At 46.0% G+C, this 144179-nt stretch overlaps 1 protein-coding gene across 1 annotated transcript; it reads left to right on the top strand.

Annotated features, from left to right (window-relative positions):
* Positions 1 to 33644: 33644 nt before the first annotated feature.
* On the top strand, positions 33645 to 135274 carry LOC119456108 (uncharacterized). The gene is made up of 6 exons (XM_037717710.2): positions 33645 to 34599; positions 107330 to 107686; positions 126792 to 127211; positions 129561 to 129578; positions 133190 to 133294; positions 134749 to 135274. The coding sequence occupies exons 1-5, from the start codon at positions 34503 to 34505 to the stop codon at positions 133279 to 133281; spliced, it is 984 nt and encodes a 327-aa protein (XP_037573638.1). The 5' UTR covers positions 33645 to 34502; the 3' UTR covers positions 133282 to 133294; positions 134749 to 135274.
* The last annotated feature ends 8905 nt before the right edge of the window (positions 135275 to 144179 follow it).

Genomic DNA, 144179 nt, shown 5'->3' with positions numbered 1-144179 from the left:
CTACACTGTCATACGGTTCGTGAACTGCGCGTTAATCTGGTGAGAGGAGCGGTGGAAGAATAAAACGCGGGGAAGCTTAACCGGCAATGTAATAGAAGACTTCGAAAGGCGTGAGAAGTCGTTCAGGCGTTCTTTTCTGGAGGGAATAGAAAAAAAAGAAGGGTACGTGTGCAGCACGCTGACACCGCTGTGATAGAGCACACGGAAAACTGCTCTGCCTCGGGGCGTGTTCACCAGAAAGCGGCGAACGTGAGCGCATACGGGTCAGAGCGAGGTCTGGAGCGACGGTGACACGTTTCCCTACCTTTGTTTGTGCGAGGGTTTATTTCCACTTTGCATTCTTTTGAGACCTTCAGTGGTTGCTCGATGCTCGGCTATGCGTTGTCAACGATGCTATAGCGCACTGAGTCGATATGCCCGCCAGTGCGTTACGTATCGCGAGAGTTACTATTTGCAAAGAGCTCGTACGTACCCATGTAGCAAGAATGAACGGCTCTGGAATCGCTCCGTTCGTGTCATTGGTTTAGCTTGGTTTAGCTACGGTAATCATTGCACTAGGAAAAAAGTTATTTTTGCTTTGTTTTGTTCTGCTCAGCTGAACGTACACAGAAAGTTCGCCTCAGACTGGTATTGGCATGTAGATACATCGTGTTAGGTAAACGACGGTCGTCTCAAACCATGACTCTATTCGCTATTATTTCAGAAGTGCAATGAGTGTTTACAGTGTTTGCAGTCATTTAAAGATTTAGAAATAAAGTTATGAGAGATAGTTTGTCTCAATTTATTTCTTGTACCATGTCTACTGCAAATTTAAACAATTGTCTCTAGCACTAGGTGCTAGAGACACTATACTGTCGTTCTCCAGCACTAAGATTTGTTTACTCAACTTTCTATAATGCGTAGCTGGGCACGTTTACAGAAAAAGCCGGCAACACAATTGAGGTTCATGAATGTACATGATTCAGCGGCAGTTTGAAGACACAGCCTCTTTTCTTAAGCGCTTTACCTGATAACTATCGGTCTTAACCGTGGGGTAATCGAGCCGCTTCATACGCGCGTTCATTACCGGTAATTGTCACTTTCAAGGATGGACGCGGCAAGAAGAAATTATTGACAAGCCGATGCGCGACACCTGATTGGAATGGGCCCAACTTCAGACATAAGTGACTACATTACCTGGAACTTAGCCTAAGCCTCATGTTAGCACCAGGAATGCCCCGAAGAGACACGACCCTTTTATGCAGAGTGTGATTTTGCGCGGCATTCATCAGCGCTTACGCCTTCTGCACAGAAATGATTGACACCGCAGCCCACGACAACTGCGGGGTAGAGGAAACTATCCTCCATCTTCTGCGCCAGCGTCCGCAGTACCGTGTACAGAGACGTTCACTTACCGCTGCGCTCAACAAGTTCGACCACCGACCTCTGTCTGAAGAGAGATTCCTGCAACATGGACATGGCTCGATATCTCATCATAAAACCGAGAAAGTGGTATTGTATTTTTCTGCAATTCACCGAATTGAGTGAATGCTATAGGTGGTCACTATTTTTCGTTCTCTCTCATTCTCCCGGCTTTCTAACCGCATTTTTCCCCACTCCTGTGCAGGGCTGCAAACGATAGAGAGAGAGAGAGAGAGAGAGTGAAAACACTATAATGAAATACAGTTATTTAGCCAGCGTATATGTAGGTAGCAAACCGGAGACTTATGCTTGGTTAACCATCCCTGCCTTTCCTCACTCTCTCTCCCAAGCGGTTTACGCTGAAAATGCACACGCTTATCAGGGAAAGGTTCGTGCATTAATCTTAGCAGGGACCAGGCATCAGAGGGCGTCGAACCCCCGACCTCACGCCGTCGAGGCGGGTGGTGAACCACAGCCAAACAACCCTCACAGCTGACAGTGCGAAGCTAATGAAAGTCGAACGCGTTCTCGCCAATGAGGCGCAATTTGTAACCCTCCACAGCTCCTGTTTTCCACTGTTACTATAGTAAATAATACCCTGCCATCATTAGTGTTCAAGTGTATCGAAGAAGATGATTTCAAATAAGATGGAAGCAATTCAAATCTCCTTAGGGCCATAACAAGGAGATTGGTTTTGCGAGAGCTGTACGCTTCCTTTGGCAAAGGCAACAGTTACAGAGCGCCTATCTACGTAAATGCACACTCCGAGCCACTACGTCTTAATCTAGATAAGGATAATTGGAGTAATCACGCTGTGCCCGCCGAGTGTCACATGAACGTAGGACTAATTTTTTTTACATTGTTTGTGAACGGTGACATCACATAAGTGACAATCGTCACTTTAATAGAAAGTCGAAATAAAACTAAATAACACAAAGCGTTATTAGTGGGGTACCTCGCAATTAACGTTCAGTTACGACACGGCTTGAGACCGTTTCTGTTTTAACTGAATGATATGCGCATACAAAAGTAAGGGGACGGCCTTGCGGGCAGTTTGGAAAAGTGTCATGGAAAAGCAAACTGCCACCGAGAGGAGAACGAAAGGAAAGGAAGAACACAAGCGCTCGGGTCGACCGTTTTTTATAGTTTTGTATGTTCGCCCATTTGCGCTTTTTTTTTTTCAGTGTACCGCCTGTAAAAATGCTTAAGGCTCAAGGCCACAGCGAAAAACCTCTTAAGCGCCACCAATTAGAGAACGAGATAGCCTGAACGTTCCTGCTTTCTTTTTTTGCTTACTTCTTCGTGGCGTTCACATGAAGCCACACATTCAGGATAGCTAAATATGTTTTTGCTGCAACTTGTCGCTGTTACTTGGTGATATTGCTCTTTGCTGTGGCATAGAGAAAATTCACTAAACGACATTATCTGCCGAACGGCAAGTTCGAAACTGGGCCCACTCTTCGCCTGCACCCAGCTGTGCGTGGCTAACCACTAAAGAGGCTGTAAAAAGAGCTATTAAGGTAAATTAGGTCGTTGCGTTACGAGTTCATAATTTCGAATTCCGCACCCTCTCGTAAATGGCTTCGTAAAAAAATTGCCTTCAGGCATCCTACACCAGTATTTATTCATTTTACCTTTATTACGTCGTTCTCTGATTTTATTACTCTGGTAGTTACCTTTCTAATACTGTCGAAATTAAGATATCAATGAGCGCTGCCTTACCTCACAACCTGCAATACACATTAGAAGGAGCGCAGCAGTACAATAAGTAAACATGCAGAAGGTGAGCATATGAAGGTGTAAAGTAATGGAACCAATTACTAAAACATGTTCTCAAAAAATAAGTGTCTTGAACATCAGCATTTCGAATCGTATCTTTTAAACTTTCCGTGTCCGCATATGCAGTGCTATTAATTTTTAATTACCATAGTGCGACATTAAATATTTCACACCCCCTCGAGGTACCTTCCTCGATTTTTCTGCCATCGCTGAAATGACCAACGAAAAGAAAAAAAACAAAAACAATGAGTATATGTTAGGGGCCTATTGACTTTCATGGCTCTTGATTATCCATACAAATGATAACACGCTTGGTTCAGGCATCCTTACTTGTTTGCTAAAAAATTAATCGGGAAACGTAATCCCCTTGCAGGATTCTGCGCAGTGAAGCGGCAGGAAAGATCTTATGCCAAAGACGGCGTGCTTTTCTTGAAGCGTTGTTAACAAAAGCTTCGTCTAGAAAAGTGAGAGACGTTGTTAACACACGTTGTATTGAACTTCGTGCAAATTAAAAATAATTTAACATTGCTTTCAGGTTGGCATTTCAGTACAATATGTGAACATAGCGTAACAGAAATTTAACTCTGAATTGGGACACCGTTAGGAAATAAAATGCCTTTTTTCTCTCATTTCTTTCTCTGTGAGGCAGCATATACACCGTCGGAGTGGAAATCAGGAAGTCATAATAAAGCGGTGAAAAAATTACGAATTGACTAAAGGTTGCAGTGGCTTCTGAAGTGTCATTAGATAGAAACATTATGTAGAACAAAATGTAGACGAAGCAAGGAATTCAACCTTATGCGCTCTGTGAAAATCCGCAAAGTCGAAGAAACTTCACATTGTTGAGGAAATCATTAAAATTCGGACGCCTTCCGAAGATTTCTTCGTTTTTAATATAGTTTAGAGAAATTGTAGATATAAAAAGCAATTACGAGCACGAAAACACGAAGGAGAATTATTATTTTTTTAGTTTACCTGGACATTTTTGTTTACATTGCTAGTTTAATACCAGGAAATGGTTTTTGTAACCAGTACCTTCTGCAATGCCATTGGACCGTGAGGGTATAAAGACATTCTAACCACTTAGTTTGCTGATAATTCTAGGGTAGCGTCACACAATTGCTATCAAAAACACTCATCGAAAAGCACTGCCTCTGACGCATGTCTGCCGGTTTGCACGACGCCCTGAGAGCGCACTACGACTATACGACGCACAGAAGCCCACGGGGCCGCGACAGCTTCCCCCTGCACCGTTGCAGCTTTTACCACTTGCAATTCATTAAAATTTCATAATTGCAGCTGGTTAGAGTGTCACTATTGGACGAAAACTATAAGCTTCGACGCCGGAAGACGTGCCTTTTCTTGTGCCTTAGATGTTTTATTTAGCCTTGGCATGAAAGATGATCAGTGTCACAGAGCTCCTACAATAGCGGTCGGTGGCGAATATGTTACAACGACTCTGTCAATGCCCGTGAAAAGTCATTCCAAACGTTATCTCAATAAAATAAAGTAGTGCCTGCAGGCGAATTATTTGAGCAACGTTAACCCTCCTACATGGTTCATGTAGGTTCGCAGGTAGGATACTTTCACTTCTCGGAAGATCTCCCTCTCCGTGCGACAGTATAGACGAAGTGGGCTAGAAATAAAAAGTGCAATAAAAACTATACAAGCGTAAAAACACGTCGTTAACACGCTATCTCTCGGAGCGCAGCCTTTTATGTTTTTTTTTTCGGTCTCTCTCTCTCTCTTTCTTGTTCGTAGGCGCATGTAAATCCACGATAGACATGACGGCATCGATCAAAGTCGAGGTCACGGAGAACAACGTGCCGCGGATGCACAGGCGACGAAATGCGCGCGTCACATTGTCGTCGCTCCCGCTCCAACTTTTGGCCTGACAACGTGTTCTGTTGCGCGCTGTGCCTCCTCTTCCATTCCTTCTTTCTCTCTCTCTCTAAATCCGCTTCCATTTTCTCCTCCTTCTCCTCTCCTGCATTCTCGCTCGCCTTTCTTTTCTACAGTCATCGATTTTCGCAGGCCGTTTCTTTCCTATCGCGAGCTGTTCTTTCGAACGCGGCACTTATATCGAAGACGTGTGACGAAATGGCCCATTTTTGCGTCGTCGACGTCGTGAATCGTCGGCGTCGTTCGGTGTCGCCTTGTTGAGGCACGAAGAAAAATTCCAGAAAACCCAGAGCATGGTTTATTCACCGAGATTCCTCGCGCTGAGCTTGTGACGCTTCTGTTACAGCTGCGCGAGCTTTCTGAACGCTGTGCAGAATTCTTCACAGCTATCTTTTATATCGTCGCCGACGCACTCTCTGAAGACTTTGCGCACTTTCTTTGCGTTCTGCCTATGTGCTGTGTATACCATGCTGGGCTTTTGTCACTCATATGACCCCCCCCCCCCCCCCCCTTACACTCTGCTCGTGCTGGCTGCGGCTGTCTTGGCAACTATACAGCTACTTAAGCCACTGTGTATGTGCTATAGGACATATTACACTGGGCAGGTGCATGAATAGAGAAAATTGAAGTCGGCTACAGCAACGTGAACAACTTGGCAACAGAAGCAGCTGCGTGTGAGGAAAGAAGTGAACACAACTATATAATAGTCGTACTGAAAATGCATGGAAAGCGGCCTGCTTTTTGACCCATCCCCCGTAGTGGGTATGAGACAGCGTTTGGGCACGAGAACCAGAACGAAAACCCCAGTGGGCATTGGGCGAGATGCGTAGAGCTACACACAAGTGAAGAAGTATAAGGGAAGACATTTCAGTAGACATCAAAGAAGCCTTCGCTTATAACTGATTTCCACATATGCATGGGATACGCCAATGTTTCCTTCCTATTTGTTTTTAATTTCCTTGTTTTTTTTTATTACAAATAATCAGAGGTGTACCTTTTTCCGCGCATGATGCTTTTATATTCCGCTACGATCCCTACGGCGCTTCGAAGAGAGCGTTATGAAACCGCTCATAAGAGAGGCACTTATTCATCGCACATATCCATAGGTTGGCGCTGGAAGTTTCGACAGTCGCACTGCGTACATAGGGACCACCAACCTATTCCTCCCTTATACTCGCTCACTCATTTCGCAATGCGTAACCTCTCCGTACGTAGACTGCTCGTTTCATCCACCTTCGATAAAGTGGTTCGCGTCTCTCCTTTGAGAGCGCGTCCTTTCGAGTTCACCGCCTCTTGTTCGCGAGCGAGCACTGCCTCGCCCTTGGCATTTGCGAAAGTCACTCATTTGGGTACGAAACTCTGCTTCGGGCCTATATTTGTATAGATGTCTGATGTAGCACTACGCTTTGCAGACACCGGCAACGCTTACCGAATGGCTTTGGCCTAATGCATGACATAGTTTTGACATTTGAGACCACGCGAAAGCAAGCTCTTGGGCGGGTAACACGAACTAAGAGAGTGCTACTAAATATGTAAGCTCTAGCTTCCAAAGGTAGTCAGCCCGATGCCCGTCTCAGGCCCCAGGGATACACGTCTCCCCATTGCATATATATATATATATATATATATATATATATATATATATATATACTACGTGTGTGTGTGTGTGTGTGTGTGTGTGTGTGTGTGTGTGTGTGTGTGTGTGTGTGTGTGTGTGTGTGTGTGTGTGTGTGTGTGTGTGTGTGTGTGTGTGTGTGTGTGTGTGTGTGTGTGTGTGTGTGTGTGTGTGTGTGTGTTTGTGTGTGCGTGTGCGTGCGCGCACACACACACACACACTCAGGCTCTACCTGTTTAAATGCATGTGCAACGAAGCATTGGGATTTGTCAAGAATTACAACGTTCGCTACGTGAAAAAGAAAATATCGAATCCTGGCAAGAGTGAGTCACCTAAGGGTTCAATTTATTGAATAAGCTGGAGAATAATGACGTAATTTTAAAAAAAACTCATGAGCCATTCTATACTTTGCAGGTGGATGACCAACGAAGCTGTTTAGCTCACGACACAGAGGTGACACAGAATTTTGAACAAAGGTACGAACATACTGAAATATTACTGCGATAGCAACTATATGGACACTCCAAGTGCATTTCTGCCGTCGCCGTCACCGTGAGGTTCCGGATAAAGTTCGATGCCATAAAATCATCGCCGCGCGCCGTACGCTGTGTGTGCGAGTGAAAGCGTACGAGGGTGAGCCGGCAATCGCTGCTCAATGTAGCGCACGCGAGGGAGGAAGGCAGGCCGGAAGCGCGCGGTCTTTCGCGTGCGAGGCACGGGGGCGAGGCGACGGAGAGGGAGAGGGAAGGAGGAGGGGGTGCATTATGCACCATCAGCTGCTGCTCACAGCGCGGCCGCGCGGGCACCGTATCTTGAAAGCAAACTGCTATGGGGACAAAGTGCAGGCGCCGAGTGCCGGTAGCTTCGTATGCGCTGTGCTTTCGATGTTTAGTTCGCGTTGAAGCGAGACGAGAGACGGCACGAAGGTGAATTTGCCCACTGCTGCTGGCACGCTTTCTCACTCCGGCGTTTTCACAGCGAATTTCCGCAGTCATCGAGCGAGATGTGTTCATGTTTACCTGTGCGCGCGTGACACCATGCTTGTCTATTTAGTTAGTAAGCGAATGTTAACGACTGTATACGGCTCATTAAGCTACTATCCTTTTTTCGTATAGCTCTCTACTAATTTGCTATCGCAATGAATGCGTCGCCTTTCGGGATTATGAAAAGGCATTTGATTCAGTAGAGATACCAGCAGTCATAGAGGCATTGCGTAATCAAGAAGTACAGGAGGCATACGTGAATATCTTGACAAATATCTACAAAGATTCCACGGCTATACATTGGTTCTTCCACAATAAAAGTAGAAAGTAGGTAGGAGACACAATCTCTCCAATACTATTCACTGTATGCTTAGAAGAAATATTCAAGCTCTTAGACTGGGAAGGCTTAGGAGTGATGATCAACGGCGAATATCTCAGCAACCTTCGGTTTGAAGATGACATCGTCCTATTCAGCAACAATGGGGACGAATTACAACAAATGATTGAGAACCTTAACCGAGAAAGTATAAGAGTGGGGTTGAAGATCAATATGCAGAAGACAAAGATAATGTTGAATAGCCTGGCAAGGGAACAAGAATTCAGGATCGCCTGTCACCTTCTAGAGTCTCTAAAGAAGTACGTTTATCTAGGTCAATTACTCAAAGGGGACCCTCATCAAGGAAATTTACAGAAGAATAAAATTGGATTGGAGCGCATACGGCAGGCATTGCCAAATCCTTACCACTGTCGAGCTTGCCACTTTCGCTGAAAAGAAAAGTGTGCAATCATTGCATTGTACCGGTGCTAACATATGAGGCAGAAACTTGGAGGTTAACAAAGAAGCTCGAGCACAAGTTAAGGACCGCACAAAGAGCGAGGAAACGAAAAATGTTAGGCCTAACGTTAAGAGACAGGAAGAGAGCGGTGTGTATGAGAGAGCAAACAGGGATAACCGATATTCTAGTCGAAATTAAGGGGGGGAAATGGAGCTGGGCAGGCCATTTAATGCGTAGGATGGATAACCGGTGGACCATTAGCGTTACAGAATGGATACCAAGAGAAGGGAAGCGCAGTCGAGGACAGCAGAAAACTAGGTGGGGGGAGGGAGTTAGGAAATTTGCAGGAGCAAGTTTGAATCAGCTAGCGCAAGACAAGGAAAATTAGAGATCGCAGGGAGAGGCCTTCGTCCTGCAGTGTAAATAATTACAGGCTGATGATGATGATGATGATGATGATGATGATGATGATGATGATGATGATGATGATGATGATGATCCTTCTTTCCAAGAAACACGTGGCGTTGTTACGCCGAGTGATTGGGAATGCATAAACTCTCTAGGTGCGATTCTTCGAGGGGGCGGCGGACGTTGTTCCTATCGTAAACGGCACGCACTCCAGCCGGAACAACAAAAGAACAACCCAAATTCCCGTTGAAGTATGGATAAGAACGTGGGTGATAACGTGGGTACGTCGGAGAAAGGAGGTAAGCAGGCGGTTCTGTGCAGAACTGGGATGGTGCGAGGGGTTCTTTAGAAGCAAAACAATAGAGCCTTAACAGGATTAGCGCTCTGGAACGGCCCGCCGTTAAGCTGACTGCTGCGTATAGTTGCTGCAGTCATTCCTATAACTTTTGTTCCTGCTGTGAGCTGGGTTTCTTTTTTTTTCGGTCTCCGTTTGTAGCGTGTCGCCATTGTGAAGAAAGCGACTGAGAATACATCATAGAAGCAGCCCAGAAGAATGGAAGAACCTAATCTAATTACGCTAGATTGCCACAGGGCGCGAGACGAGGTCCGGACTGTTGACATCGCTGTTCAAAGTTTTAAATGCTTTTACTTTCGGCTCGCCATGGCATCGGGGCAGATAAATAGCGTTTAGACAGGGCCGGGGATAATTGGCCACTGGGAAACATTAGGGCCTATTGCTAGAATCTGATCGATGTCGCCCTAAGTGAAGCAATGACGAGATCCAAAACGAACAATGACAAACAAAGGCATATATTATTCGCCAGTTATGCATGGGCTCTTCCACTCGTATAATGAATGGTTTCAGCGCTTATTAGCTAGAAGTCATCGGGTGTGTTTGGGCCCATGGCCAACAGACACGTTACAAAGGCGATAGCAAATGTCCCTTTAAAAATTTCTGCAACGGTGCAATATTGTTGGGGATTATTTATCACAGTTTTCATAAGGAGGTGTAATCTGTGTGTGAGTATCGTTTCAGTTTATTATGTGGTCCTTTCTGCTTTTAAATTCATGTGCCTTTGCCTTTCTCTCACATGACTTCTTTTTTTTTTTTTTGTCTATACTTTGTTGATGTGAGCTCGCTTTGAGTTCAAGTGTGTTTTCTGCGATCGCTCTTTTGATTTGTCTTTAGTGTATTTGTGTGAACTGGCTTTACGATCGAGGGTGTTTTATGTGACTTTGTTGTGAGCTGTCTTCAGTGCATTATGTCACCTGGCTTTATAAGTGAAGATATAAGTTAGTGAACGTCCATCTGCGGGTGCGCGCGCAATGACTCTCCTTCTTATCTTTATTTCCTCCTTTCCCCTTGCCCATGTGTAGGGCAGCCAACCGGGCGAGACCTTGGTTAACCTCCCTGTCAGTCTTTCTTGTGTCTCCCTTTCTGGCTTTAAATTTGACTTTTTCATTCTTGTCACCTTTCTTTTGTTCAGTGGTGCCTAGTTCTATCATTCTTAGTATGTATTATATATAATATATATATATATATATATATATATATATATAAGGAATAGTTGGCGATGCTTAAAGGCACCAGCATCTTCAACATATCATGCATTAAATAAAAAAAAAGGGGGGGGGGGGGGCTCATCATCGCGACATGTCATCTCACTCAGATCTAGTAACTTTGAGCGGCGTAATTGCATCGAACATTCAGCCTGAGAGTTCTGACGTAGGCTAGTGTGTACAATGTAGTGATCCCCGTAACAATGCACTCGACTCATATTGTTACTATACGGCTTGAGCATAAGGTATCCGTCAAACAAATCGCCGATCTTTGTTTTCAAGATATTCAGCTGCATAACCATGGCTTATATGTGACGTCAGGGCTTTTTTACTTGCTCTGAAGTACCAGTAGGCCAAATACAAGTTTTAAGTAGCAGAATTTCGGCTCCAGTAAACGGAAGGGCCATAAATAACCACGCAAGTCAGGATTGAGCGGTGGCACGCCCTATCGGGACAGGTTGCCATCGTAAGCCGTTACTTTCTGAAGTGTATACTGACAGCACATAGAATACAAAATCAATTTACACATTTGTGCTGCTATTATCGTAATTTTACCAAATTTACATTGAGGCCTTAAATAATTCGTTCAACTGGCTACGAAGGTCGCGCAGAGATCTGTAATCGCGTGAGGTACAATAGGCGAAATGATGCGGTATCCACGTAAATCACTCTTCCCACAGTACTGTGGTCTGTTCGCAAGACTGAATCATCCTTCTCGTTTTTTTTTTCTTTCTATTATTTATTTTGATTGTCTGGTGGGCGCTCCCATATTAGCCCGTACATTTGCAGTGCGGTATGCACTGAATGGAGCCTAGCAGGGCGGGTCGGGATAGAGTTCCCTCTTTCACACACGCACACACACACACACTGTCTCTCTCTCTCTCTCTGGCTCAAACACCGGGGTCCTCGAGAGGCGCTTCCACTCGACGGCGCAATAGCTGATGTGTCTGTCAGGGCCCCGCCGAATCTGTCGTCTCCACTGCCCAATACAGCGTAAATATGCCGTAGTGTAGTGGCTGGGGACCTGCATTAGGGGTGGGTGCTTTTCCTGCTCTCCATCTACCAATATTGGGGACAGCAGTGATACCCGGTCGCTCCGAACCATCGCCGTAGTAGTCGTACCATTAGCTGAAGGATGAGAAAAAGCAAGATAATGCGAGCAAAAATATCACTTCGCATGCTTACCTTTCTTTTTTGGTGTGTGTTTGTCTGTGTGTGTGTATTCGGAAGAATTGCGTTGAGCATTTGAAGCTATGTTTTTATGCATAAAAGAGTAGCGGTTGCTGTTTGTGAGTGGGTGAGGGACTGAGAGAAATAAACAAAGGAATTTAAAAAAATGTATTTCCTTAATTGGGCTTGGGACTTTGAAATGGTCAGCCATAAAGAGGCCTATCTTCCAAATTTCGCGTCAGACAGATCTGAGATTAAGTTTATTACTTGCCGCTTTGACACATGTCCTCTTACGGATAAATTTGTGCCAGTATATAAATTTGAAGAAAATAGGAGTGGTGCACAGAAATACATAAGATGACTCTTTAGTCTGGCTTTACCGGGCGACTAGGGTTAAGTGGTCTACGACGCTAGGTTACAGCCTGAAATTTTAGCAACAAGCACCTTCCCCCCAACCATCGTCAACATTTTCACTGAGTGAATACCGCTGTCGACAGCAGGAAGCAGCAAGCTTCCGACGAGTTGCCACGCTGGGAGGTCGTCGGAAAGTGATAACTTTCAGTCGGAAAGTGTCCTGCTGAAGGAAAATAATGCATTTTTCTTTTCATGCAGGTACTTGAACAGAGGCGACAACGCTCCGCGCCTGGAGATAGAGGTTGAAGAACATTTCCAATTTCAAGTTTAACTACATGAACGCTTCTCGTGTAAAGAGATACTTACATTATATTTCTGACTCTTCATTTTTTCGCGTTAAAGAAGGTCCTTGTGAAAGAAAGTAGTCTTCGCAGTAGAAGGTCTGAAAAGGGGGCGTTTTTTGACCGGATAACAGTAGCAACGTGTCCATACTGGCCGTTGGGGAATCAGTCAAGAAGCGCGGGAGCAAGAGCGCGCCGTTGCACTGAACGCGCTAGTCCGCGTCCTCATCCTCTTCCTCTAACATTTACCAGTCCTAGAGTTATAAACTCTAGAAAAAACAGTAACACGCCTCAGAGCACCGTGAAAAATCTATGATAGCTTTCCTACAGCCAGTCACAGGAGGATACTGTGTTGTAAAGTCGCGACACAATATGTGGTCACGTGGGAGCAGGACATTACGATGTTTTCACACTGGCTTCGGCTCTATCGGTCGTATGCTATGGGCCGTATCCTCCTGGGGAACGAAACCGATACTAGCTGTAGGAAAGTGATCGTATTAGATTATTTACGGCACTTTGAGTCACGGCACTATTTTTATAGGGTTTAGAGGTCCGAGAATTTCATTCATTGCAAGAAATGAATAGTCGAAAATATCATGTCCTCACCTCTTCGAGTTCAACCCAATGAATACTAATTTCACTCTAAAACGCTCATTTTCTTTACAGCAGCTTTTTCTGCTGTAAAGATTAGTCAGCTGTTGGTTTGATATTAGAGAAGGGTAATATTTTCTTTACAACCAATTTTTCAATTCAGCAGGCTGCTACACATTCTCAACAATTGCTCATAACTTTACATTGATCTGTACTTAAATATATGACGCAACAAAATGCAGTGTTTACTCTCAGGGCAATTCCGCATGCTTTCGGTTTGTCGTCATTCAAAACGTAATTCATATGCGGTTCTATAGCACAGAAATCCTTCCAATTGCGGATGGCGCCCCTCTTGCATGCAATCAAAAGGTCACGCTATTTTAGGCGGAATCTTCCCATTCAACGCATTTCACGCAAGATGGATGGATTCTGAAAGAACGGTGTCGTCTATTTCTCATTTTCATTCCGGATGGCACGTTCACCGTCGATACTACATTTGATACGGCAACGTCCACTCAAGGGAACTTATCTTCCATTAGTCATCTACTGTTCGAGCTCTCAAAAAGAAAGAAGCGGATATGAAATGAATCGCTAACTGCTATACTTTAGTCCAGATGACATTTCTTAAGCGTGAGACTTATGCGTTAAACACGTTGCAGCCCTGACCTAGTTTTCCCACTTTTTTCATAGTTCCGTTTGGTGTGATATGCGACGCTCCAACGACTCAAGCAGGGCCATAAAACGTGCTTACTTTAACGTGGCCATTATCGTAGCTATCCTTTTCTTTCTAAATGACAGAAACACGTTTCCGGCGTGTTTTCGACATGGCCTCGTTCGGAATCGATTCGTCCATTTGGCGCCGCGAGATCCTCATGCCCCTATTTCCGGCTGATGTTTGTTGTGTCTGGTTACCAAAGAAGACCCGCTGTACACCATGCATCCAGTGGTATCGTGTGCTTCAAGGATGCCCACACAGACGTCGGGATACATGACGCTGAAAAGGATAAAGGAATGCGTTCCATGTGGTAGCCGCTTCAGGTATATCCAGCGAGCTATTTTTCATTAAAAGGCTATTGTCTCCAACATGACCGCACAATGACGCACATATGGAGCGCACTACGTTTATTTAAAAGGCTACAGTCCGAAAATATTGACCGAACATATCGCAGGCTGTCAACCGCGATACCTAGCACCTCTACCAATATGTTATGGACATGAAGAAATAAATAACTATTTATTTACAGGCTATGTACACCTATACTGTAGTCGAGATTCGCACAAGAGGCCGTACCCCAGATAATTGCTTTCTTCCTTCATTCAGTGCTGACATAGCTGCATGACTCTGTAACAATATATTGCTCTACGATCGTAACCCCACCAAACTGTAGAGGCGCACGTTGAATATCAAAGTATTCAAATCAGCCCTACAGTTAATGGCAAACTCTCTACAACATTGCGGTTACATTTTTCATCTCGCTTATGACAGTTGCTGGACTATTATCATGTCATGAGAATGAACGTCTAGGATGAGGCTAACCCTACCAACGGCAAGATCAGCGAGCTTTGTGAAATTGTTCTTCGCTAGGATCTTTTCTCTACTACAACCGTCACACCAGGTGACGTGATTTGTGCTCCTTGGAGAAACAGTGGCAGAGTAAAAACACCTCGTGAGTAGACTTCATGTCGGGCGTCACGCTGGCCACAGACGTTAGAAATAACGCAAGTAGGCGCGGTTCATCACAGGTGGCACCCCACAGCGGTATGGTATGGTATGATAAAACTTTATTACGGTACCTCGGAACGCGCGTCAGCACGTAGCGGGCCGCTCCCACGTCGGTACAGAAAGGCTGAGCCTCTCTGCTGCGTCGCGGGCCCGATGGACAGCCCATAGCTGTGCTTCAACAGCGTTTACAAGCGTTTACAACAATTACGTTGTTTGCCGTCGCTTGGAGATACTGATATTATTTTTCTGCATTGGTTTCTTGCTTGGTTCTGTCCACCTACGTGGCATTTGCATATCTTTAAATATTGGTGCATGATAGTTTGCACAGCCTGTATATTGCGACGGTGCAACCGAGTCATTCAGATGTTAGCAATGGCCTTTGTCTTGGTTATGTCATCTATATGAATCGATGATCCTATTGAAAACCATCAATAGGAGAAAAGTTGATCGCTCTGAGCATTCCGTTTGTCTTTCTGTCGTGTTGTTTTTTTTTTTTTTTGCGCTGCTTGCCTCAAGCCGGGCTCTCGGTCTTCCCGCTTGAAGACACGGCTCAATGTGTGCCAGCCCTTTCATATCTAGGACGTGACGATCTGACATGACGCGAGTGACGCGACATGCAGAGAAGACGTGAGTTGTAGGCTGAAACATTCATGCCTTCGTACAGTGGTCTCTACCAGCCATCTACTGAAAAGCCACAAGCTTACGCAGCCAACGAACCTAACACAGGCTGCCATTGCTGAAAGAAACATTTTTAACTGTTTGATGCTCACATTCAAAGGACCCGCCGTGGTTGCTCAGTGGCTATGGTGTTGGGCTGCTGAGCACGAGGTCGCGGGATCGAATCCCGGCCACGGCGGCCGCGTTTCGATGGGGGCGAAATGCGAAAACACCCGTGTACTTAGATTTAGGTGCACGTTAAAGAACCCCAGGTGGTCCAAATTTCCGGAGTCCCCCACTACGGCGTGCCTCATAATCAGAACTGGTTTTGGCACGTAAAACCCCATAATTTAATTAATTAACATTCAAAGGATCCTAGTGACTGATCTATCATAGAAAACAGACATGCAATAAGCAAGGAGCAGCAAAAGATGACACACAGAAGTTCAATAGAGCTATATAAAAAAAGAAGCAATCCACGCACGTTATAACGAAGCCAAAGTTGTATTACAAAACTAAGACAGATCTCAAAATAATAGCATTTGAAAGGGCGATATACGAAAGTAAGCTTTATTGAATGCTGTTTTTGTTCTAAGTGGAGTAGCTATAGAATGAATGAAAAGAACAAGACGCGCTGAAGCAGGACGTACAAATGAAGTACAACTTTAGTAGCTTGCACGTCAATGTGAGAGGAATGAAGCACTCCGTCCAGCATGTCTCACTGATTTCGAATCACTTGACAACAGCGTAACAAAAGAAAAAAAAAAAACAAGACTACTCTGTTGTACCCCGGACGTCATATAGAGTCATTTTTGTTGTGCGAAGCGAGCCATTCAGTTGGATCTCCCGATGAATGCTTCCTGCAGCGGGACGATGCGTAAGCAGTGGCGGTCGCAAAGGAGGGCTGTGGTAGACGGAATAAATTGCCTTAGTATTCTTTTCTTTTTTCCTTAATCTCTATTCTGCTTGCCCGCATGCTCCCCCAATACGGAGGTCACTTTATTTCAACGTGAATTCTTGTTTTCCCCAGCACTGCCTTGATTCTGTTGTTTTTCCTTCTTTGTTTCTCTTAGTCTATGGCGCAATGCTACTGATGTCCAAAGGAGGATGGTGAGGACATAAGCGGGAGGTGAGAAGGGTAAGTACGTTTGGGTGGAGGGGAACTTATTCATCTGCGAAAGTGAACCACGGGGTGCAGAACCGCTTCCTCGATTACGAGGCCGCTCGGCCACCGACGAATCTACACCCTGCTTCTTCTCGCGGAGCATTTTTTTTTCTGTGTTGCTGTATTTTTGATGTTGTATTGCGCAGTCTATGCCTTGCTGGGGGGACAAAATGGCTTTCTCTATCAGGCTGCCCACTACAGCTAGCACCAGTAACGAAAACGACGAGCAGAAACGTTTCAAAATCACGTCTCGCAAGGTTGTTTGCTCCACCGATTACATGTTGCCGCTACAAAGAAAGAACAAAAAAAGATTTTCGCAACCAAAAGAAAAAAATAATAATAGCAGCAGTGCAAGACGCAACGTACACTATCGCGTCTAGTTTCTATTTCATGCCTGTCACGATTGCTGACTTTAATAGGGAATTTGTCGTCAGTACCGGTACATCGTTAATTCTTTCTTTTGGGGCGTTTTTTTAAAGCCGCCTGGCATTTCTCTAGTCTTTCAGTGGAACAGTTTCATGTTTATACGGAGCATATATTATTCCAGTAAACATGAAACTGTTCCATCAAGAACTAGAGTTTACTGGAAGTGTCATAGTCAGTTGACATAGCCGGTCCTAACAAGATTTACCTTCACACTTTTCTTCACTTAATAAATAATGTCCAGTTCAGCTGAAAAAATGAAGCTAGAAAACACACGCTTATTTTAAAATTTGTATTTCGGACATGTCAAGACGCTAAAACTCATAGAATCTGATCGCTTAGTCCGAAGCATGTGTTATATCGGGACTCCATCAGTTATACTACCAAACGTCTTGCGTTAAAACTAGATGTGTAGCTATGACCTGTATAAACGTTCCTCAATGTGCTTCGAGCTGTGTATTGACCAACTTTGTCCTTGAAATCTTGTTTGAAACACTTAACGAGCACGCACGCCATGAACACTCTAGAAAGAACACTAACCACAAACGTTCATTCTCTTGCTTGGCGAAGATGCGGCTTCAATTTACGCTCATGTTTTGACGGTACCACCCTAGGCCATCGGGCGTTGTAACAAATAAGAGCACAGGTCATAAAATTGCTGCAGTTGATCCAGAACAATTGTAAGTGAACACCGAAGGGCGCCCGATATCAAGAGGTTGGCATATACCAGTATGCTAGCTGAAAGATATTGGTGTAATCAGAATAAGCTCAAGGAAGCATCGAGTGAGTCTATGCTAATTGTTACTCTCTACAACAACCTTTTTATATTTCGCACCGCACATCTATTTCCGTTTAATGTAAGCAAACGCGTCTGTGATTGTTAATACGCCAGCTTGCCTGTACGCTTGCACCAATACGACTCGCATCAGTGTGCCACAGTACTAGTGACTGATGCCTCATAGATATGTAAGCAAATTTGACAGCGAGTGCACGTTCTTGCCAGAATACGGTAAAACCGTTGAAGGTAAACCGCCTGTGAAAAGCTCGGAAATACGTATGTAGATGTATTTGGTTAAGTTCAGTTAGTGGTGACGCGAAAGGAAAGAGGATGGAATGAGGCCAGCATGCCTTTTTTGCGTGTCAGTTACTTCACTGCGAAAACAAGGGATGTAGGTCTGGCTGGTGACCTCTAAACGCAGTGACGTCACATATGCACGCTGAATGGATGAAGCCGTGCCCGCTCTGTGCTCTCGCTTGTCTAAAAGCCCTGACAGAGTGCAAGTGAGCAGTAAAATAAGCCTAGTTATCAAGGTAGAGTGAAAGGTCTGTTTGGCTTGGCTTTGCAAAGACTACGCACACAGTGTTTCATTAATGGACGCTTCCGTGCTTGGTAACCTTCTCTATAACGTGCCAACCTGGCCTCCCTTTGATCCGGTGTCTCAGCAGCCAACTTTGCCTTCGTTTGAGATTTCGCAGCCTGCTGTCTAGCTATATCTATTGTATGATTGGATTCAACCTGTCGCTTGCGCTGAAGCACACGCAAAGACAGCCCATTCGCCATCCATGGCGAGGCTGAGCGACCAAGCACCGGCGAAGCAGCCGTTAAACGCTCGCCTAGTCACGTGGTACCGCAGCGGCGAGGTTCCGAGCGAGCGCAGCTGCGACGCCTCTCCGCAGCGGATCACGTGGTGTGACGTCACACCTGCCACACTTGCGCTACGGCTGCTCAAGGTCATTGCGACGCGATGAATGACCTTGTGAGACATGGCGTAGTAGAGAATTCGTTCAAAAAGCACTTCTAAGTATGTGACAGAATGTTTTCTATTCCTCTGTGGCTTTTGCGTCCTCATTACATTACTTGTACATGCAAGCATACGCGTATTTCCTATATAAATTGCCTAACACACACTCTGTTTTATCATTGTACGGCACTCAGTGGTGTCCTTGAAGTGCTGCCAGCCATTCAGAAGGCCGGTCAAAAATGCATGGGTCCGTCCGTCAAGTGTCCCTCTATATAAAATTGTCTGTTCAGTATTGTACAACGTCTCGAAAACAGTGCCTAACGCTAGTGCACGTCTCGTAGCTAGCTCTCTGGCACAACGAAATTCTGAAATTGTGTAGAAGCATCTGCACCTCTTAGAGCCTGCATATTCGTCGGACACGGCCCATTTTATAATTCACTTTCGGTTCATAAAGGCATAGTCGTAACCGCATTTCCTATCTCCTACATGTCATCAGAATGCAGCATTCATGGCGGGGAAAAAATAACGTTTAGAGCACCTTCAGAAACATAGTCATCATTAAGGTCTGTAGGAATGACGTCAAAAACAAAACAAGAAGTCGCAGTTTCGCCCAAAAGGCGAAGCATCAATTTCGATAGCAAATTAGTAGAGAGCTATACGGAGTAAGGATAGTAGTTTCGTCGGCTGTATAAACTTGCACACATCCGCTTACTAACTGAATTAACCAGCATGGTGCCAGCGCGGACAAGCAAACATGAATAGATCCCACTCGACGACCACACACAACCGCTGTCAAAACGCTGGCGTGAGCAAGCGCAGCATTAGCAGCGAGCGAAGGTTCGTACGGAAACTGAGCGGCGAAAGCACAGCGCATACAAAACTATGAGCCGTCTGCAGATCGCTTTCAAGATACGGTGCGGGCGACCACCTGCAGCTGCGCAAAGTACAAGTACGCAGTTGAGGGCAGAGTAAAAGCCGCACTCCTCCACCCCCCCCCCCCGGGCTGCCTTCCCACTTTCCTCCTTTCGCATGCGTGACTGAGTCGCCAATTCCCCTTGCGCCGTTGGTGCCGCAATACAACGTCGCCCTCCCCCCTCCCTCCCTCCCATCCCCCCATGGCCTCTCGCGCGACGGTCGCGTTTGCTCTCCGCCGTGCGTTCGCTCTCCATGAAAACGCGCGCCCCTCGCGCGCTTTCACTCGCGCATACGGCGCGCGGCGACGATTTTATCACCCTTGGACTTTATACGGAACCTCACGGGGACGACGACGACGGCAGAAATTCGCTTGTAGTGCCCATATAATTGCTATCGCAATAAAACAAAACAACAAAAAAAACTTGAGTTTCAGTATTGCAACAGTGGCGTTTCATGAATAGAGGGGATTTAGATATCAATCAAACTTAAACTGAAGAAACGTGTACATTTCATTTGAAGCAATCTTTTTGAGGGCGGAGAAAGAAATGACAATCAATTGACCAGTGACAGCGGGCCCACATCTAGGAAGATTTATTGTCAAGCTGGTAAAAATGAATTCTGCATTTGCAATCCTCAAAATCTTCCAAAACTTGAAACTGGCTGTTTCTCTTAAGCACGCTGATAACGGTCCAGCGTCGGTTCGATGCAAGCTCTAAAACTGCTTTACGATACGCTTGCGGGCCGTCTTTTTGAGAAGCCACTCTTTCGTTGTTTACGTCGTCTCTCACATCCGCATTATAGTGCGCCCCATCCCTACAATCCATGCACAGTGCAACAAAGTGCCATTTACTAGACAGTTTTACTGCTGAAGTATCCCGAAATGCAGAGCAATCTACGTAATGAAATATTGATGCTGCTTGCCATCGCACCCCTCATTCTTGTGGCGGTTCCCAGTTTCAAAGTTACTGTCTTGTACAGTCAGCATAAATTTCACAGTGTCTAAAAATACGCCCCCCCCCCCTCCCCTTCACAACGCATGAACATTTATTAAACGTGCGTGTGACTATCCATTAACTTTACTTTTTGGGTACGTCCGACGTATTCAGTTGATCTTCTTAAATATACGGTGTATCCGTAAGGAGAAAGCTCTCCGCAAAGCCGCATCTCACGAACCTTCACATTACCTTCAGAGTACAGTGGTTAGAAATCATAAAGAGCTCGCACACACACATCATCATGCACACATAGCTCGCTGTCTTCACTTGTGCTAGGTAGAATTCAGCGCAAACAAGAAGGAGAATCTATAGTACGCGTAATAGATCACTTCGATGGCAACCAGTGTCAGGGAGGTGAACCCCATACTTAGCCTTTCTGTTCTCTCTCTCTCTCTCTCTCTCTCTCTCTCTGTGTGTGTGTGTGTGTGTGTATGTGCGTGTGTGTGCACTTGCGGCTATGCTGACCAGGTCAGTTACCATTAAACTCTCTCTCTCTCTGATTCTCTCTCGTTCTCTCTCGTTAAACTATTTTTCTAAACAGAAGGAGGGAACACGCTGGGCTACCATGGCACGCTATAAAGCCACTTGCGCCGAAGGAACTCTACGACGTCGACATACGCAGAGCCGCCCATCTGCTTTTCGCAACCTATTTGCGAAACGCAGAAGGAAAGGAACGTGGGAATCGTAAACACTGTGACGACCTGTCATTCATTCGGAAACGAAAATCAGAGCCACGAGGAAAACGAAACGCGTCAGGCGAGCGGAGTAAAAGGCAAAAAAAAATCAAGAAACTAGAATGGAGGTGCCCCGCTCCGTCGCTGTAAATTCCTGCGCCATTCCTGTGCCTGAGAGCATGCGTCAGGCCCAGGAGTCACACGCACGCGCCCGAGCAAACGTACACATAAATACAGTGTGTGTTCAAGTCGAGCAAACAGCAAGAGCATTCACATGCGAGCCAAAGCGAGGATGTGTCATGAATGCATGGCGCGCCCCCGCAGCTCGGTTCCGAACTCTCCGCATTACACGCGCTTCCTCCATTTCCCGTTCACATCTTGTCGAGAAAGGGGGCAGGCCTTCCGCATGAACGTGACAGCGAACGGACGAAAACAAAAAAAGCAGGCAAATGCAGGCCCACATTTCTCATCACGCAGTAAGCATAGCCCACGGGATGTGCATGCAATCTTAGGAAAATAAAAATTCGCTCAGCAGCGCGAGACGAAGAACAATCGCAAACACGAAGCGCGCGTTTTCCTGTTGTTGCTTTGCGACGAGGACGCGTCAGTAAACGGTCATTTCCGTTACTTATTTTATTTTTGTACCAGCGGTTCCTAATTACGCCGTTCTCGTGCAGACATTGTTGCCAGCGCTGTAACAAAAAAAGAAAAGAAATAAACATCAGACAAGCGGTCAATAAATAACCTTGTTGGAAGTAAAAAAAAAAAAAGACGAAAAGACTCAAATCTGTGATCGCATCACCAAGCAATATGCAGAGACTGGAACCATCAAGACCCTTTCGTGGTAATTAATATTCTATAGAACTTCGCAAGAGAAAGTTACATTTTTACTATGCTAAACGCTACAGCAGAGGGTTTTGACATAACATTAAACGATGCAGTTTTTCTTGTGTTAATTATGTTTACATCGAGGCAGTACAAACCACCGGTTCGATGTTAAGGGTGGTTTTGTAAGTTTCCTGAAATTGCTGACATCAGAGCAAATTCTCGCCTCTTTGAAGATTGCAAAATGTCGTATCCTCCAGCATGTAAAAATGGCTGTAAGAATTCCCTTTCAAACTACTGCCCAATTTCGTTCATTTTTAAGATGCCGGAACACATAGTGGCACCTCACGTTTACTACTTATAAACTAACTTCATAGTAGCCAAAATAGATTTAACAAGATTTTCTCTCGTGTCATGGGAGACGAAAACACTATAACTCCCTAGGGTACTGACGTGCGCATTAACACACACCACACAAGGCACCACATCCTTAATGCGAAACTGGAGCCGAATTCTCAAAGGTATGTGTTCATAAGAACTTGTTCTTATTGGTCGGCGGCGGTCGCTAATGAAATGCTTGATGTTCCTATTGGACTGTTCTTGTTCTTACGAACTTTACTAGTGTAAGAACCTTTTCTCAAAACGGGCCTTGTTTCTTTCTCAATTTTCCCAAAACCTTAGATCATGCATCTACTCCAGTTTCCCTTCATCTCGAAATTATTCACTCCGAAATTACACTGTCTTACAGTATATATTAGTTCCATAAATTTCGAACTCACAGTCAGTAATTCATGGTAATTAACATATTTTACTTCCTCCCTTAACCATGCTGCCCCCTTACCCACAACGCAGGGCAGTGTTTCCCGATTGTTGCTCTTTCCAATATGCAATAATGACTTACGCAGCAACATAGTGTATGCAAAGTTTTCGTTGCCATTAATAGCCAACCAATTAATAGCTTTGCAAACCATCTCATTCTGCATAAGGCCCTTTAACACATTAGTAATTCAACATTTCGAAATAAAAACGAAAGGGTGAGGGAGTAAAGGATGCAGTAATGCTACTAACACAACGGCCATTCCTAACCTCTTTACACACCCGTTTTGTTTTCATTTCTTTTCACTGATTGCCCCCACTTTCTATTTCTTAGTCTCCCCATATTTCTTTGTCGTCTTCGTAGCACAACACGCATACCACTTCACCGTTGCTGGTTTCCTTCGTTCTCCGCTTTCCACACAATCCACGCTTTCCACGCTTTCCCTCCTCCTGAAAGAGTAGGCAGGCGTTGTGCCCCTCTCGGTGGCCGTTGTCAGCTTGCTCCCTCCCTATTTCATTCGTGCCCTTTTGTTATGTGTGTACAAACCAAATAATAATAATAATAATAATAATAATAATAATAATAATAATAATAATAATAATAATAATAATAATAATAATAATAATAATAATAATAATAATAATAATAATAATAATAATAATTCCACACAATGGCGCAGTCGTGAAATACTGCGCAATTTTCAATATTAACCCGTGAATGGTAGTCATAAAATAGGTTTCATGAAACTTGGCATTTGAGTCTTTGACTCCTTTTCCCACTAGAATGAGTTCTGTAGCCTGAATTACTGGGATGTCAGTTTCGTCCCTGTTGTCGAAGTCTTTCTTCGTTCGCTCCTATGGTAGATGTTCAATGCCGCCTTGTTCGTGATATTTTTAAAGTATGTAATAATTCTAAAAACTCAATTTATAGTATTAGCACTTGAAGACGCAAAATTATCTTGAATTCTTCATATTAAAAAGTTATTAAAATACACGCCTAATGACACTTAATTTACCAAAGCGACAAGTAACGTCCTTTATGCGTAAATGTTTAGACTCTACCTTCCTCTCTTACTAGATAAACAAGGATCTTTTCTTTCGGTGATAATTATACAAGTACCTGGGTGTTACCTTTTTTTCTAAACATGTCCTGCTTATATAGCGTAGCCGCCATACGTGCTACTGCTTGTGAATAATTGGGATATTATTCCTGAAACTTACGTAATTCTCTATGTAATATCCGCAGAATGGCATTACTAACAGTTTTCGTTCGCACCTCGTGTTTGCTTACCCGATGTAGTCCCCTTATTATAACTACTTATTTAACATGTTTGAAGCTATCTAAGTAAGAAGCAGTCAGATTCACTGCCACAAAAACACAACTGGTAGTCAAACGTATCTCAAATCAAGCTCCATCTTTCACTTTAACAGTCACCTTGACAAAGCACTTCAGTCCTTTCCTCATAAATGCGTTCACCACATAAAGCGAACTTCCCTCCCCTCCGATACACAGAATTCTTGCCACGGCGGCTTAATGACCACTTCAGCTTTTCACACCTCAATGCTAACACGGGCAGCTTTAATTACTCCGCAGTTCCATGTGTGATTCGCTCGTGCCCGAGGTGCTTCTCGATAATACTACCGAAAGGTTGAACAAAAGATTCTTCGAGTTCATAGAATATAATCCTTTGCCTTTCCGGTGTTTTGATTTCCTCCGAAGCTTTATTTCTCAGGAATCTGGAAGGGTTCTCTTTGTATCTTCGTGCAAGATATCGTCAGATAGCAATTCTTCCTTTCATTAGACCTCTTGAAACTTCCGGATTTTCGCAAAATTTATTTGCTAATTCAACGTCTACGTTTTCAGCGTACCATTCTCAAATAACACAGACGCGAAACAGTAACAAGAAAACAAAACGCATTAGTGCTACAAGACGCAATATGAAGACGACAGGAGACGAGCTAAACCCACTCTGAACCCTACGAGAGAGAGCGTGCCCGATCGCAAACATCTGCCCAGGGGCGCTACAACGTAAAATGATTCCAAACTGTTTCGATTCCAATTTCTTCAATCAGCCTCCACGATTGGTCAAAACATTTTCGGGCCACTCCCAACTTCGCCTGTCTGTCACGCGACGTCACGAAAACCGCGATAGCTCCCCATCTGATATAACGTGTACACACTGATTATGTATGATTAAACCGCATGAAAGATAAAATAATCGTTCCTGATTCGACGCCTTTCAACCATTAGCCCTCTGCTATTGGCCCAATGTTTTCTGGCTACGCCCACTTCGCCTGTCTGTCACGCGACCTCACAAAACCGCGAAAACTCACCACGTCAAAGTGACGTGTACGCGAAAAAAAATGCATTAATATGCCGAACAAAACTGAAAAACTTTCTGAAACGCCACAGACTGCCCCGTTCCGAAAGGAATAGGAGGTGGCTGCCCGCCGATCGCTCAGGCCCTCGCTACTCGCACCTGCCGGTAAGCATGTATTTATTTGCGCATGATAAACCTTCTTGCGTGGCAGTAAAACATTATCGAGCCCTTTCGGCATGCATACGACATCGCTCTGCCAACTCTTCCTTGCTGAGGTTCCGTTTTAGCAGCATTCTTATCCTTCCGTTGCAGGCCGCCGCGATTTTCGCCCAGGCACCGCAAGCTAAATAAGGCGAAGCGGACCAATCGGAGAAGAGGGCACCACCCTCTTCATGCGGTTATCTATTTTCACTGTGCTGGCTCGGCCCCATCGAAACCCTCTCCACTAGAGCGTGCTCCTCGCCTCTTGCCAGCCAATTAGATAAGAAAAACCGCTGAGTGTAGACAATGTTATTGGTTTTGAAAGCGAAGAAAGATGACCTCCTATAAACGAGGAGAGTGTTTCATTGGGTTGTTCAGACAACGCTGCGGGTCACCGCCCGATGCTTGCGTCGGTGGTTACGTAAATTTGACGTCCGCAGTTTGGAATCAAAACAGTTTGGAATCATTTTACGTTATAGCGCCCCAGCATACGGTAATGTGAAATAGCAGATACTTATTTCACCGCTCGTATCCTTTATGTTATGTCCTCCTTTCTTTAACCTCCCACTTCCTCCCCACTTTTTTTTATGTCATATTTCTCGCTTCTGCGTCTCGCTGCGCTCGCTTGCTCACGTTTAGGTTTTAAACTTGATTCCAACCTTCACGCCAAAGCTGTGAAGAAAAAAATTACCACCCAAGTACTCCGTAGAGGTGGTTAACCAGCGAACCTGAAACGTGCGGCCCCGGTGTTTATCACTGGGTTAATCGCGGCGGTTCGATAAAGTATTTCTCAATTATTGGTTACGTCTTTGTGTTTCTTAATGAGGTTGCACACACCTCCGGTTGCGATGGAGAGAATGACGTCACTGACGGTATGCCCGCCGTCCGCCGTTGTGGCATTGCCACTTGCGATTCTTCAAAATTAAATCTCACGTAAGACAATGAATGGCTCATACCGCCTTAAGCAATGGCTCATACCCCCGTAAGCGCGGCCTCCCCATTACGGCGACCGAAGAGAAGTGAAATTCTATACGCTGGAATGATGAGCGGCAACGGAGCCAGCTGTGGAAGTAGACGACGACGCTCGAGCCATTTCTGATGATGATAGTTCCTGCGCACATCGTACTGACGGAGTTTGGTTTCGCCTAGCCATATACAGCTTCGCTGTAAGAAGATTATTTCGCAGAACTTGTGACCTCATAATTCTGCTCGTGACAGCACATACCCTTCGACGATGCTTCTGACGGCTCATTCATCCGAGGTTTTGGTGTTTTCCAGTTGTCCCGCTCTGGGTCATTTTCTCTCAAAGCCGAACAATATGAAGGAATCAGAACAAAACTAAGAAAGTCAGAAACTAATGGTGCTTTACGATGTGTACGTGAAGTCGGTAAGCTTCCACAGCAGTACCATAAAACTAGACGGTCAGCCAAGCCAGACAAACTTATGCGCTTCGTGCGCACGCATTGGCTCGAGGAGAAAGCTATATGAGACATTTCTCCGGCTACTTCTAACGTCAGCTACTATAGGAACAGTACGAAGCAGGCAGCAACATACGTACAAAAACGCCCCCTCAGGGAACCATGGTCGATTTTTTACACACGGCTGCTGTCGCCCGTGCAACGATGTCGGTGCTATATAAATCAGCATCACAACGGCTTAAAAGCCGGCGTTAGTGAGCCTTACTTTCATCGTTGTCCTGTTTTTTTCTGCGTACAGACAATGCGGCTGTGTTTGTCTTTGTTGAGAAGCGAAATGCGCGCCAAAGTAATGGAGAAGAAAAAAGCGCGACATTTGATCCCTTCCCAAATGAAAGCGACGTCGTCTGGTTCTGAGGCAGTACCCAGGAAGCGTATATCACTTGTCGAAGTCACGCACTTGAAAACTTCAAGAGCAGAGGTCTGGAACAGAATATATATATATATATATATATATATATATATATATATATATGTGTGTGTGTGTGTGTGTGTGTGTGTGTGTGTGTGTGTGTGTGTGTGTGTGTGTGTGTGTGTGTGTGTGTGTGTGTGTGTGTGTGTGTGTGTGTGTGTGTGCGTGCGTGTGTGTGTGCGTGCGTGTGTGTGTGTGTGTGTGTGTCTGTGTGTGCGCGCGCGTGTGCGTGTGCGTGTGTGTGTGTGTGTGTGTGTGTGTGTGTGTGTGCGTGTGTGTGTGTGTGTGTGTGCGTGCGTGTGTGTGCGTGTGTGTGCGTGCGTGCGTGCGTGCGTGTGTGTGTGTGTGTGTGTGTGTGTGTGTGTGTGTGTGTGTGTGTGTGTGTGTGTGTGTGTGTGTGTGTGTGTGTGTGTGTGTGTGTGTGTGTGTGTGTGTGTGTGTGTGTGTGTGTGTGTGTGTGTGTGTGTGTGTGTGCGCGTGTGCGTGTGCGTGTGTGAGTATGTCACTTGCTGTCAAGTAGCTATTTGCACGAAAAAAACAGAGAGGGCGTCATTTCTGCAGCAAATACATTTCGTCTCGAATCGCGGGATCCAATCCCGGCCGCGGCGGCCGCATTTCGGTGGGGGCGAAATGCAAAAACTCCCGTGTGCTTGCGTTGTAGTGCACGTTAAAGAACCCCAGATGGTCAAAATTAATCCGGAACCCTCGATTACGACGTGCCTCATAATCAGAACTGGTTTTTGCACGTAAAACCCCAGAAAGAAGAAAGAAGAAGTCTCACTTACATAGAGTGTTCAATGCCACTTTTATCGGATGGAGATTTTGAGCCTGTAGGGCGTACGTATCAAAGGCTAATGACGCTCTCCTAAATCGCCCTTGCGTACAACCTATTTCGTGAATACCGCGACCGCATTGCAATAGACCTGCAAAAATGTTATACCTTGCTTTGTAAGAGTTCGGCACGCTGCCGTACATTTCCATACGTCTCCTAACCATGTTCTTTCGCGCATAGCAAACAACTGTTGAACTTAGTTGCAGCTCTGTCAATATTACGAGCTTGAAAGCACACGTGTGGACTCAGTAATCAGGCAAGCATAGAAAATTTGCACTATTTGCTTGAGCAAAGAATCCCTATTGATACAGCTGCTGGATGGGCGAGCAAGCTTATTCACCGCACATGCTAATTATCCCAGAGTATAGAACCACACGTGAGGCCTGACTAGCCACGTTTATTGGCACGTAGCGTAATCACAAACTTCGAAACCAAGCTCGTCCCCATGTACCGAGTTTGAGTTGAAATCACGCTGTAAAAAGCGGCAGGCCAAGTCAAATTGGCGTCTATGCGTCGCGCGGTCTCCAACTGGACAGGTACAGAAGGTTTAAACTTGACTATTCTAATGAGAGTCAGGTTCCCTGAACGCGTGTTCTTAAAGCTTTCGAAATCACGTCTTTTGTATATTTCTTTTTACTCGAAAAGAAGTTTTAAAGAAAGCGAAGACTGGGCCTATGTCAATTTTTCGAAGTGCAGCCTGCGACGCAAGCTGTACTTCGACGCGGAGGATTAGCTTACCTCACGTTTTCGAAAATGGTTTCCGAGGTGTGAGGACCACGAAGCAAAGGAACGTACAGAACGTTTCCGTTTTGCCCTTTCCCGTGTCTTCAATGAATGGCGATGTTTGCAGACGAGAGTTGTTTAATTTGCGAAGGTTAAAAAAAAGTAAACACTCAAAAACGTGACCTGGCAGAGAGAACGACTTTGTAAAACGACAAAATGCCTTTAGAAGAATCTACGCCCATTGTAGATAACGATAAAATTTCCTACCTTTACAACCTTCTGCAGCTCGAATTACTTTTCTCTTCTTTCTTCCCTGCTTTCTTTTCTTTTCTCTTCTTTTCTTTCTTTCTTTTTCTGCGTTCCAGCGAATGGCCGCAGAGCAGAACAGAAAGACAAATGTCTCACGTAGCCCTTCCCTATTTTTCGGGTGGGACGCGCGGCCGCTCGCCTCGCGGATTCAACTATCTTCCAATCCGCCCCTCTGCGACGCAAAATCTGCCGAAACGATGCCGAAGGAGGGAGCGGCGAAAACTGCGTGGCGTAGTCGGCCGCGTACGTACCAAGAGCGCCTCATGCACTTGGGCGCTTGCAGCAACTCGCACCATATTTCTATTGCACTCTATCTCCCTCTCCCTTTCTGTGTCTCTCGACTCTGGCGGTGAGAAATCGTCTCTCAAACAACCTTGACGCCACCGCCACCTTCTCGGATCGCTCTAATGAAAATGCTTCTGTTGTTTAAACGGGTCGGAAGAAATGACGCCATACCTTCGTTTCCCGAAAAAGCGAGAGACGCATATTGAAAATAAAGAAAGAAAAAAAAAAAGAAACGGGCGTAAGAAGACAGCTAGTACGCGCACATGGACCAACAAAGACTCTATGGAAGATTGGAGACGAAGAAAGGAAACGCTCGTGCAAGTGGCTTATAGCGTGACTCGCATGATGAGTGGCGGAGCGCTTCTCGGGCGGCTTAAGGAGCTGAGAAACTTCGGCGCGCGCGCCAAATTAATGCGACGCGAAAGCGCGCGCGATGTCTTCCTCTCGCTTCCTCTGCATCCTGTTCCTCCTCGATGTTCTTGAATTCTCACCCGCCGTGTCATATTATACGCCATCTTGCGCCGTCTCGCGACGTAAGACGTGAACGAAAAACAAACAAAAAAAACAGCGCGATATTAGAAACTACCGTTTCACGACAAAGATATAAATGACAGAGTGGTGAATGCGGAAACGCGGTGACGTAAAAGACTTGATGGAAAGTCGCGCGCCCGCCGGCGGTGACTCTCGGGTTGCACAAGCAGGCAGGCAGGCCATTGCTGTTTCGCTTCGCAAACGCTGCTTTGCTTTGTCAGGGCTCGGCGTCTCAGGTTTCCTTCGCTTCCTGCGACTCGGCGCATAGCGGAGCATGCAAATGATAGCGAAAAGGAAATGGAATACATGGGGCGAAAGCAGCGTGAACGCGCGCGCACACACACACGCACTGCACAGTTGTGCGGGCTCCGTAAATTGAGAACGCGAAATCGGAGACGCGGAGAACGCACGAACGCCCTAGAGCGGGAAAGGAAGCGCCAGGGTGTATTGTACGAGATGCGCGGATCGGGTTGTACTGGTGGAAAGGGCAACGATATGGGGAGCTTACAAAACGCACTCATAGGCGCACGCATGTATACAAATCTGTGCGCATAACGCGCAGTAAAGCTTTCTTTAATTTTTTATTTCCTTATTGCGGAAGCAAAAATAATGATTCTGCCAGCATGTGACGGACCCGACAACGTGCGGGGCCACTGCAAAAAAAAAAAAAAGGGCGGAGGCGAGAGAGAGTTCGCAAAATAAAGTGTAGTGAAAGAAAGATGTGAAGCTAGACAGAAATAAAAATGCGACGGGAAGCTTTATTGAAAGAAACAACAGCACAAATGAAATGTTTAAAAAAGAACTCTGTCACTTCGGTCTCCGTGCGCGTCTGCCTCTGTGCCCAGTTACAAAACTACGGCAGCCTTCTCCTGTATCCTCGGCACTGTATTCGTCATTGTCGTCGTAGTCGCATCGCTTCAAGAGAGACTTTCATTTTCCGTTCCAGATGGCGTCCCCCCGCCGCGCGTTGCGCGATGTTCCTTTGCCCTTCCCGTACCGGTGAAGAGCTGAAAAATCTTCGCTGTCGCGCGCACTGCAACCCAGAGGATTTATCGATTCTAAAACGCACGGGGACAAAGTAAAAAAGTGCGTCGGTATAAATTCTAGAAACGAAGAAATTCCAGTTGCCATATAGATGGCGAAGCTTAGTACTTCGGGGAAGAGCTGTGGCGCGCGCCTGTAGCAAAGAGGAAGAGTAGCATAAAAGCACGTAGAGCAACGTATACATGCAAGCGGCGTTCGCAAGATAAATGGTATAACGGGCGCGCCGTAATACGAAGCGACTGACACCCAAGCGCGCGTTACCAGAAATAGACGGAAGGCAACAAATACGTAGACATGCTCCTTAGGGCAACAGACAGAGACAATCTATCATCATCATCATCATCAGTATCATCAGCCTGTATTTATGTGCACTGCAGGACGAAGGCCTCTCCCTGTGATCTCCAAGTATGCTTATCGTATTGCGCTTACCATCGTCGTTACAAAAGAGATGTGTACAATCACTTCATTCTACTGGTGCTAACATGTGGAGCTAAATATGAAATGCGCTTATGAGTTTTCTTACTGGGCTCCTAGCTGTTCGAGCACAATGATCAAGCGAGCAACAGCAGAACATTTTTTTTTTTTACTTCAAAAACGTTTCTTTATTTTTTTTAATGCCCTCAGAAGTTACTCGTCATCATTTGCTAGAAAAGCCAATGCAATCACATTGCTAATCAAACTAATTAAATTATTTTGGTCAAAACGGGCCGTCTCCCCCTTGCTACTCAAGTGGCTATTTCATCCAATCGGGAGTTTCGCACAGCGCCAATTGGAATGTCATCGCAGGAAGAGGGAAGTGCGGCGGCAGCTTCGTTTTACACCCGCTGGGGTGGCTCAGTCAGCTAAGGCGTTGCGCTGCTGAGCACGAGGTCACGGGATCGAATCCCGGCCCCGGCGGCCGCATTTCGATGGAGGCGAAATGCAAAAACGCCCGTGTGCTTGCGTTGTAGTGCACGTTAAAGAACCCCAGGTGGTCAAAATTAATCCGGAGCCCTCCACTACGGCGTGCCTCATAATCAGAACTGGTTTTGGCACGTAAAACCCCAGAAAGAAGAAGCTTCGTTTTACGCCACTCTGCTACGTCACAGGAGGGTTGCTTCGAAATTTGCGCGTCGCAGTGCTGCGTGCGTGATCGGGTAAATTCAACAAATAATTTGAGGCCAATTATTTCGGTTTACATTGTCGTTTTGAAATGTTAAAACACGGAACTAGACGTTTATTGCAATTTCCTACAACCTCCCAATGTTAACATGTGCCGTAAGGTTTGCAACCAAGAGTAATAATGTTAATCCGTTTAAATGATTGATGTGATTGCTTTCGTTTTTCTTGCAAATGGTGTCCGCCTGGGCCCACAATTAATCTGTAGCGACGTGATTCGAGCAACTTTCGTAGGCTTCTTTAAAAAAGAAGTGGTCGGTAAATAAAAACACACTGTGCACAAATGAGATGAAAATAATTGCAGATGTATTCTCCTATATAGGAGCCATTTCAGCTGGAAAACCTTCAGCAATCGAAACAACGTCTCACTACATAGACTGCGAAAAAAAGGATGAGTAGGCAGTTTCGTGTTTTCCAAGAGACAAAAATTTTAAATGTGCCTGTCTTGTCTCAATGTACGGTCTGGTCTGATTAGTATTAAGGCCGGCTGATGCGAACTTCTCAGTGGTCGCCTGGTGGTGATAAGTGGCGAAAAAAAATCGCAGCGATCCGCCGGTTGGCCTCAGCGGACTAGCTGTCCTAAGGAGCAATTGATCAGTGCGGATCGGGTTGCAGTGCTTTATGAAAATTAAGCGATCAGAAGGAGGCATTCATCTCACTTGCGGTGAAGTGCATGGAGCGTGGTTATATTTCATCCGAAAAATAAGAAGACCGCCGGAGATCCCACATTTATTTTGATCTCAGCTCAAATCTTCGATCCGAGAAGTGTAGCTAGGGGCTTTGCTTTCTTGGTGTTTAGCGCAAGTGGAAACCTAAAACACTCACACTGTCCACGTGAAACGTTGCAAAAATGAAATGAAATGAAACGCAATCATTATTCCACAGTCATACACAATGTCTTCGTAAACGTTGCAGAAGCGATACTTTATAGATGTCAGCAGCATAGGAAATCAAGAAGTTAAAAAAAAAAACTTTCTTTTGGAGGGAACATTTTCTTTCATGGTGGCTCCTAGTTCCTTCGAATTGTGCACATCTAATTGTACCCAGATTCTTCTGTTCTTTGTTCCGTTCTTCAGCCAACTCTGAAACTGCGTGTAAAAGGAAAAAAAAGCCTATAGAGCTAGTACTTTTTGTTAAAGACATTTCTTGCATTTTAATGAAACTATGCTGGCGATTGTTGCTGCGTAGACAATTCTTCATTAAATATTCTTCATAATTTAAAAAATCTAAATCATTTTTTATGGGTTTCTGTATAAAAACATTTTGCTACATAACAAACGCGGAGTCGACGGAAGAATACAACCAATGCTGTTCTCTGGGTAACCGCATTCTTACTACAGCAAAGTAACTAAGTTCATCTTTCGGAACAAAACTGGTGGTTTGCACAGCTCATAGCCCGTACCCTCCACTGGATGGCGCCAGGCGCCGGCCTGATCGGCTTTCTCTTCGCGCCCTTTGTCCTCCTCAACCAGCCCCGTGTCAGTGCGCGGCGCCAACGGCCGAGGCTAACGGATTTCGCTGGCGGCGTTCGTCGGCCTCCCATCGCAACGGAGCCAGAGGAGCGAAACGCCCCGTTCGAAGCGCGCTGCTCCCGAAACTTATTTGCCGACGCGATGCCTCCTTTCACATCTCTCGACGACGACGCCGTCACTGAAGTCGGTGCTGGTTCAGCCAAGCTCGCTTGGCGCTCGCTTGCAGCCTGAAATTCGCGCGCAGTCAGGTTTCGCTGCCAGAAAAAAAAACGCTTCTGGTCAGCCAATCAACCTCACTAAACAGGTGCATTGCCTTTTTTACCCCTCGTTACTCGGCTTTTCTCACTGCCGGAGTACTCTCCGCGAACTCTTCAGTGGTCGGGTGTTTCCGGAAGACATTCTGTGACGCTCGGAAGGTCAAGGCGCCGGAGTTTCGACACTTTATGAAAGGGGACATTGTGCCATAATCTTGCTTCCCTTTCCGGTTGTTGTTTTTTGGCAATAGGAACACTTCTTCAGAGCATCACCGGATCTCGAGGCAGGACCAAGGCTTTTTCCCTCTACATTCCCACTACTCAACGCGCACTCCGTAACTACGGTTTCGGAAGCAACGCTGTATCTGCCGCTGACCACCGTGATTTTATTTTTTCCTGGTGAACGACTGTTTGAAGTTGAGACTGCTTCCGCAGTTTGTTCCCTGCGATCATCGATTTGGGACGTGACACTGCGTTGAACGGCATTGTGAAGTGCGCCTTTCCTCCGCGCGGATACCCCTTGCCTGGCTGTGTAGTGCCGTTGCAGCCGGTCGTCGTGCGAGCCGTTCTTCCACGTGGACTGTCGCCGCGGCGCGGAGCTTTAGAAAAGTGCCTGTCACCGTCACGAGGAGGATTGCGCTCCTGGAGTTGTGTACGTTCTTGTGCGTAGATGCAAAAGACCTCCCCCTGTGCACGGCAGGTTATGTCCGAGTCAAGGGCACTCTGGTGGCTTCTTTGCTGGACGATCAGCTGCTTGTCGCTCCAAGGTAAGAGCCTTTACGCGGTTCTGTCAAGGCGTTCGCTTTCGGCCCAAGGCGAAGCGGTACGGGGTTGTCGCCTTACCTTTGTAGTCTGTGGCTTTATGTTGAAACGGAGAGAAAACATGTCACGTTACAAATTATAAATTGGGTAAAAATTGTAAGTACCGCATCATCCTACATTAGGTCGTCGAAAAAGTTGGTAAAAAAATCATCTGCAGCAAAGTATAATTTCATTGTGTACCCGTGGTTTTACCTCGAGAGACGCATAACATCGGGCATTGAAGGGTCGCAACTTCCCCCTGGTTTCATATTCTGGGGCACATGCAATCACGCTGTATGAAGAAGCACTTGCGGTCGTACCCTATGTTGTAATCAATGTAAGAGAGAGCTTCAGTGGTTACAACGTGCCAGATTATCCTTTCGCCCTTGTGGTGACTTTTTAACACGAAAGTGTTTTATGCCGGGGTCCACCAAGACTTCACTTTCGTTTCTTTCTTTGTATTATGTTCTATGACGTATTTCCGTGACGGAAATACGTCATAGAACATAATACAAAGAAAGAAACCAGAAGAAAAAGTTCCACAAACATGCAAAATTTGGAAATCGAACCCACGACCTCTCGGTCCGCGACGATAGATCGCCGAGCGTTTAACCCATTGCGCCACAAACGCATTTGCAGAGAGCTACACAGACGCGCCTTATATATCTAACACTCCTCCGTGTACCCGCGCTCTTGCTCGGGGCGGTGCCGCCGCCTACGAGCAGAAAAGAGAAGTACTGCATTATGACACTAAAGCCCGGGATACATGGAGCGAACTTTCTCGACGAACTTCACGCGTCAAGTAACGACGCGGCGACACGACGCAGGATGTTTGCTGTGTTGCAATACATGCGGCGAACGCCGCCGCGCGTTGGCCGCCGTGTTGGCGGCGGTCCCGGCCGCCCGCTTCGAACTGAATTTGGCGTTGTCCTTGTAGAATTCACTTAGTTGGAAGCAAATGACTGCGTAAACGGCTTTCGCTTAGTCTCAGGCCGCTTCGACGACAGAGTATTATGGATAACCTTGAGTAGTTTTCGAGATCGCTTCTCGTTTCGAACGCGTCTAAGCCTAGCGAAAGAAATATCCGATGCCAGCGCCATCTATCGGGGAAGTCGGGAGATAGGCATGACGACAGCATGTGGCCTCTGAGATCAGAAGATTTCTGTTGAAGGTTGTTGTAGAGAGCTTGCACTGCTTGTCTGTTTCCTCGCAGATCAGCGGATATGGGATGTACAAATACAACGCGATTCCTGAGAGATCATACTAGGAACTACTCAATCGGTGCAGAGACATGCAGACACGGCAACACCAACGCGATTGCAGACGACGCGAAAAGGCGCGCGCGCGCGAAACACCAGCATGCATTGCGACCGGAACTAGTGCCTCCTGATTGGCTGTCGTCCACCGCTGCGCGCTAGACGCTTCCGGCGGCGGCGTTCGCCCGACGAAAATGTTTGGACAGGCAGATCGGCTGCGGACGGCAAATTTCTTGACGCCGGCCGTCGGACGTTCGCCACCCGACGAAGTTCTTCGCTCGGACGCCGGTTATTCACTCCATGTATTTCGGCCTTAACGCGCACCGACAGTGAACGCTTCGGTGGTCTCAGCACTACGACGCCTCGATGCCAGCATTCGAAGGGACGCTGGCATCAAGAAGCACTACCAACGCCACCTAGGTGGTGTTCACCGTACTCAGCACAGCGGAGCGTGGCCTCCGCAATTAGCTCTGAAAATGTTTCTGAAGTTGATCGCGGAGGCTGCAATTACGACGCGCTGTACGCGCTGATTTGACTCGGTGACGATTCAGTTACGTGCTTTGTCTTGCGCGTTGTATTAGTGTGTCAGTTACGTGCTTCGTCTTTCGCGTTGTGCTAGCGTGTGCAGCGTAGTGCAGCTTCCATATGCACGACGGTTGCTCATGGTCATCGACGTTGGTAGTCGTGATGGAGGAGACGTGCCACCAGGCGTCAGCGTGGGTGCATCAACGCCTAAGGGCGCTTTAGCCACAAAACACCAATAGACATTATATATCAATGTGCAATAAACATTACACTACTTCTGTGAAGACACGTTTCACTTTCGTGTTCTATACCGATTCCTATATAAGAGGGATCAACCACATTTTTTCCCTCCTTTTTCAATCTCTTTCATATTTCTGTTTTTGCTGCTCCCTGGTACGCTGTTCGGAAAACGCTTACCGAGGCGTTTCATTGAGAGACGTGCGCTTCGATTGCTTCGCTTTCTCGCTTTCTCGCTTTCTCCTTTCATGCGCTCATTTATTATTTTACCTGCTGCGTTTAAACACGCGCGTTTCTATTTCTTCGGCATATGCAGTTCAGTAGAAAAAGCTGCTTCCTGCTGCGCATTCATAGTTTCATTCTGTCTTCTTTCTGTGTCTGACATTTCCACTTTGATTTCAACCCGTCAGCCTCTGAGTACAATATAGTGCATCCTGCAGCAAGTGAAAATCATTCAGCTGTTTCTTTTTCTTTTTTCCTGCCCTTTCTCGTGAAGATTTACTATACATGGTACTTATGTGGATTAAGAGGAAATAACGACTAAATAATCGCTATTTGATTGCTGTTTAAATCCCAGTGGACAGGTTCAATTGAGCTCGTTTGTAGGCTTCTACACAAGTAAACTGTGCAAACAGTCCGACGTAAAAGAAAACCACGCGAAGCCCGGCAGTGATGTTAAACTGTAATTCAATGCACACTGCACACTGCAAAAACTAAATACAAGGGGGAGGGTATTGGTGCCAAACTATTGCGTGAACAACTAAAAATACTTAAAGAGTTTACCAGGAAAACAGAGGACACGGAAGAAGCGAGTGGACACACTTGCTTCAAAGTCGGGGTGTATATAATGAGGTTCCCACTGCATTCTTAAACAGAGAAACTTGAGATGCGACACTTACTTTGGGCAACATCTTCTATGGCGCCTATGGGGTTGTCGTTTAGTTTACTTGCTACGCTCACCGCCAGTGGAGCACAATGGCCTAAAATGATGCAACGTAAAGCGTGGTAACTTCTCTCAAGAGTGTCTGTGCATGAAACCAGTCTGACAATACCGTGCATTTCATCCTGTTATGAAAACTAAACCAATCGTGTTGCTTTGCTACTGTGCTGAAGACGAAATAATTTATTCTCATTACAATGATCTTGCTCTGCTGTCCCAGGCTCGCCATTAGCCTCTCAGCATACTTCGTGTGGTAGTGATGTATTTGGTATGGCGCACCAAGTACGAGAACGTGCTGTGGTTCTTACGAAAGAGATCACGAGACAGGCGTTTATTGCGCGTGAAGCAGTTTCTGTAAAATCTTTGGGTATGTCAGTAGGTCTGAAGGCAACGGCAACTAATGTCGCCAAATACGAAGCAACGACACCTGTCGCCGTACGGCGCGATGACAGAGCTCTTCTTATTTAGCTTTTTCGGCGCTTGCACAACGACCGGTCGACGTCATTCGGATCCAGTGACCCACGCTTATTCCACTGGCTGCCACGAGTGGTCTCGTGGTGGCTGTGTTGCGGAAACTATGAAAACATTGACAGCCATGGTGCTTCCGCCAACACGTGGTCGGGCTCCCGCACGAGGTCGACGCCATGGGCAGTGAGTACTGAGCGACACTCAGACAGGAAGGCAGAGCCCAGGCAGGACAGCATGCAGCCTCGGTAGTGTACAGTGCGCCGAGAAATCTTTTGCGATCCTCACCTGACTTTTTCTCAATTTTCAATCACGATCATATAAAACCAGCGGACAATGAAGCCTAGGAAAGCATAGGGATAATTAGCTGTAACTAAAATGGAAACGTGGAACATAATGAAGAAAAGGCGAAATGAAAGTGGACTAAAAGATCTCTTGCCGCTACTTTTATGCTCCTGTTATGTTTCTGTAAAATGTTGCCATTGGAATTTTGTCTTCCACTTAGCCGTAAGTGAGAACCAAGTCAGAGGAATCCTGTAGGAAGCAAATCTAGAGAAGGGCAGTTTGCTTGCAAGGGATGAATCGATTATTTGTTTTCAACGCCCAGAATGGTCAAAGTTAAAGAAGGCTCGATGTGCCGCCAAAGAGGGTGCTGGAGTTCAGGCTCAGGTCGAGGAATAACCAGCATTCCTTTTATTTTATTTTTTATTTTTTTGAAGACTAGATCAGCCGGTACAAGTATATCGTCCTCCTCCTCCTATTCAGGCCGGAACGTATGATGAAAATGGTGCAGAATATTCAGAATTTCACCGGAGATCTGTTCATACATGTGGAGTACCTCATGGAACGTGACTGTGTTGAACCGACAGTTCATAACGTGACTGTATGTTTCCTGAATACGAAGACCTTCAACCAAAGGTTCACGTGTTACACCTAATGGCAGTGCTTAAGTGCTTGCGAGGCATAACAAGACTTAAACTGCGCGATATTGTTGTAGTCAAGCATTGACAGCATTGCACGCCATATCGCATGCAGAGCTACGCCTACGCATTTATCCTTTTCGCGCACGTTAAGCGCACTTTAAAAACAAAAAATACAAAAAATACATTAAAGAACTTTAGTTGAGATGAAATTGCGTGTTTATTCAGTAACTACAGCCAACATTTCGTTATGACTACGTGATTTAAGTCTCGTATCTGAGTGCACACCCAGAATCATATTTGCATGTTATTAAAGCACACGGAGCAGGTGTAGAGGGATGAAGAATAAATAACATAAATATGAAAATACGGTGACTGATCTGACGTACTGAAAGTTTGTGAAGCCGTGAACGTTTGTGTTTTCAAAGCCGTCACAATATCTCTTTGGTTACACGGTAATATGGCGTATCCACCGGCGCAGCTCAAATGGCTGGCGTTCACGTAGTGGCATGCACAGTACGGAAACTTCGCATACTGATGGAGACAGGCGTGCCTATGTAGCAGTAACTATCGCTGTCGTTCTCAGTTACAGACACTAATATGATGAAAAAAAAAGTTTACACGGAATTTCATTCCGTAGCAGTGCAATACAGTGTCAATATTCTGGGAAACCTTTAGAAACTGATGTGCGAGACTCTTTGATCAGTACTTTAATTTAGACTGCATGTCATGAGCCAGTCCCACGAATGCATGTATGCTAGGTTGAAAACGTATAGGTGGTTTTATCATACGAGAAGTACTCTCACGTATCTAGGAGGAGGTGTTTGCTGAACTTACGAAAGAGCTACTTGACGTAGTATTCTGAAACACGCTATACGCTTAGACGACTGCCGATGGCGTCAGCCTCTACTATTGCAAGAAATCGGCTCCAATGAGCATGATATCAGGTAATCAGAGCGGTGGAGAACCCTTCACATTGTTCGTTATTGCCATATTTTATGGTCAAATACAGAAAACCTGTCAGGAAAAAATATGCGTGTCAAATGACCCATTGAGCGAAATGCAACTCCACTAACGTGAAACCTGGGGAGGTGCGAAGCATGCAGTGATGCACTGCTAATGGGGTCATACTGCCTTAAGCAATGGCTCGTAACCCCGTAAACGCGGCCTCCCCATTATGATGACAGAATAGAAGCGAAATTCTACGCTGGAATGATGAGCGGCAACGCAGCCAGCTGTGGAAGACCACGACGACGACGAAAGCGGGAGCAGTGGCACGAGCGCGTGCCGAGCGCGAGCACGAGCCGCTTGCTCACTCTGACGACTACGACGACGACGATTACGACAGGAGACACTGACAGAAGAAGAAGAAGAAGAAGGCTGATCAATCGAAGGGCGTTCGATTCGGAAGAAGAAGCAGGGCCCACGGACGCTGACCGCCTTTTCTCTGGTTCCTGGATCAGTGAACGTGACCATGTCCTAAGTCGGTGTGGTCAAGTATCGGGCGGCGGTATTATACTGTTCGTTTGGAGTTTTCGTTTTTATTTTGAGTTTTATATCGTTTCTTTTTTCACCTTCTCGTTTAGTGTGTTGCGAGCCAGTCAGACTAACCTGATGTCTCTCTCTTCTCCCGGTCAAGGGCACTCCCCTTGGCTAGCTTCTCTCCCGGCTCGAGAGTGGCCGATAGACAAATTTTTAAGCAGTGGCAACAGGATTGTCCCTGTGGCTCTAGTACCTACCAATGAGGGATCAATTCAAATGAAAAACCCGAAAGCCATTCAAGTGGAGCTTCGAAAGGCCACCACCCACTTCCAGAAGATCACCGAGGTCCGTCAATTTGGTCGCGGTGGTATTCTGTGCTGCTCATCAGACCAGGAATGTGTTCAAGAACTTCTCAACTGTTCCGAATTTGCATCAAATCCGGTGAGCCCGCTTATTCCATTACACCTTGCTTGCTCGAAAGGCTTAGTTCGCGGTGTCGACGCGAGCCTGGACCCATCAGAGGTATTAGACTTATTATCAGTTGCTGGTGCTGTTTCTGTATACCGATGCAGCCGAATTATCGAGAACAAGAAGTCGCCTACGGAATCGGTCATTGTTACGTTCGCGGGAACAGCCCGTCCATCTGAAATTAAGGCATGGCCCCTAATATACAAAGTAGAGCCACTAACTCCACGACCACTACAGTGCTCGAAATGTTGGCGTTACGGGCACAGCATAAAAGGCTGCAGGTCTGTCACTCGATGCCGACTATGTGGAGAAAATCACGACAGCACAGACTGTAAATCTCAGGAGGAAAAATGTTGTCTGTGTCACGAAGCTCACGCGGCAGACTATTCGAACTGCACGGCGAAGGAGCAAGAATTGAGAATTCTTGAAGTGGTGGAACGCAGGCGATGCTCACGTAGAGAAGCGTTTATTGAGGTTCAAGGAAGAACCCAGGGCTATGCAGGTGTAACAGCTCGTCAACCCGCTGGCTTAGATATTTCTGTATCCAAGGCCATAGCAGAGGCAGTAGAGAAGGCTACAGAAAAGGCCATGGAACGTCTTGCGACAACTATTTTTGAGTCCTTGGCACAAATGCTGTCTAGTCAGCTGGCGCAGCTCATTAACACCGCCTCTACCCAGGTTCAAGCATGCCAAGTTTCAAATATTCTAAATATAGGTCCAAACCAAACATCGTCACCCAACCCAGTAACTAACTCTCCTTGCGCAGGACCGTGTAGAGACGGAACCAGCACCCCTAACAGATGATTATGAAGAATTTCAGAATGTAGACATGGAACTTAAGAGTATGAAACGCACCAGATCTCCTCCCCCCAAAATTTCCCCTAAGTCAAAACCTAAAAAATTTGTAAAAGAGAATCTTTCCAAGAAAGACTTCTTGAAAGAGAGCATTTTAGAGCAGGCGGTCTCCGCCACCGTTCTATCTTCACCATAGGCTCTCTAAAAATCTTACAGTGGAATTGCCGTTCGATTGCTTCTGCTGCTACAGATTTATCATATATTTCTTCTGAATTTTCCCCAGACATAATTGTATTACAAGAAACCTGGCTCTCAAATGATCAAAAGTTTTTCCTAAAAAATTATCGATTATTTCGTTTGGATCGCCCTTCTAGAGGTGGTGGCATTGCTTTCTTGATTTTAACAAAATTAAGTCACAAGGCCACGATATCGTATCAATGTATGTCTGCTGAATGTGAAATTTTAGCATTAGACATAACACTTCCAGACTGCTCCCCTTTTTCCCTAGTTAATTTATATTTCCCGGCAGGAGTGCAGGATACCCGATGCCAAGACATCGCATTAGCTTCGTGCAAAAAAGACATAATACTCGCTGGTGACTTCAATTCTCATCACGTGTCTTGGGGGTTTAAAACTGACTTGGGTGGAAAACGCCTGTGGGAATGGACTCTTGACAAAAACCTTTCTTGTCTAAATTCAAAAGTTGTTACGTTTGTTCGCGGCCATTCTCAATCAGCTCTAGATCTCACTTTTTCCAGCTCATCTTTAACTATATCCTCGTGGAAAACTATAGACTGTGCAACCAACAGCGACCACCTTCCTATTATATTTGAGATTGATTTCCCTGTGATTCCCCTCAGCAGAAAACATATCACATTTGTAAATTATGACAAACTTCAAAAGGAGTTGAAGTCTACGATGCTCTCCCGTATGAATATGCAAAAGGATATTAGGGCTATGAGTCTATGTGCAGTTTTAAAACGTTCCTTAAAGAGTTCAGCTTTTAATTTAAACTCCGCCACAGGTAAATCTTTTAGCCTTTGGTGGAATTCAGAATGCACGCGGGCTCACCGAAAACGGAAAGCTGCTTGGAAGAAACTTCTCTGTAATCAATGTCCGAAAAATTGGAGTGATTACCAATTCGTTGCTGCATCTTTCAAGCGTACGATAGCTAAAGCCAAACATGAGTATGACGAGAATAAATCAACTTATCTCTCTAATTCTAAAAACAAGAAAGCCCTTTTTAGATTTTTACGCTCACGAAAGATGATTCCGGTTCCAGCAAATATTGACTCTTTCGTCCTCTCGCCACGCGAATTGTCCGAATTATTGGAAAATATTGGAAAGGGCCTAGAAGATAGGTTTTCTTCAATAGTTCCACCATACCAATTGAAATCACTACTGCTAGAAGAATTTAAGGAAGTTACGTTTCAAGAATTGGTGGCTGTTGTTCGCTCTCTGCCTTCTTCAGCACCAGGACCAGATGGAGTTACCACAGCTGTGATAAAAATTCTGTATGAATTGTCTCCGCACGAAATTTTGAATATGGTAAATTATTCTTTAAAATATGCCTGGATACCCTCAGAATGGAAAATTGCTAAGGTAATTCTGATACTCAAAAAACATGGAGGTGGATATTATTTAGATAATATTAGACCAATTTCTCTCACATCCAACTTGGTTAAACTAATAGAAAGAATTTTGAATAGCCGAATGACGACATACATAGCTGAAAACTCAATACTTAGCCCCAGTCAAATTGGCTTTATATCAGGGTGCTCGATATGGTGTGCGCACATAGATCTAGAGAGTCGAGTACTACTTGCACGTCGTAGGCGAGAATATTCAGCATTGGTGACTTTAGATCTAGCAAAAGCTTATGATTCAGTGGAACATGGACTTCTGATAAAGCAGCTAGAGATGTACAGGTTTCCGAAATACATCACGGCGTGGATTGCATAATTTTTATAGGAAAGAGAATTTTATTGTTTTCAAAGCGGATGTTCATCGTCAAGGTATAGAAAGAAACGCGGAGTACCACAAGGATCAGTGTTATCTCCTGTTTTATTTAATATATTTTTAAGCTCCATCCCTTCGCTCCATGACATTCATGTATACGTTTATGCCGATGACATCGCTTTTTTCGCGTCGAATGATGATCTAAATGCACTGTATCAATCGTTACAAAATTACTTATGCATGCTTGAAACCTGGATTGCTAATATACATATGTCTCTGAACGTTAGAAAAAGTGCACTTCTTGTCTTTCCTTTAGATGTTCCCATTAATATTTCAATGGTGTATCGTCAAGAGTTCATTCCCCAAGTGAATTGCCTTAAATACCTGGGAATCACGTATGATGGGTCACTAAACTGGAGAAGCCACATTGAAAGAGTTGCGTCTAAGGCAACTCGTGCCGTGGGATGGCTACGTAAGATCAGTCATCAACGATATGGGCTGCGAAGGCATACATTAATTATGATATATAAAATGTATGTCCGACCGATCATGGAATTTGGAAGTGTCTTGTTTTCTGGTAGCCCAGCTTATAAAATTCAACCTCTGATAATATTAGAAAGGGAAGCTCTGCGATTGTGCCTTGGACTCCCTAAGTTTGTTGCCAACACCGTGCTGTATATGGAAGCACGAATGCCAAGCTTAAAAAGCAGATTGAGGATGCTTACAGTCCAAACGTATTTAAGAATTTACGAATCTCCTCAAAGAAGACCTATGTATATTTTTATTAACGAACTAAGTTTATTCTTTAATAGTCATTGGTCGCGATTACACGCCCCCTCAGATCGTATTCGTACAGGCACTGCTATCACCATTGAATGTACAAATTCAACGCATTCAACCAATAAGTCAATCAAAAATAAGCCTCCAGATAGAATTTGACGATATTTTCCCCTCAAATGCTAAACTAATGCCATACCAATATTTAAATGATCAGTTACAAGATTACCTCTCTCACCTGGAAACAAACAATATCATAGCCACTGATGCTTCACAGTCCGAAGAGAAGGCTGGCGTAGGCATTTTCTCTCCTTCTCTTAATTGGTCCTTCTCTATTCGCCTTCCAGATTACGCACCTATTTTCATAGCAGAATTATTGGCCATTGTCCTAGCGCTACGTAAACTTCCTGCAAATCAATCAACAGCTGTCGTAGTTACAGATTCTCTATCCGTATGTGTGTCGCTTTCCACGGAAACGAATGCAGCTCTCCTTAGCTTGTTTCACAATTTAGTCCCTAAAAGTTTACAAAAAATTAACTTGCTGTGGGTTCCTGGACACCGCGGTTTATATCTAAACGAAATGGCAGATTTATTAGCAAGAACGTCTCTAAGTGGGCCTTTGATCCCTGTTTTACCGGATACTTCTTACGTCACTGCATCGAGATACAGAAAATTTTGTTTGCAAAATGATTTAAGCAACTTACCGCTGAAACCATCTACAGACTTTCAGCATCTAGGTTTTTGCTGGAATAAACAGTGGTGCTCTTCTCGGCAGTTGGAAGTTACTTACACCACACTACGCTGTCGCATCCCGCAATTGAATTTTTATTTACATAGAGCAGGTCTCACGATGCCCCCTCTATGTCACAACTGTAAGAAAATTGAATCAATAGAACATTACTTTTTATCATGCAGATGATATTCACGCCACAGAAAGTTAATACTGGAAGCTCCACTTTACAAAATTGGATTAGGTTTAAACATACCAGTATTGTTATCATTGGGGGCTTCAGCACTAGGCTATAGTCACAGAGACGTGTGTTGCGCAGTATTTAATTTCTTAACTGAAACAAAACGATTACCCTGCTAATTATTGTATTTGTATTCTACACATCAGATGCATTCATATCACCTAAATTGATTTCTCCAAATTGTTTTGTTAATATTACCTCCCTCTGATTGTAACAATTCGTCACTTTCACCTTTTTCAGTCAGTCTGACTGCTCGCTCGCGTGCTAATCTGGTTAGTGCGACATCTGTCTTTTTTGTGTTTTACTTGGCATTTCTTGTTTTCTTGTTTTAAAATATGAATTTTCTTTAGCATTCCCACTGCCGCCCGATTCTTGGCCTATCCCCCTTAGTGGGTGCGAGCCATAACGGAGGTGCATCATCATCATCATCATCATCACTGACAGCCAGGCCGCATAAGGTGCTTCGCACCTAAAATGAATACAACAATGCGGCATTTGGGCAGTAAACTGCTATAAGTGTCCTTAAACTTGTGTGGTTGTCACTGTTTTTGTCACTTACCACTCCGCGCTTGAAACTGTGCGCACGAAAGGCATCACGTGATGCACAAACATTTAAGGTTAAATATATAAAAAGAAAATTAAAAGAAATTTGTTCTTCGCAGACATTTCAGCAGTTTGTGAAACACATCATAACCACCAGATACGATATAGGCTGCGCGTATTAAAAAATAAGTATGGAAAAGAAGGACAAAAATGGTTGCATTTTACGTGCGTTAGTAGCTAATAAAAAATTAGAAGTCTTTTTTTTTATTATTCGGAACGTTTGGCCCCTTATATAGCTATCCCAATGTACTGCGCTACAACGTCGTCAAGCCTGACAGAACACTCTTGGTTTGCAGTTAGAAGAGGTATTTTGAATATGGAGAACACAGTGTAACGGCGCGCTGCTTCCTCTGAAAGAGTTCAGGGAGGTTAGCAATAAAGTTCAACAGTGTTTCCCATAACACTGTTGGCTAGCATCGTAAAACTCTTTCAATGTGGTAGGTGCATACACCGAGCGTAACGGTATGAATGTGTGAAAGAAGTTCTGAAGAATGTGTGAAAGAAGGCTGTTTTTTTTTTCTAGTGAACACTGATGCTGCATGATTATATTTCTTTTTCTCTGCTTGAATTTTTCATAATATTTATTGGTGTTCTAATTCTTGTTAGTAGTCGTTGAACCCCTGCAGAATGTTTGCACTTTTGCCATCAACCGCAATGGTTGGTTACCATAGTGATCTTGCATGGCGTAGCGCGGGTAATCCAAAAGGCACGGGTGCAAAGCCCGGCCGCGGCGGCCGCATTTCGATGGTGGCGAAATGCATGAACGCCCGTGTACCGTGCATTGAGTGCACATTAAAAAATCCCAGATGGTCAAAGTTATTCCGGAGTCCCCAAAACTATACGGCGTGCCTCATAATCATATTGTGGTTCTGGCACGTAGAACCCCAGAATATCGTGTGTGGTTTCTCTTTTCATTTTTGCTTTCTAACACCTAAAAGCCAGCTCCATTTCTTGCTAAATTTTTTCGTATATTTATGTCAAGAAAAATTAGGGACAATTATGGAAAATGAAACGGGACACCCGAGTTCGGCGCCAGTGTTTCACCCGAAAACTTGTCTTTGGAGTAAGGAAGCAGATACTACGAATGAAAAGACTCATGCAAAATAAATGTTTGCCCCCGTCGCTCACGACATACAACGCTATCTAGCGCTCATGTTTGCTTTCAATGAAAAGTATTTCTCAAAATAAATTTGGTTGCTATATCAAGTACTCGCCAGGACTTCATGCAATCACTGGGCAGGATAATCCTTGGTACACCACGCGTGTCGCACTGACCATCGCGCACAATAAATTGTGCGCACCGACACAGAACAGCTTTAGCGAGCTCAAAGTGAAAGCTGAGCAATGGCGTGTTGTTCAGCCTTGCGTTGCGGAAAACATAACTAGAGTGTTCTGCAATCGTTCTGGCTAAAGCGATGGAGCACGTCTATCAGTGCGCCCCACATGATGCCCCTCTGGGAAACGGAAGCGACATGAGCGCACCAGGTGCCAGAAAGTATGCAGTTGGTGCAGAGCGTAAAGTTAGCTGCGTATATCAGGCGGGTCTAGCTGACGCTCGCCAGTGATAAATTGTATGCGCTGACATGAAACATTTCCAAGCCCTTCTCCAGTACTGAGAAGACTGGACAGAAAAGCGAGTTATGGAGCCCTTTATCGCGAAAAAAATATACTTAAAGCCGAAGTGCCCTACGGACATGCAAGATGAAACAGTGCCAGGCCGCTTACCGTTAACGCTCTATCCTCAATGCCTTGAGTGATAACCTGGATCAACAGTAATAAAACAATGTAATAATGGTTGTCATTCCTACGCAAATTAGTAGCCAAGCTCTCAACTACGGCTGAGAAGTGTGTACGTTGCTATTGAGCCTCCGCAGCGGCTGAAGCTGAAAATTCTGACCTTATTTAGCGTAAGGTCGAAATTTTCCTGAAATAGAAAGCTGGCACTTCCTTCCAGCTTGTTTCGCGGTACTAGAAAGATGTGACATCCGACTAGACCGAGCCAAAACAGGCGGCAACACAGAGGCGCTGGTCACTACACGCACCTCGGGCGCAGAACAGCTGCAGAGTATAAGCCGATAGCATAGTTTGATGCCATTTCCTACTCCTTTCGACGGCGGTGGCATTAGACAAAAACAAGAATTAGTCTCGACTTCGTCATATGAATTCGGGGCTTCAGAAACAGAGTGTCTGCAGATTTTTCAACAAAATCTAGCTTTTGCGAAGATATTGCGTTCAACATAGTCGCAAATTAATCGCCATTACTTTTCGTAACGCTCCCTTGACGTAGGCAATTATGGTAAATGTCCTTATGCTGCTATGGCCGTTAGTGGTTAGAGCTACGCAGCTAAATTGAGCCATAAGTAGAAACATAAAAGAGGCTACAAACTAGTAGCCGCAAGAACAATAAGACGAAATACAGAACAACATTATGCTAACAGAGTACTTCATGCATTCATACGTAAATGTTTTACAGTAAACGTTTGAACGATGCAGCTAACTTCATCTCGCATTTGTCTACTGAAAGTTTATGGAAGCAGCACTAACGAAGAGTTGAAATACATATGCGCGGACCAACATGGCTATCACGTAAGGGGCTCGCGTCCTCTTTGAGGTGATATATGAGGCAGAGAAAATATAGGTGCACGTCTTCATGTTCTTAACTTCTGTGCGAAGTGGGTGTTAACATTGTGTAGACTGCGGGATGTGTTCTCACGCCGAGCGCTAAATTGGGCATACCTGTCAAAAGGTCACAAATTATAGTCCGTAAAGAGACGTGGTAGCTTAACCCACAATATAAGGTAGCACAATGCTCAAGTGAAAACAGGATAAATATACTAATTGGACGTTCTGGCGTTTCGTCAAAACAAAAGCCTTTAATCACGGATAACTCATTACGATTGTTGTTCTAATGCGCTTCATTTTAAAAGCGAAGCTTTTCTTTACAAACCTCATCGGTTTTTATGACCATGGGTAGCGCGGCCTGGCTGTTCTCTTGCCGAATAGGCGAACCAATCGCAGTGGACGACGCGGCGCTGGGTTCTTTGCACCACCACCAGGTGGCGCTCGCCTCCACACATCCTCCGGGCCTAAGGACAAAAGCACATCAGAGCAAATATTCGCAACTAAATGAGGCATGTGTATGCTGCCGCAAAAATCCGGAGACCACTCAGCACATCCTAATGGAAGGCGAAGGAATTCCTGAAGCGCTTGGATTTGAAGTGGCCGGAAGCATCAGCCGGTCAGCAGTCGAGATAAGCATTAGAGGTTTAGAGTATTGGTGGGAGAAAAAGCAGGGAAGAGATTGATATGACCGGATCCGTTACAGACATAGGTAGCGGGTCAAGGTAGATAGTGAAGTTTTGAGGAAGAGAAAAACGCTTAAAGAGATGTATACAAAAGCGATAGACTGAAAACCATGTATAGCATACCTAGGTAACTAGCAGGTTAGGTGACTATTTGTCACCGCTCACTTTTAAAGGGCGTGTAAATAAATCATCATCATCAGCCGCGCCGTTGACGGCGTTGGCCGCTCGGGGGAAAGAAATAAAAAGGACCGGAAAGCTTGGCTTGGCGCATCTGCGGCAGCGGCGGAGGCATTGCATTAGCCTCTCTATAATGTCTGAATAAAGCCTTCCGTGTCACTATGTGCGAACACTCAACACAAACTTGTATTTCGAATTTTTCTGCACTCACACAAAGCTTCGCTGTATATAGATGCTAACTCGTTGGATCTGCTGTATTTTGTATACTCTGCTCCTAATAATACTGTGAACTAACTGGAAGTAGTCTTTTGGAGTTTTTCTTAGTAATTCTTCTTTCTTTATTGGAACTTCATTTTTCAGCGCTCTGGCCATGATTATCAACCTAATTACAGCGGATTTTTTTTTCCTTTTTGCTCTTTAGAGGTTCATGATCCTTCAGACGTGCTTCATTTTGCAATTCTTCTTTACTTATACATCATAATTTTTAGGAAGCGACTCTAATTAACATCCTCCTTGACGACAGCACCAACTTAAAGAAAATAAACTACCTAAAGTTCTTTGCATCCCCAAGGTTTATATCTTGCCTCTTGGCTGGACGCGGCTCATTTTTCAGGGAGACATTTGTGCGGGTGACGTGGAATGAAAAATTAAATAAAAGCAGCGGGCGTTAGGAGCCTTACTTTTGCTCAGAATGAAGTTTAAGACTTGAAGAGCAAGTGCCCATTTGAGTCTTATGTTCGGCGCCCCCTAAAGTAGGGCAGCCACTCTGGTATAGCCCTGTTATCGATCTTCGCTTTTCACCGAGCCTTGTGTTATTCATGCCGTCCCATCTTTATATTGGTCAATATTAGTTTTGTTTCGGCGGGGCGGCAAGGAAAATGATCTCCGCGATCTTTATGCGTTGCTCCCGTGCTGCTCCCAAAGCAATCTTCTTGACAGGAGCCATTGATGCGAAACTGTCGCTTGCGCCTGCCATTTTTTCGCTCTCCTTTTTTTTTTCTTCGTTTTTCTTTTTTTCTTCTTTTTTGTACTTGCTGAGGGCGCACTCACATTTCATTGCTTGTTTTTTTTTTGCAGTCTTTCGATTTTTATTGTTTTACGCTTGCACCACTTTTACTAGCTGTCTGTGGTGCCTTAATGTGTATACACAAGACCAGCATGTTTCTTTTTTTTTTTTTTTTTCATTGAGACCTCGTACTGTGCTAAAAGTTTCTGCGGAAGGTTTTACAGGCTAAATAAACTTTAAAATTCAAACTTCAAAGTTATCTTTTTTCCACCGACACTGACATGCTCGTCAAGAAATCTAGTGTCATGCTTAATCTTTATCCTGTTGCTGGTTCTCATGTGCTGCAAAAGTAATATCGCCAAAAAAATAAGTTTTGCATAAGTAAATAGGTAATTTGGAATTTGGTAAAGTACGTTGCCTTTTTTTGTTAATTCATGAGTATGTAATTCCAAACTGTCTACTTTCTTTTTTTCTTTACTTGAGCTGTAAGTTTATGTTCTTTCTAAATTACACCATTCTGTTCTGAATTTATTGACTAAGTCTTTCGCGGCTCACTCTTTTGAAGCCGTGGGCTTGGGTTGTATTATTTATTTATTTATTTATTTATTTATTTATTTATTTATTTATTTATTTATTTATTTATTTATTTATTTATTTATTTATTTATTTATTTATTTATTTATTTATTTATTTATTTATTTGTGAGTGTATAAGTTCAACTGTCAAATAAAAAGGTAGATTCAATACTCTCCCACAATTTTTGCAGCCAGAATCCCTTAGCACGTTGCAGTAAGAGGGCACAGTATGAAAAATATGTAAAGATGACATCTCGTGTGTTAATTTAAGGCCACAATTTGTAAATAGACTATATTGATGAATACGTTGCCATTGTGTGCCTTGTTGGCGAAAGGTCGTGAAGCCATCAAAACCATACTGCGACGCAAAGTGCTGATCATGGCTGCCTTGTTTATTATCTTCGTGCATAGAGGGTAAGCAGGTGCAATTAAAACACCAAGCATATTTGTATTTCGCTCTTTTTCTGCAAGGTTTGAATGGCAGGGGTGCCACGATGTCATCTTAACCGTTTGTCTCAGCAATATTTTGCCTTACACAGGTACAATACTTGTGGTCGCCCACTAACCTCGATTCGTACGAAGCAAAAAAAAATGTTTTTTGTAATTTCCATAGGTGCACTTTATTCTTACAAAGGCTAAACCTAGACCTGCAAAAGCGTTCTTGAAGAAAAGGTTTTGAATTCATTGAGAATGCTGGCGAACTCTCCACGCTTAACAGTGAATACCACGCTGAACAGTCCTTTCAGCAAGTTATTAGAGATAATACAGGCGTCTATAAACATTTTATGGAGTCATTACATCGCTCAATAGGGACCATGAATTTATTGTTTATTTTCCAGGGCATCCAGCACTGCGGGCCATGATGTATTTGCATTATCAACAAAAGATTTGTCACAAATCTATTAGGAAAGTCTATATGGTCATGGGTGACTGTTCGAGTTCGTCTACTCTGCGATAGCTGCGACATTGAGCGATATTGTGTTAAGTAGGGTGGTTTGCTAGGCGAGTTGATCCATAGTGAAAGTGTGATGGTATCAGTAAGGTGAGAAGGCGCGAGCACAAGTACAAGGAATAGTCGTCGTGTCTTTTCACCTTACTGAAACTATCTTGCTTTCATGGAGCCAAAGTTTGTTGCTTGCAACATGTTCAACGCCGCCTGTAAGCATTTCATATTCAATAATCCGTTCGCACACTGCAAACTGGCTTTGCCGCAATTGGTATGTGATTGCGACGGAGCCAGCTTGCGGGCTGCGCAAGCTGGGCAGATCAGTGAAGCATGCCTGCACCTATATACTCCGTTTCACAATAACTTCGCTCTAAATTGGAAGCTTTCAGGCGTGCTCTGACTTTCGATGTACTGCGTTCGAAAGTCCACTGTCGAATACAAGGCCTACCGCGGAGAACCGCGCGGCGCAGGGATGGTTTAATTAGCTTGTTTACTTTCCTGATTGACTGATGCCAGTAGTAACTTTCACTACAATGGCACATTCTTGTAAAACCGAGCGTGGGCTTAATTTGTCGAACCTTATTCTTTTCTCTCTCTCTCACTCTCTCTCTCTCTCTTCAACCTAAGTAGGCGCTATGGGATGAGGACAAAAGACCGGCAGATCCCACGCCCTGTGGGAATCGGATGTTATGCGAAGCAGTGTGCGGGGAGCCTACCAAATTAATAAAACGACCATAAGAGCACCAAGACGTAGATGGCTGTTTCATGACCTACATGACACGCATGTCATGAGTCCTCAGGAGTCCCTTAGCTACGCCTAAGAAGCCTTAAGGCGAAAGCCTTAGTCATGCACATCACTATGACTTCGACCATAAACCTTTAGCCATTTCCTTCACTTAGTATGACATCCGAACCCATTCCATTTTTTTTAGTTTTAATCTTTTTTCGCTGAGTCATTGCCATTTTTTCTAAGTCGTGCTCATGACTATGGCTTCTACCACTATCCTTTAGTGTTTCCTTCACTTAGTACCCACGCCCAAACCTATTCCAGGGGTTTTTGAGTGTTAATCTTTTTGCGCTGTGTCCTTGTCATTTTTGCGGTGTCATGGTCATGACTATGACTTCTGCCATCATCCTTTAGTATTTTCTTCACTTAGTACCCACGTCCGAACCCATTTCGGTGGTGTTTGAGTGTTTCTTTTTTTTTTCGCTGGGTCATTGTCAGTTTAGGCGGCTGTTTCATGAACAACATGACACGCATGTCATGAAATTCAGGTCATATCCTATCATTTATGTTCGTCATGCACTCTTGTCATACTATGCCAGTTTTGGTACCTACCAAGTTAATGAAACGACCATGAGAGCACCATAACGTAGGCGGCTAGATAGATTGATGCTGTCGAAGTGGCAAATGTTCGTCAAGAAATGCTTCGCATTTAACAGCACACGCAACAGCACTTGGACTGCAGGTCTAGCAGAAAATCTGTTTGTTACGCCGAAATCAGCAGTGAGGAACAAGATACGGATGAACACTGCTTCAGAGCCGGAAAGCGCTGGCATTCCTTAAATGTGACGTCGACCGTCGTACAGTCCTTACACACCAGTAGATTAAACGCGTCGTCGGCTATTCCTTTCAAAATATGCGATATCTTGTCATCTTCGGCCATTTGTGCGTCAACTTTTCGACAAAGGCTCAGTACGTCCTGTATGTACGAAATGTACGATTCAGTGGTCGTCTGGATACGAGATCCCAACTCCTTTTTAGCGGCCTGCTGTCGCCCAAATGATCTGCCGAACAACTCACGCAGCTTCGCCTTGCAAGCGTCCCAACTTGTAAGATCTTCATGCGTCCGGTACCACACGCGTGCCGTTCCTTTCAGATAGAATATCGCGTTGGCTAACATAACCATGGGGTCCCACCTGTTGCAGTTGCTGACGCGTTCATACATGTCGATCCAGTCTTCGACATCCAATCCATCTGTGCCAGAAAAGGTTCCCGGGTCTCGTGGGTGCAAAAGAATCACAGGAGCCGGTGGCTGCTGCACCGTCGGCACTTCACTGGTCGTCGCGGAGCAACCAAGACGGCGACCGCTTCGAAGTTCCGTGCTTGGTTGGCGGAGCCGGCACGTTGGCAGGTTTACCCAGCACCTCCACCAAAAGATGTTGATGATGAGATGATGAGACGGGGATAACGTTTATTTAGGGAGTATTGCTATATTCAAGGTTTGGACAAGCAGCGGCGACCGATGCAAGGCTGTCGCGCGCCTCCGGCGAACACGCGTTGCAGGCAAAGATCACAAGCGTAATGAAAATAGCACGCCGCTCGACAAAGTCAATCGCAGCGTCTTACAGATTTGCCTCCGGCAAAACGTATTTCTCTATTTATCCTATTCTAAAGCATAGATGTACAATGCGATAGCAGGTTCTTGCTCTCGCACGTGCCTCTGCCATCATTTGCCCGCCAAAGACACGTAAGATGGTTCCTTCTTTCCGCTACACGATTCTCGTCCCTTCGTAGGGCATTCTTGTCTCTTTTTCTGGCCCTAAGATGTCTCTGAATGTTCTTAAGATGAAAATATTTTTCTGAATGTCTTTCAAGGTTATAGAGCGAATGAAAAGAAGCTGCATTGCTTCAAAACTGCAGCAAAAGTGAACAGTGAGAAATGAGTGCTATTTATCTTTTACTTGGTGCATGTGTTTTCTTAATGGCACTCTCCGGAGTGCTCAGCTGCCGTAGAAAATACAGCACCAAAGGGAAGAGCGGGGACCCGAACGAAAAAGATAAACTGCAAGCAGAGGGCCCATATGCTTCCGGCGTATTTCTTCGACCAGGTTTTCGGAGGCGTGCATTGCGGGAAGCGGGGGTCGCGGGCGCCTCGGGGTTTTCCGCTCGTCTTTGAAAGCCGCTGGCACGAAACAGCCTAGCACGCAAGCATGGTCAGCCTGCCTCCCTCTTTTCGCCCTCTCGCAACTCCTCTCGCTCTCTCATACGACTGAATGTCTAGTACTTGCTCCATCTTCTCGTGGGTGCAGCCTCCACCAGGCCATTAGTATCAACCGCAGAACAAGATCAACCAGACGAGCAAGGCCTCAAGTTGCTTCGCTACGTGGCCAACGCTTTCGTGTGCAGCGTTGAGGAAAGCTGTTCAACGTTACTATACTGCGACAAAGGTGGGTGCGGGCGGGTGGAAGGCAGGATGTTTCGGCAAACAATAGTTCTCTTTGATATCACTTTAGTAATGGTGTGAGCGGGGCAGGCACAGTTGTTTAGCCTGCGCTTCAAAGAGCTTTATTCGTGGCATCACCAGCATCAAGGTCGTGTATGCGGCAACGCCCTTTGACCGGGTAGTCGAAGGAAGTGACCTTTTCAAAGGCCTGTCCTTGGAAAAACTGTCCGGTCAAAGGACAGTCCTTTGACGGCAGTGTTCGCTAACCTATACGCATCCAGCGTCTCAACTGCATTCGCTTTGATGTTCAACAGCAAATACTAGGGGTTCTAGGATTTGACAAAAGCCAAACTTAAGGAGCTAACCTAGAGTTATGAAACCTGTGAGCTTCTTACTTTAGTTGACTGCGGGCTCGTGTGTTTCCCTGCAGCGTTTTATCCGACTTGTGTTTTTCAGATTGAACTGTCTAACTTGACCTGCAGGCGCATATTCAGTTATGCATATTCTGCATATGCAGTTCTGCATATTCGGAGTTATTGTGCCCCAGTAGAGTCACTTACTTTTTTACCATCTATTGACGCTGCTTGAACTGTACGTTACCTAAAATTAAATTTAGGCCTCTTTTTTCACGTTGCTTCTTTTCTGTGAGTCAACTTTCATAAACTAATTTTATATTCTGCATGATTTCTGCAAATTATTGCCAGAAAACTTCTTTCCCAGAGTTGTAAGCGCTGCTGGACGTGCTTCCATAGTACAATGCTTGGCGTCATTTCCGATCGTTTCAGCACTGCCGTGTCTTTATTGCCCTCATTTCAACTTGTGGTTCAGCACATTTGAAAAACGACGGAATGCCTTTATTTTCATAGCTCCATGCACTTTAGACACGGCCACATTGACGCCCTCAGGCACGTCGATACGGTGGTAATATCCATCAATCGTAGTTTTCTCTTTTGCGGAACAGCCAGTGATCGTTTAGAAGTGGGCGAACGGCATCAAAAGAGGACGGGCGATACGCAAGGCAAGGGTAGCCGACCGCTACAAGGAGTTTCGAGATTGCATGTAGAGGCAATGAAAGACGAGAAAGGATGAAGGAAGGGGGGAGGGGGGGGGAGGAGGGAGTAGTAGAAAATGTGGAAGATTCGGAGACAAAAGCTCTGAGCACTGGAGAGAGATCTTAAGAAAAACTGTGTGGTGATTTCACATTTTCTTTCTCTTTTCATGGACAAACGCGCAGCAGCGATCAATCTCGAACCCCGCAAACGAACTGTTCGGCCGTCTTTCGCCGTCTGTGCAGTTTTATGTTCTTCGTTTTTCTCCAATAGCATTGCAGTTTGGCGTGTGTGGAGAATTCACCAGCAAGTTTTCTTTTCGCTGTCATGCGCATATATTTTATTAAGAGGACAGCAATGAACGACCAGAGGGGAGATAAGCGGAAACACGCGACTGGAAAGCGAACAACACGCGACGAATGTGGTGTAGGTGTTCGCCGTTCTTTGCAAACGTAAAACACAATGTCGCCGCTGCGGCTTAAATGGAGTAACTTCGGCGATAGCAGCGTCTAATGGCTGGGGCGTAGTGACTGCGCTATTGATGTTTCGTTTCTTTCTTTGTGAGGGGCGGGGGAGAGATCTTTTATCTTTCACCTCTCCTTGCTTCTTCCTGCTGTCTTGCGTAACGGGCACTGTGAAAGAAAGGTTATCGTGTGACATTGTTTGTGTACCTATATATGTATTTGTCCTATAGATTTATTGCGTAGGAAAGAGGTCGATGGTCGCGTCCGCCTACAGATTTCGAGAGACTGTTGGAGGTACGCGAATGCTGCATGAAACAGAAAGCATGAAACAGCAAGGATTTTTAATGTGAGACAAAAGCACTAGAAGTAGAAAGAAGGCACACGGAAAGCACGAGCATAAGTGTTTTGTCCATATTAGCCGCTTTTTTTTTCCTGTGTGGTACGTGGTAGAGTTGTTACACTGTGTGCTAATATTTTTGATCCCATGGTTGCTTTAGGTCACATTTTATCACATAGTCGTCGTGTTTGGACTGTTAAATTGTAGTGTAGTTGTGTCCGCTGTTCATTGCGAGAAAGTCGTCCTTCTCTGTAAAATATGCAGAAGTATATAGGAGTATTATTTACGATGGGATAGCACTTTTCTTACAAAAGTGGCAATCATATTTAAGCAGCAGCTTGATTTATCTTTCGTTGAGTTCAATATATTTCTCTCTGAAATGCAAATGAACGCCATGTATTATTTTTGCAAGGGTTCTTGCTTGTAGGCCAATGAGCAGTTGATAGCACATTCGTAAGTTATAATATTCGCTTGTTGTGTCAATAAACAAAACACAAACAAGAGAGAACGAGAATTGATAAGGGAGAGGCAAACATAAGGGGGGGAGGGAAAGGGGGTTAGCAAGGCTGAGTCCGGTTGGCTACCCTGTACTTGGGAATGGGGAAAGGAGACTAAACGCTGATAAGAAGGAGGGAAGTTTACGCTTTGCACAGACCCACACACAATAAAGGTTTGTCGCTCAGTTCTTCACAAGCGGTCACACAGGCTGGTGAATCTCAAGAAGCGCAGCAGCGCTTTTGTGGCTTTGTAAGTCGCATACACTCGAGGCGACGGTCTCAGCACTTTCCCTTTTATAAAAGGTCTGTCATCTAATCGCTCTAAAGCTGTCGAAGAAAAAGCACGAGCAAAGAACGCCAACGGGAATGTCTCAGTTTTCTCTCGCTTTTGTTGCATTTATTCCCGTGTTGCTAACCATTTCGTTATGACGTAACACCTCGTCACTATATGCCCGTCCTGTAGAGCAAGAAAGCGCAAGTCGCATCGCAGGCAGACGCTTTCTTCGTCTCTTCCTGCAGATCCGACGCCACTCTCTTCTCTCCGACACGTCCGTCTATACATTCGCCTTACTTTCATTTCTTCTTCGTCTTCTTCGGGACAAAAGAAGAACCGGCGTGACAATGAGGATATGGGCGGGGAGGCATGCCTTCCTCCATATAGATACGGCTGGCACGATCGAAGAGATCTGCCTCGATACGCGTCCGACGTCGGCAATTTTGCTTATCGATTAGTTCCTCATTCCCTCCTTTTTCGCTTCTCGCATGCACCCGCTCGCAAGCTCTTCTTGCTTTCCGCATGTGCTTTTCTGAACAATGGAATGCCGCTGTGCGTGCTACAACATGCAGAACGGTGTATCTGAAAAGAAGAAGGGTGCAGGGTGTGTATGTGTGTGAGGAATATGGGCGGGAGTGAGAAAGAGAGAGGTCCGAGACTTAATAGGAAGGCACCGGGAGAGGGTGACGGAGTCTTTTTCAATGTGTTTCGTTGCTGACCTCGCCACCCGTTGTCGACGTTGTTTCAGCGAGGGTGCCTTTATTCCTCCGTGCCTCATTCCCTGATACCGCTCAGTCTGCAGCAGAGACTCGTCACTCTGGAGGGCTTTTCAACAATTTGTTTCGGAGAATGCCGGAAGTGAGTGAGCTGCTTTTGTATTAACGGTTCCGATAAGAATGGTGGCTGCTCCGACCCATGATTGCGTACGCGCGTCGCCGGTTGTTTCTAAGCGTGGTTGAAACAGACAGACAGCAAAAAGCGTAGACACGAAGGGGGCGCTTAATATCTTCCGAGAGATCGGTGCGGTAGTTAAGATTGCTTCACCTTGTCTAACATCTACGAAAGGCGCACATGCATGTTTGCTCTTTAGTTATGGATACTAACAGCAACACTTTCTCAGACTCAGCTAGGCCGCAGCGGTAAATTATTCTCTACCGCTCGCGTTCTTTCTCTCCCCTCCCCCCCCCCCTTTTTTTTTTTTGCTACACCATGCATACTTCTAGAAGTATGTGGTGTCAGACATATATGAGACATTGTGGCGTCATACACACAATCGCAACCACGATGTTGATTGTATAAACTAATGATTCGCGCTTGATATCGTCAAAATAATTTTCATACATAAATAATGCTAAACATCTGCGATGCTAAACCTAAAGCTTCTATTCTTGTATGCGTAATGTTTTTATGCATGGTTCCTGACTCACACATATTGTGTCGACGCCACTACGTTCATTATCAACACTAGTAGCATGTCCAAGTCGCAACTGTGTTCCAAGCACCAACAACAGCGACAATTGCAACAGGCATCATTGCCGTCAAACATCCGTCGAAACATAAGAGGGCGCTAAGAGAATACGCAGGCGAGCAAAGACAACGGCACCCTGCATATATAATAAATGACAAGGAAGAAGGGATATGTGCAGCTGTATTCGTGCGCGTACGTATATCAATTTCTCTAATTTATCTCGAGTCCGCCTTACGTATGTAGCCTGCATGCCGCTATAATGAATATTGTATTATTTTGCACGTGCTGCTGTCCTTGCGCTGGGATTTTGATCCATGCTTATGAAGACGCACGTGCGTGCATGCGTGCGTGCGTTATTCCTGGTTATTCCTAGTTACGCTTGGTTATTCCTGGTAGCGTATTTGTAGCACGAAATGGGACGCTTGAAAGCAATCTGGTTAGACCAACGTTATTGTCTCGATGTCCTGAGTATCTCAGTTTTGGCATTTATTGTTCCCAGAGCACGCTACAAATATCGACAGGAAATCTTTCTTCTACAAAAGCTCCGGGCAATTTAAGTTGAATTATTTAGAGCAAAAAATATGGCGTGCCCTCGCTGCTGAAAACAACCCACTGTCTGCACCTCTCTCGAGGCCACGCTTTGAAGTACTGGTGGTTTCTTGTCGAGTTAAATAAACATCTCTAAGGAAAGGGCAGAGGGAGAGAAATGAGAAATTATTGAGGACACACGGAGAGGTTGGCCTGAAGTAATTTGCGCTAACCTACCACCTTGCTCAAAGGGGAAGGGCAAGAGAAGAAAAAGAAAGATAGGAGGAGCGCTGATGGGGGTAGGTAGTAGGGTGCTATCGCGGCTGCAGAGTCACTCTAGCCTTCTGGCGACAGCCTCGGCGGCGTTCCTATAGCAAAGCGGCGTTCTTGCATCCGGCACGATTCGCTGATTGCGACCCAGCGTCAGGTCTCGGTGCTGACGCCGCACGTTGAGTCCGGGGTGAGAATGCTAATGAAGTCAGTCTGCCAGAGCCAAGACATGCTTACGCTGTTTTCCTCCGTCTCGAGAAAAAACGACTTTGGTGGAAGGAGGGGGCGTCGAGCCACCGTGCTCATTCCGCACTAGCGAACACCAGACGCTGACTAATCGCTTCTGTCGCGAACGCCACCGTTCTCACAGACGCGAGAATTATACAGGCCGACGAACGAGTAAGACACGGGTGAGCAGTTACAATTCAGAGCCCTGTAGCGTATTTCACAGGCACTAGTGGCTCTATGTGTAAGTGAAGTGCTTCGTTGCTTAGACACTGCGAAATGCGTGGTGCACCGCACGTTCATATGAAAACAGAGTTCATGAGGTCGGGTTCCGTGTGAAAACGCGTTGAAGGGCCAATGATTATTCGAAAGACAGTGTTTTGGGTGCAAGCAGAACTTGACTTCTGGAAGGAAATAAATCTGCAAGAAAGCGAAAGAGTGCCATTAGGTGAGAACGACAGCGCAGTTGTTTGATTAATGACTGGCTAGGGAATACCGCGTCGTGTCGCGCTAAGACCTGCGTTTTCCGTGTGAGTTTCGCGCAGCACACGCTCAATTATATTTCCATAAAATTTGGCTTTGTGGGGAGAATATTTTAGTCGTGCTCCCATTGGGTGCAAAGATTGGCTGAAGTAGAGTTACTGTATTTGCTCCTATTTATAGTTACTCTAGGATGGGAGGCCGAATGCAATCAAAAGGCGCAATTAATGTGGCGTCGTCTCTCTTTCTGTCATTGTCCGCTGGCGCTAAACATGCTATCCAAGCCAGTTTACCAACACGGCCAACACACGGCAATGGTAATAAAATGTTTCGAGTCTGAATACTTTTTTTTTCATTTTTATTTGATACATTTTAAGTCGCATAGTATATACATACATACATACGGTAGTCTCAGGAGATACGGCTAAAGGCATCAGTTTGCGTTACTGGGCTGCATCACCCGCATACACTTCACACTGAGCCCTATCAAGGTTGAAAAGTGTGTACGAAATACAAAAGACAAAAGTATGTGCTAAATACAAAAGTATGTACTAGAAGATACAATTACAAACAACCGCGTAAGTCCACTCTCGGTAGCGGGCACTACGCGGTTGTGTACTTACGCGGTTAAACATCGTCACTGAGAATTCTTTCGGGAACACTCTTACTCGGGTGACTCAGAATGTTAATGTCTTATGTAGTTCTGCGCTCCTTTGAAATTCTGAATCTGTGCTAATCAGCGTTTCGCTCTTGCTTTGCAGATCATTTTTCGTGCACCCGGATTATTCGTGATAAGGGAGGAGTATTCGCGATATGAGCTTTTCAGACAGAACGTATGCCACCGGAAGGAAGGGCCCCCAAAACAAAAGAGGAACGATTCGCTCGTTCACGAATCTGATGGCAACAGATTTCATTACGGAGAGCACTCGCGTGAACTTTGCCAATTCTGTTTCAGTGTTTATGCCTCCGTGCTTTGAAAGGTGGGCTGCCGTCCAGAGTGTTTGACAGATGGACAAACTCATCTTATTCAAGAAAATGAGTCGGTAATTATGCTTTCATTGAGAATGGGAGACGCGATTGCCTTTCTTGTTTTCGTGACAAACGGGCCTAATGTTCGGTACGTCTACCTGTTCGGTATTGTCCTAGTGCATGGTCCACCTGGGCGCCAACTCTAAAGACTTCAAGCACAGTTCGCAGCTTTTAATGTCGTCGGGCGATGCGGTAAGCCGTGGAAGTATAATGCTGGACATCACGTAGGCCTATACTTCTATATTTTGTTTTCTTCTCGTCATCTTTCTGTTTCCATGATCTAATCCATGTCTCTTGTGCAGAGTAACTAACAAGAAACATATGTCTCTAACCTCACGGCAATACTTTTCGTTTCGTCTGTTCGGCAGGAAAGTTCACTGTATCCGTGCGTGCTTGTCAAGCAAAGTTCTTTCTCTTCTTCTGTGCTTAACCCTTGCAAAAGAAGAGCTTTAGAACGTATGGTTTGGTTAGGAGCTTTCTCGTGGGCCTGTGTCACTCTGTTTGTGCAGGTTAGGAAATCCGTAAGAGCAGTGCTGTCACAAAGGCTGTTGTGCGTCGTTGGGACATTCACGTTGTTACCAAGAAATTGTGCTTGATTTCTTTCTTTCTTTCTTTCTTTCTTTCTTTCTTTCTTTCTTTCTTTCTTTCTTTCTTTCTTTCTTTCTTTCTTTCTGTAATTTTTCAGCAAACCTTTGGCGCCCCTAGGCGAATAAACTGCCTCAGACAGCTTAGAGCTGTCCTTACGCTTACACGAAGAAGAAAGATCACTACTTTCTTTTTTTTTTTTTCGTGATCACGGCGTCTCATTCTGAGTTTGTAGAACACGCTAACAAAGTGGCGCGGAGGTAACTAGAGCCTGTTAGGCCGGGCACGTTACTCAACACTGTCCATTTCACTGTGCATAAGCCGAACTCTCCGCCCCGGTTTCACCACTTCTTTCGCTAACAACAGCATGCCTAACCGGCAGCAGCGCGCAAGAGCACAGCGGCACAAACTGCGCGTTTCGAGCAAGACCATTCACACGGGCTTGACAGGTCAAGAGCCGGTAATCCGCGGTCACGACAGATGACATCCTGTCCCAGCCGCGCTTTCTTTTCCCATGCGCCGAAGGGAATCGGTGGGAGGGGAAGTGCGTCCTGTAGTGAGAAGGCGCCGACGGAACGCATCCTAGCATTTGAAGCGCTGCATGCTATTACTATTAATCGGCCCACCAAAAACACATGAAAGTAAACGATCTCTCAACGCTCACTTTTGAGACCGTGGGGAAGGAGAATGTCCGAAATGTAGGCGAAAATAGAAGAGGGAAGTGCACTGCCCTCCTTGCCAGCTCTCGGAAGGATCGCAGGATGATCCATTTAGGATGTCAATATTTTTTATTAAATTTTCTTCCGTCTCTTGCAGACTTATTTCTTCTCGCTTCCGACACGCCACCTAGCCCGAGATATTTCATGTTCACGTGGGGCCAATATTATAGTAACAAACCCTACAGCGACGTTGTAAGCACGACATTGTCCTTCGGAGGCAATGTTAACATTGGCAACTAGGCAAACTTCGGCCGTTCTGATTCAGAGTGACTCAGAGTCACCCCCGCTCAGGCTGCCGGTTTGGCAGTAAAGTTTGAGTAACACTCAGCTGACAGAACACCGTAACGGTGAGTGCGACGCAAGTGCAGAGGAGAAAGAGTGTCCCGTCTTGGTTTTCGCACACGTGCACGATTTATCAATCTCGCAAGCCTCGCCTACAGAGATAAACGCCCACTTTCTGTCGATGTGAACGAAGCACACGTAAAGTAATTAATAACATTTAATAGCGTTCGGTAATGTAACGGCTGGCTCGTTAGTCCTGACAAGATCAATGTTACTGGGCCTAGTTCGGAAAAAGCACACGCCTCTCTGAATCGATTGATTGTGTCTGTGTCCTTCTTTATATGGTGTCTGTCTTTGTACCGTGAGAGACCCTAATTTTATAGTCTAACATGTCCAAAGTTCCATCCCTGTGCCAGCAAATCCACAAACCGGAACCAGGCCGCCCTTCAATGCAGTACTAGAAGTTAATCGAATACGAAAAGATTTATTTTTCTTCCAGTTCCGCTTTGGAGTAGACAGTAGATATATTGCTACATATGGCATGCGGCAGGTCTCTCGAATAAAAAAAATATTTTAAAGAAATTAAAGCGCGTGTGGAAACGCTGAAGGCGAAAACGCTAAGTGAAACATTGCAAATTATTTGTCTAGACGTGCTGTCACTATCATTTAGGAAAAGTATTTATACTGTCATAACAGCCCATTACGGCTGTTCAGCGCCCGATAAAGAAAATACTTTTACTGAACCAAACTGAAAGTTGTCGAGGCCACTGAAGATACTATACAGCGGCACGTTGCAGTTGAGTCTTTACATATTGATACACCGCCCTATTTTATTGCGTGGGACCTATATTTATGCAACAATAATTGACACGTATTCCCTCTAGCGGAGCGTGTGTGAAGCACTGCAAATAAAATTTACAGAGTTCTTCAAAACCAACAGAAAAGGCAAGTGGGCCAACATTCACGTTTCGAAATCGTAAGTTTCATGTGTATACCTCAACAAATCAAAAAGACGAAAGCATGTGTTAAAGCCTCCATTAATGGCATTATTCGCAACGTTCTTCAAACCTACAGCAACTCTAATCTTGAAGCTACTTCTTGTGTTATAATTTAGGCTTGCCTGCTTTAAATGCCTGCAAATAAAAATGAATGGAACAAAGTCAAATAATGCCAGATAATGCCAAATAACTTTTCTCTGACGTAGAGTATTACATGCCGCTGCTTTTGTAGGCTAAAGCAACAACGGCATAAAGTAGGTGATATCACCGAAAGGTTGCGAGAAGCTCGGTAAGAAAGCATGACGGCTCAATGGGACGTAACATATAAAATAATATTGCTACTGCTAATAAAATTTTGAGACGTAACTTAATGCTCCTGTATACCGTCTTGCTTGTTTGCGAAGAACAGCAGGAGAAGCAGGCATCCCATCTTGAAGACATTTGGCAATCTGTCCATGTCTATGCTGGAGCTACCATGCCTCAGTTGCATTACACATCTTCAAAAGGAGACATAATCATACATGGTAGTGTCAATACAGCGAGCTAACATTGTATGACGATCAAGAAACTCTGTATGAGCACTGTCCTTAAGGCGTGAGTAGCCAGTTCTTTTGTGTAAGCTGGGCTGTTTCTGTACTAAATTGTGGTGGTTGAGCAGTGGAGATCGTATCAATGCATAACCGGCGACAAAAATGCTCTAAATACGAATCTGCGTACAGCGGTCCCGTATCAAAATAAGCACGAAAGCATTCCAAATCACCGTTACAATACATATCTGAATGTTCTGAATAAAAAAAAACAGACGGAGGTAAAAAATGCGGCACAATGTATTTTTGCAGCGATAGAGCAGGAGCTCTAGTTAAGAGCTGGAAATAGCACGCTAGTAGAGAAACAAGCGATCGCGCTCACTACAAGCGCACTACAAAAATACGAAGGAGACGAGTCTGCTTGAAGTGCACCTAACGCAAGGCTAACCTCTTGATAGGCAACAACAATGCTAACCTGGTTTAAGCGAAACAATGATGCTTGAAAGGCCGAGGATGAAGTGGTCTGCGACTCTATTCGGGAAGTTCAATAAGGAAAATAAAGATCGTGGGCTCGTGTGTCTTAGATTTCGTTGTCTCTAACTTATTCGGTCTGTGTCTGTGAGCTTTCGCAATAATAAAAGATGAAAAGAAAGATGCGGCGCGGCGAAAGGAAGGTATGACAGCGCCTCGTGAAAACGTGTACAGGTGAAAAAAAAATTATCTACAGCAATCCTCATAGCGCGGTTCATCGAAAATGTAGTCGTACCAGTTTCTTCGTTCTCTTTGCCTATTCGACGCTCTGCCTCGATTCTTGCGCTTCTGCATTGACGTTTCTTCGTTTCTTTCGTCTGTAAATATTTTCCCTTGCACCTGTTATCAAAAAGGAAACGTACATAAGAACAGGAGCTCGCGGGAGTACCTCGCTGCGTTCTTAGTCGAGACCGGCAGTCTAGACTTTTTCTTAAAATGAGGCTGGTACTGGATTCACCGCGTTGGGCAATTCCGCGGGGAGAGGTGGACGGTCAGTTCATGCTGTCGTTGGGGAGCAGGAAAACAGAATGGAAAGATGTGAGCGAACAAGAAAGTGTTCTCCTAGAAACAGCCTGGACTCGTCTGTCTGTCTAGAGGTAAGACGAACTTGGATTCACCGGTGTCATTAAGTAATTATGGAATGAAAGACGATTATACTTATTTTCATAACGCGCACGGTGCATTGTACAAGCTTCGCAAGTCTTAACACCAGCAACAAGTTAGCGGATTATTACTAACATTAGTGAGCATCGTAAAGCGCTTTCCGAACTCCTACTGGAACACATCAACAAAACACTCTGTTTTAGAGCATAAATACATAGTGCTGAATTGAACAAATTCATGTACCCAGCAACAGTAAATTCATGGCCCCAGCAACAACACATAGGTATGCTACTATTGGCAGTTCTTAGCGCTATACGGCAGTGGGATCTACGCATCACACTGGGCAGCCCCTCACACGCACACATTGTGAGCTGTTTATGCACATGTGTCTGCGCACGCGCGATTGATTGATTGATTGATTGATTGATTGATTGATTGATTGATTGATGATTGATTGATTGATGAAGTATCTTAAGGTTTCAGAAACTGCAAATGTATACCGCAGTAAATAATTTTTTTAACATTGGGGATAATGCTTTGTAATGTATAAAAAGTATATCCCAGTTTAAATTGGGATATCTTGTCTTTTGCCTAGAGCTGTGAAGGAATGGCAGTTACCCCTACACGCAGCTTTGTGCTACGTATTTGCAAGATGCGCTATTGTGACGTTCAAGCAGGTGAAGTTTCCAGCGGAGCATGTGTTCTGTGGAGCTGTGCTGCTGAGGCCATGTACGCAATTAATAAAGCATGGGATGAGAAGGCAAGTGCAAGCGAAAAAAAGAACGGCGTTTTTTTTTTTTTTTTTTTGCTTTTGCACTTGTACTCTGATGCAAACATCCAGCGAGCTAAATGATCCGTTGTCAGGAACTGCATCAGCCCAAGTGCGGTGACGTGTTTCTCGGTGAAATGTTTAGCTGTCTTTGAAGTGCTGTATTCTCTTCTTGCACAACGCACAAGCAATAAAATACAAATAAGGGCAAAAGCCTTCCAGGAGAGATAAGGTAGAGAGCTGTAATGAGCGTTGTCATGATGGTCTAAAAACAACCACCTAATGTTCTTCTTACAAGTTACCGTCCCAAGTACTCTTCCACCTTTCTTTGAGACAGTTTGCTTTCTCCGAACCTCTGAATGTTTCCCTAAGTTCTCCAATATTTATTTTTTAATGCACACGGCGTTTGCCTAACTTCTACATCTTAGAACTGAATACGTCGCAGCCAAAGATGAAATTCAAAAAAAGACTTCATGTGTATTCTATTCCATGCTGTTGTTGTGATGGTCAGGGACCCCACATTGCACAGCACGCCTTGCAAACGGCTAAGAACTCATACCTTTCGCTAGCCAATCGTGGCAGTTTTCGTGGCTAGATTCATTGCACGTCATTGTGTGTAAAGTTAGCAGAACGCAGACGGCGAAGGTAAAGAGAGACAGAGAGAAAAAAAAGAACCAATGGTCGGTGGGGGTATGCGGTGTGGGTAGGTGTCATTGAGTAAGATTGAGTCACGCGAATTTCTGAAACATTAGGTTAGAAGCGTCGTTCGTTCTTCCAAGGGCGAAGATGGGTGCATGCGTTGTCAGCTGAAAATCTTTCGTACTACGGCGCGGTATTGTTTGAGTTATTCACGATTCGAAACGGAGGTTTGTCTCGCAATCTCGCTTCTTTCGCAAGGAATGCGAAAGTAGCAGAGCTGAGCTAAGTTATGTATAGTCAGCGGTGGAGAGCAGCGACCTAGGTTCGCTTCAAAGGGGCACCCAGCGCATGCGTTTACGGAGAGGTGAAGGCCACGAGACTGCAATGCGACAATAGCCAGCAGCGCTCTTTTTTTTCACTCTTGCGTTTTTTCAATATTTCCTTACGTTTCAAGCGATTTCTTGCGCTTAATGAAAAAGTTTTAGGTCAAAAGAGTCATTCGGTACAATAACCCACAAAATACGGTTACATGATGTGGAAATGAGTGCCCGCTGCTCTTATGAAATGCGCCGACAGCACTACGGCTAATGTCGGAGGAAAACGTAAAGGCGACGTAATGAGCGTTCACATGTACAAAGCGTGGAAATAATGTGCCATAATGTATACACCCTGAACAGCATGCCAGTGGGTCTGGACAACTTGCCTCTCAGCGAGCAGCGCCTAATAGACCTCCGTTAATCGCGCTCGCCTCTATACACTGAAGACAGAAACTGCGGTTGGTGACAGACCACGCGAACACGAGCACGTTCATCCATTGGAATGTGGCTGCCGCGACTGGCATCGAACTCACGAGGTAACATACCGCAACATAACGCGAACACCATAGTCACTGGCCCCTTCAGGCGCAGCGTCCACATTTTTAAGCATCTACTGCTGGCTAACTTCTGTCGTTGGTATTACTTTTTATCACCCGATTGTTTTATTTTTCTCTGTTACTTCTATGACAAGGCTCAGAAAGAAAAAAAAATGTTGCGTGAAAAGCAGCATGTGGTCAAATGTTCAGCGCGCTCTGTAATAGCGGACTAAAGCGTCAGGGACTCTTTTGGTGCTGCTTCGTTTCTAATTCAGCAGCAATGCAAATGCCACAAATAAAATGAAAATAAGTTTATACTTTGGAAACGGGCAGAGAGCTATAAGCCGAATAAGCGTACGTGTTCACGAACGATTGCCTTTGCAAATGCGGCAAGATCTGCCCCTGGTAAAAAATAAAGAGTTACAGGAAAGCTTCAAATCTCCCACTCTGATCGTATGGCGAAAAAGAACTGCGCCAAGAGAAATACTTGTGGTGCCGGAGCACTCAAGGCTTCGTTCTTTACCATTGCTCTTACTTCACTGATTGCAACACCTGAAGGTAATTTGCATAAGGTGCGCTGAAAATCACTCGTAAAAGTTTATTCAGGGAAGTCAGCAATAACGGAGGATAACGGACAAAAAGAAAGGCACTGGGCGCAATTGGTGTAGTGCAAAACCATGGACGTCATGATCATTGGCTGTTAAAATCCTGTACAAGGAAGTCATAAATTGTCCGTAAGCACCACATCGACCTAGAAACGAAATTCTGCTGTGAAATTCGTAAAGAGATATAACTAAAACAAGAAATGCGCAAGATCAAAACATACAAAAGGGCCAATTCAAAGCGTGGACTTGGGCGCTTATTTCCCGCAAAACTGCTTTCGTCTGAAGGAAAGAAACGCGCTCTCTTCTTTTTTTCCCACCCAACTAAACACTATGCCGATGAAAGGCACGAAAGATTTCATCATTCGCCGACGATTCGCGAGCAAGCTATTTCGCCTTCTTATTCACTTTGCTGCCTCCACAGTTATATTTCGCGGCTTGTTCGATAGGGCACTTTCGCTGCTTCACAGTAACTTCGTCGCGCGTAAGCCCTTGAGTGTATGCCTGTACGAACGCAGCTCTCCGCCCACAAATTCGAAGCGCACTCTTTGCGAAACGTAAAGACAGCTTCTCGGTCGAAGCTCCTCTTTTCAAAACTATAAGGGCTTGTGTTCCTTTCTTTTATTTTGTGGAGAGGGGGGGGGGGAGTGGAAGGGGTCTTTTGACTTCTTTACGGGCGGCCGCTCTTTGTCCTTTTCTTCGGCACAATAGCGCTACCACTGTAAGCATATAAGAGTGCACTGTAACGCGTGCCTCCCACTGGCCGCGATATGCATTTCCGGTCACGGTCTCGCAGTTTTTGGCTCAAATCCGCTCTACGCCACGCCATACCGCTGTAGCACTCAACGTTCGGAGCTCGCCTCGCGAATAGCGCTTCGGCCATTTTGCGGCAGCCGCGGGGGGAGATCACGCCTTCACTAGCTGCAACTGCTGTAGGAGGCTTTCTGCATTCTGCCGGTGTTCCTCCGATACTTCCACTGGTTGGCTGCCTCACCCATGTACGCGGCGTTCATGTTGACGTTTTCCTTGCTTCCTGATCATTTGTTGTTTTAGCGGATTTCTTCACATGAGTATGGGACAAGCAACGTCGCTCTCAATGGCTTCGATGCTCGCCGAATTTAATAGTTCATATCGATGCGTGCGTTTTTGAACACTTGCAGGCGATTATACAACGCAGGTGGTGCGCTTCTATATTCGCTTTGTTATGTGAACCTGGCGTCGGGTTTGTCTTGTTGCGTCGCAGTTACCTTTTTTTTTTTTTCGCGTCCACCCACTGTCACCCCACTTTATTAATGCGATTAGCATTATTTGCCTACCTCATGCGTTTTTAGCCTGCCTATCTATCTATCTATCTATCTATCTATCTATCTATCTATCTATCTATCTATCTATCTATCTATCTATCTATCTTCTTACACTGTCCAAGTGGCCCAAGTTGTCTGCCAGCTTGGGCAACTAGGTATGTGCCCACTGTCCACGGGGTCATTGTATCATTGTCATTGCAGCTTCGTCATCCGACTGTCGTCATGCCGTGCGTGACGAATGCATTCTAGTCGGGTAAAAGCATGATTGAAAAGATTGGGTCACTGATAAAGTCAGAACAAAAGCTTCTTGACGTTTCGGGTTCCGTATTGAACTTTTGTTCACAATGAGGGCAGTTTCTCGCGGTACTTATTACGTACGTTTTGGTGCGCGTCCGAGTGACTTAGCATATAGGTACTATTTAGATTGCCTATGGTCCTGCTGAGGTTGCAGAAGTAGTCTGAATGACGAGTGATTCAAGATGAAGTCTTCAAGGTAAATTTCTGTCGGTGGCCACAACGTCCGTCCCATCCAAATTTATCGTGTGTCCAGTCTTGTCCAGTCTTGTCCACGACCACGCGTTCAGCTAGCGTGTTTAATTGCACGCGTCTGTTATTAAGGAGCCTTGTTGGCAGGTTTCTTCACTTGCTAATATACTTACAATCGTACTCGGCCCACGGTACCTTATGCACAATATCGCGAAATTTTGCTCCAGGCAGAGGGTCATTGAGACTTTATTTATTTATTGCGATACCAATTATTTGGACACTCCAAGCGCATTTCTGCCGTCGTCGTCGCCGTGATGTTCCGCATAAAGTCCAAACACGATAACGTCTTCGCCGCACGCCGTACGCTGATGGGCGAGTCAAAGCTTGCGAGGGTCAGCCGACGATCGCGGCTCAATCTCGCGCGCACGAGGGAGAAAGGCGGGGCGGAAGCACACCGTCTTCTATGGTAACGAGGCACGGGGAAGGGGGGTGGCGTTGTTCTCCGACAGCAAGTCTGTATTTCGAGAGCGCGCGTATGGGGAAAGGTGTATCCAGACGACGGCATGGGGAAACGTGTATCCAGACGACGAACCACGGACCACCTTGGACCCAGCCGCGGACCGGTCACGTGATGTCGACTATGCTTGGCCCGGCTCGCGACAGCGTCCACACGGCGGGCCCAAAGAGCAGACGACAGCGCGGCCCGGGAGGAATACTCTCGATCCCGCAGCTCCGCGAACTCGTTGCAGCGCACTGCTTCCGAGATTAGGCCCACTCGTCAAAATGGAGGCCGGGAGAAAACAGCTGATGGCTGTGTTTGCTCTGGCGATGGCAACAGACGACGAAAGAAATATAGGGCCTACCTAGGGTGCCTCGATGGGTCTACCGAAAGGATCTCGGTGTTCAAAACCAGCTGTACGAGGAGCTCATGTTCTCAGATGCAGGCGAGTACGGGCGGCTTTTCAGCGTCACCCCGGAGCACTTCGCGCAGCTGCTGTCGTGCGTCGGACCCAGGATTGCGCGGCAAGATACTGTGAGAAACCAATTTCGCCGACGACAAGACGGCAAGTCGTTCTTCGCTACCTTGCATCGGGTTAGTCACGTTGACTCTGAATAAAAAACATTCCGGCTGCCGATTCGGCTACCTATTCGGCTGCCGAAAACGACCAGCATTGTACTGTTGCCAGACCTGGTGATTGCAAATGCTCCAAAAAGTCCGTGGGCCCCCGCCAGAAACAATGCGCTCGCATTTCTCGCCTGCGCCGGCCCGCGGACCTGCCAGACCGGAAGTAAACGTGACGTGTCGCCGGATCCACGGGCCAAAACCGGTCCCTGGCCTATCGTCTGGATACACCTGAACCGGCGATCGCGGCTCAATCTCGCGCACGCAGGGAGGGAAGCGCGCAGGCACACAGGCAGCGTGGGCGGAAGAGAGGGGGGGGAGGGGGGGAGGGGTGTTCTAATCCAGCGCCAACTGCGTACTTTGCGCGGCCGCGCGCGGTCGCGCGTGCCTTATCTTGAAAGCGATCTGCAGGCGGTTCATAGATTTGTGTGTGTGGTGTTCTGGTCGCTCAGTTAGCGTTGAAGCGATAGTCAGCACGAAAGTCACTTCGCTCGCTGCTGCTGCCGCGCTTGCTCACGGCAGCGGTTTGACAGCAAGTGTCCGCGGTCATATAGTGGAATGTGTTCATGTTTGACTGTGCGCGCTGACACCATACTTCTTAATTTACTTAGCAATCGAATATTTCCAAGTTTATACGGCCGATAAAACTACTAACCTTACTTCATATAGCTACTAATTTGCTATCGCAATTGAAGCTTCGCCTTTCGGGTGACACAGCTGCTTTTTTAATTAGAGGAGGGTTGTTTTAAGGCCTATAGAAGAAGAGAAAACGTGGTAGCTTGTACTAGTGGCGCAAGGCTAAAGACACAGCGGAGCTGATAGGTTCCTAACTGGTCCTAGCTGTACAAAGTGATGCTAAGTCATACGAAGTAATGCCAAGTGATGGTATGTTATACGAAGTGTATGAGCATTTCCTCGTGGTCCCTGGCATCAGGGAACGCCTCGCAAAGCACTTGCCGTCCGAGCACACGTAGGGGAAGTGGGGCGAAAGCTATGCACAGTGTACGGGCGGCGCGCAGCAGACGACACGCCGGGATGACGTCACGGCTCATGCGCAGTAGCGCGCAGCTGGTGGGAGCTCGACCGAGCCGCCGCCAGAGGCGCTTGCTGCAGTCACGGACACCGCGAGCGTTCGGCGCTAATGCAGGAAAACGGAGAAGCGCGGATGTCGTCAACAGCACCTCTGCGCGTTACCTCGTTGGTGCTATTACAATTTGTCTCTCTCTCTCTCACACTCATTTTCTCTTTCTAGTATGGCGCCCCACTGGCGCTAGCCGCCACCTGGGCGTGCTCAACTAAGGCTTTTTGGGCCCGTAGGTCTGAGCAGCCAAGCAAGGCAGCCTCCCAGTCCTCCCGGGTAGGGTTGGGTAAGGGGGGGGGGGGGGGGGGGGGAAGGCAGGGTTGGAGGGGCAAGCCCACACCATGTGGTAGAGGTCCGAGGACCTTTCCGCACAGTGCGGGCAAGCTCCAGTAAAGGCAGGATCAAAATGTTTGAGAACCGCTGGGCACAGCATATAGTGTTCGTAATCAGGCGCAGCAGGAACCGCTCCTCCTCCTTTTTGAGGCCTCTACACGGGCGTGGGTAGAGTTCGTGAGCGGATTGATAGTAGGCTATAATTTCTGTATACGAGTAGATTGGGTTGAGGGTATAGAGTCCTGAACGGAGGGGTCAGAGAAGAGAGCCCGGTGAGAAAGTGCGTGGGCGGCAGCATCCGCTGCCTCATTTCCCTCTAATCCCATGTGAGCAGGAGCCCAAACGACGCATCGGGGGTCAGGGTCCCCGGTTCGGCAGCTAGATTGATGGACAAGATAGGCCAGGAATTGAATCTGACCCTGTTCGTAGTTCCGACAGGCCCCTCGCGAGTCGATCATGATGGTTTGAGAGCGAGAATCTGATGCAGCCAACGCGATGGCGACTTCCTCCGCATATGTTACGCCTCTAGCTCGAAAGCTAAGGCCGTTAACAGTTTTGCCTTCGTGGACCACCACGGCCGTAAACCATCCCCCATGGTGTGGGCCGGTGGCGTCTCCGTAGAAAACGCCGGGTTTGGAGCACGCTGCAGCGGCTCTGCCGGCATCAACGTCCTCCCTACAACGTCCGGCTGTGCGTTCCAAAGGCTCCACCAAACGGCCCCCTTCAAGGCTGCGGTGTAGGCTGCGTTCGTGGTTGACATTCGATACCGATGGACCGCACTACCATAACGCCGCACCCGCACGAAAACTGTTGTTGAACTCCGTATAACATTTTCTATAGATAGTTGGCGGGTGATGTCACGGACACAGCCTTCTCGCCGTACTAGAACCCAAACATGGCGGCCACGATGACGTCATCGCACCTGATCATTACGCGTACATCATTTTGTTTTTTATTGCGATAGCAATTATAGGGACACTCCAAGCGAATTTCTGCTGTCGGCGTTGCCGTCGCCGTGAGGTTCCGTATGGAGTCCAACAGCGATGAAATCGTCGCCGCGCGCCGTATGCTGTATGTGCGAGTAAAAGCGAGCGAGGGACGCGCGCTTTCACGGTGAGCGAACGCATGGCGAAGGGTAAATGCGACTTCTTCCGTCGCGCAAATAGCCGTGGGTGGACAGGAGGGAGAGCTGGGAGGCGACATTTAGCTGCGGCACCAAATGCGTATTTATACAAATATTTATATAAAAATGTCGCAGTTTCACCCGAAAGGCGAAGCATCAATTGCGATAGCAAATTAGTAGAGAGCTATACGGAGTAAGGATAGTAGTTTTATCAGCTGTATAAACTTGAACACGCAGCCGCACCAGCAATGCGCCGAACTGTTGTCGACGCCGTCGGCCTTTTGCCCGCGTTCGCACCGAACGCGCGCGGCGTTGGTGACTGTTGCCGGTGCCTCTGGGGGCGGCTCGGAGGTTTTCGACGAGATCAGAACGGGACACTCAAATATATACACACACGCGTATATATATACATACGCGTCTTCGCCACGGAGCTCCGCAGCGGACGTCTCACCCAGCCTGAGAACATGCATCCAGCGGCAGGCACCGCGTCTGCAGCTGCATCGCCGACTACGCATACCCAGTACGTTGCTCTACCTCAGCCGCAAGACCCCGGCAAGTTCAACGGCCTCAATGCTGTTGACGTAGAAGAATGGTTGAAGATGTATGAGCGTGTCAGCAAGGTGAGCAGATGGGATCCGGCCATAATGCTGGCCAATGTCGTGTTCTACCTCGACGTGGTATTACACACACAAGGAAGAGCTCACTAGCTGGGAGTTGTTTAAAGAGGAGCTGTCCGACGTTTTTGGCAATCCAACCGGTCGACAGCTAGCCGCCAAGCAACAACTCGCCACGCGTGCCCAAAGTGCCACCGAGTCGTATGTCTCCTACATTCTGGGCGTTCTCGCCCTCTGTCTTAAAATCGACATTGTCTGCTTTCGTCACCGTAACAATATATATGTTGTATGCCTGATTGCAAACAAAGATATGCAGTTTGCCTTCATTGTGAACCTGGCGTTTTGTGTTTACGTCACGAAATTTTCCGACCAACGAGAGGTATACAGCTTCGCTGTATTATACGGTGCTTCTCCGTGTTGATCTATATGGGTCAGATTGCGCTCCACGTACTGTCGCAGATACACAGTTTTTCGCGTAGCTTGAGCCAAACATTAAAAATATGCAAATGCCACGCAACTGGGCCGAACCAAGGCAATGTTATTTGTCGTCGCTTGGAGATACTCAGATTATGTCTTCCATTCCGCCTAATTACACAACCAGTCCTAATTATTTAATGAACTTCTCAATTATTATAATTCGATGAAGAATGTCAATGAGAAAATTGTATACCAACATGAAAAACTCCCGATACAGCTTTCTGTTCCTCAATACGTGCTACATAAGGGTTTTTCCAAGCGTGAAAGATGCCATCGAGTACACGCGGAGTGCCTCGAGTGGATAGTCGCGCGTTAATTTTGCGTGTATTGGCGGATAAAGAGCTCTGGGGTATCTGTTGTTTGTTACATCGTTTTCAATGGTTCTCATCTCTTCCTTGAGGTCTCTTGCGTTATACCTCGTCCTCCTTGTTCAGTTTAGCAGTGACGTCACGGCCAAACGCTTGTAGTTAGGACATGCACAGAGTGGAAATTCAGAAATGTTCCGGTTTGCGTCGATTTTCAGTCCACGCTTTGACTAGGTCAGTAACTCAATTTTTTAATCGGCGTGCACTCACGTAGGCAAGGCGCCTAAAGTACGTAACATAATCTACTACTTTATAAAAGCTAGTTGACACGCGAGCAAAACAAGGCAAGCAAACCAGAGACAGCAGAATACTATTTGCTTTTCCTACTAAGTGCTTGTTACTGTGAAAGAGCAGGCGTAGAAATGTATTCCCCTAAAAAGCACAAATAAGATTCGCCGCCACTCTTGCAGCAAATTGTACCGCAGAGTATGGCGAGTGTTATAAATCATACTGAGCCATCGTCCCACTAGTATCAACATCTTCGACTACACTGCTGCCTCATAACATATTCTAAACCCAATAAGGTTCGCAACAATGGGCTGACGGACTGCCTGGTTTTAACACGATGTTATACAGCACGTGTATGCAATGGACGAAGTACAAGAACACAGGACAGTCCAGCACATATTCTTTGGTTTTGTCTTTTGTCTGTTGTCTATATGCGCTGTAAACTATACAGGTGCATCCACGAAGCGTTTAGTATTTTCGGTTACAAGTATCACGAGACTATTTTCAGGCGTACAGGCAATATAATTTAGCTAGTATGCATGTGGGCAGAGTTGGTGTTATTTCTCGCTGCCCTCTGTCTTGCAGACACAAGCCACTGCAAGATTATCAAACCGTGTAAAACGAAAATATCGTACAGTTGATGCACAAAATGGTTGATCGAAAAAAATTTGTTCGCGGTTTAGGACGCAAGCCAGTCTCTTCTTATCCTGTCATCAAAAGATAGTCAGCGTGGTCACCAATAACAAAGCTATTCTTTGGAACCAAACGCATTGACTAGTCCGGCCTCAGAACGTTTCATTCGGAACTACATATAAAGCCAGCTTTGACGCAGGCCTCTACATCTTTTTTATTGCGTTGCCACACGATCCTCGTCGTTAAAATTTTAGGCACGCTGGCCATTCTTTTGCCAAGTGATCGATCTGGCCGACACAAACGAGCCGGCACGCCCTCATTCTCTAGCCATCGGAGTGCGATGTATACAGTACTGGTCGCAATCTTCGCGGAGCGTATACCTATAACGATCCTAAGTGCAATCTCTGACACTCGCGCCCAACACACACGGGAAAGGGGTTGCAAGGGGGTATCCCATAAAAGGAACGCACCCTCTTTGCCGGTGAAGCGAGGCCAGTCAATCATGGCAAACCCTTTTTGTGCCCTTGGCTCCACGTGTCGTTTACTCGAGAGAGAACAAGAGGGCAGATGGCTCTTTTCAGGCTGTCGCCATCGATTTAGTCGTCGTCCCTCTACACGGTTATCTGAGCGCGTGCGATCGCCTACGCATTCTCGCTCTCATGAATCATGCATGGCGGTTCAATTAAGATGCGCGCACTTATAATAGTCTGTCCGTCTTCGCGGCGGGTTTCTTATCTGCAGCAGTTTTGTTGCAGGTGCAGGTGGCCTAAGCATGAATGCACTCAAGAACTACAGGGAAGCGAAGAGAAGTTCTTTAGGCAGCTGTCGGTGGCGATTTATTATGCATTCCTCCGCTATTTTTTTCTAAAGATTGCTTTGTCAATCCACACTGCTGCTTTAGGTACTGACTTTCAAGCTTTTCACATCACAACATCTTGGCGCAATCTTTTGTCCAGCAACTTCGGTGCTATCTTCAAAACAAGGTAACGTGAATTCAGAAGCGATTGTGAAATTAACTCAAACAAAGTCGTACTTCATCCGCTACAGATCTTTTAGACAAGGGGACAAAGCTGTGGGGTGCGAATAAAATTACCTGCCTCTATTATTTATTTTATTTCGGAAGTAACGGAAACTTGTTTCTTAAACATCGTCACCGCGTGTTTAAGCTGGTGCGCCGTAACTTTCCTGCTCTGTGGACGCTGCCGCAGCGACTCCCATAAAAGGGGCGCCGTCAGCAATGCATCGATTTTTTATTCCCTATCTTCACTGCTCACTTTGTGCTATCCCTAGCTCTCGCTACGTACCGACGGCGACCCTCTGTAGTAAATGTTCGCAACGACCGCTAACCGACTAGAGCAGACGAAAATTTGCTTGCTTGTCAGTCTATACTGTAGACCAGACCGTCTCTTTTTGATTACTTCACATACGCCAGCATTTTTCCGACTGACCTAAGTTGAAGTATGTTAGCAAAACATTTTTTTTAACTTTCATATATTTTTTAGTGTGACGGAAAGGAGACCAGCGAAATCTTTTACTAATTTTTCTTTTCATGCATAGACACTAATGAACCCTAAAGTCTGCTGCTACGAGCGAGTGAGAATTACACGGGTCGTGTCTGGCTGTATAAAAGAGAAAGTTGAATCAGTCGCCATGTATTTAGTTCTGGAGAATCTGTACTGCGATAAATTACCTGGCATCACTGAAAGCACACCAACATCAAGATCAATATTGGCTATATTGTTGACGTTGATTTTGTTTTCCGGCAATCATGGTGAAGCATTTTGTTTTACATATATGTTCCGAGAATGTGTATATAGGCAACGGTCGTTTAACGCAGTGCATTATATGCTGTGTGCTGACTTCTCGTTCATCTACGATCTCATGACAGCGAGTACCCGTTTTCTATGGTACTTTTAACCGCATGCGTGAATCGGCAAACTTCATAAGTGAACCGAACGCTAATAGTCGAAAAAGGAAATATCCCGGAATGTGCAAAAATTACCGTAAAGCTTCCTCCTATGTTCAAATGATAGTTGAGGGAAGGCGGTATGAAGAATTTCGTAAAGTTGCATTGTTTCTTTTAGCTTTTGAACTTCGGTTCACTATCGATTATCCCTTCAACGAGGCAGTTTACAAATAAAGTACGAGAGAATTATGATCACATTAGGGCTAGTTACAATGACATCAATAAACGATGAGAAGTTCGCGCAATTGCACGCAGCACGTACTAAAAGAGAGAAAGAGAGAAGGATAAATGAAAGGCCGGGAGGTTAACCATGCAGGACTCAACACGGTTGACTATACTGCACTAGAAGAAGTGGAAATGGGGAGTAAATATTAAGAGAAGGAGAGAATGAGTGTTGCCACCGACATAGTGAAAATTCTCAGTGCTGTATCACAGACGGTGGTTCAGTTCAGTGGCCTTCAGGAATCGCAGCAGTGCTTTTGTAGCCTCCTGTAGTTGTGATATGCGAGGCCATGGTTCCAAGATCTTCTTCAACGAGAAAGGTCTTCCGTCTAGCTTGTTTATACTGGCGCTGAGGGCAAGCCTTTCATTTTCGAAGGACGCTGGCTGTAGCACAGAAGGTGTTCCGTATAGTTTCTTCGCCAACAAAGGCATAGAACTCTGTGCTGCCTGTCATTCCAACCAAGAATAAGTATGCTTCAGTCAGGTGCTAAACTATACCAAAAATTAAAGGCATGATGTGTCAGGATGGGACTCGGAAAGGCTTGGTGAGATGGAAAAAATGCAGCAGTGGTTCAAAATTAGGTGCCATGTTAATGACGAATGAATGTGTGATCGCTTAGAATCTTAGTACAAGTAAGCGTATGGTGGAGCTGACGCTAATTGGCGTTTTTAGGGCACCTGGAGGTAATTAGTGTGCCCAACTTACAAATTCCAAAGCTGTGAATGTGTGCTAGCGATGACGCTAGTTCCTTCAAATTTGTTTGTCAGCAAACTGCTGTATAGGGTCTAGACAGAAAATGGTTCTATATTAAAAACAAAAAGGCACGAGGTACACAGCAGTTATAAAGACCGTTGTAAGTTCGCGTTGGCATGCTGGACAAGGAAGCATCCAGTATGATAGACCCCCAAAGCATCTCAGTGATGCGTGATGATCCCGGTCATTATTGGCGACTCCTTAATGAGTCGCCAACTGGGTGCATCGTTAGCTGCAGTGCTCGGGGGTATTTCTCGCTCAAGGTCAGCGTCTGGTGCTGTCTGGGCCATCCGGCTTCGGCTATTTCCGGTTCCGGTATATTTGCAAGCCAGAGACAGTGCCATTAGGCGCTAAAGTCCACACGTTTGATGTCACCTTGTGGTTCTTCTTGCAACTTCCGTTAGGCCTACATGTGCACAAGGAAATGAAAAACGTTTTCAAACCATTCGTTCGCATACGATTTATTTCGTTATTTGCGATTTTCGCCACAATAAAGGTGGAATGTTGCCAGACAGCTCGTTTTTGTCAACTTATTGTTAGGGTTATACCTTAGATTACATCTATGATATCACGTTGTCGACAGGAAAGTATGACATAAGTGAGCGAGAGAGAGAGAGAGAGAGAGCAAGGAAAGGCAGGGAGGTCAACCAGAAGAGCATCCGGTTTGTTACCCTGCACTAGGGGTAAGGGAAAGAGGAGATAGAAAGAGAAAAATAGGGAGAGAATGACCACTGAGTACACGTGGGACGATGTACAGGGACACTATAGGCGGTCTCTTAAACCGGTGCACTTCAAATACTGTACTAATGCACGCAACGCTTTTTGTGCCAGTGACGGGTGTAGCCACGGTCCGAGTATCTTTGACTCAGAGAAGGGTCTCGAGCCCAGCCGGTTTAAAGTTGTCCTGAGAGAGAGGCGTTGTACGTCGTAGCGAGGACAGGTACACAATAGGTGCTCGATGGTTTCCTCGCACATACAGGAGTCGCACATCGGGCTCTCGGCCATTCCCATACGATGTGAGTAAGCGTTCGTGAACGCCACTCCCAGCCACAAGTGGCACAGCAAGGTTGCTTCGCCGCGGGAAAGTCTAGATGGCAGTTGTAGCCGTAGCAAGGGGTCCAACTTATACAATCGGCAATTGAAGGCACTTGAACTCCATAAAGCTTGTGACGTTTTGCGTGCAAGCAGACGAAGTTCCCTGGCAGTGTCCGTCCTCGCCAAAGGTATTGTACGCGTCTGGTTGTCTTCGTGGACAGATCGGTTAGCCCTGTCAGCAATGTCGTTGCCGATGATGTCACAGTGAGCAGGAATCCACTGGAAGACTATGCTGTGCCCTGTTTCCAGAGCATGGTGATGTACTTCCCTGATGTCGGATATCATCTGCTCGTAAGTTCTGTGATGTAAGGCTGACTTGATACTGTGAAGGGCTGCCTTAGAGTCACAGAATAAGTGAGCTTTTAAGAGACAGCTATAGCTCGGGAGCTCTAACCTAAATAGAAGGGAATGGAGAAATCGTTTTTCTCAGCAACCGCTGCACCAATTTTGATGAGGTGTATTACATAAAAATAAAGAAGTTAATATCTAGTCACTGTAAGAACAGATATTTTATTTAGGCCATCAGTGTTTTAGTAGAATTATTGAAAATTCACAATTACAAAAAGAAAGCTCATCAGGTTTACAACTCTGTAACTCATCAGTGAAAAATGATATCGCAATTTTTCAAAATGCATATGTATGTATTTCAAAATAATACATATAGTGCGCACAAAATTTAGTATACTTAGTTAGCTCTGAGCTATAACACTAATTAATGAGCTATCCTTCGTGCAAAACCAATTGGATGACCAGCCTTTATCGGAATAAAGAATTCTGCAACATCGACGCGGCTCAACATCGCATCAGAAGGCCGTGCAAGCGCTCCTGCACTTACTGAATTCAAATGGCCTGTGTGAACGTCTGTGATCAGAACGCCTTTTGTTACCTATTCCTGTGTTGTTGTTTTTTTTTCGCTCTCTCTCTCTTTGCACACTTTCCAACCCCTATACCTCCACCCCAGTGTAGGGTAGCAAACCAGAGAAACGCTTCTGGTTAACCTCCCTGCCTTTCCTCTCTCTCTCTCTCTCTGAGCAGGACTATTGTAATACCCTCGTAAACATTGTACCGATTTCATGTAAGCTGTGTGTTCATAAATTAAATGTAGCAGCTTCAGAACCAAACGCATGTGGTTACAGAACTGCGATATCCTTTCTGGTGCAGAGTTGCGGTTTTGTAAACTTCGGGCTTCGACTTTTATGAAACTTACAATTTTGGAAAAGTTTCGTAAAATATTCCAGAGCTTAAATCGAAATGCAGCTTTCTACAGTGAGTATTAACTTTCTCTCTCAAATTCAACAAATTCCATTCAAATCGGTCCAGTGGTTTTCTCATAAAAGAATTTCTGCATGCGTCTGAACGGTCGGCATCGGACTTGGCCCCGAGCTAAAACTTCCTCTCAAGTAGTTCATCTGGCCACTCAGCCAAGTCTAAAATGCGTAATCAAATGAGCAGTGATGGTGGGGCTACACTTACGGGCGGACTCTCGAAGGTATGGTGGATCGCACGTCGTGGACCGTAATCACATTCTATGGGGCAGATGGGGATTTGAGTTTTCTAGTGGAATGTTCTTCGTTCGCTAAAAAAAAATATTATGATGACAAACGTAATGATTATAGCCTAGGCATATACTACAAAAGCTGCAAGAAATACCAACAGTTATCTATGCAGTATTTGATGAATCCGAGGAGACTGACTGGGCGTAGTGGCATGCAAAACTTCAGAACAAGGAACATAACATTTATATCAGAAATTAAAGGGCTACGCTGGTATATAAACTGGTTTCTGCGCAGTTTTAAAAGTCACGCTAAGCGAACTCTTTTTTTACGAACTCTTTACGTGGAAAGTAGTAATTACGCCTTCTTTGTATACATAGTCATCGGTAAGGTTATAACTTTTAGAGTTTCAAGCCCCCATTATCGTTCACAGATGGTCCTCAAGACTTCATCACACGGTCATGTACCAACGGTAACAGCACATAAGCTGTGCGGCTTCCTGGAAAGGGCTAGTTTCTTTCGTTTCCGCTTCCATGCCTCCCTCCAGCCTGAACAAATCCTGCGACTCGGCTGCGCTCCGCACACATCCCAACCTCCATTTCCTGTCGATGAGGGTCAGTCCACGGCTGAGTCGGCAGCGTGTCTTTGCCTGCGCACTGATTCGTCTCTTGATTCTCCCTCAGAGGAGGACTTCCTTTCCCGACCAATTATGACGCTTCTTCAATTTAGCCGTCTATCTGTTTTGGGACCTCGTAGGTCCTTCTATGAAGAGGACAGGTGCGTGACAAAGTGAGGTGGCGAAAAGTCGTTTTGACACATTCGCTACTGATCACAGAGGACTCGTGCGCAAAGCAGAGGGCAAAGGCACCGCAAAATGAAGCCAAAGTGCGTCGAAGTTTACCGGAAGAGCGCCAGCTTTCCTACCAAACGATAATAACAAAATTTGGTGGCAGTAACAATCGGAGGTGCCCGAGCGACGAGATCAGATGAGATAAAGAATCGGCAGCAACACTTACGCGGAAAAAAAGCATGCCACACGCGCGGCCAATAACAGTAGTCCAACAGGACAATCGTCAAGGGAAAGAGGGGCCACATATTCACAGCCTTAGGACTCGACCAGCCATGATTGATTGATTGATTGATTGATTGATTGATTGATTGATTGATTGATTGATTGATTGATTGATTGATCTAGTGGTTGCAATGGGAGCAGGAGCGGCGGCCACGTAAGAATGATGAGCTGCATGAGCGATGCTCAAGAATTTGTGTTCCCGCCACAGCACCCAGTGTTGATGATGTGCTTGATGTTTGCAGTCTGCCTGCCTAAGTGTCAACTAGGATGTGTCCACGCTCCAGTGTTCGTATGCGCTTGTCATCGAAAGCGGCAGTGAATGTGAACGGCTCTGCAAGTAAAATAGAGAAGTTGCGCCCGCGTCATTAGTCTCTGTCACCGCTCGACACCGCTTGGCAGGTTACACTCTCGAGGAAAAGGACAGAACATGGAGGGAAATTGTGTAGTTGCAGAATGAGGAAAGCGGTGTGGAATAAAAAAGATGGCGGTGCAAAGTGAACCATTCGAAGGAGCCTGGTGTGAATTATTACCGAGATCAACTCATCTCGATATTTTTTTTATGCGAGAATTCAGCCACATTCACCCCCCGCTCCTTCGGCACCCTTTTTACCGTTGAGTTTATGGGGTTAACAAAACGCGAAGCAATACATTTGGCGTAGCTTCAGGTATACCTGCGCTCACGGCAGTTCACGATAGAAACATGTGTGCCATAACTGTCAGGACACATAGGACGTGCCGAAGATAAACGGTGAAAAAGTAGGCAGTGACTTAAGTATATTGTGCGCATACCTGCTACCCAGCTGGCCTCGGCGGCCGCATTTCGTTGGAGGTGAAATGCAAAAACGCCCGTGTGCTAGCGCTGTAGTGCACGTTAAAGAACCCCAGGTGGTCAAAATTATTCCGGAGCCCTCCACTACGGCGTGCCTCATAATCAGAACTGGTTTTGGCACGTAAAACCCCAGAAAGAAGATGCCTAAGTACAAGCCCCTACAATTCACAAGTAAGCGAAAGCTAAAATCCGTGAAGCTGTTGGCAAGTCGAACAGGGTCCAATGGGTGTAATGCAGAAACGCTCTTGTGCCGTGCATTGGCAGCATGTTCAAGAACCCCTGGCGCACAAAATTATTACAGAGCACCCCCCCCCCCCCCCGAAAAAAAAAACGAGAAACAAAATTACGCCATCTTCCCTGAGTAGTATGCGAAGCAGCCATGGGGTCGACTCAACGTAGTTTTATCAGCTGTATAAACTTTGACATGCAGCAGCAGCAGCAACGCGCAGAACTGTTGTCGACGCCGTCGGCGTTTTGCCCGCGTTCGCACCAAACGCGCGCGGCGTTGGTGACTGTTGCCGGTGCCTCTTGGGCGCCTACCGTCGCGTCTCTAACCTAAGCTGCTTCGCATTATTGCGGGCGGAGCCGCAGGTGTTGCCTTTCGTTGCGCAATCCGGAGAGGAAAGGAGCGTCGGAAAGGAGAGGAGCAATGCTGAGAGGAGAGGAGTTGAGACAAGGAGAGGAGGAGGAGGAGGATGCGCATGAATGCCGAGAGGAGAGGAGATGAGACAAGGAGAGGAGAGGAGGGGGAGGATGAAGCGCATGCGTAGTAGGGGTGTGGACGCACGGCGGTTGGATGGATGGAGGGAGGTAGGGAGGGAGGGAGTGACATAGCCCAAGCATAAGATGCTTCGCATCTAAAAACACTACGTCGTGCCTCATAATCAGGTCGTAGTTCTGGGATGTTTACTACATATGCCTTGCGACAAATACGGCAAAAGAAAAGAAATATTTAGTTAATTCTGTTTCGTGCTTAAAAAGTCTCAGGCAGTTTTACTTTGCCCTCAAAGACTATCGGATTCAATGTGAGAAAAACTATCAAACCAGCGCCTTTCAAAATTTGATTCATATAAGCTCCATGGTGCTCCACTTTTAACGCGATGGCGTTTGAGGCCCCGTGTCGCAGGAAATCCGGCGTCGGCTTAGGCGTGCCACATCATGCCACCACATCATGCCACCACATCATCCCGAACCACCCCGACCAAACAGGCCCTCCGCGTGGCGCAAGGCGTTAGTGAACAAAAATTTAATTTCTCAAAGTAAAATCCGCCAGAGAAATTGTAAAGTACAACTTAACCACAATGTACAGACGTGATAGCGTCGGATTGTAATTTTAATATACGAGAAAAAAAATTCTGATACGCAGCCAGGAATATTTGAGTGCTATCACGTTCCACTCTTATAGGCGAAGCTTAATCGTCCTCCAATTCTGATGGTGGTTCACTGTACTTAAGTTCTAGGCAACATTCAGGGGAATGTTGAAAACCGAGCCTTTCTAAATTTTGATCGCGCCCCATGTCGCAGAAAATAAGGTGTCGGTGTCGGCGTCAGCGTCGTCCAATAACGCTATCGCGTTCCGCTCTTAAAGGCGAAGCTTAAGCGTACTCCAAGTTTTTCATTTTGACCAAGACAACTATGTAACACTGGTGCTTACCGGTAGAAGTTTAAAAGTACTTAAGTGAGATAAATTTAAGTCTGAAAGTTTGTATTCACGTATTTATTGAAACAGAGTGTTGCGTGAACGCAGCAGGCATTGCGCACATGTACACAAGCACAGCTCAGCATGTACGAAATTTCGCAATCCCGTGCTGTTAACTGTGCGTAATTGTGTTTTCTGCTGTGTTTTTATTCTTTTTTTTTTTTGTGAAGGGAACCATCGTCTGCCAGGGTTCATTGTGATGGCTTGGGCATTAACGCCTCAAGTTTCTTTGAGCGAGGCTGCAAGTACGCAAAAGAGCTTGAGTCACTAAATAATCCAATAGAGTTACAAAGACAAGAGCAATATGCTGGTATGCAAGTATACCAGCGGAGTCGGAGTTGACAGCACTGGCCGCGAGGCGGCACGACAAATTACGAAGCAAGACGGGACTAGAAGCCCTAGCTGCTCGCTTGAAGAAGAGACACACACAAAAAAAATCATAAAAGAAAAAGAAACGCGCCGGGCAGATCTCATTCAGCATAGGGTATTAAGAAGGACGTGAAAGCTTAATTTCGAAAAGTTCTTTCTTTTATTTTTTAATTTTTAATTCTGATAATTATTCGTGATTTCCTTTTCTAGTGTTTTCAATTTGATTACTGTAATTAAAGCAGACGCAATCTCGGGTCCACACCCGTTTACAGCAATTTTCGCCAGATAAATCAGGGGCCGCCAGGCGAGAGCTGTCTTTAACTCCTTGTTTGTTTACTCCGTTAATTTCTAACCGTATGCGTTGGGATAAGGCGTCGGGATAAAGAGCGTTGGCTGGTGTCGTAGTCATTGGCGAACGGAGGTGGCAGAGATCGAAAAAAGCTGGAATGGCTGCTTTCTGTTTAACGACCTGACCGAGCCTTTTTTCATCCTCACCATTCACGGCGTGCTTCCTTCCTTGCCGCCCGCACTCGAAGCCAGTCTCTCATCGGTAGCGAAAGGCCATTAGCCGAAATGCTCTGCACACGCGTGCGTTATCCCTCCGGCGCAGTTAGAGGCGTGGGCTGAGGTGTGCGCATAATGTACGAAACCCACGAGTGGCAAGCGGAGCCAAGTCTCCGGCTCACCCGGCTCAGTTCCTTCTAGTTCGTTCTTTAGACCAACAGCCATTTACGAATCTGGTGGCCGAAGCAAACACCGGTGTGTATACTTAGCGTACACGCTTGCGAAGTTTTATACGTTCACTGAGTTCACATATTCTGCTTTGTGAGAACACCAACAGCCGGGTAGTGGAAATTGCTTCGCGTAGACGGAGCTTGGCGAGGCGAGCGCTCGGTCAGCAAATGTATTTCGCTTGTATGCTTGTGCGAACGAGTTCATCGGCAGCTTAGCCCCGATGCAAAAGTCGTTGAAAGTAAGGGGTGATGGTATCAGCCGTCTCGCGTACGAGCGGGTCGGTTTGCTTGCACGCCATTATGCGAAAGGGGCCTGACGGGTGAGCGAGCGGTTTGTTATGAAATGGGTCGGCGGAGCGTGCGACCGGCGCTTTGTCGTAACATTGTGAGCGAAGTGAGGAGCGACAAGCTCGGTTGTAGTAAAAAGCCAGCCGGTTTCGTTCAATATATCGAGCTTTTTTTATTTTTGTACGCTGAAACGTAGTTCATGATCCGCGAAGCGTGCTTGGCAGAGAGTATAAAGAAGGACATGCAATGGATTACTATCAGCTCAACCACGGTGAATTTTTTAGAACACCTCTAACACTTGGAAATTGCCAGGTTTAACTATGTTTATTGAGTTTTTGCTTTCTTATTAAAAGCTGCACCTTCTGGTATAAATGTAGTGTTTTTAAGGCCTTCGCTGTGTTTACCGATTGCCAAGCCCAATTTGCAGTTGCCTTGTGAAATCGCATTTTAACAGCGAAGCTGTTCTAGTTAACTGTAAAAAGTGCCGCCTGCTGCCGCAAAACTTCGCCGAGCTATGACGTCACTGCGTTGCCTAGCAGCCACCTCGTGGAGCGGCGTGTGCCTCGCCTCCTCTCCGTGCCGTTCACCTGTTGCCTTGACATGGGACGTTAATGAGAGGGAAGGAGAGCATGCGCTCGGCGCGCGCGATGCTCTGGAGAGGGGAAGAGTAAATGAGAGCGAGATAGAGAGAGGAAGAAACTGTAGCAGCACCAACGAGGCAACGCGCAGAGCTGCTGCCGACGCCGCCCGCGTTGCCTAGCCGCGCATGCGCCAAAGCAGTAGCGATGACGTCACCTCGCGTTCCCTAGTAACCGCCGGCGCAGGTGCGCGACACCGATGTAGCTCCTGCCTGCGTGTGTGGCATGCCAGGAACGCTGTCGCTCGTAGGCGCCGACGCGTCCAGCGCTAGTCACGCGAAATGTCGCGAAAGGGAAAATACCACCGAAAATGATCGCTCGAGAATGCCTTCCCCTACATGCGTAGTTAAATTAAACCAAGCTAAGACCTAGCAGCAACCAAGTTAATACCTAGCAGTAGCAGCCAGTAAGACTTAAGGATCGACAGTTTCGCTGTGCCTAAAGGTGCATTCACATGATCGGACGGAGGAGGAATTTTCGCAGCGGATGGCGTATCACGTGACGCGCGCGTCATCAAAACGTGCCGCTCTCGCCTAGTCCGGCCTCCTCCTCTCGCGGTCCGGATTGAAAATGCTCGCCGGTATTTCCATCCGTTTGTTTGGCGGTCGTCTGACCTCAATTCAGCGTAGTCAGCGTCAAATCTGTCAACATTGGACGAATTGGCATGGCTACGATGGCGTATTGTCGGCTTGAAGTCACGTGTGTTTTTGTTGTGCAGCAGTGACCACATGTGCTTTTGTTGTGGTGCAGCGGGAAAGGCGAGTCGTGGTTGCGCGCACATTTCCATTTACTCAGACCGCGCAGCCTGCGTGACCTCAACATGAGTGAGGTGCACAAGAAAATGATAAGTGACGAGGCAACCGTCACTTTTTTGGCTCTTGTTGCGGGATTCACAGCCCTATGGAATATAGAGCACGCCGAGTATGCAAACGCGCAGCTGCTAATAAGCGCTGGAGTCGAGAGTAAGCACACGGATTCCGCAAACGGCACTCCGGCTGTTGGAATGCGACCTAACTCGGCTGCGCCGGATTCAAGTTATCACGTGACTGTTTGGCCCGCGGAGCAGGCGGGGTTTTGCCCTCGCGTGTGTATCCACCTAAAGCTTTGCACGACCGAGTGCAAACTTGCCCAATTTGCCAGTTTTAGTAAGGGTTTATTTCTTTCTTTTTTCTTCTTTTTCTTTTGCAATCTCTTTTACGTTTTCATTGCAGTACTGTGGTACATTTTAACAAGTACAGAATAAGTAGCACGATAGGGCGGTCCCAAGTTAAAACTGCAAAAATATATTAAAATATTTTATATATAAAAAATATAAATGATGCCAAATTTTAGCGTGCAGCAGTTAGTTGCTTGCAGATATTAGACATAACTTAAAAAGAGAATTTTACACAACGAAGACATACTAAAGAAGACAGATTTCCCGTGCTATAATCCTTTATGGTCATATGGATTTACTGACCCTTTTCGCGGTGATCCCGTGGGCGCTGCCAAGTTTGATCACGTGGTGACGCGTCCATTGCTTGCCTCAGCTGCCTCCATTGCCTCCGTGTTTACAATGGATGTACATGACGCCCGGCGTGGCTAAGGAAACCTGTTTCCGGAGATATCGTAGACGCTGAATGGGTGGACGACACGAAGCTTTGGCCAAAGCTTCAGAGGACGCGTAAAAACGCTTCCGGAGCTCATTAAGCTTTTTCCAGATGATACGAGCAGCGTGTATGATGCTTGTTCTAAAAGCGGGGATAAAAATGTATTCCAAGTTATCCAAACTTTCCGCTTATGAATTGAATCAGGATCAGTGTGTTTTGCTCTTCGTGCTTTATTTGGCAAACACTTTGAACCAGCGGCTTGTCAGGTCTTTTTGATAAGATCCCTTTGATCAGATCCCTTTGTCCGATTTCTTCTTTCTGCACACAAGCCTTGGAATGTAATTGTTTTGTAGTTTGTAATACCTTGTAGAAAACATGTATTATCGCTAGTAACTCGCTTACTCCTGTGGACCATCACGAAACATTCAGCTTCAACCATTCGTGTGCTTTCGGTGTAGTCGCTGTCACCCATGCTTTTGCAGGTTGATTCAAGGTTGCGCCAATTCACATGCTTAATACGATGGCGATAGAGGGTGCGTAAGTTTGCGTGCGAGTCGAGGTAGATGTGTGTAGGTTCCGGGGTTGAAGTGTCTCTTTTTTTTTTTTTTAGGCGGATCAGTAATTTTTTATTTATCCACGAGCAAAGTCGTGCATCGAGAAGGGCCGGCTACACAGGCGGTCCGTGAACTTGGGGACACATATTCATTTCTTTGCATTTCGTTTCATTGCCAAGTCACTATTTTTGCAGCCAACTACTGCACATGTCTTAAATTTGCCGCTCCGCATTTTGCAGCATGAATGGAGCACAGCGCGCGCGTGAGAACCCAGTTGCAATTCCGACATCTGATCGCACAGAAACAGGGCAGAAGGCGGTTGTGATTTCGTATTTGTGCGCTATCGCTGAGGGAAGCTTCTGGGAGTTGCACGTTACCTACGGTTCTCGCTGGGTGGATCCCGTCGCATTCCATTAAGATGTGCTGAGTGGTCTCTGGATCTTTACTGCAGCATACACATGTCTCATCTAGTTCCGAATATTTGTTCCGATATGTTTTCGTCCTTAGGCAACCGGCTCGAGCCTCAAATAGCAAGGCACTGCCCTTTGTGTTATCGTACAGATTTTCCCTTCTAATTTCTTTCTTCTCATTCTTGTAAATCTCCATTGTCCTTTTCGTTTCCATTCTTTGCATCCAATTCACGGTCTCTATTTCTCTCACTTTCTTTCTGATGACCCCTGGATGTCTATTTACAGTTTCGATTATCCTGTACTTGGTTGCCAACTTCCTTGACCTCTTCCTCCATTCTGTGTCCACGCTTTTCATGTAGAGATACTTGTGCACTTTAGCCGCCCATTTATTTTCATCCATGTTCCTGAGCCTTTCTTCAAAACTAATTTTGCTTTGTGCTTCTCTGACTTCAAAGTGTGGCGCGCCGCCAAAAGCGCCATCTCGTTTCTCGAAAACTAACTGCTGCACGAAAATGGGCAATATGAGAACGCACAAGTTTTATTGCGATAGCAATTATATGGACACTTCAACCGGATTTCTGCCGTTGGCGTTGCCGTCGCCGTCGTCGTCGCCGTCGCCGTGAGGTTCCGTATAGATAAAATCTTCGCCGCGCGCCGTATGCCCGAGCGGAAGCGTACGGGGACGCGCGCTATCACGGAGAGCGAACGCACTCAAAATCTCCCACGCGCAAGCAAGGAAGCGGGAAGCCAGCGCCGGAGGGAGCGGGGGGAGGGGGGGGGCGCACTTTTATTCTGCCAACAATCGCGCTCGGCGCTCGCCCGCACCGTCTCTTATCTCCACACGGCTCTGACCTTTGTATGCGCTGTGCATTTGCCGCTAAGTTTCCGTTGAAGCGATAGACCGCACGTACCTTCGCCCGCTGCGGCGTATGCGCTTGCTGCCAGCGTTATGACAGTCGCTGTCTGCAGTCATTCAGTCATTCAGCGTGGTGTGCGCTCACACCACGCTTGTTCATTCAGTTAGTAATAGTCGGGCCACATTTTCCAACGCACGGTACACATGCAATGCTGCCTGGATCGGCAGTGCAGCGCTACAGGTATGTCCCTTCGCACGCGCTGCCCACGGGAAGCGCTTCTCATCAACACCACCGTTTCACACGCGCCTTCTCGTGGTCATCGAGTCTCTCTTCATGTCGGTCTACTTACGCCGCAGCACACCTGCTTACTTAATCAGCTCATGTTTACTACGATTCATATTGCTACCAAAGCCGCTCACTTCACTTCGTATGACATTGCTGTGTTGCTATCGCATTCATTGCTTCGCCCTTAGGGCGAAACTGTGACATTTTTTTCATACAGAATTTCATTTAACGACCCATAAACGAAATATATAGTATTATGTATACGGAGCATTTAGGAGCCTACGTATTTTTTTTTTATTTTTTTTCCCTAATACAGCCAAGGGGCACTCACAGTAACTGTGAGACGAGAGGTAACAGACGGTCTCTCCTTTCCTTGCTAGCGCATGCGCAAGGGGTACAAGCTGATGTGTTTAAGATATATTTTCGAAAATCACTCTAAACACCTTCTGAAGCATGGTTGAAGCAAACCTTTAGTGTGAGACAGTAGGTCTGGTCGACACATATTATTATTTGCGGTTGGCGATCTCGGTGTTCGAAAGCATGCTGTAGATAGGTGATGCAGCACAGAGAAAAACTGCAAATTCAGAAACACCAGAAAATATTTCGGTCTTACTATACTTTCACCAGATTTCTCACAAAATTATAAAAATACGGCGTCCGGTGTTCATTTAAGGTAGGCCTTGTCATTATTCCTGCGTTCTTCGTTCGCTTATTGTTGGATAAAACTACTTCTTACTCTAATATTGTTCGTAGCACATTTCGCGAAAGGATAGCTTGAAAGTAGTCCTACCGGACATTTGTACATCGTTGGAAAATATCGCTCTTTTAAACAGGCATTGTCCTAACAGATGCAATAACGTGTTATTCGGGTCGTCGGACACTCGAGGGACAGGGCAAGCGACATTTCAGTGAGTGCCAATTTGGTTTTGTCTGTCACCTAATGGTGATGTCTCATGATGCTGAGCAAATATATATCTGTGCAGAGTGCTATCCACCGTAAAATATAATTTACCGCCATTTCAGTTTGGCGCAACACACATCGATCTTAAAAGGTCGTTTTGGAAGCGAGTGCGTCCCCGCTTAGGCGGGAGCAGTTCCCTTACTGTAAGATAACGACGAAAGACAACGAGGCACCGTGATTCGACGCACTGCTTCACTCCAGCACAGTTTTATCGCTTTTAGGCTCTTCGTCTGCTGCTATATAAGGGCCCCATGAAACCACCGTGATCCTACTTCCAAACATTATCACGCCCCCGTAAACGATAAAGGCTCTCTTCTTGCGAGTTTTATCGCAGAAATCCGAGAAACCGGGTCGCAGGGGATCACAGTGATGTCCGAGGAATCGCAGACCTCCTCTTTTTTTTTTCGTTCAACGGTGACGAGAAAGAGCGACGAGTCGGCACGATGGTCCGCTCCTTCCCCCGTCGTATATTGAGACATCTCCCAGTGTTTGGAGCTGGCGCTATCGGCGCCGCCCGCGACGGCCCGCTGCTAATCCGAGCGCCGAAGCGTAAGCTTAGAGACTCCAGGCGAAGCCGGGAGCCTCTCGCACAGCGCTTGTGAGTAATGATCGGCGTGGCACGAAATCAGATTCGGGGATCCCACCCCCCTCACCGTGGACAGTGTACAGGGGACAAGGAGTGCCCGCGCGGAATTCCTTCGAATGGAGAGTCGGAAAGTCAGAAGGAAGCTGGTTCTCGCGAGTTCTCGAAGTGCCTTTTTTTTTTTTTTTTGCTGCTTCCAATCATATATCCCTTTGTCCGGCGGAGTAATTCCGCGCTATTCGATTTCAACTTTGCGCCTACATATATAAAAGATTTTCCTACTTCCTTTCCCTTCTTACATTAGCTCGGCGAGAGTTATCCGTTGTGGGAGCGGAAGAGAAAAATAAAGGACAAGAGATATCGAGAGCGCAGTCGTATACGAGGAGCGCGTATAAGAGTGCAAAAGAAAAGCTCTCCTTTCGGAAGCTGCGGTTCATCGCCAGCGCGCGGAAATATTTCCACGACGATTGGCGAGAGTTGGAGAAAAAAAGGCATTTCCAGAACGCTGCTCCGGCTGGGAGGCTTCGGAAGACAGCGAGGACGCGCGGAAATGGAGGACAGACCCGGCCGGGAAGAGTGGATTCTTCTCCCGCACGCGTTCTCTCCGTGCCACGCTCATTCCTGCACAGCTCAGTGCACTGCAAAAGGAAACCGGGAAGATAAATTGACGCGGCGCAACGTCAGCACTCGCGCGCTTTTCATTTCGATCGCGGGGACGGTGCACATTGCGAACCGTTAAGAAAGCGACTGCTGCACGCCAGCGGGTGCGCTATGTAGCCCGAAGCACAAAGGCGCCCTCTGCAGGCAGTTCAGCAAAAAAAATGAAAAAACAAAACAAAACAGACGTACGGGAGCTTCAGATACACATACCTGTTGAACGAACGTCGCACGTTAGCCTCAGTGGCTGAGGCCAGCAACAGTGCTTGCTGTTTTATATCTGGCGGGCGTTTCGCTGCTTATCGACTGCGGTTTTCTGGTTTGTTTTAAACCTGATCTGCTCCAAAAGTGGGCAAGTAGGATTTTGGCATTCAGTAACTGATTTCTTCGCACAGCGGAGCGTTGTGCACTTGCGACATTCGACACGTTTTTTTTTTCTTTTTTTTTTTAATTGAACATTATCTCTGAAAATGACTCCTTAGCGCACATTCCTTGAGTCGTCTTCCCTAACACACCACTGGTTATTTTGTTTTCTTTTCTTTGTAAAAATATTTAGGTCATAACAATACGGGACCAATCGAGATATCTTGTCATGTAAAGTATTCATGAAGCATTAATTTATGGGGTCTTGTCGACAAATGTTTAAAAAAACGATTGTCTCGTCAGGTGCCGTGACATAAACAGAAAAAGTGTAACAGAAATAAATATTACGATACATGTCGTATGACACTTCCATCCGAAATACTTTATTGTTCTTTAGTGGATGCTGACGTACCGTATCGCAGAAAACGTAAACGGGCTTCATTTTATTGTTTGGACTGCTTATTGCGTGTCTTTTGATGTCAAACTGTGCTGCAAGTTCCCAAGAAAGGCTCGCAAGAAAAAGCACAGCATGTGTGACGTGAAAAGACGTTGACTCATTCACCGGCCGCAGAAGGTTGCAATATCAACCAGATGACGCAATAAGGTGAGGCAGGAAGTTGCAGACGCTGGCAATTTAAGCGGTACCCAGGTGCACTCGTCGCATCGCTGATGGAAATGGCCACGACGCGGCGTGCTGGTGGTTCAATCAGAGGGGCTCCGGGGGTAAGGCAGCGTTAGGAGGCACGCACATCGTTTGCTTCGTTACATGGGAAATAAATACGCGAAGTGGTGTTTGCCGATCTTCTGTTGAGACAATAAACAAGGCACAAACTAAACAATCAACGGGACTATATAGGCGAGTAGCCCAAGTGGCCGGAAGAACGTGAATAGCGAGACTCTGCGTTGTCGCTATATATAAGGGCACGAGGTTGATGATGATGATGAACCCCTGTCATGACTCGCGCCCAATAAAGGAGATAGCCCCCCCCCCCCCCCGCCCCCCCAAAAAAAGAAAGGTGCTGGCCTACAAAAAAATGAGGGCCACGAATGTGCTTATGATCTCGTGATCAAGATTACCTCAGTGCTCATCCAGCTTCACTCTTTCGGACAATGCTTGCCATGAAGACGCCATAGTGTAATTTCTTTTTCACCATTGTCGACTGTCTGTTTCGTCACGTCTTTGCTGGCTCAGTGGCGAAATCACTATGGCATTTTGCGGCATTTTGCGAGTACCATGTTGCGCGATTGAACCCCACATGCATTTCGAGAAAGGTAGATTGAAAAAAGGCTCCTAGTACTCCAAATTTTATGCCCTTTGAATAATTCCGGCTGGAATTATTCAAAGGGCCATCCATATTCCATCCTTAACACAGTTTACATCAATTGGGGTGCATTTTGTCCCCAAACAATAATTTTCATCTGTCTGGCTGGCGTTTCCTTTCTTGAAAACCGTGAGCGCGCGTCTTTTCTATCAAGAATGCTATGTCACGCTGATAAGGAGCCTGCGTTTCGCGACTTAAAAGTACCGGACGCACGCCGGTAAAGAAAGTAAAACACGTAAGATAGATAGACAAGATAGCTACAAAGTGTGCGAACTTTTTTTGTGCGTAGTCATAAATTAAATTACTTAATTGAGAACTTGTATATTTGCTAAGTGTCATTCTGTTGCGGCCGAGGAGCATGTGGTACTGTTTCTACAACTTACAAAATGTAGCTCAGTACTCCATTAGGCCGTATCAATTGTTATTATTTGTTGGCAGAGAAAGCCCTTTACGAAGAACAAACTTCTGAGTTTTGCAGACTCATCTAAGGCCCCTTGGAGGCGGGCTGGCACGTTATGATCTACTACCACGAAATGTGTTGCGTAAACACGAGTTGTACTTGCTGGATTCGCATCTAACTGCCGTAGCTGTTGCAACACGAGCATCCAGTGAGCGCTTCTAAGCGCTCGCTTCGCACAACCAGTCGAGTCAGGTCTAGATTGCATCTTTCTTTCTTTTTGCTATTTTACATCCACAGACGTGTTCCTAAAGTCTATCTTTTTTTGTCAGCGCGCCATCCTATTCCCACCGACAGCCTTCTTCCAAAGGTAGTTTATTTATAAAGTACGTAAACGTGGAGTTTGCTTCAGGGAGCCCCGCTTCCCTGGCATACAATTATGTATCACCCCCTTCGCAATTCTTCAACGCAGTGTCTGCAGTAGTGTGTACAAATGTGAAATTCTGAGCTGCACACTTTCTTTCTCAAGAAATGGAATAACTCCTGGCTGAAAGGTGCAGATAACGTGCAAATTTTGTTTAGTATTTTGGCATTCATAACGGCTTTACAAACACCGTAATGCACACCGGCGGCGTGTTTCAAACCTGCGAAAATTGACGAGCGCACTAGTATATTACAAGTAGTTCTTTCGTCACTGAACTGATGAAGACAGCCCGCTGTGTGCGCCGGCATTGCACTCTTGCACGCGCGACGTTTCTGCTGCGATCACAGCGCCGCCAACCAAGAAGCACAAGTTCGAGAAAGTAAGCGATGTCACCACAAAACTAACGTTAAGCAATGTGCTACGCAAGGCGTTGAATAAAGTAAATAAATTGCAATTTTCTGCAAGTGCTGCTTCCAATGCTGAAAAGAGCAAGAAACAATAAATGCTTTCGAGGCACGCTTGAATGTGCCATATTTTGTGAAAGGCATGCGGAAATACCTGACTAAAAAAACAACGAAGTTCCTCTAATTAATGCAGCGAAGTGATACCGGCAGTTTTCAGGAAAGTTGAAAGTATGCGTCAGGAAAGCGCGAAACAGCTAGGACCGTTCCAGGAATTTTTTTTCGCGCTTACCATACGAGCCTGTTAACGATGAGCAAATTTACTCGCGTACTTAACATTCTTTCCTGCGACGTAGAGGATGGGAAAAGTTAGTGTTCCCATCACCGCTTTAATCTACCTACCATAGGAGTAACAGTAAAAATTATGCTCTTCAACAGAATGTTTCAGCTCCTTCACTTTATTTTTTATATTTTTTGTTCGATCTTCACGAGCGCTGCGTAACTGCAAAGGGCGACACCGTGTGTGGCTTGTGATTCTCGTCAGTGCGTAACTTGCAAAAGAGCAGCATTCCAAACTTCTTGTGGGCTTGCTGCACATTGGACGTGGAATGGAATGGCTTTAACACCATGAACATATGACATGTTATATGATGTAATTCCTTCCTCTTTCGCCTGCCTGTAACACTTGTCACCAAGTTTCAAAACGCATTATTCCGTGTGCAGGCTGTTTTATAAGCCCTGTTCGCACTGATGAAACAGATCCATGCTCTCTTCTGTAACGTTTATTTTTCTGCTGCCGCTATAACTAACATTATCGGCCCCATATATTTCTTTCGTTGTACTGATGTAGATCTCTATGACAATTATCGACGTCATAAACGGTTTTATAGCTATATAACGAAATTTTAAGTGTTATTAGCGCGAAAAAATAACACTGGAGCCTACCGGAGGAGCTATGTTTGAAATGTAGTGGTTTAAATGTTTGGTCGTGGTGTAGAAGTAAGACTTTATACGCAAAATTTCGTTCTCTTTAAGTGCTTGCCAATAATCAATGCATGAGGACCACCCTTACTTTTCTTCTTAAACAGTATTTAACTATCCATGAATAGCTGCAACCAGCAAAGCAACTGCATTTTTTTCAGGCTTGCAAGAACGTGGGTCCGAACTCATAGAGCTTTTTTGTTGACCAGTGCTGTTTGCATTTGCCGGCTTGCATCCACCCCAACGAAGAGTTCTAGCGTAAAAACTTTTAGGGGCGAAGCTCCTTAGGGTGTGGGTCGTTCCCTCCTCTGTAGTAGTAGTAGTAGTAGTAGTAGTAGTAGTAGTAGTAGTAGTAGTAGTAGTAGTAGTAGTAGTAGTAGTAGTAGTAGTAGTAGTAGTATGTAGCCACCTGTAGTTTTATGAAGTGTTCACTAGATGGCGTTCCGGTCCCACTTCCGGTTCCACTTCCGGTTCCGGTTCCACTTTGTGCGCGTTCGCTGCGAACGCGGGCAAAACGCCGACGGCGTCGACAACAGTTCTGCGCGTTGCTGGTGCTGCTGCATGTCCAAGTTTATACAGCTGATAAAACTACCTTGAGTCGACCCCATGGCTGCTTCGCATACTACTCAGGGTTCCCCTACGGGAAGATGGTGTAATTTTCTCTCTCGTTCCCGACGCGCGCTCTCTTTATCTCTCGTCCGTAGCTGTGGTTTACCCGAATGATTTCCCGGTGCTTCGCCCACTCATCATCATTCACTTCGTAGATATGCTGTGATTTTTTTTATTTATTTATTTTTTTTTTTGGGGGGGGGGGGGGACACAGGCCCTTCTTTTATAGAGTTATACAAAAAAACTCACCTTTTTTATCGCAGAAGCAGTTTTTCTCGAAATCTCCCGCAGACTTCCATTTCGTGAAAATACGTCATCGCCCGACGTAGTTCAACACAGGACAGTAAACAAATAGCGCACCGCCATCTGCACAGCCGCCAGAGATGCACCGGTCGCCGGCTCCGTTCTCTATGAAATTACGCAATGAAATAAAGAACGCTACCGCAATATCATCACTGCAACATAGATACGCCATCAAGTTCATCATTCCTTTAATAAACCAAATCGATATATTTGACTCTTTCTTCTGCTTCAAAAAGAACAGTTTTCTTTGGCTCTTTCACGTATTTTCGTACTCAGACTTTCTCCGCTAAGGACGCTTGTCCTAGCGCAACCAAGTTGCCGGGCACGTTCTTTGACAAACGCTATCTAGCTCTTTCAGATGCTCGTGCTGTCTTGCGAGGGTTTCACAACTGCACCTTCAGTGGTAACGTAGTTGGACTAAGAAATCAAATAGCACTTTCTTTTTTCGCTGAATGTCCTGCCTTTTTTATTATGAGACATCATTCTGCGTGTTGTCTTCTGCTATAGCTACTGCAGTCACATGATCACGAGCAAAACCACAGTGCTTTTCTCGGATGCACGCAGACACTGCGAGCTTCATCGTTCCAAAGCTAGATGCGTATAGCGTGTGTGTTGGTAACTTATCATGGCGAAGAAACGGCGCAAAGACAGAAGAAACAGCTTAAGGGCACAGAACACAGCGCTGATTACTAATGGACAATTTGTGGCGCAAGCTGAAAATGGGCAAGATATTTATAATTCTGATAGGAAAGTGGACAAAAAAACTCGCAGTATTGCCCGAAAGGGCAAAACTGCGAGTTAGTAGACAACTATACAAAGCAAATTAGTAGACAACTATACGAAGTAAGGATATTAGTTTTATCAGCCGTATTAACTTGCAAGCATTCGCTTACTAACTAAATTAACAAGCACCGTGTCACGCGCGCGCAGGTAAACATGGACACATCTCGCTCGATGACTGCAGAAACTCGCTGTCAGAAAGCTGGAGCGAGGAATCGCGGCGGCAGCAGCGAGCGAATTGACCTTCGTGCTGCCTCTCCCTTCAACGCCAACCAATCGTCGAAAGCACAGCGCATGCGAAGCTACCGGCAGTCGGCGTGGCATACTTTGTCCACATCGGAGATCGCTTTGAAGATGAGGCCCGAGCGGGCGCGCACTTTGGGCACATCGCAGATCGTTGTCAAGATACGACGCCCGCGCGGCCGCGCCCTAAGCAGCAGCCGCCGCCGCAGTAGAACGCCCCCCCCCCCCCTCCCTCGCCTTCCGCCCCGTGCCTTGCGCGCGATTGTTGACGGCGCGTTTCCGCCCCGCCTTTCTCCCTCGCGCGCGCGCGAGATTGAGCCGCGATTGTCGGCTGACCCTCGCAAGCTTTCACTCGCACATACAGCGTACGACGCGCGGCGAGCACGTTATCGCGTTTGTACTTTATACGGAACATCACGGCGATGGCGACAGCAGCGGCGATAACAAAGGCGATGGCAGAAATGCGATTGCAGTGTCCATGTAATTGTTATCGCAATAAAATAAACTTGAACTGTGGGCTTGAACCAATAAGACCTCCTTGGTTTTAACGTCCCGATAAAGCACAGTGGGTGATGAGGGACACCGTACTGAAAGACTCCGGATTAATTTTCACCACCTGGTGTTCTTTAACATGCACTTAAATCCACGTACACGAGCGTTTTCGCATTTTGCTCTCATCAAAGCAAGGCCCTGATACTGGGCACTGAACACGTGACCTCGCTCTCGAACCACCACGGCGGGTAGAAGGGGACAGAAAGAAGCTGGTACTGACTGCATGCACTAATAAGGTCCCTCATCTCTAAAGAAGAAACTACGCAGGTCTAGCACGCAAGTTTGAATCTTTGTTAAACGAATCTTTAGTGGAGCGGCTAATTAAATGCTATACAACTAAATGCGACACGTGAAATTGTGATTATATTCAACGTGCTCTCTGGGGTAACATTTACGTATGCTTATCTACCGCACAGGTCAAAATTTTAACCTCAAGCAATGCTTAACTTTATGTGTTACATCTTTCACGGGCTATGCTGAAATGCAAACACCGAATTAGGTGAATGCACAGTGTGAAATGTCGACACAGCGACGTAGGTAGGCTGAGAAAACTTCGCTTTGCTGTGCTAAACTCGTCGGAGAGCCGAATATCTTCGCTATGTCTGGCAAGCTCAGCTCCCAGCGTCAACGTCAGGGCCTCTCTAGCAGCATCTGCAACAAGAATCGCTTGCAAATCCTCGTTTCGTGAAAGGTCGGCGATGCGCGTTAGGTGTTCACATGCTGCTCCTTGCGACGCACCAAACGAACTTGATTGGTCGCGCGCGTGTCACGTGACCTGCGTGTCACGTGATCCGTGATCACGCGTGTAGCATATCCTATGCGGGTGTGTGCCGCACGTCATTTATTTCTTTTCTTTTTTTATTTCTTTCTGTATTTCTTTCTGTCTTGCTTCCTTTGTTTCTTTCTTCTTTCTTTCTTGTCCCTGGTATGTGCCATTGAGTTTGGACCCTTTCTGCACTATCACCAAGGTCGGCCCACTTTTCAGCGTGACACCACCGCCGCCACCACCACCACCACTACCGACACTTGAGAGCCTATAAAGCTTCGCTTAAAATCCTAACTTGCAGAATTCAAGAGTAGGCAGCAATCTGGCAATGCATTGGGCCAGGAGTGGAAGTCAGCCGTTATTAGCCATAAGTGTGCTTTATAGCTAGCTAGCTACCGGGATCAACAATCACGAGATGATGAAAGCGGCGTTTGCGATTAACCAAAGAGGGTCGTCGTGAGTAACCATGCTATAGCTTTTTTTTTCTCTCTTCTTTTTTACTTGTGGGTCTGCACAATTAAGAGCACATGCGCGTGTTCACGAGTTCTCATAGGGGTTACTCGGAACAGTGATTGGCAAAATGAATTCTGAGGATGGCGGTATGGATGAAACCTGCATCGCTCCTCTGCTATAGTCTGCTGGATGCCAGCTTTTCGTTTTTACTCCTTTAACATCGATCACGTTTGTTCAGGTACCAAAATCTCAAAATAACTGCAGCAGACGGCCAATATCTTCGTAAAGGACTTTTTTTGGCAGACAAATTGTTTGATCAGCGTTGGTGTCAACTGTGTTTGTATAATGACTTTTACAGTTGTGCCTTCGGTCTTATGTACAGTGGGCTCAGCTTAACTAATTCGGTGTTTGTACTTTCAATCCATGTCAGTGCATGGGGACTCTTCCACAAAGGATCAAAGACTGCGAAGTATATCCCGCATTTGTGCAATGTCGTGGACAGCAGCTGTAGTTGATTAAACTCTCCGTCGAGGCATCCCTAAGTTTCTCTTTCGCTTTTTTGTGACTTACTTTACCTATTTTTAATTCTTTTTATTATTATATGCTGTAGCGCGAAGATAAAGGTGGTACAGCCGAGGTATCTTCACCCTCAGGCTCCCCACAGCAGCCCATTTATAACAGAAACTGCTTTAGCTGCCGACAACTCTGAGCCGGTGTAGTTTCGTTTGGACCACTGCTTGTAACCAATAAAGTAAACAGGAAATGAATTACCTGCATAAATGTGCAAGCGCTCAAATCATTGGTGCATAGTCCACGTAAACGTGTGTCTGTGTAGCGGACACCAATGGAATTCATAAACGTGGAAAATAGCCAACACTTTTCAAAGAAGGCCCCATCGTAACAAACCACAACGATTTCCCCCTTTCTAAACTGAGGTTAGTCATGAGCCTAAAGCCTCCGAGCCTAAAGTACCTGGAAAGAACAGCGCGCGCGAAATACCGTATCATGCTTTGTAAGCGTACTTCATTCGCGGTTTTACACCGCTTACCAAAACTACAGGCATCTATAATGTACGTGAAAATTCAGCAATGCGGATGGGAATGGAAATTACCATGATGTATAGCACAAGTTAGTTTTTATAGCTATTCTATTATAACTCTGGAAGTTGCCTACATGTGGATGTTTTAACCTCGCTTTCAGCTTCTCTGCAGCGGTATGTTCCGCGTGCTCTCAAAATGTTTACCCCGTAAGCTTTCGGGGCTAAAAACGCGTTTACTGCCTTGTTATGCGAAAAGCATAGTGTCGTGGCGAACATACTATAGTATAGAACACTTGTGCAATGCGAAAATGTTTGCTGCGAGGCTGACTGCAGTTTTCTCGGTGAAACCTGCCAATGGAAAAAAGTTACCTACGTGATGGTGTCGCAACAGACAAAGTATTAAATGCGAGGCACCATTCACATGGCTGGTCATATCTGCAACGAAGAGTTCGTGCGTCGCTTGAGGCCGCTGCCGCGAACGGTGCTTCAGACAGTGCGTTCAAGTGAGAGAGCCGACGCAGCAAAACGCGGCTGCCGGGTGATCGGCTCAATGCCTATGTAGCGAAGTCTGCTCTGTCTGTCAGCGAGTCTTTTGTTTTCTCGCGGGCGAAGCACTCGGCGCGCCATGATGGATGGTGGACGGCCTCGCTTCCGGAGCCGATGCCTGCACCTCCTCGCCGGGATCCGGAAAGAATAGGAAAAGCTCACGCCATTTTCCTTTCATATTTTTTTTTCACGTAGTGGCAAAGCGAGCGCAACCAGAGATTCCGAAACAAAGGTAGCATGCTGTGAAGGAGCGTTGTGTTATACAGAGAGAGTGAACAAATGGGAAGAAAAGTCAGAGAGGTCCATTCTACGCACGACTGGTTTGCTACCCTACGCATGATAAGAGAGGGTAGGGGATCAAAAAAAAAGAAAGGAAGAAGGAAGGAAGGAAGAAGAAAGAAAGAGAGAAATAAAGAAAACATTGAGGGTGTCGCTTCGTTCGGAAGTGCACATCAAAAATATACGAAGTCGCTCACTGAGGTCTGTCAATTTCAGGTTCTGCAGTAATGCACTTGTCGCCCTCTGGGCTTGTGAGACATGTGGCCATGGTCCAAGTACTTGTGTCACTGTCAACTATCGTGAATCAAGGTCATACAACGTTGTGCAGATTAGAAGACTCTCATTGTGATGAGTGGCACATCTTCGTGCGACATTTGCGGGTCTGTCGGATCGTTTTCAGGAGTCTGTCGAATCGTTTTCAAAGCAAAGCACATGTATCGGTATCATCTTGTTTAGGATAACCATGTCAGTTACAGTTACGCTATTTAAGTTATTAACAGCTTCGTCAGCGGAATTCCTTGCTTTTCGCACTCCTCGTTGATCGACACGGAGGTTTGGGTGCACAGTCGAAGAAAAAACAACGTTGGAGACATTTTTATATTAACAATTGTATATACTCCGCTATTAGTATAAAGTTTGGAACCACAAACCTTAACACATTATGCCGAATCATAGAGCATTACATTCCTTTAACGAAGCGAAAGTTTCTTTGGAGGCGGTTTCTTAAGACTCGGAGATGCGTAGTCAAATTACATGCGCAGTAGAATAATTTCGTATATTTCCCGTGCCACTTTTCCAATTTTTACGTATTTCATAATAATTTGGTATTAACGGTAGATCATTTCGGAACAAGCAATACCGAAAACATTTGGCATTACAGGACGGAATATGGAACGTTTTAGTGGGGCCAGGTACCAGACGCGCTGCACAACCTGAGCATAAATGTGACGGCTCGAAACCTAGCGAAAATTGCCCGGTTTTGGCGTCGCGTGGAAGAATCGTTGCAGTGTACTACGCCTGTCACAAGGGGCACTTTCAATCGAGATTGATCCAGCCCCGTGTTCGATCGCGATCGAAAGTGCCCCGTGTGAGATGTATTAGCGGCCTGCCAACTGTCTTGCGAAAATTGGCACCGTGTCAAACGATCGTGGTTAACATGCTTCCCCTAAGTCGTCATCGCGAATTTCACTTTTGATTGGAGGCTGTCGTTCTACGTACCGCTCACATTTGTGTCGGAAATATATTATTCCCGGTTCTTTCATCACCGACCACTGAATTACACGCGAGGACGCGCAGGAAGAGCTTCTCAGTGCTGCCCTCCTCATTGTCTGTGGAGCGTTGGCGGGCTGTGCGCGCGGGAGAGCCGACATAAAGAACTACATCCTGTGTGCATAGATGAGCACATTCCCGATGCAGAGGCGCGGCACACACGCACACGTATACGCCCCCGTTTCTCGTGTTGAATGAAAACGAAAGTACGATTTCTGCGGTCTTCTATTTCACAGGGCACTGCAGCTCCATGCAGCGAACCCGTCTCTCTCGCTGTATTTGGCCTCCTCGCGTTTCCCTGGGGTATCGTGCACCTATATTCTACGTTTATTTGCATAGGACCCGTTCAGACGAGTAGCGCAGGAAAGGCACCGCGCTTCGTATTTGCAAACGGAATGCGGGCGCGGAAGAGTTCTCATACGGCTCCTCGTTCTTTGCTTGATCGTAGGGCAGCATACTTCTTGATTGCACGAGATAAACTGAAGGGGGTGAGCTGCTGGAAATTTCTATGCAGGCCTGCCTGCCAAGGCTTTGCGAACGAAAGTATGGCCGACGGAGAAAAAAAAATACAAGACATTGCAGGTTATATTCCTTGATCAAGATGTATGCTTGAAGTAAAATAAGGACATAACAGACCTTCATGACAGATTCACCACATGGGTGATACAGGGCAAGAAAGAAAATTCGACTAGGAGGAGCGTACTAGTGCGTTTTGAGGCGTACAAAGATGGTGTTCCCCCCAAAAAGAAGGCTTATTTTCTTGGGTATTGCCTTCTTTTGTTTGTCTCTCTGTTCGTTTAAACCATGCATGATTACCCTTTTCTGCCGTAACCCTTTCGACGCCTCAACAGTCCAAGGAAGCCGAGCTTCCATCAGCCGCAGGAACACGATGGTAATTCAGAGTACACCGTGAATCAGGCATGTGAGTTTCGCGTGCAGTATGAACTTAACAGTGCTGATATGGTATGTCAACACTGCATTCAGCTAAATGTCGCAAATATTAAATGCCGCCTATTTAAAACAAATGGATGTTTCCCACTCTCCCCGGTGTCCTACGTACAGATAGAAATACCTCACTGAATCTGCGCTTGCAGGCTATACACATTTCTGTATATGTGCAGAAAGATATCAACAAAAGAAAGAAAGAACATCTCTAATAATGGAAATAGAAAAAGTCGGCGTGATTGGATTGAATGGCAGACTTCAACACCAACGACTGGAAAGGAATGAATGTTCATCGATGGCTGTCGGGCCTTGAGCTACAACGCGAACATGGCCCATGAACTAACGCTGCCTGTGCGTCTCGCTGAAGGAATGTTCTAACTCTCCTCACAGACACTGGTCTCAATCAGATACTTTAGTTTGTTGAGCGTTGTGTTCCGTTTTGTACGTGTTGTGGATCTGTGACGTGCACTGCGTATATCCTTTAATTTCTCACCTTACCCACTAATGGTGAGAAATCATGAAAATGGCATGCTAGGCGTGTCACCAGGCACACCTTTCCAGGATTCATTATACAGCCTTGTTTCTCTATCTCTATCTCTCTCTCTAGAAACTTCCTTCTTGCAACAAAACGTGCACCAATGTATTTTTTCTGGTGTATTCTTTTTCTTTCTTTTTTTTTCTTGCCTTTGTTTCTTCTGACTCTAAATGTTTAAGCGTATGAGCTTGATAACATGGCCAAAATGTCAGCTGACTTCACATGGGGTTCTTACAGATGTAACATTTATCGCGATAATCGCACAAGACAGCGAGACTCCAGCGTGCTTTTATGATTTCACAGTGATACTTTCGCGAACTCACATTGAGAAAGCCGTGGAAAGTACCGGAAAGACACTTCAGAATACGTATTGAATGTCCTCAGTCTATCAATGCAGCTAGCCAGGTGTCTTATTTATTAATGCATTCCTAATAGGACAAGCGTGCTGCGTGCTATTTTTGCGGGTGTGACGAGACACACCTTTCAACGCTCAACGATGTTCTCTGTGTGATAGCCTCAGGCGCTTGAACGACTAACCGTTCTGGGAGGAAAAGATCCTGGCACCTTGGTCTAAGCATACCTGCCAACCCTTCCGAATCTTTTGTAACCTTCGGGAATGTTTTACTCGGTCTAGGACTTTATGAATGTAGGGTAAAGTTTTACGAAAAACAGATTGTGTTGGCGAAAACGTTTTAAAGGTGTTCAAAGCTGGCGCCGTGCAAGATTGCAAAAAAAATGAGAAGAAATAACAAAAAACAAAGCATACAAAAAGAAATTTGGATGGTACCCTTGTACCTTTGTCGCCTATTTTGTAGCAGCAGAAAACTATATACCAGAGTGGTTCCTGCTTCGAGCAAGTTTATTCGGGCAAGTCCCTAAAGCAGGCGAAATTATCAACAGCCCTGCCGCTGAAAATGTTTCTGTAATCTAGTGTGTTGCTTTTCAGTTTCTTCTGCTGTTCTTAGTTTTCGATAAATCATCCTTAATAAAGTACGTATGTATCCCACAAAATGTGGTGCTCAACGCAAACGTAACCCTCCCTCCCAATTAAGTAAACACAAAAAAAAAAACCTATCGCGCTTTTTGAAGTCGACTGGGCCTTCCGAACGCTGTTTCTGTCAGCGAAGATTCATCTGTGAGTGTGTTCATACGGAGTGCGTCTTGATAATTCTTTATCCTTTGTATTTCACATCTATATTTCGAACTTTTCCCTGCCCCCGGTGTAGGGTACCCAACCGTGCACGGCCTTCGTTACCTTCCCTGTCTTTCCTTCTTCGTCTCTCTCTCAAACTTCTTTTTCGCTGGTTCCCACGGATGGCGCGTAAAAATCGGCCATTCACGCCTAATTCGCTTCTATGACGCAGGGGCTCTGTGCGTGGCCATTTGGAAGCTGTCGGTACCGCGCTGGGTGCCGAACGGCACCGAGGAGCCCGTGTTGCTGGACTGCGAGTACGTGTACAACGAGCACGACGTGCGACTCGTGGTCAAGTGGTTCTTCAACGACCTTTTGGAGCCCGTGTACCAGTGGATACCGGAGCTGAACTCGCGCCAGGCGAGCGGCATCCTGGCCGGCCACCTAGACGACTCCTCGTACACCGGGCCCTCGCAGTACCGGGCACTGCGCATCGTACGACCCACCACCGAGATGAGCGGCCTCTACACTTGCGTCGTTTCTTCCCTGGCCGGTATAGACTCGAGGCAGCAGTCAATGATGGTCTACGGTAAGTCCTTTCGTATACACCTGAGCTGTCTCAAAACCCTTCTCCTCATATACTGCCCCTGTTTTAACAATGAAAAGAGACATCGCTTGACCATTTAAGCCGATTGTACGGCAGAGCGTTCACAGAAGAAAAAATACTGGCCTCAACCGTCATCCACGCTTTGGACTACAAAAGCGCTGTTGCACTTTTTCAAGACAACTCAGCTGTCCTTTGATTGAGCGGTGAAAACTGGTGTGTGCACGCGCGTTACTTGTTCTTCGTATAATTCTCCCTTTCCTTTTACTTTTCTGCCCGCTTCGTCCTCGGCCAGTGTAGGGTTGCTGATTGAGTTGGTTCAACTTTACAGGTTTAAATAAGCGCACACTTTGGGCGAAGACGAACAGAAAGGCACATGCATTGGATTGCTCTTTTTTACACTGAATTTGCAAATACAAGAAAGAGCTTTAGACATCTGTTAAGGTGACAGCTGCACCTTTTCGGGTCATAAATTGATTAATATGTAAAATATTGCGAAATCACAAGTAACGCCTATAGCTAGACAAACGAGTAAACTAAATCCACATATAGTCGTGGACAACCTGTAACAACATACGGAGAGAAAAAGCGATGTCAATTTGCATCACACACTATAATGAGCCTCGACACATATCCTAGGTTAATATCCTAGGTTCCGAACATGCGCACGAGGCCGCGATGCGGTGCAATATGATGAACAGGCGTACAGACCAAAACAATACATATGTGACATTATCCTCTTGCCCACACGCACATAGAAACAAAAATCATAGCCGGGATTCATCACACAAAGCACACAAACATGAGTATCTCACTTCCATCATTTGTATTTATGTGCGTCTGTTGTCTAATATAGGGGTCGTACTGGATTTATCGAGTAAAAAGATATTATTATAGTTTAATGAAGAAAAGGAGCACTCAGACAAGGCCAGCCAAATTGTTTATGTCTGCATGCAGCAACTGAGCCAGCAAGATAGCCGGTGCTTGGCGCGATGGAGAGACGCTCAGAATTCCAGCTGTTTTACTGTATGCCGCTTGACTGCTGGTTTGCGTTATCGGCTGAACACAACCCTTAACAACAATACTGCCTTTCGAACGACATTCATAGGGCTCAGCATGCACCTTTGATATATAAGTACTACCACCGTACATGTAACAGCTAAGAGAAGAACGTAAAGAAATAACATGCGCCTGAATGGCTATGATTGGCTGACACGCGATGATTTGTTGGCGATTGGCAGCTGATCTATAAAACAACACCGAGCTGAAACAAGCTAAACGAATCCAGTGGCCAAGACCCAAAGGCTGGGTAGGAAATAAAATAAAAAGGTATGTTGTTCCACTTCACCGCCGGAGACGCCATGTACATTAAGTAGCAGGTTGACATCCGTAGCCTACTGTGACCATATCACGTGCTCGAACAGCGACTTGGCGCAAACCGCTGGAAAATACACACTTGTGGCTTTTTACTTGCTGGAAATGTTGAAGTGCTCGACCACAATTAAATTCTACAAAGTGTATGTTTTGCACAAAACACCCTTTAAGCACCCTGAAATTGATGAAAGGGTGCAATAAGGGTGTTCTGCTATCGATTGTACACCCGTGAGCAAAAGTATATGGACCACAGGGTCGCCGAAAAAACTGAATTTCTCTGTAATTAGCATGCATAAACTGAAATTGACGAGTACACTGGAAAGTTCGCAATGCCTTGTTTGGACTGCAGTCCTCAGTTTCAAGTTGCATTCGCAGGCAGTTCAAAAAATCGGCTTTATCGTGCGATCCCTGGTCCGTATACTTTTGCTCACGGGTCTACCTATTTTTGAGAGAGAGAGGCGATATAAGGCAGGCAGGCAGGGACGTTAACCAGTCAAGAGCCCGGTTGGCTACCCTACGCTGAGGGAAGGGAGAAGGAGAAGAGAAAGAAGGAAAAAGGAGAGAGGGTGGGGTTATGGAGACGTGCACGGACCGTACTGCAGAGTCAAAGGCGCTCGTACAAACGAGACGCTCTCAAAAAGCACAGAACGCACTTTTCGAAATTTTCTGAGAAAGTAAGGGTGCAAAAAAGAGTATTCAACGTCGAGGGTGTAATTTTCTTTAAAGTATACCGAGACAAATTCGATGCGATAAGTAGCAAATTTAAGACTTGCGCATAAATAGAAACAATGAGATTTAGATAGCCGTAAGCTCCAGTTCGATTTACTCATCACGTGCCTACTTTCTAGGGCAGATTGTTTTGCGCAGTTCTGGCATGAAGATGTCCGTAAAGAAATAAGGGAGGAATAAAAATATCCACTTCAAAATCGGGAAAGGAACCAGAAGAGTAGGGCTACTTGAATGAATTCCGGGTGGTAAACGTTTCTTTTAACGCGCAAGACCAATCCGGTCTTCCCATTCGGTCACTGGTGATGCCAGGTAACCAAGAGAAAAGTAAGAAAATGGAAACGTATTCCGGGTGGTAAACGTTTGTTCGAACACGCAAAACCAATCCGGTCTTGCCATTCGGCCACTGGTGATGCCAAATAAGAAATAAAAACGAGGGAAAAAAACGAGAGAAGCTCTTTAGCCGGGTCCGAGCGAGGCACGCGATCTGAAAGAGTAGGCGGGGCGCATGAAAGGCCGATGCTTCCTCCAGCAGAAAAAGCTTTCCGCAAGAAAAATGGACAGGGCAGAAAGCGACGTAGGAGACTTAGACAAGGAAAATCAATCTGATTCCCCCGGGGTTAGGAAGCACAGTTAAACAAACTTAGAATAGGGAAGGTCTAAAGTACGTAAGTACAACGGAGCGAAAGTGGCGAGTGAAGGCAAAGTGTTACGAGCAGCGCACAGGGCGGTAACAAGATAGGGAGTACCGAGGAAAAGCGAGACGAGGCAAATAGGATCATCTTCCGATAGGAAAGCAAGAAAAAAGGACAGTAAACAGAAACATATAAGCAGTGTAACGCGGGAAACACATTCCGTATTGCGAAAAAGGAGGGAAGAGAGCGTATAGATGACGGTGGAAAGGGTGTGGTGAGGTTTGCTTGCCGACGCGGCGTTCGAGGGGCAATAAACACCGCCGTCCTGTGAGAGGAAAGGGAGAGAAAGCTGGCCGATGTGGCGCGATAGATGGCAAGCTGGCGTTCTAGGGGTGCCGCGGTGCAATTCAAATGCGCAGCATGCCAATGTGGCCGAGGATTCGGACAAAGCGTCCGGCTGGTTGTTGAAACAGCTGGTTCCTCCATTTCAAGGAGAGGACTGCCACGGAAATTTCTTCTTTCGGCGGCACTTTTTCGGGGCATTCGGTGGAAGCCGATGTCCTGCCTTGTATAAGCACCACGTCTTGTGCGCCACGTCTTGTGCGACTTTTGCAACCTGTATTTCACTGGGCTGTTGTGATACGTTGGCATTTCCTCTCATTTGAATTGCGTAATACTGCTGAGTGCTTACGTCGTTATAGGCCCTCTGAATGTGTCCGGGATAATTAATTTGCCAGGAAGGCACGTAATTGTTGTGCTGGAGAACGCGTCGCGGAAGATGAACACTTTTGTAGCATTTAACTAACTGCTTCATAGAAATCCCAATATGTTCGTTCGATCTGCCTATTTTGTTCTCAGAATCATATAATCGCAGTCATTAAGGAATTGTCTGTGTGCCCAAAGGCAGCTATATATTGAATAAATCATAAATAATAACTGATAGCTTTCATGTGTTTATTTCAACATCATATCTGGTGCCGTTGCGCACAGTAAAAAACTGGAAACTGGAATTATGGAAATGTAAAGTTAACGAGAATTCATGTAGTTCTGCTGGAACCACGCTTTCTTCTATTGTTATTTTCCCTTTTGTTTTCACATAGCATGAGGCTTTCTTAACGTAGTCTTTGTAAAGATTGTCAAGCATCGCACCTTTCATACTCAGGCCCAACGTTTGGGTATACAAAGGATCCCTGTTGATAATTTCCGCAGAGTTGCACTTAGAGAAGAAGCAACCGTAGAGAAACGAATGATACGAGCAGCGCTCATATAATGCGCAGCGAAATCTAGACAATGTGCGCAACCATCTTTAGCAATTGAATATACCTCTAAAATGAAATTCAGAATTGGGCGACAGCATGGTCACTACGTCAACTTAATCCCTTGGCTAGGCAGCGGTGTGTTAGTCATTTGTTTATTTATTTTGAAAGGGGTATTTATTGAAGCTCATCCGAGGGATCACAAGTGACTTTTTATGCACAGTCCTAGCTTTTCGCATCAGCAGCTCGAGCTCGGGTCTCGCCGAAGCGGTGGCAGTGCCTACGGCGCCTACATGCATATTCCCCACTACAATTGCTCCCACGCTGCAAAGGTGAGCCATTCTGGCGACCTAAGGTGATGACACGACGAGGGGGTCGTGGTACGGCTTCAGACGGCTGATGTGAACCATCTCGCGGCCACGGCGGCGCTTGTCTAAAGATGGTGTCACCGGTTCGACCACATAGTTCACAGGCGATGTACATTCGACGATCCGGTACGGACCTTGATATTTTGGAGCAAGCTTTGGTAAGGCCTGGAGATTGGAATGACAGCCGAAGCCAGACGTGAGAATCCACGGCGAAGGACTGTGTTGGCTGATCGTGGTCGCGGCGATCTTTTTGGATGCCTTGGGTAACCGACGTGAATGAGCGAGCCTCTTCGGCACTCTTCAGCATGTCGAGCAACTTCTGAAAGCGGGGTGAATTCAGAGGCGTCCGGGTGATACGGAAGTACGGTGTCAAGGGTAGATGGCGGTTCACGTCCATAAAGAAGAAAAAATGGAGAGAAGCCTGTGGTAGCCTGAGTGGCGGTATTGTACGCGTAAGTCACAAAAGGCAGGACGTTGTCCCAATTGGAATGATCCGACGCAACCTACATTGTGAGCATGTCACCAATAGTGCGGTTGAACCGTTCCGTTAGACCGTTAGTCTGTGGGTGATACGCTGTAGTGGTGCGGTGAATAGTGCGGCACGCTGCCAGTAGCTCATTAATAACGTCCGACAAGAAGACGCGGCCTCGGTCGCTGAGCAGCTCCCGCGGTGCGCCATGCCGTAAGATGAACTGTCGTAAGAGGAACGCTGCGACATCGCGAGCAGCAGCTGAAGCAAGTGCAGCAGTTTCGACGTATCTTGTTAGATGGTCTACTGCGACAATTATCCAATGTTTTCCGTTAGCCGTGCATAGAAGAGGCCCATAAAGGTCGATCCCGACTCGGTCAAAAAGCCGTGCAGGACACGGTAAAGGTTGCAGTGGGCCTGTCGTATGAGGAGTTGTCTTGCGTCGTTGACAGGTTGCACATGACCGAATGTATTTGCGCACATAAGAATACATGCCTCGCCAGTAGTACCACTGGCGGAGCCGCTCGTACGTTTTCAGGACGTCAGCCTGTGCTTGTTGTCGGTCGACGTGGAAATGCGTGCATATGTCGGAACGCAAATGGCGAGGGATGACGAGCAGCCATTTGTGACCCTCTGGCTGATAGTTTCGGCGGTACAATATGGCGTTCCGTAGCACAAAATGGGTGGCTTGGCGACGAAGGGCGCGAGGGCATGTAGCCGTTGAAGAAGTATTGAGAACGTCAATGAGAGACTCAATCCACGGATCCTTTCTCTGTTCAGAAGGCATGTCAGAAACACTAAGCGCAGCAACCGGGCACTCCCTGGATGCGGGGTGTCGTCGGATCGCATGGGTGACCGGGCGAGGGCATCCACGTCAGAATGTTGACGCCCGGAGCGGTAGATGACGCGAATGTCAAATTCCTGGAGTTGAAGATCGAGCCCAACGTCCAAAATGCCCCGACGGGTCTTTCAGTGACGCAAGCCAGCACAGCGCATGGTGGTCTGTCACAACGTCAAAGGGTTGGCCATACAAATAAGGGCGCAATTTGCTTAAAGCCCACACTATAGCCAAACACTCTTTTTCTGTGACAGAATAATTGGTTTCTGCCTTTGTGAGGGCACGACTCGCGTAGGCAACCACATATTCCGGGAAGCCAGGCTTGCGTTGCGTAAGGACGGCTCCAAGACCAACGCCGCTGGCGTCCGTGTGAACTTCGGTTGGAGCACTCGGGTCGTAGTGACGGAGAATGGGCGGTGAGGTAAGTAGATGACGCAGAGTGATGAAGGCTTGTTCACATGCCGGAGCCCAATCACGAAGGTCACCAGGCCCAGCCAGGAGCTTCGTCAGGGGTGCGACGATGCAGGCAAAATTGCGGACAAAGCGACGAAAATAAGAGCAGAGACCGACAAAACTTCGGAGCTCATTGTAGTATGCCGCGGAAATTCTGCGATAGCACGAAGCTTGTCAGGGTCGGGACGGACGCCGTCTTTGGAAACGACGTGACCAAGTATGGTCAGTTGGCGGGCTGCGAAGCGGCACTTTTTCAAGTTAAGTTGAAGGCCGGCAGTGGCAAGGCAAGTAAGACCTTCGCGTAGACGAGTGAGGTGAGTGGTGAAATCAGGAGAGAAAACTACCACGTCGTCTAAGTAACACAAACACGTCTTCCATTTGAGGTCGTGCAAAAGATTGTCCATCATTCTTTCGAATGTCGCGGGCGCATTGCATAGGCCGAATGGCATCACCGTAAATTCATACAGGCCGTCAGGCGTAATGAAAGCTGTCTTCGAGCGGTCGGACTCATCCATCGAGACTTGCCAATAGCCCGATCGCAAGTCCAAAGAAGAAAATAATTCGGCACCATATAGACAAACCAGGGCGTCGTCTATACGCGGTAGAGGATAGACCTCTTTTCGTGTAATCTTGTTAACGCGATGATAGTCCACGCAGAAACGAATCGAGCCATCTTTTTTCTTAACTAGTACCACGGGAGACGACCAAGGACTACAGGAAGGTCTGATAACACCACGTTCAAGCATGTCCGCAACTTGCTCAGTAATGACGCGACGCTCGGTAGATGACACGTGTCGTCCCGTATCAATGTGGTGAGAAACGGTACTTGTGCGGCCTAATGACGCTTGGTTCAGGTCAAAAGAGGCGTGAAAGTCAGTTAAAAGGGTAAGTAGTCACTCACGTTGTGTCGGGTCGAGGTCATCGGCAATAGATCGACAAAAAACATCCGGTGAGATCCGGACAGATGGCACATGGGGCGTCAGTGCTGTTACGTTAGTTGTAGCCTGGTCGTCGGCAGCAGGGAAAGACACAATAACGTCAGCGTCCACAGTCTGGGTGGTGCCAATAGCCTAGCCACAGCGCAAAGCCAAAGTTTGCGAATTCGGGTATTTCCGCAGCACCATGGTGAACCGTGAGGAGGGGATATAGGGTGGCGGCGACTGAAGACGGCAGCGGGTGTGAAAAAGACCGTCGCGTCGGCAAGCGATGTGCATGAAAGAGGAACAAATACAGCACTGTGAGGAGGAAGGTCAGTATCTGAAGCTACACAGATCCTGCTAACATCAGGAACTTGCAAGTCGTGAAATGGCAAATCGCGCAGAACGGAGAACTGAACTTCAGCACGGGCACAGTCAATGACGGCAGGATGGCGCGCCAGAAAATCCCAGTCGAGAATCACATCGTGGGAGCAACAGGTTAGCACAAAGAATTCAATAGAGTACAAAATGTCTCGAATCAGCACCCTGGCAGTGCACATAGCGACTGGCTGAACTTGTTGAGCAGTGGCTGTTCTAAGTGATAGTACCGAAGGCGTCATGGTCACTTTCCGTAATAAACGACAAAGCTTTTCACTAATTACGGATATAGCAGCACCTGTATCGACGAGCGCAAAAAGATTTGATGCCATCCACTGACACTTCAATAACGTTAGCGGGGGAGAAGCGAGGACTTTGATGTTCCGACGACGACGCAGTTCGTGCCTCAGGAACTGCGGAAATCAGTTTTCCGCCTCAGTACTGGGGCACTGGGCCGACGACGCATAGGTGAGAGGGAGCGACGGCGAGGGGAAGGCGAGCGACGAGCACTAAAGGGCTGGTACTCCGGAGCTGGTACGTCATCAGCAACGTAGTCTTCCGGTGGTGGCTGTTGTGGCATACGATATGGTCGTAATCCGTAGCTGGGGGCTCGCGCGGTGCCCATGAAGGCCGAGAAACGCCGGCGGCAGAAGCGCGCTACATGTCCCGGGGTGCAGCAGGCGTAGCATATGGGGCGGTTATCAACAGTGCGCCAAGGATTTGTATCCTGCTGTTTGCACCGAAGAAGTGAGCCGCCGGCTGCCGAGGCAAAGGCGGAGGAGAAAACAGTTGCGGGCGAGGCGCTGAAGGCGGAGGAGAGAACACCGGTAGGAGAGGAACCCGTCCAGGCCGCCTCAGCATACGTCAGAGGTGCGGCCACGGGAGCCGGCTGACACGGAGATGGAAGAGCTTCGGTCACTTGCTCTTGAATCATCTGTCGGATCCCTGGAGCTAAAGAGTAAGAGCTTCTCCATGGTCGGCAAAATGGAGAGCTGTCGCGCAACCTCCTCCCGCACAAATTCTTTTATCTGCGTCAGCAAAGTTGTCTGCTTGTCGCCGATAACCAATGCTGCTAGCGAATCTTCCGTGGGTGGTGGGCGTCGAGCTAAGATGCGTTGTTTCCGTAGCTCGTCAAAACTTTGGCACAAATTGACAACGTCGTCCACGGTACGCGGATCCTTCGCTAACAGCATTTGAAAGGCGTCCTCATCAATGCCTTTCATAATGTGTTTTATTTTGTCCTGTTCTGCCATTGACGAATTCACCCGCCTACACAGGTCAATGACACCTTCGATGCAGCTGGTGAACATTTCATCGTGATGTTGTGCGCGCCCACGTAGGCGTTGTTCAGCTCGAGGTTGGCGCACAGCGGGGCGACCGAACACTTCTGCAAAACTGGTCTTGAATGCAGTCCATGTGGTGAAATCGTGTTCGTGGTTTCGGAACCAGAAGTTCGCGACGCCGGTTAAGTAAAACAACAGGTTGTGCAACTTGGTGGCGTCATGTCACTTATTGTGCCAGCTTACCAGCTCGTACGATGACAACCAATCCTCCACATCATGATCATCGGTGCCGCTAAAGATGGCAAGATCACGCTGGCGCAACACACCAGAAACGATGACCGCTGGAGGCTGAGGTGTACAATTTATTTATTTATTTATTTATTTATTTATTTATTTATTTATTTATTTATTTATTTATTTATTTATTTATTTATTTACCTCACAGGCTCCTGAAGGAGTGTTGCGTGAGGGGAGGATACAGGGAATTAGCAAAAGGAAAGGAGTACAAAGAAATTATACAGCGTTAGCGGGTAAACATGAAAGAACAGATATCTAACAATATAAATAATGCAATAAATGAAACAAAACAACTGTGTGAAATAGCAAAAAGGAGTACCAAGAAATGATACACATGGTAGCGGGTCAAGTCTCTAATAATTTTAAATAACGCGATAAAAAACTAAACAAAACAAAAAACTACACAACTTCTCTAAAGGTAATCAGCCTTACTTAGGTGCGCAGCAAGGTTAGTTGTGATGAATTATGAAAATAATATGTAGCGTGCTTTGAAGGATGCAGGATCAAGAATGTGAACTATGTCGTTTGGTAGGCTATTCCAATGCTTAATGGCACGTGGTAACGTGGATGAATTGAAAGCATTGCTTCGGCCAAAGATACGCTGGAAACTGAGATGATTATGCAGACGCTGAGATGTACCAGATGCACGAGTGAGCGGCATGGTGGACGGGCGCGTATTATGTATTATTTTGGGAAACAGACAAAGCAATGCTATGGTTCTTGCTGGTTCAAAAGATGAGAGGAATCATCATCAGCCTATATTTACGTCCACTGCAGGACGAAGGCATCTCCCTGTGATCCCCAATTACCCCTGTCTTGCGCTGGCTGATTCTAACTTGCGCCTGCAAATTTCCTAACTTCATCAGCTTCATTGTCAGAGATTATCACCGCGACCCTAGCGTGACTTAATGCTAGGCACGCTAGAGTCGCGGTGATAATCTCTGACAATGAAGCGGGTGGCGCGGTTTTGGCTCGAGAGTCGTATTATAAGTAAGCTTGATGAGATGACCAGATAGGCGCCGCCAATTGGAGTTGAGGCTATACGAATGTCGGATAGGCGATTTGTCTGGCAAAAGGAGGAGCATCGCGCAGGTTACATTTAAGATAACCGAGCGTACGTGAAGCTTTAGTAGTTAATTTTTCGATGTGCGCAGACCATGACAGGCTTGGTTTAAGGAGAATGCCGAGGTACTTGTTTGAGCTGGTGCGTGTAACGGGGTTCCTATCCAGTGAGTGAACGAAAGCGTAAAATGTCTTTTTGCGGGTGAATGTTATTAGTTTGCATTTATCAGTGTTTAGGGTCATTTGCGAAGAAGAAAAAAGAGACAGGAAGAGAGCGGCGTGGATCAGAGAACAAACGGGAATAGCCGATATTCTAGGTGACATTAAGTGGAAAAGAATGGAGCTGGGCTGGCCATGTAATGCTTAGGATGGATAACCGGTGGACCATTAGAGTTACAAGATGGATACCAAGAGAAGGTGGTGATGATGATGATGATGATGATGATGATGATGATGATGATGATGATGATGATGATGATGATGATGATGATGATGATGATGATGATGATGATGATGATGATGATGCCAAGAAGAGCACCAGTTAGTATTACGGTCAAGATCTCGTTGAAGAGCGACGTGATCGGAAGGTGAGCAAATTTGACGATAGCTCACACAATCGTCTGCGAACGAGCGAATGGATGACGTTATTTCGGATGGCAAGTCATTAATATAGATAAGAAAAGTAATGGTACGAGTACTTTTCCTTATGGTACACCATATGTTACATCGCTGATACCGGAAATGTAGTTATCGAGGACGGTGAATTGCTTACGGAATGACAAAAAAATTTCTTATCCAAGATGCTGCGGTCACTAAACCCATCCGCAACAGTGATAGTGCTAACCCTCTCGGATGCGGACGACAGAACAAGATCCAAAATGTTAGTGATACGAGTTGGTTGGTCGGTTAATTGCGAAAGTGAAAAATCAAGTGTTAGTTGAATAAAGTCACAAGATGCACGCGATTGGCCGCGAAAGTTTTGCCAGTCAGTGTCCGGAAAGTTAGTCACCAACAAAAAAAATGTCAGCTTTGTTATATTTGGATCGAATAGAGGTAATGTTATTGGACACTATAGACAAGCATTCTTCGTCCTCCAGGTCAGGTAAAGAGAGTGTATGTCTCGTAGAACTTTTTTTGCAATGAGTAATGAGCTTTGTTCAATTAAGCTTACATTTCTGAAAGCCTAAGCCACGGTAAATCCATATTATTTGTCTTTGTCACGCGCGTCAACACTTTTACTTGCCCAGCATAGTCTATAATCGCGACGCTAACCCGGGGCCCACTTATTAAACTTATCGACCCGTTGTAAGCCTCTTTCATAGCTCTTTGCGAGCCATTTCCTCGACATACGAAACCACATGATCCCTGCTACGTACGTAGGGTAATAAGCCATGGTATAAGCTCCCCTATGTAGCTCGGTCGACGACGTCAAAATGGAAAATGCAAACAAAAATTACCATGAAGAATGAGCTCTCTTAATGAATGCCGGAAGTAACTGCCCAGTGTCCTGTCTTTGTGATTCTATTGGTAACAGAGAGAAGGAAGATTAAAAAAATCTGACCATTAGAAGCAATCGGGAAGACCTTGTGGAAAGCGAGAAAATCTGGTCGCGTTATATTCGGTTCGTCGATACTGCACTTTCGCCATATAACCCTTCGGACTATGATTGGGTATTTCGGGTTGGCCGGTTGTTGCTATGTCGGCAGCGCGAGCGCACATTTCCCCATCGGAGGTCCGGTTCGCACACCATAAGATGAACGACCACGCGTGAGTCTTAGAGGATTGTAACTTGTAAAAAAAAATCATTCGTGCGCAACTACCTAAATGGCGGCCGTCGCTCGGTTAGATGTGTTCAAGGGTGTCGAAACATATAGGCGCCGAAGCACAGACGCTATGCTAACACAATGGGACATGCGCAATGAGCGCAGTTGGGCGACGGTACATTGCACTCATAAATTCGGATCACACGTCGATGCAGTTCATTGCACGCATAAGTTCTGATAAAACGTTGACGACTAAACAGACAAACCGCGATGTTAAATATCGACTTCCACCAACAAAGAGCAGGAGAGTGAGAATGATGAGCCGTGCTCAGACGCATTCGCAATGTTGATAATGTTCGTGCAGCCGAGCTTAGCTTGAGCGTCTACAGGTAAAACCGTCTAGAGCTTCTTCCCACTGAGTATCCGTGTTCATGATCATGTATATACACCTAATTGAGCACCGAATTTTAGCCTGCTATAATTCAAGTTGCCTCCTAGTTTTCCAACCAGCAAGTCTCTGTCAACACACGATCTATGCAGCCAATGCTACGACAGTGCGCGTGCACTGGCAGAGTACGCGCATTCCGCGCTAAACCTAGTAATCATATATGCAATCCAGTGCTGCATTTAGGCTCTCCAACATAACCTGCATGCTTGCGACAGCTCTCAAGACTTGCAGAAGACCACGCGTTTCAAGTTTTATACGAATACCGTTTAGGCAGTCTTCACTCGCCTACAGGTTCGAGCGTTGGAAATACGAGGTTGTTACGTTGCTGTCTAGTGGATTCTCTCCCACGTCGAAATCCAAAAAAAAAATAACTTGCAGACGACCTAGCTATGAAATCCCTGCACGAAAATGGGCCGTACATTTCGCGCATAAACCCGTCCGATGTTGCACGCTTCTCCACAGGCTCGCGAAATCTTCTTCCAACAATGCGCTGCCGACAGCCACGTCGCCGTCAGCACCGCACCACATGTCCTTCAAAAGCGCCGTTTCCGCAGCAAGGAATCGTCGCTTTGGCTTCGCGTGCGCGTCAGGTGCGTATGGACGACCGAGCACAGGCCCAGACAAAGTGGGCTTCGAAACTTATACTGCAGCACATGGGCCGTTCCGGAATACCGAACCTACCTTCTCAGTGAATGACCAGTCCATGAAGATACGCGGAAAGCTCTGCACAGTGCATTCAATAGACGAGGTTCACCCTGTTCATCGTTTGAAAGCATTCTCATTTCCAGCGGCCCTTCACATAAACATAAATGTGCCCTTCGGAACCTGCTTGATTTTGATGACTCCACTTGACTCTCCCCACGGTTCTGATCCTCTGTACATGATCGGGAAGCGATGCGTCAAAGTACGACGAATTGAACTCTCTTACACAGTGTTTAAAGGGGCCCTGAACCACTTTTTATCGAAGTGGAGAAAGACATTTGAGGTGAAAATTGACTATTTCAGAAAAACTTTGCCGCAAAAAGTACTTTAATGCGTTCAGCAGAAGCGGAGTTATTGGCAATCAAACACAGCCTCCGATGTGCTCCCCCTTCCTTCTTCAATGCCATGCACTGTGAAGGCTACGGCGGAGTGGGGCGGGGCCACCACGCTCCGCCTTCAAAACGTCACCGTGGCGCGCAGTTCAAATTTCCGATTTTTGTGCCTACGCCGCGCTAAACGTAAGCCAAACGCGGTTGTCCTCAGCGAGCCGCAGTGCATTTAGCCAGTGGACTCGTGGCGGCACCTCGCGGGGGCCGCGGTGTAACCGACCGCAATGACGAATAGCATCCGCGTATTGGAATGTGCTTTATTGCGCAATAAAGTGCACAGAAAAGGGTGCGGATCATGGCTCTGTTGAAACCAGCGCGTTTGAGAGAAAGGTTACTTCGCGCTCCGCTTTCGAGCTCCACGCACCGCGTACGACAGCAACACTTGACTGAGATGTTCACAGCCGCGTATGCTACCCGTGGACTATGTTATTTCACCGAGCCCGAGGGTTTGTACAAGGCCCCTTTAATATCCCTCTTCTTTTAAGTGTGGTGCTGTTGCGGTACCGACAGCAGCAGGTGACAGTTACGAGTGCCGCACAAAAATCTCTATCGTTTCATGAAAACAAGAATCACGGGTCGAAAGTGACGATAGAATATGAACGCAACATAGCAGCATAAAATTATTGTAATGTTTAATCACAAAGATCGCGTCAAGTTATCGCTGTCAATGTATTGTTTCCTCGATGCTGCAGGTGTTTTCTTTTGATATACCTGGAGGAGACCACGCTACTTGGGCAGGTTTAAGCTCGCCGCTAGGATCATTGCCCGCACGCCACCTTTGATGAAGCAAAACAACGGAGGCAATAAACGTGGCGTACCTCGGTTTTAGGCCACTAGCCAACTGCAGTAGACAGCTACTGCATGCATCGCCTCCAACGCGATACCCTGCCTCCACCAGGCGTCGCGGTTTTCTGAGTCTTACGACCCGCTAACCGCGCCTTGTTTCAACAAGAGACCCGTAAAGTAAGATCGGGGCACGGACAAGCAACGTAATAAAAGACTCCGAGGGACATGGAAAGTCACCCAAGCGTTTCCTGCCTGATGAGGTCAGATAACCCACAAAAAAAAAAAAAGAGGGGACGTGGCATCCGACAGCGCTGTCGCGTCTACATAGAAGCGACAGCGGGGAGAAATCGCGCTCGGGGGTCCCTGCCTCGGGGCGTGTTCACCCTTACCAGGCGTAAGTAAGCACACGTGTCTACAGCAGGCTGGGGGACCAGTTTCCTCATTCATGTGGGAAGTGCTCATTTTGTTTTGCTTATCTTTCTACGCAAGCTGCTTTGGAACTTCCTTGCTTGTCGAGCTCGACAAGGCCGGTGGCGCGTAGAGACTATCCATACGCAAGAAGGAAAGGGAGGGGGGGTTACGCGTTACGACACGTCTCCGTGTATAAGCAGGGTTCGTACGTGCTCGCGGTTCAAACATGTAGCAGCCCTCTGTCTTGTGCCATTCCCTTAATTTCTGCATCGTTTGCCTTTTTTTTTTCTTGTTTGTGGTTATGGACTTCAGCGTGACAAAATGAAGCTCATAGGTGTTCAGATGTACGCGATAAGTCAGCGTCACAGGTGTACGATGATGCAAAGTCAGAACGCCGAAACACGACAAGGATGAGATGAACGTAAGCGAGGGCACGCGCTGACTTCCAACTAAATTGTATTCCTTGAAAGCATCATATATATATAACCCGAATATGCCACAAGAGCCACATCTACAAAAATAAACTAAAGCTTTCCTTGCCTAAGTAGGCGAGCAGCCACCCGGGCATTCCAAGTAAAATATCCCTTTATCCAACAGTGCTATGGATGGCTTGATAATAACACCCCCTTCCCCAACCCTCCACTTTGCTATTGCCGCAGCTTTCAGTATTAACATGGTGTACTCATTATTGCACCTTGCGATAGCTATACGCAAGCGCTATGTCTGATGCACATTAGGTGTTCTTCCAACCAGAAAGTTCAGTAAGACGTCTTCGGCAATATTGTTGCAGAGATAATCTTTTCTCATCAGTACGGGGTTTCTTAACAGCTTGTGCCGCGGTCAGAGTGTCTATCCACATCAAAAATGTCTCGTGTCGATGTGGCAGTCAAGGTCTAAATTTTAAATACTGCAGTTCTCGACGCACTGATTTTTCTTGTCGCTTGTTCAAATGCTACAAATTGCGAATAGATGGAGCTAGCAACAGCCGAGGTTTTGTTTCTTACTTCAATAAACAAACCACAGTCTTTCTTTATCTTTTTTTTAATTCTGTCATTCCACGTCAACCACATGCAGCGTTTAGCACTGACATCTGGCGTTTCTTTTAGGTTTGCGGGACTCACAGTAACAGTTTGTGAAATCTACGCACTTAATATTTCTAGCGGATATTTTTTTTCTCCGTATATGTCATTTCACTTTCGCACTCGAGGACACAGCCAGGTGCCAGACATGGAAGCCATTGAAATATAGTTTTATCACATTCTTACGCATTTTTCACAATTCATTTCATTGGACTCAGCGTAGGAACTTCTTAGTCGAGGCAAAAACTACAACGCGAGAAAAGACGCGTTGCTACAATAAATATAGTACTCGTCCAAGATGTTTTAGCAGCTTTTTTTTTTTCCTTCTACAAATGCGATTAAATGTATGCCGGCAAGTAAAAAAAACCTAAATTATGCGGTTTTACGTGCCAAAACCACCATCCTGATTATGAGGCACGCCGTAGTGCGGGACTCCGGATTAATTTGGACCACCTAGGGTTCTTTAACGTGCACCTAAATATAAGTACACGGGTGTTTTTTGCATTTCGTCCCCAACGGAACGAGACCGCCATCGTCTGGATTCGATCCCTGTCACGGAGCGGCATATTTTCTGGAGTTTTCGAGTGGTTTTGACGCCAATTAACGGCCGCCAAAAACGTGGTGTCCTGACTGTGCGGCGTATAATTTCGAAAAGAAGACACGCCGAATTACGGGCGTCAAAAACGACATGGCCTCACGGGATGACATCTCGTTTCGAGACATAAACACGCCGATTAGCGGCCGCCAAAAACGTGGTGTCCTCACTGTGCGGCGTATAATTTCGAGAAGGCGACACGCCGAATTACGGGCGTCAAATCGCCGTGGCCTCACGGGGTGGCATCTCGATTCGAGACGCGACACGCCAATTAACGGACCCCGAGGTGTGCGTGGACGACCGCTTGGTACAGCCAGCATTCTTCGGGAAGGCTCTGCGCGCCGACTTCACGGTTTATGGACTTGCTTATTACATCGTTGGTTTCTTTCTTTTGAACTTTGTTTTCTTTTTAACTTTGTTTTTTTTTACTTTATTTTAGTAAAATGCTGTTAGGTGTTATTGTTGTATATTTTATCCGCGCCATGTTTAATATGGATATGTATTGTTAATTGCTCATCATATTTCTCCGTCATCATTGTGTTATATTACGTTCAGGTGTGTTAGTCGGTCTTGAGTATTTTTATTATTTCATTTTATTAATTTGTGTATATTTGTCATCCGATAAATATCTTGTTTTTTTGTTTACTCCCAACTCTGACTCTCTCACTGTGTTCGCTCGAGTACGGAATGACCAACCGGCTTGTCTACCCCGTCGATCGACTTCGCGCCGACGACGGATCGGGGACAGCTGTGACAATCCCACGACCTCGTGCTCAGCAGCCCAACACCATAGCCACTGAGCAGCCACAGTGGGTGGCAAGTAAAAAGAACATTATATACGAAAACAAAATACTTCGGGTGTTGAAAAATGTTTTTCTACCTGCGTCCCCCTTACAATGAATGCTGGAGTAGTTAAAAAAAATGCTGGAGACGGTGCATTTGACAGCCAACCAGCGTAATACTCATTTCTCACATGATTGCAGAGTACAATTAAGTTTGTACCGGAGAATTTAAACGCAAATATTAAAGCGAAGCTTTGTACCTCTACCAGCCAAGGGTTCTGTCGTGTCCGTCGTTGTAATCAAAAAACGATCCCGACGAACCGCTAACAATTTCAGGTATAGCAGTATAGCTTACTTGAATTCAGGCATTCAGCGTACAACTAAGCACTCGTTTTCGCAAGAAAAACCACAAAAACAAGTTTCAAAGTGATGAGCCAACATGATGGATGATAAGGGCTGCGGGCAAACAACGGAAACAGGCTCGGCGCGGTCCGTAAGATTAGATTGCAGCTGTTGCAAAGCTTATGCAGCTGCTTGAAAGAGGGTTGACGTCATTCGAAACCCTTCCAGCCTAGTAACTGCTTCGGTTCATTTTCTAGACTACCCCACTATGGGGTAGTCTAGTAGAGTATATCACACCGATCATAAAGCAGTAGTGAACATTGTTGTGAAGTAAATAATAATAAAGGCCGTGGTTAAAGTTACGTTGTAGTATGTGAAATATCAAGTGCGCCGCAGTTACCGTGAGGGTGGCGTAAAAAGCTTCGCTTTCCAACCACCTTCACAGGGTGGAGTGGCGGGCAATTTTTTATTTCAAAGAAGCCACCAACTTCTGTAGCTACAAAGAAATTATTTTTGTTCTTGGAGCAACATTTGAGCTAGCAAGTGGTACAGTTAAATGCAAAAACGTAAACAGTATAAAGTATACCAACCGGTTCAACTCATCGTTTACAGCGGTTTGTGTCTCTGCAAAGTCATTTCTGTTTAAATCGTCTTTGTCGTGATACTCGTGAATAAGGCTCGCCAGAGTGCGCTAAACCAGGGTACCGAGTGCTACATAACCGTTCGCAATTAGACAGTATAGTTCTCAGTCAGAATGTTGCCAAAAGTGCATTTTCTTGCTTTTCTTATTATATATATGTTTAGGGGAGTTTGGCATCATTGGCGATGCTAGCTACCCTTTTTCGCTAAGTCAAGCTGTATATATAAAATTTAGGCCAGCTCAAACAAAATGAACACAAAAAAAATTGAATATGTATGGTAAATGAAGCTCGCACCGCGGTAACACATTGTTCATGAAAGTTCAAATAAAATCATTTCACGTCCCAACAAACACGCGTGAAATAGCAAACACTAATAATTTATAAAAGCAAAAGTGAAATAAACGCAAGAACGGAGCAATGTGACTGTCACTTCGTATACGGTTTGAAAAAGCCCCATTGCAGCACAGGAGTATTTTGTTTTCTCGCTCCTTCTTATCTATTCTTCACCTTTCCCTCTCCCCAAGGGTAGGGTAGCCAGCCGGGCACGTCCTTGGTTAACCCATCTACCTTTCCCTTCTTGTTCCCCTCTCCCTCTGCAATTCTCGCCCAAGAATTTCTTTTAAGACCCACTGCTGTACCGCCAATGGCTTGGTGTGGCATTTACGAAAGCTTACTCTTTTCGTGTTGAAGTGGCCGATACACCAACGTGTGATACGTGTGGATTCTGCGCTTGCCCTCGTACACGACGTCCAACGTACCTCTTTACAGACCACACTAATCCAACTGGACCCTAGAATATTTTCTGAAACAGAAATGCCTGGACTCTGGGCTCATTCGTCAATGGCGTGGAAAGCTATTCGTGTGCCACTGCAGTTTTTGAGGAACATCGGTCTCAAGCACCTATCGTAGTCCTGCAGTGCGTCCTACTGTGTGTTCGCAGTGCTCACCCTCTGCCTCTTCTTATCTTTTATTCACTCTTCTTTTGCCATCAGCGTAGGGTAGCAGACCGGACGCTCGTCTGGCAGACCCCATATCTTGCTTTCTCTCTCTCTCATACTTGAGAAGATTTGTCTGTTTGCATTCCCGCTTCTCGCAGTGCCGGCAAAAAACTTCACGCTGACGTACGTGACCACGCCAGTGCCAGCCGCGTCAACTGCTGCAGCCTCGTCTCTGGGAACGGCAGCAGGAGCACGGGTCGGGGCTCCCGCGGACTTCACCTCCACATCAGGGTCGTCCTCGAGCGGCAACTCGGGTGTCGGCGGACCGACGGTCGAGGTTCACTGCGACGCCCTAGGCCTGCACCCGCGTCCCACGATGCGGTTGTTCAGCATCACGCCGGACATGCGTCGCACTGAGGTCCAGCGCGGCAGGACGCGCAAGGCTAACGGCACGTACGACATCGAGCTGTGGCGCTCGTTCAACGCCGAGCAGCTGCCGCCGTCGGTGACCTTCGAGTGCGTACTCGAGATACCGGGCACCGACTACGAGGTCCGCCGGCGGACAGCGTATAGTCCCGGTGAGTGTACTGCGTGTGCGCTAAGGCGTGAGCTTACATAGGCGAGCTGGAATATAATGGCGAAAACATTGCTCCAAAAGGTAGGTGAAGATGACCAACGACGCAACTAAGGCTCTGTATCTATTGAGTGCATGAGAGTGCATGAGTGCATGAGTGCATGAGTGCATGAGTGCATGAGTCTAGTTGTTCTTGTGTTACCTCTCTCGTGATTTGTCTTTACTAGCTTTCCGTTCTAATGTGTCATATGTGACCTACCTGTTTTGTGACCTTTCCTTTTTACGTTTATGCGAGATGACTTTATGTTCCAAATTGTTTTATGTGATTTCTGTTGTGATCTGTGTTAGTGTATTTATATCCGCTGACTATCTGACTTTTTCGTTCTTGTTACCTGTCTTTTGTTCCGTGCCGGCTTGCTATTTCATATTTAGTGTATATGTGCTCTATGTGAAAAGAAGTGGACGGCGATGCCTAAAGGCGCCAACATCTAAAATTCATGCATTAAAAAACAATGCGCTGACTCACAGCAGGCTTTGTTGCATCCTGCTATAAACGAAGTCGAGATGAACTCGTGATTTTAGCTACTGGTGTCGGTTGGGGATAAAACCAAACTCAACTAGCGAAATCCTTCTCATATATTGTCAATGCGCGACGCAGCAAGTTGTCGCTCTCGATTAAATGCTGCTCTTCGGTCGTCCTATGTCAACGTTATGGAGCTGTTTTTCCCCTTTCATTTAAGTTAGATAGCCCCACATTCTACTCTTTTGTGGAGGCACTGAAATGATGATCGCTAGGTACATACAAATTTAGAATGACCTAACTATTTAGAGTGAGAAATAGAAATAGAAGCTGAAAGACCGGGTAGTTAGCCAGAATGGATGAACCGATTGACTACTCTCTACTAGGTGGAACGTTTCATTAACATATACAGGAGGTAACGATTGACTACTTTGTACTGGGGAAAAAGAGAATGATAAAAATAAACGTGAGAAATGAAACGAAGATATGAACAAGATCTCTCCACGCACATGCACAGAGGCGCCTGACAATGCTCAAAAACTGTCAAGCATACCCGATACCTTAAAAAATACAGCAGTCATATTGAAGCCGCTCGGGCTGATAGCGGCTGCGACAAAATACCAAGATTTATTAAAACGTCAACTACATTCAACGCGATTAAAACTCCATCCAAACCACTCTTTTAACGCGTAAATTTTAAGCGTGAAGTAAATGACAATTGGATGAGCGCTAAACGCCTCAGAAGATAGCTGGACAAGCCTTCTGTCGCAATTAAAAACTAATTATAGATTTCAAAGTGACGTTAAATCTCTAGCATTTATACATACACAGTATACGCAATGGGTATATTGCGCACAAGTTGTGCGGTGGATCAATTAGTCTCACGTAGTTTACATATTTCATTATTGCGTTGTCTCAAAATTTTCTAGTGCAGTCATAACAATTTTTGTCGCTTTGCCTGGGTATAACGCTTTTTCTGTTATGTTTTGTTGTGTTCTTGCCATAAACCGAAACGACATACCGAATCTCGAGGTGACATATAGCCAAAGTGACATGATCAAAGAGACATAGTCAAGAGAGAAAATTACGGCACGATAAAAGAACTTAATCTAAATAATGCAACAAAGAAAAAAGTAAGATGACTAAAGAGACAACGTAAAGCGCACGTTGAACTTTTTGAAAGCACGAACTTATTCTTGCTTAAAACCTAAAAGCCTCAATCATGGGCCACTTTCAACAACAAAAATTAAAAATCACAAAAGAAAGCGTGAGCCTAACTGCCTGAAAGACGCGAGCCTAACTGTCTTTGAGATTGGAAATTTCATTTAAAAATATGACACCGAGAGATTCATAAATGTCAGTTCGGTGCTCGCTTCCTCATCAGTAAAGTACAAAAGGCTATTTCCCGCTTCACGAACTCGTGACCTGACGTAATTCCTTTTGAAAATTGGAGACGACAGTGCAATAGATTGGAAGCACCTAGGCGTGCAAGGACTTCTCGAGGAGCGGTAATACTACAGCTATAGGTAGCGAAAAAGAAAACATCAATGAAACATGCACGTTACATATTGAAACTTATTTCGTGAATAAATTTAGTACGGAATGACAAGGAATTTCTACCTCTTAATATTCATTCACTCTTAATCTGCCTATCTTAACTATTCTTTTACTTTACACTGCGAGCAAGCGCAAACTGTTTAATTTGGCCATTCAAATCCTTTCGCCATTGAATTGCAGTCTTTGAAGGCATTTGTAAGCTTAGTGTATTTACTACACTGTTATCTGCATTTCTAAACACATTGTGCTTCTTTTTCTTTTCTCCTTTTTTTTCAGGATATCTCTACTTAACAGGTACGTATCTTCCGCTAATATCGGCCCGACTCGTATGCACTTATATCCTGTATCATAATGAATTCATAATGATAGTGAATTCTTACGCATCGTTAATAATGACTCTAAAGAGCAAGAAAGAAAGCATGAAATTAGGACGCTGAAATTAGACCGGTTTTGTTAACTTGCAGGGACAACAAGATAGCCTATAAATCTTTTACCAAATTATCATGTTTAACTATAGTTCACTGCCCCACCACTCACCCTCTTCCCAAAGCTTACTACGTTCTTTCTTCGGTTATAGTAGGCCATCACCGATGATACGAAAGACTCCATGTTCAACAAATGCAATTGAAATTAAGTGCAAATTGTATTGCTCAAACATCGCTGCCGTTTTTGCTTGTTACTATTATTACTTCTTTCTTAAAAAGCAGCTACATCACCTTTAGATTTGTCGCACGTGCTTCAGCAGAGACCTATGTTGTTTTTTGCTATAGAAACGTAATTCAGCCTATTTTCATGTTGGAACTATGGACTGCATTCTCAACCATTTACATATGACTAGTGAAACATTGTGAAAGATTTGACCTTTAAGATAACAGATTGGTCGGTTCGTAATAAACAAGAGACCGGTTTAGGGGCCTTTAGTCTTCGTTAGAAGGCGCATCGGAAACATACAGCAAATACAGCCCAAGGACAAAAACATTTGCCATATTTCAGCTGTAACAAGAGAGAGGCAGAAAAGAAAGAAAGAAGGCAGGGATGTTTAACAGAAAAGTGTCTCGTTGTCTATCCTGCACTGGGGGAATGGAACAAAACCTTCAAATAAAGCTTGAAGCTGGCTGGTTTCGGTGAAGCTATATTTATTTAAGAGCATGCCATAGTTAAGGTTTCAAAAGCTATAGTTAAGTTGCGCGCACATTTGCTTCTTGCCTCTCTTCCTGAGAATGGGGTGTCACTTTATAAGGCGGGAGTGGAAAGTTTCTGCAGTAAGCTTGACCAAAAGTTCATTTTATGAACTTTCGCCGGTACATATAAGAACCTCGAAAGACTTCTGAAAGACAGTGTAGTCTCTATAATATAACTACAGCACAATACATATGAGACAGTAAATTCAGTAGGAGTCTCATCCTTTTTCAGCTCTGCATTAGGCTTTAGAACTAAACGCCACGGCTGCTGAGGAAAAGCTGTGAAAAAACAGCAGAGCAAGAAAGCAGCGTCACCTAAATGCCTTACAAGCTTAAAAGGAGAATGGTGTCAAGGTCGAAGAAGTCATGGCGAGTAAGGCCGTGCTCCTGCCAGGCAGGCTTTCAACGAGAAAGATCATTAAGTGAAATATGAAAAAGAAGTTCACAATATTGAATGAATAAGCGCTAGAGCATCATTATGCACAGATATCCACCTTTCAACCAATTATCACTGGCGCCCTTAGAAACGGGGGTTCTCAGACCACTAATTATTCCTTCATTATCTTAATTATTATTCCCGTATATCGCTCCTTCTCCGCGGGCACTACGATACAGCATGATTTTAATAAAAAAACTTAGGGTATTTGAGGGCTTACGAAAGAAATATCCTCTGGTCGCCAATTAAAGGAACTTGTGAAGCAGCCGCCTTCTCTGTGTGCTTGTTATAAATTTTCAAAGTGTGCACAGGAGGTCAGCGGGAAAGAGCTCGAGGTCCTATTTGCCGAAGTGAGCTGAACACTAATTAACAATAGATCTTTTGTAATTTTTTGCTTTTTTGCGTTTTATTTACAGAATTTTGTAAAGGTTCTGTCTGTGGCACCATAGCGTGTTAACTTGTGCTTCTCCAATTATTTTATCTGCGTAGGTGGTAAATAAACGCGGGAAATAACCACGTTATGACATCGTGGACTCGTTTAACTCAGTTAACGGTGTATTATAGTACATGCAGTCACCTGCTTTGTTTCTTTATAAAATGAAAGCCTCCAGTTTAATACAGAGAAAATGGTTTTTTTAACACTGACCTACATTTCGGTTCGCCGTAGCAAAATGGCACAGCCAAGTATTGAACCGCCGATCTCTTTCTCAGCACCAGGATGCCATAGTCGTTTAAGCGCCGCGAGTGGCGATTACTCACAAACTAAAAATACTCTGCCCCTCTCCCATTTCTGGTACTTTCACGTGCTGTCCTCGCTGACTATTAGCTTTGAATCTGCAATCCTAGTGTTAATTTTGACCTCAACTTTGTGCTTACAAAATAGTAACACAGCTATTTCGAGCAAAGGTGCATATAGTTCCGATTCTCTGGACGCATAATGTGTGTACACAACAAATTTATATTAGGTCATCATTTACAAAACGTTTCAAATGTCTTATATACCTGTCAGTTATAACACGCCGCGGATCATTTTCGGTCTCAAAAGAGTCCGGGGTATGACTGTATACAAAGCACCAAAACTGGGCTACCTCATGGCTTACTTGATATAATGGCAAGGAGACATTTCTGTACTGGCAGTACTTGTCCTCAGTCACCAGCCATTGTGCAGTAATATTGAAGTTAAACAACGGCAAAACTACACAGCGCGGACGAGACGCCTTACGGTAGGAGAAAGTTGCACGTCGTTTCAAAGCTTTCCAGGCGCAGAAATTTCAATAAAGAGTTCAACGCAGAGTATAATTATACAAGAAGTCAAGAGAGAGTGAAAAGTTTGGTTTGCTACCCGGCACGGGAGCAAGGAGAAAAGGGATCTAAAGAGAAGGAATGTGAGAAAAACAAACGTGCAGAGAAACTAAGTCTGCGCCTAATCAGAGGTGACACGCATGACTAATACAGCATATTCTCAAGCCAAGAACGCAGGAAGTGAACTAGCGCCCAGGCTGCCTTTAGCGCAGACGTCCGTTGAGGGCATTGTTCTATGTATCATTTGTTTTCAGAGTAGCTTTCTGTCCAGTCTCACTAGGGCGGTATATTGGACTGAATCTTCCCTGTTACAACGTGGGCAAATACAACGCAGCTGTACGATTGTATCTGCGCAGATATATCTGTTGTCGCTCGTGCGGCGACAGTAGGTTTAGTAAGTGTAAGGAAGTTCACTATAGGTGATTACATCCTTTTCAGAAAGTTTCAGAAAGCTGCTCGTCATTGCAACAAAAAATTATGGTCAGGTTAACGCGACACAAAGCCACGGGTGGTACAGCAGAATGTCTTCGCAAGGTGATAGTCCAGGTGGGTCCAAGCAACGTAGGCGATTGTTCGTGAAAGTGATTTGAGTTGTACAATGTCAATGACAAACTTGACATATACGTGCCAGAGCTTCAACTTTCAAGTCACATGCTTGCAGGATGAATCTATGCATGCTTTCATTTCTATGTAGTCAACTAGCCTAAATACTGAAATCATTCTGGTCCAACTGTAAATAATGACAAACAATACGCCAACATAAATAATTATTTTCGACAGTGTACCAGCATCATTGCTTCATGCAATGCGCGACGACGTTTAGTTAACGTATCGCAGTTTATCGATCATTCCGTGATTTTTTTGGCGTAAACTTGTCATTTCTCAATAAGTTTAGGACGTGGTATTAGCCTGAACGAAACGATTACTTCTATTATTATTTCATTCGACACACGTTTTTACACCTTCATTAACTCCTTTCTTTCCAGATGCTTCCCAAAGACTCGCCACGCAAAAGAGCTTGTTTGTCCTTCCACTAGCCTTCACGCTTCTAAAGAACTCCTACACTGCCGGAACTTGAAGACGAGTTCTAGGTGAGCGGCAATCTTTATAAAATAACTTCGTGGTCTTGCTAATAACCCCCCTGACCAAAAAAAGAGTGGGCAAAAAAAGTCATTTAGTAAGCTTCTTTAAACCAAAACTTTCCGAAATTATGATTTTTGTATGTTTAACAACGTTGAATGTGGGACTTCCTTTTGTTTACTTAGCCTCGTTTTCCGCTACCTTGTACAGTTCGAAGAAGTTCTTGTGTTGTTTCTTGTGCCCTTGTAAGGACGGTAAATTAGTCGGTGGCAACGAAACGTAGCTTTGCTACATGTGTTTTTAATAGAAGTAGACCTATATTAAGTTTTCGAATACGAATCGAGCACAAATAGTAAGTATCGAATATCGAATTAAATATCGAATAGTCAAAAGCCGACGCATATATTCACTGCAAGAATATTTATTACGTTATAATTAGGTACAACGCATCTATGCAAAAAAGACAGCTATCGGCGAAAAAGGATCAGTTTTAAACATACGATGACTAAGTGTCATTAAAAAAACTGTCCGAATAGTCTATCAACATCTATACAGAATTGTTGCAAACGAGCTTTTCAAGATAAACGGCTGCTCTGTGACTAGCTTTCCAAAAACGCTGAATAAAGGATTGCCAAAGAGAGATCAGAAGTTGTGGAGAAAAAAAAAAGCGGCTGACAGATTTGTGTGGTGTAGACACATGCTAACGGGCCCGTTGCAAAAAAAAAACATTACTAGCGTTAGGGTAAGAAGATAAAAGTGCCACATGACTAGATTGCCAAAAACATTAAAAGACAGACTGCAAACAACGATCACAGATTTTGTGATTTTGTGAAACTGAAACCACACATTACTCCTTTTGTTTCTGCACTGCTTCGAAATATGTTTCGCGTTGTTTCACTTCTGATAATTTGCGATATTTTGTTTAGCAGATGAAGAACAGCAATAGGATTATAACAACTGGTTGCTAAGAAATATTCGGTTAGTTTTGAATAATATAAAATACCGAATAGTTCCTTTTCTAATACGAATAGTGAATGTGTAATATTTGACTCGTACTCCATATTTCGAATATGCGCCCACTCATAGTTCTTAATATAAGCTTAATTGTCATTATATCTGTCAAAACCAGCATTGCAGTCGCACCATTGAGATATTCATTGGCAGAGTCAAAGAAAGTTCGCTTTCCACAAACGTGCTTTTGACAACGTACGCTTAGCATACTCGTTCCTAACAATCCGTACAGTGACTGTTTGTATAATAGGCTATTATGAGCTGGTGTAGGCAACTATAAAAGGATACTTTTGCAATGTAGCGATAAAAGTCTGTGCTTTTGATTTTTGTATACACATTTGAGGTAGATACGAATGAACTTAACACAGGCTATAGCAATTTTTTCTTTTTCTTTTCAAAACAGCCTATGAGCGAGTTGACATGCTGACTAATACACAATCACCCTCTATTGCAGATTTGTTGGTGACGCTGTTGGAGAAGCTTGAAGGACGCCTAGTCGGACGTTCACGTTGTTTGTACCTATGATGTACATACGCACAAATATTTGTAACGAACCCCTCTCCTTTGATGGAGAGGAATGAAACTGAACAGAAAAAATGGCACATATTTCAAGTTATAAGTTTCTAAGCCTTTAACTGGGAGCGCAGCAATTATTGTCGCCTTCCTTCTTTGTTATAGTCGATGTACTGTGATACTGATAGGCACTTGTTCACCCTCATCATTTCGTCATGGGTGGTACCGTTATTGTTTGCTTCAAATCAGCAGGCCATTTATTTTTGCAGCTGATCAGCTGTACGAACAACTTAATGAAAATCCAAAGCACGGACCAAGAAAGTAAAGCAAATAAATGTAGAGTGGTTGTTTCTCGCAGCGTGTGGGTGCTGGAACGCTTTACTAGACAGCTCTTACGAGTAGATACGACGTCGGAAAACGATGCGATGGCCATGGAAAACGCTGTTCCAGCTTGTCAAACGACAAAAATAAAGGGTATTTTTCACAAATCCAAGCCATTTGTTCGTCCCGTTTTTTTTTTTCGGTACTCCTATACGGAAAAGTAACATTCATTAGAACTTTGCCTTCGCAACAGATTGCGTCAACCTCGATGGGTCTTTGTACGCTCATTAGTGCCAGGAGTGTTTTCATGAATGTGCTGCCCCGATTAAAAGGCAAGTTGTCTTATAGTATGTTTTGTCCAGTCGCATAAAAAATACGTTAAAAAAACAGGTGAGTAACTCAGCTCGAATTTCAAGTGGTTCTTTATTAGATTTCAAGCAAAGCAAGCGTGCAGAAAATACCTGAAGTCGTTCGGACATTGTCTTCCCACAATTTCTCGGCATTTTCGAATGACTCGACTCGTACATCGCTTTAGTTTCACGCATGACGTCACAAGGTAGACCCGCGTAAACGCAGGACGGACGCTGGCATATGAAATGCGAAAGGAGAAGTAGTGCCTAAACTTCTCGCGCACGCCAAAGAAACCGAGGTGGACAAAGGTAAGTCAGAATGGTCTGTTAACGATGCTATTAATGGAGATTTCCAGTGCACGAACAGGAGCTGAGGTGTGACCAAACTAGGAGTAGAGCGCACACGTACTAACACGAACAAATATTCTTGTTCTGCCACTGAAATATTGCAGGGGCCCTGCGGATAAGGCGTGCGAGGAATTAATAATTTTAAAAATATGGGCAGCTTCACACTAGTGGTGCGAAGACCGGGCAAACAGCAAAACTGGCGACACCACCTGGCTTTATCTTGGTCCGGCCAAGTTTTTGCGAGGTCATGCTTCGAGACTCGGCCACGTTTTGGGCAAGATCACCCCGGAATCATCGACAGCCCAAGGAGCAAGAAACACTCGGTCTTTAAAGTATCGGGACGCTTCTGGATGCTCAAACGCTTTTGCTCGGTTTCAGGGGCTTGTAACTCCGGATCCTCTGCGAAATCACCGACGTTTCGCCGCCGCTCCGGTGGCACGATACTCGGGATACTGCGAACGGCGCGGTGACGTCATGGCACGGCAAAGCCAAGGCGAAGCGATGCGGCGCGCGATGACGTGACGGCTCATGCAGATGTGTCAAGGTTCGGCGCAGCTGGGGCTACGCGTTGGTAGGCGACGCATGGTGACGTCATCCCCAGGCGGTGGTTTTGCGGCGTACACTCGACGGACCATCCTCGAGCTTAAGCACCTTCGCTAGTTCACAGGGATATGTGCCATTGCGCTTGGGCCCTTTCTTCACTACCGCCAGGATCGGCCCACATTTTATGTCGGCACGAAATGTATACCTCTTTTTCACTTTTATGACCCTTGCTGTCGGGGCTCAAAGGATCCAGCGTTCTGCTGCTTGAAGCAAGGCCGATGTATTGCATTTGAACCTAGGCGGCAGTGTTCCCATGGGGGCGGAATGCAAGAATATTCATGTACTTTAATTTCGGTGAGCGTTCAAGAATCTCTCCGCAATCGACTAATTCGGATTATTTTGAAACCTCGTGGTTCTTTGGCGTGCGCCTAAGTCTAAGTATGTGACCGTTTTTGTTGTTGTTGTTGTTTTTTCATCCTATACCCCACCGGAATGCGGCCACCGAGACCAGGAATTCCACTCGCTATCTTGCGCTCAGCATCTGAACAACGTATACACTGAGTCGCTGCAATGGTTTGGATAAGGACAGTGTTTTCTAAGAAAGGCACCCAAATACAACGGGAACAATAAAATTCTGCCAATTAGCCTAATTATTTATTGCATAGATGCTTGTTTTTATAATTAAGTTCAATATCATTGTAAAATATTGTTACGTCGAAGCGAAAGAAGACCGCGACAAGAACCAGAGGAAGACGAAGGCTGCCTAAAACGGCTTCGAGAAATTCCACTTGCTAAACTAGGACTAATCTTAACATCATAAATAATTACTAACGTTCGGTGCGTCAGTTCTGGGCTTCAACCACAGGGATGTCTTTGATGCCGTTTGTGCTTTCATGCAGTCAACTAAACGAATCAAATTTTAAATCATTACTTTTATATTGATTTGTTTTCTCTTCTTTTTCCATAATTTCCCCTTTCTTTTTGCATAAGTAAATCATCAAAATATTACTTAAAAGTTCGGGCAGCGAATTCTTGGCAAATCCCCCAGTGTGGATACGAGCCAAAGTGTGAGGCAATCATCACCATCATCATCATTGCCTTAGCGCCATATACATCGCTTGTAAGTATAGACTATTCTACACTCGTGGGCCTGCTTTCTTCCTGCAATGTTTTGGTGTAGCTGCGGGGTACAATCACGGAACTTCGCAGCAGACGTCATTTACCTACCGTCACAATGGCAGATCAACCGACACAACCGACAACGCCTCAGCAGTCCGTGCCAATGGTCATCCTCACTCATCCGCTGGACCCGGGGACATATTGTGGCACGGACAACGACGATGTCGAGGACTGGCTTGTGATGTACGAGTGAGTGTGCGGCAACAGGTGGGATCCCAACATTGATGTTAGGAAACCTGATGTTTTATCTGAGAGGAACTGCGAAGAAATGGTACGATACATATGAAGCTGACCTAACGAGCTGGGATATCTGCAAAGAAAAAATGCGAGACCGGTTTGGCAGATCTGTCGGTCGTCAGTTGGCAACAAGAAAAGGAACTTGCATGCCGCGCTCAGACGTCAACAGATTCCTATGTCTTGTACATACAGGATGTGCTGGCCCTCTATCGCAGGGCTGATAACAACATGACCGAGGCAGACAAAATTGGTCACATACTAAAAGGTATTGCAGACGATTCCTTCAAACTCCTGATTTGTAAGGATTGTGCCACTGTGGATGCAATTATAAAGGAGTGCCGGCACTTCGAACAAGCGATGGGCAGCCACGTCGCTCAAACGTTTAACAGATTGCCCAATACCGCCTCGACATCTTCGTGCGAAGATCCGCCGCGGTTCGTTCAGCCGACAAGACCGGAAGATATAACGCGCATCATTCACCGTGAGCTTGAGGCCATGGCCCAGGCTCCAGTTCGTTCCGACTGTCGGGAAAGCGTGCCCTTTATCTCGCTTATACAAGCGGTTGTTCGGGAGGAAACAGCGAGTTTGGGCATTGCATCTCTCTGCGCAGTCCGCCATACGAACACCTACCAGATTTCTCTGGCCGCTCGCTCCCAGACGCAAAGCTTTCCTCCACTCCGTCGCAACCCAGCTGACTGGCGCACAGCGGATGATAGACCCATATGTTTTGATTGTTCCGGTATTGGACACATCGCCCGTCATTGCCGCAGCCGCTGGTCGTCGCCTCCTCAGCGGTCATCTCCGAGTCACTACCACCAAGTGCCAGACAATCGCACTTTCTCGCCCTTCACGCCGACTAGGAACATCAACGCCGACAGTGCTCTCCACCAAGATCCCGCCGCTCCCGGTCTCCGCAAGGTCGTCGGTCCCGTTCACCTCTCATTGCCCGCTCTTCGTCCCCATCAGCAACCGGTCGCTGCGCTTCGAAAAACTAGGCGGTGCAGCTCCCGGAAGTGAAGCTGCAACACCAGCCCGGTCCACAAATCCTCTGTTGATCCTGCCTACACGTGGAAATTGAAGTTGATGATGTTCCTGTTACATCTCTGCTTGACACAGGAGCGAAGCTTTCAGTTATGAGAGCTGCTCCCCGCTAAGGCTCAAAAAGGTTCTGCCGCCCGCCGTACCGTGTACTGTGTGAGTCGCCGATGGCAGTACTTCACCTGTTATTGGAATGTGCACAGCACGTGGGACCATTTTGGGCCATTATACCGTTGTTTTATTTATCGTCCTTGAGCATGGTCCGCACATCATTCTTGGCCTCGCCTTCCTTTCGAAACACTCTGCCCAAATTGACGGCTCCGCAGGTGTTGTACAGCTGGATCTGCTGTTTCCTGCCAACGCCACAACTTTTGCTTCACACCGCTTATGTTCGGCTGAGTTTGTCAGGCTATCCCCACAGGCGGCTACAAATGTCCTCCTGACGTCCTGTCCTCCTGACGCCCTGTCCTCCCGTACCTGATGGCGAGTACGTCGTGTCGCCGCTTACTGACGTGGTTTTGTCACGCCATATTGCCCTACCGAGCACCTTAATCCGGATCCTCGAAAACTGCGCTCGGGTGCCCATCCTCAATTTTGGATTTTCGACGCATGTGCTGCCACACGGCATTGCCGTCGCACTTATCACTCCTTTGGAAGAATTTGAGATCCCTTCTTTGGCCTCTGAATCATTCCACAGCACCAACGGACCTTTGTCACCTACTCCTTCGTGATCGACGCCTGCGGACAAAGTTTGTAAGATGATCGCCCCTGACCTTCCTTCCGAGCAAACAACAGCTCTTCGTCACCTTCTGTCGTCTTATCGGGATATATTTGATTTGGACGACCGTCCTCTTGGCCAGACATCTGTTGTCACGCATCGCATCAACACCGGCGACGCCAGCCCCCTTCATAGGCGGTCATATCGTGCCTCCGCAACAGAAAGGGCCATCATTCAGCAAGTGGTCGACAGGATGATGGACAAGGACATCATTGAACCTTCCAGTAGCCTGTGGGCATCACCGGGTGTCTTAGTAAAGAAACAATACAACTCGTGGCGCTTCTTCGTTGACTACCGTCACCTCGACGGGATAATAAAGACTGGATGTTTATCCACTGCCTTGCATACACGACGCTCTTGACTGCCTTCACGGATCCGAATACTTTTCATCAATTGACCTCCGTTCCAGCTATTGGCAGATTAGCGGCATCGATGAGATGAACCGCGAAAAAACCACCTTCTTAACACCGGACAGTCTGTATCAATTTAAAGTCATGCCCTTTGGGTTATGCAATTTGCCAGCTTCATTCGAGCGCATGATGAACTCTCCTGCACGGCTTGAAGTGGTCAACATTCATCTGTTACCTCGACGATGTGATTGTGTTTTCGCCGACCTTTTAGAGCCACCTGCGGTGCCCCATGACCATCCTCTCCGCGTTTCGCAGTGCTGGCCTTCAGTTAAAATCTTCCGAATGTCATTTCGGTCACCGCGAAATTACCATGCTCGGCCATCTCGTAAACGCCGCAGGAATCCAACCTGATCCACAGAAAGTTCCCTCCTTGCGAAATTTCCCTGTACCTTGTTCAACAAACGAGGTCCGCAGTTTTATGGGCTTATGATCTTATTTCCGGCAATTTAAAAAAAAACACGTCGACATCACTCGCCATCTCACAGACCTTCTTAAGAAAGATGTCTCTTTCTATTGGGGACCAGTGTAAGAGAAAGCCTTCTCTACCCTGATTGAGCGGCTTACAACTTCGCCGATTCTGTCACACTGACCCTTCGGCGCCCACTGAAATACGAGCTGACGCGAGTGGTCATGGCATCGGTGCTGTCCTCGCTCAGCGTCAACAGGGCCAAGACCGTGTCATCGCTTACGCCAGCCGCCTTCCTTCCACGCCCGAGCGAAATTACACCATTACTAGAGGAATGTCTCGCGCTCGTATGGGCGGTCGCGAAATTTTGACCGTACCTTTTCGGTCGGAGCTTCCGCGTCGTAACCGATCATGACGCCCTCTGCTGGCTCTCCTCTTTGAAGGACCCAAGTGGACGACTTGCACGTTGGGTGTTGCGTCTGCACGAATATGCCTTTTCTATTTTCTATAAGCCAGGGCACGTGCATAAAGACGCTGACAGCCTTTTCCGCAATCCCGTGGACCAATCGGACGATACCGATTCTCGGGCATCTGTATTCTGTCCCTCTCCGGCTTTCTCCATATTGGCGACGAGCAACGCCAAGATCCTGTTCTTCAAACACTTAAGGACTGCCTAAGCTCCTCGCCCAATGACCCTTCCCTCCAGATGTTCGCCTTGCGCGATGGAACTTTATACCGTCGTAGCGTTGGGCCTGATAGCCCGGAGCTCCTCCTAGTCTTTCCAAAGCACCTCCTACTGGCCGTGCTCCAACAACTTCACGACGCTCCTACTGCTGGACATCTGGGCATCACTCCTACTTACGACAGCCTGCGGCACCGCTTCTTCTGACCCTGCATTTATCGCTCTGTGCGCCGTTATGTCGCTTCTTGCGACCTGTGTCAGCGCCGGAAGACGCCTGCTATGCCTCCTGTTGATTTTCTCCAACCAATTGATATCCCTGCAGAGCCCTTCTTCCGTGTAGGCCTCGACCTCCTTGGCCCTTTTCCAATTTCCATCAAAGGAAACAAGTGGATTGCTGCAGCAACAGATTATGCCACGAGATATGCCATCACGTGAGCGATGCCAACCAGCTGCACTACAGATGTCGCCGACTTCTTACTATACGACGTCATCCTGCATCATGGCGCCCCTCGCCAGTTACTTACGGATCGGGGCCGCTACTTTCTATCAAATTCCGTTGATGATCTGCTCCGCTCCTGTTCTAAAGAACACAAGATTGCTACCGCGTACCACCCTCAAATGAACGGCCTCACCGAACGACTCAACCGCACGCATCCAATGCTGTCCATGTACGTTTCCGACGATCACCGTGACTGGGACGTCCATTTACAATACATCACTTTTGCATATAACTCGTCCCGTCACGACACTGCCGGATTCTCGCCATTTTACCTTTTATGCGGCCGCGACCCCACCTTGCCCTTCGACATGTTGCTACCTTCCGAGATACAATCACCCACCGCTGATTACGCCCGGCCCGAGAGGTCACCCGTCATCGCCTCACAGTCTCGCAAGCTTCTCAAAAGTGACGCTACGACCGTCGGTACCGAGAACACAATTTTTCACCTGGTTCCCTTATCTCTCTCTGGACGCCTTCACGTCACGTCGGCTTGTCGGAAAAAGCTACTTTCCCGTTATTCTGGTCCGTACCAGATCTAACGTCAACTGTCTGACGTGACGTACGAGTTCGTCCCAGTAGGTCAGTCTTCAGTGCCTCCCAACGTCACCAACAATGTTGTTCCCGTCACCAGGCTCAAGCCATATGTCCCCTCATTAGGTGGGGCTCTATAATTTGCACCGGGACGGGGCTAACTCCGCCGGGAGGGTGATGTTACGGTGAAGGGAAAGAAGACTATGAAAAGAACTAGAGGAAGACGAAGACTCTGGCCGTTGCCTGAGCGCCACATACATCGCTTGTAAACATAGATTATTCTACACTCGGGGGCGTTCTTTCTTCCTGCAACAACATTGGAACAGAGGCTAAAACCCACGTATTCTCAAACAATCCTCGACTCCAAGCTCTTCCTCCCGTCCACCGAGTCAAGCACAGCGCCGCCCATCAATTTAACAAGACACTACACTTCGCTAGAATTGCCGTGGAGCGTCGATGAATCATGGTGACCACTTCTCCCGCGGGGCGGCGCTGCAGTCTAGTTTCTCGAGCAGAGGTGGAGTGTTAAGTGGAGGAACGTTCTAAAATACGGGCTAGAAAGCATTTGTGAGTAGAAAGAATAAAATATGTTCACGACATTTATCAATAACTCGGATGACGAAAACACGTAGCCATCTCATTGGAGTGATTCCTTGAACTCCGTGAAATTCCACGAACATTTTTATGGTCCACTAAAGAGAGCAAAGCAAAATTGCTGCCCTTTATATTAACTTATATGAGGATGATCATTTCTTCCTAATATTTTAAGTTAAATGTAAGTGGTGCACAATTGGAGCATATAAGTGATATTTCTACTGTAATGCTATAAGCATTAAAAATAGAGTATCTTCTGCTACAGTGCGCTGAGTTCTTTTGCAATTACTCTGGCTTGTATCGTAGGTACACTCACCGTTAAGTCTCGCATTAACTTTTAGATTACATCTACAACATCCGTGATGGGATGTAAACAAAAATGAACGACTAAGTGATTAAATAAAAATTAAATCTGCGTGATATATAGCGGCTATTGCTGATCACTCAACTCCCCAGCATATTCCAAACCACCTTCGCGTTTATATACAAAGAAGATCTGGTAGCTTAGCTTTTGTCGAGCTAGAAAAAGAAAATATGCTTACACAGGCATCTGGGCAGAGTCGCAATGCTACTGGCGCCTATAAGTAGAAGCAATGAGCCTTAAACACAGGGAAGACTGCTGAAAAGTAACGAAGACGATGGTACACAGGAAAAAAATCGTAGTAGTAGTAGCAGTAGAAGTAGTAGTAGTAGAAAACTTTATTTTATGTTTTAAAACGAAGTCCCAGAGGGTGGAGCCCTCAGTCCAGGGCCCCATTTGCTGCTGCTATCCGGCTGGCCCGGTCGATCAGGCATCGCTGGTCGTCGAAGGCTGTGCTGGAAAGAGCGGCTTCCCACTGGGATGGGGAGGGGTTGGGTATTCTAGGTAAGCCGGGTGGTTTGGAGCATTCCCACGTAGAATGGTATAGGTTTGGGTGATCACCACAGAAAGGACATTTGTCGGGGTACTGGCTAGGGTAAAAAGTGTGGCGGCGAGCAAGACTGGGGAACGTATTAGTTTGGAGCTGACGCCAAGCTGGCTGCATCTGCACGGTTTAGCTTCACGTGTGGTGGAGGGAATGTTCTACGGGATAGTCTGTGGTGTTGTAGTATATGCGTGTATGTAAGCGGTATCGTTTCCACCTTGTCTGGGTTGGACTGGTCTTCCACCCGTGCCTGGAGGGTTAGGCCTCGGGCTGCCGCATGAACGCGCTCATTGCCAGGAAGAGACGCATGCCCAGGTGTCCAGACTAGGTGAACTAGTGGAATGTTTTGCTTCTTGTGTAGAATTTTATGAGCGATCGGTGAAATCCGTCCTTGTGCGTAGTTTCAACATGTTTGCTGGGAATCTGTAAGAATATGTATGATCTTATCTGGGGGTTGAGCGCTGATGGCGAGGGCTATGGCACATTCTTCGGCTTCCATGCAGTTGTCAGTGCGTATTGTGGCTGATAATAGTGCTTCGCCCCTCCAGTCG

The sequence above is a fragment of the Dermacentor silvarum genome, chromosome 6 (assembly GCF_013339745.2).
Source record: "Dermacentor silvarum isolate Dsil-2018 chromosome 6, BIME_Dsil_1.4, whole genome shotgun sequence".
Taxonomy (NCBI): domain Eukaryota; kingdom Metazoa; phylum Arthropoda; class Arachnida; order Ixodida; family Ixodidae; genus Dermacentor; species Dermacentor silvarum.
Note: the sequence above shows the minus strand (reverse complement) of the source record. Positions and strands in the feature narration are given on the sequence as shown.

What these genes read in the sequence shown, in the direction of transcription:
- LOC119456108 (XM_037717710.2), top strand. Translation starts at nt 34,503, where the DNA reads ATGCAAAAGACCTCCCCCTGTGCACGGCAGGTTATGTCCGAGTCAAGG. An exon ending in CAGCTGCTTGTCGCTCCAAG is followed by an intron (nt 34,600 to 107,329) that starts GTAAGAGCCTTT and finishes TCTATGACGCAG; the next exon opens with GGGCTCTGTGCGTGGCCATT. An exon ending in GCAGTCAATGATGGTCTACG is followed by an intron (nt 107,687 to 126,791) that starts GTAAGTCCTTTC and finishes CGCTTCTCGCAG; the next exon opens with TGCCGGCAAAAAACTTCACG.